At 43.8% G+C, this 140,241-nt stretch overlaps 1 protein-coding gene across 1 annotated transcript; it reads right to left on the minus strand.

Annotated features, from left to right (window-relative positions):
• Positions 1 to 42,975: 42,975 nt before the first annotated feature.
• On the minus strand, positions 42,976 to 121,652 carry TRIM44 (tripartite motif containing 44). The gene is made up of 5 exons (XM_084894790.1): positions 120,536 to 121,652; positions 104,220 to 104,297; positions 83,135 to 83,374; positions 80,215 to 80,234; positions 42,976 to 47,451 (listed from the first exon to the last, which is right to left on the minus strand). Exons 1-5 carry the CDS (start codon positions 121,238 to 121,240, stop codon positions 47,424 to 47,426), a joined length of 1,071 nt encoding a protein of 356 aa, XP_084750916.1. The 5' UTR covers positions 121,241 to 121,652; the 3' UTR covers positions 42,976 to 47,423.
• Between the last annotated feature and the right edge of the window lie 18,589 nt (positions 121,653 to 140,241).

The raw sequence follows: 140,241 nt of genomic DNA on the forward strand, positions 1-140,241 counted from the left end.
AAATCAAGGTGTCAGCCAGCCGCACCCTTATCTGAAAACTCAGGGGTGACTTTGCTTTCAAACTCACTCAGGGTGCTGGCAGAACCCAGTTGTGGCTGGCTGTCAGCTGAGGATCTCTCTCTCCATTTCTGAAGGCTACTCGTATAGTCTTACATAATCCCTAGTCCCTCCATCTTCAAGCAAGAAACAGCACGTTAAACAATGCTTGCTCTTCGAATCTCTCTGACTTTCCTTATGCCTTTTTTTCTTCTTTAAAGCGCTCATGTAATTACTCTGGGTCTTCCCAGTTAATTGAGGATAACCTTCCTATTTTAAGGCCAAATGATTAGTAACCTTAATTACAACTGCAAAGTCCCCTTTCCTGTGCAACATAATATATTCATGATATAAAGCCAGGAGCAACGGTCCCTAAGACCAAAATTCTGTCTATCACAAGTATAAACAAAAACATGGACAAAACTACCTCCCAGGAGGGTTGGAAGGACCTCAAAGAAAGGCCCAGCTCTCCCCTCACCTCCACCCTCCAAGAATAAAAGATCAAGTGCTCTTTTGATTTTGCAGACAAGCCCTCCCTTCACCTCTCTTTTTTAGAACTTTGGCACCTTCTCACTGGAATACAACATTTTATGTTTGACTGGTTAAGGGAACCAGACTCTTAGGAATTTGCCAAAGGGTAATGAGCATGAATCGAGCCCTCTCACTGGGATGCTTTCCTCTGCTTCTCCTGGAGTGCGTGTTAATCCAAGACTAATGGATCCACTCTAAGTGATAATCTTCTTCCAGCTTCTGTCCTTTGATCAGCAGATAGCTTACAAATGCAGGTTCACAGGGGCACCAAACGAATTAAAACTGCTGTTGTGAAACTTGGGTCACATTTCCAACTTACCCTCCAGGTGACCTTTAAGCCCTCAAGGTGAGCCACCCAGCTCTCTTCTTCCCCTGCTTTAGGTCAAAACTCAGTCATCCCAAGTAGCAAGAGGAGGGCCAGCCATCACCTAGAGAAATGCATGGAGTAATGTTCCCAGCTCATGAGGAAACCATTCTTTCTATGGTCAGTGGAGGGAGTACATCAGACTCTGGGATGAGGCCTGAGGGAGGAAGAGGGGCAAGGAGAGCTGCATGGAGGTCATTTCTCCAGCTCCTCAGATGCCATCCATGAGGTTCTCCCCCTGCCCTCCAGCGCCCCCTCCTCCCCTCCCCCCCTGCAGCCGCCAGAAGAGAACTTTCTCCCCATCTCCTCTGATTTCCAGCCTCACCCCAGACGCAGAGCCAAGCCCCGTGGCAGCTCCGGCCTTAGGAATGTCGCAAGCACAGGTGCCTCCGGATTTATGGGACTCCTGCCTCAAGACACGCCAGCTGGGCTTTACTGCACCGCATTTATCTTGCTTCCTCCCGGCCTGCTTTGTTCACTCATCTCTCACACACGGCTTGCAGTAAACACATTGGCACAGACCTGGGTGCAGGTAACAGCTGCTCAGAGGTGCCTGGGGATGTGTGAATTCAGGGCTGCTGCCGCCGCCTCATTTCCCACTTAGGCAGCTGGCCAGCACCTGGGTGATGTTTCTGGGTTTGCCAAATACACAACCGAAGCTGAGTGGGGAGGGCGTGGTGGGAACAGGACTGCAGCTGGGTGAAAAGCGGGTTTTGGAGGCAGCCTGGCCTAGTCTTTGACCCCACGCCTGCCACTTCCTGTGTCACTAGGGGCACGTCCTTCAACCTCCCCAGGCCTCATGGCCGTTATCATCAAAAGAAGGGGATTGTTTGTCTGTGTTCCTTGCAGAGGTGTTCTGTGGATTGAATGGGATAATAGTAAGGGATCTGTTAAAATGCTTGCCATAGTGTAGACTCTCCTTTAGGGTAGGGCCTTTCTTCCAATGTGTAAAGCCTGCTTGGTGAGTGAGTTAACTGTTCAGTGCCTCAGTTTCCCCATTTGTACCGCAGGGGCAATATAATACTTCGCAGAGGTGTTGCTAGGCTTAAAGGAATTAGCATATGCAAAGCTCTCTCTGTCCATAGGAGCAGAGAGTTTTCAAGAGGCATGCGTGGTAAAGGACATGCCAACATTGCGTTCACAACTCACGTGGGGTTGTAAGGAGATGCTATTCTGAAGGCTGGGAGCCCAGGACCCCAAGCAAGGCCCTGTCTCCCTCAGGATGAGACAGTAACCGCCCTTCTGACTCTGCAGACAAGCGCTCCTCTCCTCCCTGGAATCGGGGAGCCCTTCCTTGCAGAGGAGGTGCAGCTACATCCGTCCACATGTGCAGACAAGTTACATTTGATAGATCCTCCCCTCCCCCAACGGATGGACGGAGTATGACGTAACCTGCACCGGCGGCCTGGACATTCCTGAGCACCTAACCAGGCACCTTATATGGACTGTACATGGAACCACCAATCAGCACCTGCCAAATACCCTAAGCCCCCGATTCCTAAGTCCCTAAGTGCCTAATCATGTGCCTTATATGAAACCACCAATCGGCACCGAGTTCCCTAAGCCCCACCCCTTTCCATCCTCCCCTCAAAAGGTGTGTTTCCCTCTGCACCTGTGCTCTCTCCCTTTGCCAGGCAGCCCGGCAGGGGTCCTTCTCCTCTAGTAAAGCCTGTAGTCCTGGTTTTGGTCCTCTGTCTCATCTTCCAATATTAATGACCCACGGCTGCCTAAGAAATGATGCCCGAATGTAGCGGTTTTAAACAAACATATATTCTCTGTAGGTTTCCGGGGGTCAGGGATCTGGGAGCAGCTTGTTAGGTGGCTATGGCTTAGGGGTCCCTCACAAGATTGCAGCCAAGGTTTGGGCCGGGGCTGCGGCCCCCTGCAGGCTTGACTGGGAGAAATGGGTCTCTTCCCAAGACAGTCACTCAGCTGGCTTTTGCAGAAGGTCTCAGGCCTCACCCTCCAGGGCTGGAGTGTCCTCAGAACATGGCTGCCCACAGAGCAGTGGCAGAGGGTGGGCCTGTGTCTTTCAAGGCCGAGCCTCATCCACACACACGGTTTCTGCAGCACCCTGTCCATCAGGGGCTGGCCTCTAAGCCCAGCCCACACTTAAGGGGAGAGGAACCAGGTTGCATCTTTTGAGGGAGTGTTGTCAACCAATCGGAGAATATATTTTAAGGCCACTGTCCCCCGATAATGACAGGTGCAAGGCAGATTAGGGAAGGTGGTGGCTTCCCCGAGGAGACCACGTCGTTATGTCTTTTCGATGACTCAGTTCACGCCTCCTGGGAAGATCTGAAATGTCTCATTTCCAGGAGAATTAAAACCAGGCCCAGAAAACGGTTCTTAATTCGCCCCAGAAACTCTTACCAAATGCCTTCCTTATGTTGCGCATGAGCAGTAAGAGGTGACGAAGACACATCTCTGCTCTCAAGGAACCTGCCGTCTGCAGAGCCAGAGAGGAAAAGGGGAAGTTAGAATAAACTAAACTGTGGGCATCTTTACCTCGCCCCTGATCTTCCATTTCTATACCCTCTTCCTCCCGGTTTTTATCACGGATGGCGTTTCCTCCGTTATTTGCTTGTTTTGCTTGTATGTGATTGTTTTCTTTCCACTGTCACCTCGAGGCCTCACACGCGGCTGCTCTGCAGACATGCTCAGTAAATTCTATGGACGAGCTGCTGTGATGTGGTAAGCACGGTGAATTATGGCAACCCACAGGGGGATGGCCACCCAGCCTTGAAGGAAGCAACCCCGGAGCAAGCAACCCTGAGATTTGAAGCATGAACAGGAGTCAGAGGGCGGGGCACGTGGGCACCGATCCTGTCTCCAGGAGCAGCATCCCAGCTGACAGAGGGTCCTGTGTGTTTGCATGGCTGCAGACTCTCCTGTGTCTTTCTGGAGGTGAGAGGGTGTCGGGCTGGGGGCGGGGGAGTAGAGAGAGGATTACAGAGAAGTCATAGCTGATGAGAGGGAACATACAGCAGAAGCAGGTTATTGAGAATGTAACTTGTGAGGAAAACTGAGGGGATGGACTTTATTCTAAAAGCAACAGGGAAACATTTATTTTTTTAATGTTTTTAAATCTTCACCCAAGAATATTTTTCCATTGATTTTTGGAGGAAGTGGAAGTGAGAGAAACACATCAATTGGTTGCCTCCTGCACACACCCTGATCAGGGGAGGAGCCTGAAACCAAGGTACCTGCCCTTGACCGGAATTGAACCTGGGACCCTTCAGTCTGCAGGCCAACGCTCTATCTACTGAGCCACCCAGCCAGTGAAGGGCCACCTCAGGCTCTGGCATTGGGAAGTGCAGATGCCTCAGGAGCCAGAATCCAGAAGGTGACAGAGCAGAAGTTATTTCTGGACCATCTTCCTACAGAGCACACAGCCCCCCTACCTCTGTCTGCTCTGGGGCAGGGGCACCAGCTGCCTCTGGCCCATGAGGCCAGGCCCCACCGGGCCCCACCCAGGGGCCCTCAGAGCTTGTGGAAACCAAACCCTGCTCCTCCTCATTCTCTGGCTCCCTGGAGTGGGCGCCTCAGGCCCGTGACCTGAGCTCAGGGACCACTCGTGGGAAGCCCATTTCCCCCACAGAGCAAAAAAGCGTGCAGCTTCTCAGACCCTCACCCCCCGCCTCCCCGCCTCCCCACACAGAATCACCCAGGGGGAGTGGCAGGAAAGCAGTTTCCCCCTCAGACACATGGAACACAGTTTGCTTGGAGGAAAACCATAGCTTGTTGTTCTCCCCCCCCCCCCCCCCCCCCCCGAGGAAAATGAAAACTCTCACACATTTAGTCCTTGCTATCCCTTGCTTTTCATGTGCTTCTGAGCCAAGATGCAGGCATGGGGGAGGGGTGCTAGCTGGGGAACAGGAAGTCTTAGCTGGAGGGTTAGTTCCGCTGGCCGAAGAGAGCAATCCCCATCTCCAACCACCCAGGCGTTGTCTCTAAGGCAAAAATCTGGCCATTAGGCCATGAAGCCAAAGGACACGTCTCTCCCGGAAAGGAGGAGGGCACAAAGGCACACTGTATGCATTTGGGGGGTGGGGGGGAGATAATGACAAAGTGTACAAAAGCCAAACGTCCAAACTTAATCTCCAAAGCAGGCTTGAGATAATCCTCCCCTTGGAGACCTGGTCTTTCCAGTCAAGAAGGAAACAAAGCGAGTGGCTGGTCTTTCATTTGGCTCACTGGGCCGGAAAATGGGCCCGGGAAGACAGGCGGAGCAGGGTGTTTGAGGTGAATAGAGGCCTTGGATGGGATTTCTTTTGCCCAAGGGCCTCCTCGCCCTGGAACCTTCCTGCAGAAGGCCCCCTGGAGCTGCCTCCTGCCTTCCCTCACCCCTCGTGGACAACCTCAGAAGCTCTCTCCTTGGTGCAGGGGGGAGGAGAGGGGAGACGGCACAGGCAGGTTCCTCAGTCTCTCTTCACCACTAGTGATTCTTCCAGAGAGCAGTTAGCTGCTTTGCAAAAAGCACCTCCACTCGCCCAGAGGACAGTGTGTATCTTAACTGCAGACAGATGTGATTCTGGTCATTCTCTGAGCGCTCACAGCTCTGCAGACTGAGTTACCCAAATGTGGGAAAAACTGCTTGTCCTCTTCTGAGGGGAAAGCGGATTAGCCCTGAAGGGGAACTGGGTGTGGGTAGAGAAGAAGATGAATTCTCTGGATAGACCCCTCCTTTAAAAAAAAAAAAATAATAATTGAACTCTTTTAGTATGGCCTAAGGCTGCACGTACCATCTTTCTTTTTCCTTTTTGTTGAATGTATTGGGGTGACACTGGGTTACAAAATTATAGAGTCAGGCGCACAATTCCACAACACATTGGATTGACCAGTGGTTGGCAAACTGTGGCTCTCGAGCCACATGGGGCTCTTTGGCCCCTTGAGTGTGGCTCTTTCACAAAATACCACGGCCTGGGCAAGTCCATTTTGAAGAAGTGGCATTAGAAGAAGTTTACGTTTAAGAAATGTGGCTCTCAAAAGAAATTTCAATCGTTGTACTGCTGATATTTGGCTCTGTTGACTAATGAGTCTGCCGACCGCTGGGATAGACCATTCGAGTAGCTTTTGTCCTACTTTTTATTTCCAGAAGTAGGACGTAAGTGAGGGAATTTCATCATGCCCTCCTTCTCTGCACTGTCGTACTAAGCACCTCATATGTGCCAAGTGCTTGACTCAGTGCCTGTGGAGATGGGCAGACACATGGCTAGTGAACCTCGAGGAATGGAAGCCCGTGAGGTGAGCTCCACATTCAGTCAGCTTTCTGCCAGCGGACACTCTCCGAATGGCCGCACAGCCAGTCAATCCCCAAAGACAGCAGTGGTCTCCTGGGCGTAGTCCACAGGGTTGAGAGTGCAGGGTGCTGAGGAGTTTAGGGAGAGGCTGTCAAAGCAGGTATGACCGGACAGAGAAGATGTTTCAGCAATCTGCAGTCGGGTCCCTTTCAGTCTTTGGCTGAACACAAAGCTCTGCATGTACAAGGCAAGATCCTGTGTGGCTGGACAGAGACCCGCTGGCTACTGGGGGACTCCGAACTGAAGAGAGCTTCCTGAGGTTGCACTGTGATGGGAGACATGGGTTTCTGGCCAGTCACAGTGTGGATGTGCTGCTGAACAGACCATGAGCTGGGCTTTAAAACACAACTCTCAGTAAATTCCAAGGGATTAAGACATAAAGATCTATTCTTTGATAATAAAAAAATAAAAATAAAAATGGAGAACAAAATGATCTCTGGCAAATCCTAATACTTTGAAATCAAACCACACACTTCTAAATAACAGATGAAATCAAAGAAGGCATCATAAGATACTATTTTGACTGGATGATAAAATCACAACATATACACATTTGTAAGATTCAGCTTTTGAACTATTTAGAGTGAAATGTATGGCCGTCAATGCTTATATCAGATCAGAAGGATTAAAATCAATCATTTAAGTCTTCACCTTAAGAAACTATAAAAAGCAAATTATACCCATAGGAAATGTTAAAAAATAATAGTGTGTAAATCAATGAAATAAAAAGTAGACAGACAATAGGGGAAATCAACAAAATTTCCTTGATAAAAGTAATAAAATGTAGGCCTCTTGCTAGACCTAATCAAGAAAAAGAGATACAGCACAAATTACCAACATCAGGAATGAAATATGGGACACCAATACAGATTCGACAGTCATTAAAAGACAAATAAAAGACCATCTAACAACCTCTTGTCACAAAATGAGAAGATTAAGATATGCATGACCCTGTGTCTGTTAAGGAAATTAAGTTTGTAAATGAAAGCTTTGCTACAGGAAGCGGCAGGCCCACAAGACTTCACTGGCGAATTCTAGCAAACATTTAGGGAAGAAATAACACCAATATTACACAAAAATTTTCAGAAAATAGTGGAGGAGGGAACACTTTCAAACTCACTTTATGAATCCTACATAACTCGAATAAAGAGTTATGAACATTAAAGACATTACAAGGACATTTTAAGGAAAGAATTATAGGCCAATATTCCTTCTGTGACTATCTACAAACATTTTAAACAAAATATTAAAGAAGCTGAACATTTTAGAACATTATAATACATCATTATCAAAAAGAGTTGTAAGGTACTAGGCGGATATACAAAAATTAACTGCATTTATATAAAACAGTTGGAAAATGAAATGAAAAATTCAATATCACTTATGCTTAGGAATAAAGATAATGAAAAAAATATTAAGACCTTTACGTTGAAATCTTCAAAACGCTACTGAGAAATATTAAATATCTAAATAAATAGGTATTTCATGTTCAAAGATTCAGCATTGTTAAGTTGTCAAATTATTCAATAGAAACATCATAATCATTATTTTTTAGGGGAAGGATGAGGAGTGTAGAAATTGAGAAGCTGATTTTACAACTTTTATAGAAATGAAAAGGTCTGAGAGTAGTCAAATAATCTCAGAAACCCCACACAGTTGGATAACTTTTACCACCTGACTTCAAGTCCTGCTATAAAGCTATAGTAATCACGACAATGTGATACTGGTGTAAGGACAGATAAATAGGTGAATAGAAAGATTAGAGAATCCAGAAGTAGATCCACATATTTGTGATCATTTAAATTTTTATATCAGGTCCTGGCTGGGTGGCTCAGTTGGTTGGCATGTCATCCTGTACACCAACAGGTTGCTGGTTCGATCCCTGATTGTGTGCTGATGGGAGGCAACTGATCGATGTTTCTTTCTCACAATGATGTTTCTCTCTCTCCCCCGCTTCATCACTCTCTAAAATCAATAAAACGTACGCTCAGGTGAGGATTAAAAAAAAAGTTTTTATATCAAAGCTAAGGTGATTCAATGGGGAAAAGAAAAAAAAATTAAGATGCCAGAATAACTGGGTACCCATATGGGGAAAAATGAATCATGATTCCATGCTACACAGTACCTTAGGTCAGAGACCCAAATTTAAAAGTTAAGATTATGAAGCTTGTAGAAGACACATTGCAGAATATCATCTCTAATATGAAATAAGCAAAAAATTTCTTAGAAAAGACACAGCAAGCACTGTGGGGTTTGTACTCTCGAGGAGTTCTTAAGTTTAGCTTTTCCTATGATGCTTTATGCAATCTAAATCTTTTCAATAAATGGCGCTTTCGTTTTTATTAAACTAACCAGGTTTCATTTCTATTACTTATTATTTAATAAAATAGCTGATACAAGAACTACATGTTTAACAACAGACCCCACTCTGCAAGTCTCTCTCGTTCTGGTCTACCGGGAAGGGGAGGGAGTTGCCAGCTCTCTGGGGTTAATTTGTCTTGGAGCTCTCAAAGCTCATTCAAAGACAATCTCTGGATAATTCAGGGCTGTGGGCATCTGGGGATCTTCATATGCATGCATCTTTTCTTTGCCAAGGAAGAGAAGAAACTTCCTGTGGCAGCAGGCATAACAAATAGCTACTGTGCACAAGTCCTACAAGTTAAAAATGTACCCTCATTATGATACTTGCAGAACAGGTCTTTTGGGTACTCTCAGAGCTTTGAAGGAGACAGTAGAAATTACTATGGTTGGTGAGCTAGGAAATGGCCTGAGAGCCATCACACTGCATATCCAAATAGATAGCCCTGCTGAGGAATCTATTGAATATCTATCTATCTATCTATCTATCTATCTATCTATCTATCATCTATCTATCATATTGTCTATATATGATTTATGCATCTATCATCAGACTTGAGCACACTTTCACAGGCCTTGGCATTTTCACATTTCTCACAAGCCAGACAGCACGCAGCTGGATGCACTCACATGGTAGCTAGCCCAGCTAGCTGAAGAGAAGGCCCGAGGCACAGCTCACCAGGGTCTGACCCTTACTTTGTGATTAGGCTCCCACTTGCTGGTTGACACTGGAGAACGAGAGCACCCGCCCATTAGTCCCTCCCTGCTTGCCAGAAACTTCTTCCATCCATGTGAAAACATATTATGGAATCCTGTCTAATTTGGGGCAAATGACACTATTTGTTTTTTAATCCTCACCCAAGAATATGTTTTTATTGATTTTTAGAGAGTGATGAAGAGAGAGAGAAAGAGAGAGAGAGAGAGAGAGAGATAGAGAGAGAGAGAGAGAGAGAGAGATCAATTGGTTGCCTCCTGTATGTGTCAAGACCCCCAGGGATCAAACCCATACCTTAGGTGTGTGCCCTGACCAGCAATCAAACCCATAACCTTTTGGTGCACAGGACGATAACACTTCCACCAACTGGGCCACCCAGCCTAGGGTCTAGTTTAACCTTACTTGTCCTATGCAAATGTTTCTTTTCCTTTCTCATTTGTCATGTGAGAAAAGTTAAATTAGCCTGAACCTGAGGGAACAGACTCTCCCGATTCTGAGCGCCTCACTTCCTTCCCTCAGGCATGTATTCAGTTATTCAGTTCTGTTTCTCTATGTGATTTGTTTGGCAAGTCAAAAAGGAGATAACAAGACCGGGGGTGGGGAGACAGGTTTTTAAAGATAGAAGTACAAAAGCAGCTGCCACCTGAGGCCTGGAATTAGGATGGGAGACCCATTCTCTACAGCTCCATCTCACCATAATTGAAAGTTTAAAACTGAGTGGATTTGATTTGAATCAAGAGGCTGCAATTAAATTTATTTTTCTAAGAAACGCACTCTTCGTACATCATATAGCCTGCTCTTCACAGCTAACTTGGAGAAAAGAGTGCATTTCACCGTGAATCTCTCTCCCTTTATGGAGTATATTTCATTTTAATGTAAAGATTTTTGAGAGGCAGTGAGGTAAGATGGGAAAATGCATGAGGTTTTCAGACCTGAGTTCTGGCTTGTCTCCCTGACACTTTCCCACTGCTGTGACTTTGCCTAAGCCCCTTACCTTTCTGAGCCACAACGTCTCCTTCCACAAAACAGTACCTCTTGCCTCTCCCTGCCTAACCCACACGGGGCCACTGTGCCCAGCGAAGGGCAGGGGCTCAGGGAATATGAGCTGCTTGTAGGATTTGCAGGATGTGCTGCCTGTGAACAAGGTTCCCCTGCCCAGCAGCCAACATCCAACCTGATGTGGACAAGCTGGGGCGCTGGGCTAGTCTGGAATGTGGTCAGAACCACAGCCTTAGGCTCACCTGGAATGTGCTTCCTGCTGGCTGCGCCCCTGTGTGCAGGGGGAGGGTAAGTTGGCCTTAGCTTTCTGAAGAACAGCTTGGCATTCTTTTCTGAAATCAGTACACTTCTATGAATCTAGTCTGCTGCATGGCCTGCGCAAATGCAGACGTAATAAACACGGTTGTTATTCACCAGCACTGATCTCCAGGCTCCTGATTCTTGATATGTCGGAATTCATTTAATCCCCAGCCCTCTCTGATTGCCTCCATTTCACAGATGAGAAGACTGAGGCACAGAGAAGAAAAGTAACCTGCCCAGGGTCACGGAGTTGGTAGAGCTCTCTTAGTCCATCGGCTAGAACAAAATCCGTAACCCGAGTGGCCTACAGACAACTGACATGTAATTCTCACATTTCTGGAGGCTGCAAGTCCAATAGCCAGATGGCAGCTGGGTGGAGACGGGTGAGGGTCCTCTTCCTGGTGCAGAGTCAGCCATTTGCCCACTGTGCCCTCACCTGGTGAAAGGGGACAGGGGCTCTGTGGAGTCTCTTTTCTAAGGGCATGAATCTCATTTGTGAAAGCTCATGACCTAATCGCCTCCAAAAGGCCCTACTTCCAAATACTGTCACATTGGAGGTGAGGCTTCGACATGAAATCTGTGTGTGTGTGTGTGTGTGTGTGTGTGTGTGTGTGTGTTTCTGTAGAGTGTAGAGGGACACACAGTCAGTCTGCAGCAGTGGCCCAGCTGGGGTTGGAGTCCACCTGTGTAGTCCGGCTCCAGGCCTTACGTGCAACCTCTAACACAGGCGCAGATCCAAGTTTTGCAGAGCCTGAAGCTCATGTCATTTCAGAGAGCCTTCTTAACAATTCAAGATTACGAACACAAGTCAGGCATGGAAGTGAATCATTCTTCACAATGAGAATAGAAATTACACAATTTATACAGCTGACAAACACCACAAGCATCACCAAATTCAGAAAAGTAACATACTTTTAATTAATTTATAGCCTGATGCACTCACATAATGCTTTCGCCCCCTACATTTCATTTCTGACTGTATACTCTTTGATTGCGCTTTGTTCATCTGATGACAATTTTGGAATGTTCTTTGTAAAGAGAAGAGAGAGATAATTCAGTCTTTGCCATGGCATGGTAAACCGACAGTTGTATTTTATTATTCATAGTTTGGATGCATAAAACATGCTGCGTGGCTCAGACTTCCTGTGGGAAGTTCTACATGTGCCTTCCGATGGCAGAAATGTTGATAAATTCTGTTCTTCGAGATCCCATCAAAAAAGAGATAAACTGTACGATACTTTATAGTTGTAGGTGCTGTATTATCAAATACATTTCTGACAGACTTTGGTGAGAAGCAAAACCCTTCTCATACCTCTGATGGTTGGAAGAACTGTATGATACTTCACAGTTGTATATGCTACATTATCAAATAGGTTGCTGACAGACTGCCTGCCTTCCTAATTGCCCCTAACTGCTTCTGCCTGCCAGTCTGATCACCCCCCAACCACTCCCCTGCCATCTCTAGAACTTTCTGCAGACTGGCTCTTGGCTCCGTGCATTTCTGGCCATTGCTCTCTGTTCCTCACATAATTCTGTCATATTCTCCCCAAAATGTGTTTATGGAGACCTGACCTATGGCCTGCGCCTCTGTATGTTGACCCCCTGAGTTGGCATGGTGGGTTGAAAGAGTACTTCTGGCCTAAATCGGTTTGGCTCAGTGGATAGAGTGTCGGTCTACAGACTGAAGAGTCCTGGGTTTGATTCTGCTCAAGGGCATGTACCTTGGTTGCGGGCACATCCCAGTAGGGGTGTGCAGGAGGCAGCTGGTCGATGTTTCTCTCTCATCGATGTTTCTAGCTCTCTATCCCTCTCTCTTCCTCTCTGTAAAAGAATCAATAATTTTTATTTTTTTTAAAGAGGGGTAAAAAAAAAAAAAGAGTACTCCTGGATTCTATGACAGCAGCCACTTACTTACACCACGGCACCCAATCAGTGCAGCCCCCTGGGGTGTGGGTGGGTGGCTGGGTGGTGAAGAACCAGAAGTGTCCACTTCTTCCACGTGTGAATTTGCCTCACATAACTATGTAAGGAGGGGGCGCTCACAGCAGCTGGTTTTCAGTGGCACAAACTGGCAAGCCTAAGATAGCCATCAGCACAGGACTGGTTAGAATATGAGTGATCATAAAACAGATTCCTTTGGGGCTCTTCGGAAAAACAAACTCAATGTCTAGATGTTGTAAGGACACGCACCTTTGCCTCTTGGTGAAGAAGAAACACACATGTTTTATGCATCCAAACTATGAATAATAAAATACAACTGTCGGTTTACCATGCCATGGCAAAGACCTATAGATAGTAGGTCCTGCTTGTATATTTTCAAAAAATCGGTGTGTGTGTAAATGCAGACAAACTCTGGAGATGTATGCAAGAGGAGTGACTGCCTCTGGGGAGTTTGGACTGAGAACTGAGTAGGGAAATATGAATTATTTGACTCTGAGTATATGTTATTAACCCATGTACTCACTTGTAGATGACAGAACCCCTACTCAAAATACATTCTTTTTTTATTTTATTTATTTTTTGTTTAAAAAGGAAATGTATTAGTTCATATAACTGTCATGGCCAGAAACAGCAGCCAGAGGGACTAGAGGGTGGTGTCAGCTTCACCCAAAGCACATGGGCTAAGCACTGTGAGAGGAGGGAGGAGGGAGAAGGGAGGAGGCAGGAAGGGATAGAGGGGAGAGGGAGGAAGAGAAAGAGGGAGGAAGATAGAGAGGGAGAGGGGAGGAAGGGGAGGAGGGAGGAATTCCACCCAGAAAAACTGAGGCACTGGCAGCAAGAACAGCCCAGTACACATACATCTCATTTACAATTGTAAAGGGGGAGAGGATTTTAAAAAGAAGTCCTGTGGATTGTCAGAAGAAAATCTCAGAGCAAGTGATCTTTCGCATTCTTTTGCTAGTATAGCAAAATAGAAACTATTCAGGTCAACAATGGAACCTAGGGGAGAGAAAACAGTTTTCTGTTATTTCTTCAAAAGAACCTAAAGAGGCATTCATTTGCTGCGGGAATTAGGCTGACTGAAGTAACTAATGGCTGCTTTTCAGTTGAATTAAATATAATATATCCACATCCTGGGGAATATGCAGCCTTTAAAATGATGTAATAGATGAATTTTGATATGAAAAAATTCCCCACAGTTTCTTTTAGGGGGGTGGGGGAGAAGGCATGTTCTTTTCTAGTGCAGCTGTTTATCTGGCCTTTTCTTCATTCTCCTAAAATCTCCTTTCTCCCCCGTTCTGGCTGGACAGCCTGTTGATTCCCTTCCTTATTCTCAAATTACACTTTTCTTGTTGTTTTTTAAAGAGTAGATTTAAAAAAATGTTTTTATTGATTTTCAGAGAAAGAGGATGGGAGAGGGAGAGAGAGAGAAATGTCAAAGTGAGGAAGAAACATGGTTGGTTGCCTCTCGTACCCAACCCCCACTAAACAACCTAGGCATGTGCCCTGACTGGGAATTGAACCGGCGACCTTTCGGTGCATGGAGTACACTCAAACAACTAAGCTACACTGACCAGGTTACACCCTCGTTTTCATGGAGCGCATTCTTCAGTAACTACTACTTTTTCTTCTTCTTCTTCTTCTTCTTCTTCTTCTTCTTCTTCTTCTTCTTCTTCTTCTAAAATATATTTTATTGATTTTTTACAGAGAGGAATACAGAGTTAGAAACATTGATGAGAAACATTGACCAGTTGCCTCTTGAAAACCCCGACTGGGGATGTGCCCGCAACCAAGGTACATGCCCTTGACTGGAATTGAACCTGGGACCTTTCAGTCTGCAGACCAATGCTCTATCCACTGAGCCAAACCGGTTTCAGCTTCAGTAACTTCTTTAGAAAGGTATAAGGGAGATAAATTGAAGACTGCATTTCTGTAATGTCATATTGGTTGATAGTTTGGTGGGCCATCGAATCCAAGTCGGAAATCATTTTTCTTCTGAGTTTCAAAAGCACTGTTCTGTGATGCCGGCTATTTCTCCTTGGCACCTTTCTGATCTTTATTCCTGGTGATCTGAGGGCTTGGAGTGACAGGCTTTGATGCGAGAACGCCTCCCTTCACTGGGCCAGGCCCCTTCCATCTGGCAGCTTACTTCCCGCGGTTCTAGGAAATGTTCTCCTACTGCTTCTTTGATGTTCCCTCCCCTCCACTTTCTGTCTTGATTATTGGATATTGGATCTCTAGGCAGATCCCATCATTTCTCTCATTTTCCATCTCTGATCTTATGTTCGCATCTCTGTAGCTTCCCTCTGAACTGAACCTTCTCATCTGCCCACTGTATTTTTATTTCTGTCGTCACATTTTTAACTTTCAATGTTCTTCCAGTTCTTCTCTTCTTACAAGCTCCTGTCCTTGTTTTACTGTTGCAGTATCTTCTCTTATGATGGTTACTGATGGTAAATGGGGGGGAGGGGAAGGGGGAAGAGATTATTATTTTGCCTCCTGCTTTGAATTACCTCAGCGTGAACCCATCTCCCTTTCTACATTTCCTCCCTCCTCGGTCTCTCAGCCCCCGATTTGTCCCCTCTATCTTTGTTTCTTTGGGGTTGTTGTTTTAGCCTCTCTCTCCCAGAGCTCTGTCCCTTAACATCTGATGGACGTTAAGAGGGAGGCTCTGAACAGGTGACCCAAGTTCTGCTTGTCAGTGTGGCCTGCTGGGACTTCCCTATGGGCAGGTTGGGGAGCCCCTGGCTGTTTCACCTGGGACCCCTAATTGCTCCTATTCTGAAGCCACTTTTCCGGGCTTAGAACCCTTGAGGCTCCTGCCTGGGGGGAGGTGGGTTAAGTCTGACAGTCACCTTTATGGGATGTAGGGACAGCGTGTTGAGGCAATGCCTCTTCAGAATGTACATCCTGTGTTTTACCCTCAGCCCTTCCCATGTCTGCAAGCTGCCTCCCTGGGAAGTGAATCTCTGCCAGCTGCAGAAAGGGCAACTGCTAGACTTTGAGGGTTGAGGTTAGAGACCTGGGCATCAAAAGGCTCCCTTTTAAAGATCAACTATATTTAACTGGACATTGCAAATTACACTTTAATTTAAAAAAAACATACGCATTAATTTAATGAAGAAGGGCAATCACACTCCACTTACATCAGACCTCACCTCATTAGGACAGAATGATTCTACAAGCACACACGCCCTGACCTGCACACTACATGCCTGCTCACCAAGAACATGCCCAGTAGGCAGAGAGCCACGGCCATCTCCTTGAATGTGGGGCTCTAATGAACAATGAAGACAGACTCCCTGAGGACCTCATGTCCCCAACACCATCAAAGTGGCCCCATGTACCACCACGATGACAACTTCCCACTCTGAAGCCATTATGGCAGCTGAAGGCTCCGTGGGTGACCTTCTGTGAACTATAGTTTACCTAATAAACCTGTTTTCTGGTCCCATTCATTCAGCAATTCCTAGGTGCCAGGCCCTGTGCCAGGTGCTGTAATACATCATGCCCCACCTGTATCAACACATTGGTGCCCTGCGCAACCCAAGGGCTGGCATGGACATGGACGCTGTAGCCCGCAGCGACGGTGGCCTCCTGGGGTTGTGCCGTGCACAGCCTGAGCACCAATACACCTGGGCTCTGATCAAAACCCTCCCATCAACTCCACAGGGATGGGACTGCTCACATCCTTCGACAGATGATGAAATTGTGGCTCAGAGAGGCTAAGTAATTTGCTGAAGTCCTTACAGCTTGCAAGTGTTGGAGCGGAGATTCCAGTCCCCAGACTGCCTGATTCGGAAGCCAGTGCTCTTATCAGGTTGTCACTTCCACTGGGGCAGGAAGGCAGGGAGTGCAGGGAGGGGTGGCATAAAATGGAGGTCCTGGGCACTACCACCACACCAGCTGTTCTCCACAGGTGCCACTCTGCCCCAAAGCTGCCGCCTGGTTTGGATCTTGGGTGGGTAGTGGGTGGAGGATTTACCATGGTAGGGAAGTCCTTTGAATGTCTTTGTGTTTTTAAACTCAGGTTCCATGATGAGCATTCTGCTCGGAGTGTGGCTTTTCTTGGAGACGCCTGAGGCTACAGCTGGCATAGGTTTACCCAGTGCGTTCACTCCCCTCTGCAGCCTACTGGGAGGGAGTCTGTGTCTTGAAGGAGTGAATCCCTTCAAGAAGGCTAAGACGGTACAGTCTGAGGTGTCAAGAGACTCAGGGAGGAGAGATAGAGAGTGACACTTTGGACCTTGCATCGTGTCTAGCAAGAAACTGCAGTGCAACTGTGGCTGGGAGGGACAGAGTGATCAGGGAGACCCTCATGGGGAAGGGGACGTTTGTGTAAAGACCCAAAGGATAGGAAGGAGCAAGCCATGTTATCTAGGGGTGGGAGGAAGTATGGCTGGCAGAGGAAACAACTAGTGCAAAGGCCCTGGGGTAGGGTGGGAGGTGTCATCCATCTTTGAGGAATATTGAGGAAACCAGCAGGATTAGAAGAGAGGTCACATGGGAGAGAATAGTGAATGTCATGCTTCTTTTAATGATGGAGTGAAAATGTGTATATTATCATTGCTGTACCTCTGACAAAGCACTCTCACCATGTCCCACTGTACCCCCCATTCCTGGCATCTTTCACTAGAGATTGGAGGCTGGGCTTAGTCCCTACAGAAGGAAGGCGGGGACCTCTAGATGTCCGATGTCCCCCTGAGCTGAAGGAGGCTGAGGGCTGGTGGGTGGGGAGGAGGTCAGTGGGGAGCAGGACAATGTCCACCCTCTCGTTGCAATGGTGCTGTCCTCGGGTGACTTGGCCACCAGCCGAGAGCAGCCCTAGAAGTCCCTGCACCATCACACCCAGCGCTGGCCTCTCCCTTCTCCGTTGGAGCCAGAAGAGAAGCTCTGCATAATTCTTGAGACCGAATATTTAGCTAACCTGCCCAGGCCTAAGTGATATTTTATGAGGAATTAATCTAATGGCTGGTCATCTTTCACCCCCTGACAGTGGTTAATGTGTCCCGGGGAGACCTCACTGCCGAGCCAGCCTCCTCGTTCTTGGCAGGGCCTGGGCCTGGGCTGGAGATGTGGCCAATGTCTTGCTTTGGCTCCAGAAGCAAGCCAAGTGCAGGGGTTTGGGAGATCTTAAGGAAATCATATACAGAGAGCAAAACAAATTGATTTTTTTTTTTTTAAAGGAAACTGCTTTTTTCCTCTCCTGTCTAGTTTCCTTTCATGATTATGACTCTGTGAGTTAGTTACAGGCAATCAGCTCATTATTTTCCACCTATTAATCAATAAATATTAAACATTTGGATGGCTGGTAGCGAACACACTGCAGAGGCGTAGGAGAGAGGCTAGTTGATGTCACTCAGGTGTTCTGTGCCCACTCCCGTCTCTTTCCCAGCTTCCTTGTTCCTGGTCTTTTTTAGTGTCTCCACCACCACCCACTACTGTCCGAGGGGGACCAGAAGCCTGGTCTGTCATCATGGAACCTGCACTGCTTGCCCACAGAACCAGAAAGCACATCCGACGGCGAAGCAGCTGTGACACATTGTGCTCCAACCAAAGGTCGCTAATCTCCCATGTACCTCCCCACCCGGGATCCATGAACCTGATGCAGAGTTCTGAAACGGCCTGATGAAATGTCAGCTCAGGGAGCCCTGGCCGAGTTGAGACATCAGAGGCGGCGCACAGACTGCAGTCTTTTTCCTGCAGGCCCCTGACCGAGAGGCCGAGCCCTTCACCACTGACCAGGAGTCAATGTTTCCACGCATGAAGCCGAAGTGCTGCTGGCAGCTCTGCCCGCTGGAAACTTGCCTCCAGCAATATCTCGGGGGCCGCCTCCAAGGGGGGGCTGTAAGGTGGCAGCAGCCCATTTCTGACTAGAGTCAACACTGTATCATTGCTTCCAGGGCAGGTACAAGTCCTGCCGGGTGACACCGAGGGAGGCCAGCTCCTCTCCAGCATGTCCAGGCAGCAGCACAGCATCTCGGTCACATAGCTGCATGACCCAGCAGATCCAACAGTGCCAGAGGACTCCTGGGCAGATAACGCTGCCGGGGTTTTAACAGCCTTCGGTAAGAGCTGCAGCTCAGGCTCCAAGCACTCTGCAGAGAGGCCGCGCCTTGCTTCTGGACTCTGTTGAAGACTGCATGCGTGACCACTGGTTACCAAGTGACTACGTAACCGCGAGTGTCCGTTATGGTCTGAATATGATCCCATCCGATGAGTCACAAGTTGGGTGGCTACTGAAGTAGCCCACTGAATGATGAAAGCAACACTTTCAGGATGTGGCTGACCAAATCCAGATGGCACAAGTAAGTGATATAAACAGGTGGTCTGGACTCCCACGCCACCCCCCTCTCTTGCATCAATACATCTGTCAACGGAGGAACCATAGAGAGGATCTACTGTTTTCCTCACCATGTAAAGCAGAGCTGCTTTTGAGTCCCTATTGTTAGGGAAATAGAGATAAATAATTCACCATATCAAGAGCCACACCTCGAGGGTCAGAGATACCACAGCTGGCCTAGCAGCTGGGCTGCAAATGGGGCTGCCACCTGATGGAGTTTACAGCCTCCCGCCACCACTCCTGACCATGCTGGCACCATGACCTTGAACTTCTTAACTTCAAGAACCATGAAAAATACATTTCTGTTGTTTAAGCTACCCAGTCTTTAGTACTTGGTTAAAGCAGTGTGAACTGACTAAGACGTTGCATAACAAATTACTCAAAATTTATAAGATTAAAATGACACGCATCTACTATATCATAGTTCTGTAGGCCAAAGGTCCAAGTAGCTAAACTCATGGTGTTGGCCAAACTGGGCTTTTATCTGGAGAGTCTGGAGATAACCCATCATCCAAGACCCTTCAAGCTATTGGCTAAAATGAGTTCCCTGTAGATATGAGCCTGAAGTTCCCACTTCCTTGCTGGCTGTTGTAGAATCCTCCTCATTATTTCAGTCTCCCATTTCCTTGTCTGATATTGGCTGGAGACCACTCTGCTTTTAATGGGTTTGTATGATTGAATAGGTCTATTTAGATAAGTAGGTCTCCCATTTGGATAAGTTGGTCCCATCATTATGGGAGTAATAGCTTATCTTATTGACAGATTCCATCCACACTCAAAGGAGAATGGATCACAAGGATCTGTGTCATTGGGTCCTTCTTAGAATTTTGCCTCTACTACCAGGCTAAGAATTTTGGGTTTTGTTTTGGTCAAGGAGAATCACTGGAGTTTTTGTAGAAGGATGCCCCTTGCTGAATTGTGGGATTTAAAAAGGTTACTGGGCATTAGCGTACAGTTGGGACTGAGATGAGGAAAGAGTGAGGATGAAGAGGCCAAAAGAATAGAATCAGGCTAATGATGGCTCAGAGTAGGGTAGGCTCGGGGGAAGCTGAGAGAAGACAGGCTTAACAGGGCCTGGTGATTCATTTTGTAGGACATTCAACCTTTAGGAACACTCTCACATCTGTTATTTCATCTGATCCTCATGATGCACCCGTGAGGGAGAAGGCATTCTTCTCTTCATGTGACAAATGAATTAACTGGAAAGTCCCCAAACATCTCTGTGCTTCAAAGGTCCGGATCAGTGGTCCTGGTCACCTGTCTAAACTCCACTCTTCCTGGAGGTCAGGAAAAGGAAATTGTGCAGAATAGACTTACGGTTTTATTATCATGTGCCACCCATGTTCCCGTCATCTACCCTTGCTTGTGCCCAGGAGCAGTTCCTCCCAAAGTGAGACATCTGCTTGAATCTGAGGGACAGGCTGAGGATAGGAGGAATCCCCTTCATACTCCAAAACCCCCAGCATTCTTAGCGAGGCTGTGAGGAGGGGAGTAGGAAGGGGAGGGAAGAGAGAGGGCAATAGAAGAAAGATTTTCCTCATCCTTGTTAGATGGAAAGGAGTTGGAGAAGAGAAAAACAGTTTATTTTTACATCATTACTTTAAAAAGGAAATAAATGAAAAGGGAAAGAGAAGGTGGAGGGAATATGGAAAGAGGATGAAATGACATCTATTCTACTATATCTAGTAAGCCAATGATGCCTATACATTGTGATATAGTCTAGAAGAAAAAGGAAGCATTACAGAGCAACAAAAAAGGGGGAAAAGTCACTCCTAATCCCACTAGCTAAAAATAACTTCATTTAATATTTTGGAGCCGAGTTTCCAAGTTTTGTATGTGTGCCTTGTAACAGATACCTACTGTTCTAGAAATCTGCTTTGTGGTTGATCAATACTTATGACAGCTGTCGGGAATGGGGCTCTGGGGCCAGCTGGAATGAACACCTCTCCAAACAGATGCCGAAAGGCTATTCCTCTCTCACTCTCCCCATGACCAGTGGACGGGCATCAGGCAAGTCCTGTCTTACCCTCTTTCCAGGAAAGTGTCCAGTGAGCCAACCCTCAGTTGCCTATTCTCCAGAAACAAATCACTCTAGAAAAAAGAAAAAAAAAATTCACTCAATTAAGAATTTCAGTCCAGTAATCTCAGCCCTCAGATGCTCTCTCTTTCTGAATAGTAGAAAAGCAGAAAGGAGAATCTTAAATGGCACGTATTGATTGGCTTGGCTCACTAGAGAGCACTTTTTCCAGCTTTTCAAATTACAATTTATTCAATAGTAAAAAAGTAACTCAATTTGAGACAGAGCTCTGACACCCCTTAGGAATTGCATTCTCTCTACTTAAGTTATATCATCATCATTGTTCACTCATCACTCTCTGGAAGCCACTGGGCAAAGCACAATTCTTGGAACCTAGGAGTCCATCAATAAAGGTTGTTGAATTAATGAGACTATCACTGGCAGGGAAGTTCGAATTCCACAGACTTGGGAAAGTCAAGGTGGCATGAAGTACATGGAACTTGCAAGGCTTAGCCCCTTTGCTCAATACTGGGAGATTACGGGGTCTAAGAGCAGCCTGATTTAGATTCAAATCCTGCCACTTTTTATCTCTGAATATTTCATGTCTCTGAGCCTTAGTTTCTTCATTAATAATGGCACGGCCATCTCTCCAGCATGTTTGTCGAGAGTATCCAATTAGATGCTCCCCATCAAATGCATCTATAGGACCAGAGCTAAGATGGTGTCAAATACCCTTGGAGAGTGGCACCTCTGGATCCTGTTTTTCGAGAGACTAGGGTTTGATTTTCCAAGAGGCAGCTCTTTTTTGAGTCCACTAAAATTTGTGAATTTAATAGGATAAAAAAAAAGTTTTTCTTGCCTTCCCACTTCCTCCTCCTTGCTTGCAATTCCAGAAGCTGCCACTAAGAGCTATGGGTCAACTCAGAATCGCAGTGACCCACACTGGGCCCTGGGTTGGAAGAGAGCAGGACTGTTGTCTGTATTCCTTCCCCCATTTTTCTGTCTTTAAATTATCTGAATTCCTTTACACACCATGAAAGGATCCATTTGCATATTAGTTTCTCAATGACCTCACTATCAAAGGGGTGGGGTGCATTGTTGCTTGGAGCTGTCAGTTGCAGGTTAGAAAGACCATAAATAAGGGAAACTTTTGCAAGTTTCTGGACTTTTGCATTTGGGAGCAGGGGATGAGAACTTGGGAGAGATTTTCTGCTAAATGTTTTGGGATGCTTAATGAGCTTAGATGAGTAGTAACTCTTAGGTCAAATGTATTGGAATGAAGAACAAAGGTTCTAGTGACATGAAAAAGTTTGTTGTGGTTTTTTTTCTTTTTTTTCTTTTCTTACTAGCATGGGACTTTCTTTAATTTTAAACCTTCCTTCATTCCATTCATGTCATTCCACTCTATTTCATTTCTTTCCTTTATTCATTCTTTCTATTTCATTTTCTTTATTGCAAATATTTATTGGTTGCTATTCTGGGTGTAGCATTGCTATACTTAGGTCCTGGGGATATATCTTGGAACAAAACAAATTAAGTCTTTGCCTCAAGGAGTTGATACTACAGTAGGGAAATAGACAACTGAATGATAAACAAATAGAAGACAATGGTAGGTAGGAATAAATATTTCAAAGAAAAATAAAGCAAAGTAAGAAACAAGACCATTATGGAGGTAGTGTTTGGGCAAAGTAACAGAGTACGAAGGCAGAGTCAGCCTTCGAAGAGATCTAAAGGAGAGTTCTGGGCAAAGGAGGTGGAAAGTGCAAAGGCCTAAAGGCAGGATCATGCTCTGTGGATCAGAGGATCTAGGAGGCCAGTGTGACCACTGCGCAGTGAGCAAAGGGAAGAGCGAAGGGAGACCACGTTGAGACTTGGCATTTTCGGTCACACCTTAGAGCATATAGTAGTGATGTAGGATTCTATTCTAAGTTTGTTGGGAAATCATTAAAAGGGGTTCTGGATATTGTGACAAGATCTTAAAAGAAAATCCTAAGATTTTGGAGCCAAACCAGTCCAAGAAGGAGCAAAAAGAAGAGGATTCTGGAAGAAATATGAACCTAATTGGACTGTAGAGCCAGAACACTTGGGTTTAAATCTGAGATCTAATTATTACTATGTGGCTAAGGGCAAGTTATTTAAATTTTCTATCTTTTTCTTCACTTACAAAATGAAGAGGATAATATCTACTTCATGGGGCTGTTGTGAGAAGTAAGTGAAGTTTTATATAAAGCTCTTAGTATAGATTTGGCCTGTAGTAAATGGTCAATAAAGATTATGCATTATTAGTGGTCGCAAAGTAAGAAGCATGTATTCTTGCTCATGAATCTACATGTCAGTCTTTTTTTTTTTTTTTTTTTCCAAGCAGGACCTAAAGAGATTAACTCTTTCCAAGGCACCTATGAAATAAGCAAACAATGGAAGCACACACACAAAGCTCACACATCTTTGCACAGATCACAGGAGCTCACAGGTATGGACCAGGACTGGCGGGGAGACTGGAGTTCTAGTTGAGCTGTGTGATTTAGGGCAAATTCCTTCCCTCACTTTGCCTTAGTTTCCTCAGATATAAGGAAAGGAGTTGGATCAGACTCTCTTGATTGTTTCCTCCATGTATGAATTATCTTGAATATATGTAGCACTACCTACCTACCTGTGGCTTACACAAATAGGGGCTATTTGTCTGATTCAAATCCAGAGTTGAAGAGTCCAGGATTGATGTGGCAGCTCACGGATACTATAAGAGACAGACCCTGTTCTTCTCTCTGCTCTGCCACCCTTAGAGTGCTGGCTTGCTGTGTTGTGGTCTCAAGGTGGTCACTACCTTGCTGTGTTGCAGTCCCAAGATGGTCCCTCCAAGCATCACATCTTTGTTCTAAGCAGATAACAGGAAAGGGCAGAAACAGAACAAAGGTCTACACCAGTAAAGTCTGTGACTGTTTATAAGGGAAGCAGGAGCAGCCCTGAGAGCCCCATCCTGGTTTATGTTCATGTCTTATTAGCCAGAAAGGTTCCCAATGGCTACCAGACTGGAAGGAGGCTGGGCCTTCAGAATTGGAGTCGGGTTAGCCACTCACAGTGTGGGCTACAAACACCAACTACATATTCATATAGTCCTGAGGGAACTCCTTCACACACAGGGGACGCTCTTGACATTTAATCAGCTGTCTCCGTGCGGCCTGCAAGAGGGTCGTCCCTCTGGTAACATCTCCCATGTCATGCCCTGGGACCACACATTACAAAAAGACAAGGACACTGTTTGCTTGATCTCCCATGGATCTTCAGGGCCTAGCTCGGGGCCTGGTACATTACAGCTGCATGACAAACATTTATGAATGAACAAACTGCCCATCAAAGTGTATGGGTTTCAGTGGACGGAGGCACTCTGGGAATGAGAGATCTGGGTAATTGGATTTTCTGGCAGCCGGAGGCTGAAGCAGAAAAGCTTATGATTCAAATTAATTCCAGCAACACTGAGTGCCTTCCACATCCAAGGTTTCAGTGGGGGGGGGGGGGGGGGGGGGGGGATACCGTGTTGTTGAAGAGTCCAGGACTGATGTGGCAGCTCCCAGATACTCTAAGAAATAAACCTTTTTCTTTTCTTGAGTGACCCCGACTATATGCACACCTTGTCTTATTGCACTGTGCTTTACTGTGCTTCACAGATGCTGAGTTTTTTTTTTGTTTTTTTTTTTTTGTTTTTTACAAATTGCAGCCAAGATCCTCCTCTAACAAAGAGATTACAACTTACCTGGAACCGAATCTGTGGCTTCTCTGAGGTATGTCTGTATGGTCGCAGCCTTGGCAGGAAAGATGGCACAATCAGGCTAATTCAGGAGACCTTAAGGCGGGGTCATGTATAAAGGTGTGGCCAGGCTAAGGGAAACCAGCAAGGAATGGTGGGGTCCCCTGTAGCTAGCAAGTCTGGGGAGCTGACAGAGGAAGGTGAGGAAATGGGTCCCAGAAGGAAAACACAGAGCTGAAGCTGTAAAAGTGGACTTTCTGGAAGTTGCTGTGGTCTTCCACAGGGGAGCCTTGCTACCACCCTCAGCCACAGGCTGGGGCCCCGGCACAGAGGGAGCTGGGACAGAAGCACTCTGCCCGCTCCTCTCACCTGCTCACCTGCTGTGCATCTCATTTGCTGAAGCCACAGTCCTAGGACCAGAGGAGGCCCCACAGGTGCAGTCCATTGAGATCAAACTCTAGGGCACAAAGCAGAGAGGAGACAGTGGAGTGAGGATCTGGGGAGCAGGAGCGGGAGAATAGCTGGCACCATGTATATCTGTGCATTCTCATGCTTACTCTTTGAGGTGGATATTATTGTAAATAGTAGCCCAGAAGCCCAGAGTAGTTCAGCCATTTGTCTAGGTTTACACAGCTCGTCAGTGGCCAAGCCTGGACTAGAGCTCAGATCATCTGATTCCATTCCAGGGCTTTTCCTGGTTCCAGGCCACCTCCCATCGCCCACGCTAGCCTACCAGGGACAGAGCCTGCTCATTCCTCTGGCTAAGTGTCTCCCAAACTTCTCTCATGATGAGAATCACCTGGTGGAGTTGTTAAAACACAGATTCCTGAATCCCAACTAAGAAGGGCTAAACTAGGATTTTTGAGAACATATAGGTAAAATTGCATACCTAACTTAGTGCTCTGTATATAAAATCTGTCTTAGAGCACTAGTTAAGTATACAATTTTACCTATATGTTCCCAAAAATCCTAGTTTAGCCCTTCTTAGTTGGGATTCAGGAATCTGTGTTTTAACAACTCCACCAGGTGATTCTCATCATGAGAGAAGTTTGGGAAACACTGCTCTGGCTTCTTGATTCTTCTTGAGAGCAATGAGACCAGGTGGGAAAGAACTGTCTTGCTGGGCAGGAGAATGAATTCTGCAAAGTGAAGGGGTTGGACTCTGGATGCCAAGGATGAGGTGTTCTGTTTAAGCTTTCTTATAGCGGAGCGAGAACTGAGCCAGCAATCAGCTAGGCTGGGTTCTAGGTGGGCTCCCACTAATGATAGGCATTATTCATTGAGCCTCCGGTATATGTCGAGCACTGTGCTTCACATACGTTATTGTTAACTTTCAAAGGAACTTACCATTATTGCATTTTTACTGGCCCCAGATCAGAAGCACAGAGGGGTTAAACTCCTTGTTAAAGGCAGGGATAGGATTCAAAATCAAGACTGTCTGGCTACCGAGGCAAAGGTCCTTCCTTTACTCTTTGGTTGCCTTTTGGAGGCTGCAAGCTGGTTTTGACCCACTTAGACCACAAGAATTTTGTAAAAAAAAAAAAAAAAAAAAAAAAAAAGAAAGAAAGAAAGAAAGAAATCAGTGGCCAACATCTTAAAATTGTGCATTTTCACATAAAAACCTGAATTTATGACTTCTTTTGAAAAACTGGGAGACTGGAAACCATAGGCCCACATTCTTGACTAAAGCTGAGTGACAGCAGCCTTCTTTAAGTGGGGGATTTGCTTTCATTTTTGCCCCCGTCCTCTCTATTCCCTACTGACCTAACACTGAGCCTGAGACTCAGTTGCCATTTCTTATTTGCTGTTATCACTGGTTCTGTCACTCAGACCATTTCACTTATTTATGTTGCCTGCTTGCCTCGGGTAGGGATTTGTATCTCTAACATGCCCATTTCATTGATGGTTCAAGATGTTCTATTAGGGTGAGAGAAGCAAACATTGGACCTTCTCTTCATATGAATGACCTCATTCATTTTTAATGTTTCTTTTCATGAATTATGATATACTTAATATAATAATACGATAGCCATACTTATCTATACTAATAAAAGGGTAATATTCTAATTAGACTGGGAGAACTTCCAGGAGACCTTCCAGACAAAGCCATGGTGGTGGGCGGAGGGAGAGGCAGTTAAGGACAATCAGGCCAGGAGGAGAGGGTAATTGGGGGCGATCAGGCCAGCAGGAAGAGCAGTTGGGGATGAGCAGGCCAGCAGGGGAGGCAGTTGGGGGCGAGAGGGCTGGGGGGGGGCAATTGGGGGTGAGCAGGTCAACAGGCAGAGTGGTTAGAGGCAATCAAGCAAGCAGGCAGGTGAGCAGTTAGGAGCCACTAGTCCTGGATTGCGAGAGGGATGACCCACAGGGATAGGGCCTACCAGGGGTCCTCAAACTTTTTAAAGTGGGGGCCAGATCACGGTCCCTCAGAGAGCTGGAGGGCCGGACTATATGAACTACTAATTCCTACTGTAACACCTCGGCTGCGCTCACTGCCCAAAAAACCTGGCGGGCCGGATCAGACTCCTCTGCGGGCCGCATGTGGCCCGCAGGCCGTAGTTTGAAGACCCCTGGAAACTGTCAGTCAGACATCCCCTGAGGGGTCTCAGATTGGAGAATGTGCAGGCCAGTCTGAGGGACACCCCTTCCGTGCATGAATTTCATGCACCGGGCCACTAGTATTTCATAATTAAATTATGCATATACATTGGGAGTATTTGCTCAGTTCTGTCACTCAGACCATTTCACTTATTTATGTTGCCTGCTTGCCATTTTTTATGTTGCCATTTTTTTCTGATAGGGCTCTGAGAGAAAAGTTTGAGGATCACTGTTCTTAATCATTCACTACTTGAGCTACGTGAGTGTGAAAATTTCTTTGACTTCCTAGGCATACACTTTTATTCATCTGGAAAATATTGATACTGTCTACCTTGAAAGGTTGTTCCAAAATTCTAAACACCCAGAAACCTGTAAAGAGCTAAGCAATAAAAGCAGAAAGCCATCTGGAAGGAGTCCCTCTGCACAGCCAGCCATGTGGCTGCCGCTCCCAGCACGCTAATGCTGACCTGGAAGGGAGATTGGAAGGCTCCCTGTGGGGTGTTGAGCCATAAAGCCCGGGCTACGGCTGACCTGGTACAACCCCCTGCACAGCAACAAGGATTGATTTTCAGGTTCATTAGCGTTGTTGATGTGCTCCTGGGGAAGACAACAGCTCTGCTCTCATTAAAGAGAAGCAGCGCCCCATTTCTGCTCACCTGCCCCTCACCTCCAGCCTCCGTCAGACATCCTCGGGAGCACTTTCCTCATCTCCCTCAGCCCCACCTGCCCTCTTTGTCCTTGGGTTCAGTCTGGCTTGGGAAGAGTCGAGATTTAAAGGGGGACTCGGACACTCAGGTGAGGTGTCAGCAGAGTGCTGGCCCTCATGTGCTCATGACCAAGCTCCCTCCCACCTAAAGGGAAGAGATGACCTTGAGATCAGGCACTTCATAGGTTCTCAAGGGCAGCTCAGGCTGATGATGGGGGCACAGGCCTCCTGGAGGTGGGCCCTTTTGTGGGCTCAGCAGACCCTGAAGGTGGACTGAGTCTTGCGGACAGGATGCTCCAGGTGCTCACTTTTTTCCTTCCCATCCCCAAGGAGGAATGCAGAATTGTTCAAATCCCTGAGGCACAGAGAGGTACATGTTAGCCAAGATCACAGCCTTCTGAGGAGTGGAGCCAGGATGGCTAAAGGTTCTGCTTTGCCCAGGACTAAGAGGTTTCCTGGGACATGGGACCTACAGCGTGAAAACTGGGGCAGTTCAGGACAAACGAGCAAGGCTTGCCATGCCAGATGGAGCCAGAATTCAGACTCTTACAATCTGTCTACAAAGCCCAAGGGCTAAACCGCTTGCCTACCTGGTGAGGTAGTGCCTGGTGAGGACAGTGAGAACCAGGGTTGATGGTGGATAGAGGGGGAGGAAAGCTGTGCAGTATGACAGGCAGTGAACACCTGGAGGAGGAAAGAGAAAGAGCCTCAAGGACAGGGACACGTTCCCTGTGCCTGCTCTCTGGGGCAGGAGAGAGTACAGCACAGAGGGGACTCCACATCCACCCTGTTTGCCAGGTGAGATTCCGGTAGGAAGAGCCCAGACCTGTGCAGATCCTAAGCGCTGTTTATGAAGCATCTTTACTTTCTAAAACATATATATTTTTAAATTGATTTCAGAGAGGAAGGGAGAAGGAATCATTGATGGGCTGCCTCCTGCACTCCCCACACTGGGGATCGAGCCTGCAATCTGAGCATGTGCCCTGACTGGGAATCAAACCGTGACCTCCTGGTTTATATTGGTTGACACTCAACCACTGAGCCACACCAGCCAGGTGCATATTTACATTTTTAATTTCAGTCCAAACGCTGTGAATAGGTTTTCACAGATGTGGAAACCAGAGCTTTGAGAGGCCTAGGAATCTGCCCAGTGCCTGCCTTAGTCTGGCTAAAACAAAATACCACATTTAGACCACAGTGCCCCCTACTAGCTGAAAGTGATAGAGTCTGCTCTTGACCTCAGGGGAGAGAGGTAGAAACATCAATGATGAGAGAATCTGCACGCCCCCTACTGGGGGTCAGAGCCTACAACCCAGGCATGTGCCCTGCCTGGGAATCAAACTCTAGCCTCCTGGTTCATAGGTAAACACCCAACCACTGAGCCACGCCAGCTGGGCTCAGTGCCAATACTTTTAACCATTAGACCACACTGTTTCTCCAGGAGAACTTTCTTAAAACATCAAATCATTTCACGTTATCATTTTAACTAGAAGCTGGCAGGGGTAGGAAGTAGGTGGGTGAAAACTTTGTTAAATCCTTTTGACTATTCTTGTCTTTCCATGATTGGTTGGCTGGGCTTAAGGCAGGGAGAGTGAGCAAAACCTGTGTCTCATATTTCCTACTTATTAACACCTCGTCAGAGAGAAGGTCAAAGCTATTCAGTCCAGTGAGGTCTTGAAGATGTCTGTGGATTTCAACTGACCACCAGAAACCTGGTCTCCACCTGCCCCAACAAACCCGGACTGTCCTTGACTGAATTTAGCCCAGAAGGTTCAGGAGGCAGGAGGCTGCCTGAGTCTTTTGGGGGTGCAGTGGAGGTGGTAGCGAGGGGAGGTGTTACCACACATGTGCACACTCTGGGTTTATCACTGTCACTGATTGTAAAAAAAAAAAAAAAAAAAAAAAAAAAAAAAAAAAAAAAAAAGTTAAGCATTGCAATCCTGCCTAAGGGCAAGCACCGAAGTGTTATTTAAAATACAGGAGAGAGACAGATAGGCATTTAAGTCGTTTTGACATGTATGAGGCCGCACTGACTATAAAATAGTACCTCCTTGGGAGATACATTCCAAAGAGGTTTTTTTTTTTTTTTTTTTCCCCTAGGCCCTGAAAATGCACGTAGCTGCAATCTCCTCAGAACCCAAGCAGCGCAGAGTTGTACTAATCATGATGTTGTCTGTAAAGTTCTTTTTAAAATCCATAATGTCTCCCCACTCCCTTCTCTCAAAAATCACCTTTTCACTGTAGCATTCCTGGAATCACTTTTTAAAAAATTGGTTAACATTTCTCCCCTCTTCTCCAAGGTCTGACAGCATGTCCCTTTCTGCTCGTTTTTACAGCCATCCTGGCTTCTAGTGGGAATCCTAGAATCTGCCCTGCTACCTCCTGTGCCCTTGGGAGGTTTGTGTGCAGTTGGTGATGGTAGCGATGGTGAATGTAGTGAGGCCCAGGCTATCTGGAGGCAAATCCCATGCCCAACTTCATAGTTGTGCGAACTTGGGCAAGCTGGTCTCTCTCTGCTTGTTTGCTCATTTGGAAAAATAATAGTACCTCGTTCTTTGGGTTGTTACGATGGTTTAAAAAAACAGTTTGGGCTGAAGCCAGTTTGGCTCAGTGGATAGAGCATCGGCCTGAAGACTGAAGGGTCCTGGGTTTGATTCCGGTCAGGGGCATGTACCTTGGATGCGGGCACATTCCTCGGTGGGGGGTGTGCAGGAGGCAACTGATCGATGTTTCTCTCTCATCGATGTTTCTAACTCTATCCCTCTCTCTTCCTCTGTAAAAAATCAAGAAAATATATTTTTTTAAAAACAAAACCAAAAAAAACAGTTTGGTCTTCTCTATTGGGCAGACATGGCTTATTGATCGGGAGGATTTGCCCCTTCCTGCCATCTCATCAAAAAGCAGAACATAGAATAGGGCTTTGTGAGGTGAAGGAATGTGCAACTTAATGAAAAGCATGCATTCCATAATTCAAGGAAATTACAGTATTATTACTTTCCAGCATAGCAACAAGATATAAATAGATACTAATAAGCAAAAGTAGGTTAATTGCTGCAACAGTCTGATTCATTAATAGGGTTGCGTTATATAAATGTTTGCACATGTAAAACGCCTTTAATACATACGTGGATTTTAATTGCTGCATTGGCCCGGAAAATTACCGGCTCAGCCGCTAGCTGTGTGATCTCAGACGACTCCCTTCACCTTTCTGAGCCTCGATTTTATTGGCTATAAAATGAGACTAATTCTTTCTTTCTTGTCCTAAAGGACCAGGTGAGGTAATGAATGAGAGGACTTTGAAGACTGGAAATCATGACACTTTCCTTAGGTATTTAATAATTACTGTAACTAATAATCATCTGAAAAATATATACAAGGAAGACAGACTCATTGTTTGAAATGCCAACTTTAAAAGTGATCCAGAGACACAAAATGCATGCTTTTCTTTATAATGGCATCTGTAAGGTGGAGATATTTCATTTGCTTCTTTAAAGATGAATAACCTTTGGCCCTCGTAGCACCTTCTGTAGAAAGCGATCAGCAATTGGAGAATTGTTTCAGACGGAAACCTGAGCGCTCCCAGCTCCTGGATTAAGGCAGCTCCCCTTATGAGTGCATTTTCTGGGTAAACATGCAAACTGGATTAAGCCGAGCACTTCATTGTGGATAAGGAAAATCGATGCCCTGTGGGTTAACTGTTTATAGTCTTACTGCAGAAACGAACACACCATTTATATGTAAGAGTTTTGCATTCTCAAGCTAACCATGGCTGTTAGCTTCTCACTTCAAGTTCATGCACAGAGCCATCACCAGGGAGAGTCCATGCCTGTGGGTTAAAAGCAACTAATGTCAGACCCCTGCTGGCCTAGTCTGGCACTGCATCGGGAAACACTCTCCAGTTCCTATTAATGGGGAAATTTGCTCAGGCACAAGAGAGTCGGCATGCTAAGGATTGTCTGGCCTCCCTTTATATCTAGTTGTCAAGATTCATCAAAAGGTGTGTCAAAATGGGAGCAAGAGGAAAAGTCAGACTTGACTTACAACGGAGAACAATGGCTCTGGAGGTGCAACCGAGGGATGCTGGTCTCCCTTAGGGCAGTTTGGGGCTTGAACTGGCCTGTCCCACCAGCTTGCTTTTCATTGCTATAGCCTGTAGTGCAGCCGTATTTTTCAATTGGCTTCAGACTCCCTGTTGGTTGCATACTTTGACCTTCTGGGGGGGCCGAGGCTTTCTCCCCATCATTTTCATGCTGTATCTCAAAGTGGGCAAGGTGGAAGACTAGGAAGGGTGGAGGTTAGAATGGAGGGCTCAAGGACGAATGTGATAGGGTCACATGGATAGGAGGTGAAGTTTGCAAGTATAAGAAGGGCCCAGAATGACACACCTTTCCCTCCTTGTGGCCTGTGTTCTCTCCTCTTCCCATATGAAACATAAAACGGGGCCGGCCCCTGAGAGGAAAAGGGTGTCTAAGAGATAGGCAGCACCAAGCAGCCAAGGGAAAGAGAGAAGAAACCCAAACAAAGCAAGAGCCTCAGGTGAAGAGAGCACAGCACTTGTTTTCAGGAAGAGGATCTTGATTAGGGCTCCTGGCTGGGAGAAACCAGTCTTCGCAGAAGTGAGGAAATCATTTCAGAGGAGCAGAGGCTGGCGAGTGGCAAAGGGGCTGAGGTGCCTGCCTCAATTTCCAACCTAGAGTTTTTGGCCACAGTGAACCAGGGAAACCCCAGGGACAGTGGGTTGGGACTGGGGAGCCATTAGGGGTGGGGAAAATCATTCCACGTTCTCTGCTTTAATATGGCCTAGCAGGTAAATTCTTCTTCTTCTTGTGGTAAAAGGTCTGAGGAGGGTTTCCAATGGCCAAAGGCCAGGGCCTTAACTCACATGGTCCACCCCAGTGGCCTCAGGACTTGAAAGGCATAGGAAGGTGGAGTTGCCCTGGAAACCAGGATATATTTCAGCCAAGCCTCTTGGTCCCTTCCTCGAGGGACTTGAGTCTCTTCAGTTTGGCTTGAGTGATGCAAATACCTTCTTCCCAGCCCTAACCTGTTTGGCTCAGTGGATAGAGCCTCGACCTGTGAACTGAAGAGTCCCAAGTTCGATTTCAGGCAAGGGCATGTACTTTGGTTTCGGGCATATCCCCAATAGGGGGTGTTTAAGAGGCAGCTGATCAATGTTTCTAACTCTCTATCCCTCTCCCTTCCACTCTGTAAAAAATCAATAAAATATATTTTAAAAAATTCACTCTTCCCAGTAAAACAAAATCACTATCACATTAGCATCCCAGAGAATGTTCTGTGATTGCAGGAAGGAAAGCTGTGCTTTTCAGTAGCGTTGCTGGCTGCTCTGGCAGGCAGTAAGAAATCCACCCTTGACTTTCTTTCTTTTTTTTTTTTTTAAATATATATTTATTGATTTTTCACAGGGAGGAAGAGAGAGGGATAGAGAGTTAGAAACATCGATGAGAGAGAATCATCGATCAGCTGCCTCTTGCACACCCCCCACTGGAGATGTGCCCGCAACCAAGGTACATGCCCTTGCCCAGAATTGAACCTGGGACCTTTCAGTCCGCAGGCCGACGCTCTATCCACTGAGCCAAACCGGTCCCGGCCCACCCTTGACTTTCTGTGGAGAGTGTTCTATATGGATAGACTCTAAGATACTTCATCATTGTCCTGTTGATGGACACTGAAGTCATTACCACATTTTTTTTGCCATTATAAACAGTGTCATATGAACATTCTTACACAAAATGCTTTGTACCTGTGTCATAGTTTTTTTTTTTGTTTTTTTTTGTTTTTTTTTTTTCAGTTAGAGAGATTTCTAGAAATGGGTTTGAACACTACCAAATTTCCTTTCAAAACCCCCTTTTTTTTTTTTTTTTTTTTTTTTGGTATTTTAATCTATATAATAAAAACCTAAGCAAACATTATGGTGGAACAACCAGAATGACTGGTCCCTATGAAGTGCACTGACCACCAGGGGGAAGACGCTCAATGCAGGAGTTGCCTCATGATGGTCAGTGTGCTCCCATAGGGGAAGCACCGCTCAGCCAGAAGCTGGGCTCACAGCTGGCGAGTGCAGCAGTGGTGGCAGGAGCCTCTCCCACCTCCATGACAGCACTAAGGAGCAGAGAGCCAAGAGTTAAGGAGCAGTGAGCAGACGGGTGGTAAGAAACGAGGGGTCCCAGACTGCGAGAGGATGCAGGCCAGGCTGAGGTACCCTCTTCCCTCAGTGCATGAATTTCGTGCACCAGGCCTCTAGTCTATAATAATAATGGTAATATTTTATTTCTTGAGGGCTTACTATGTGACAGGTACTTCCTTAAGCACTTTTCATGCATGATCTCATTTGACCATCTCATCAAACCAGGGTGGTAGTTCTAGTATTATCCCCATTTTAAAGATGAGGAAATGGAGACACCATGCATGAAAGTTACTTGTTTAAAGCGAATTAAATGCCAGAACCAGGCATCCTGACCCATAATTTGACTCTAAAGAGAGAAGCACCTCTATTTTAGGAAGAAAGAGCATGGGTAAAGTTGTAGTGAATTTGACCACAATTCCCAGGGAAGGAAAGTCAATTAGAAGCTCATTGTTGGAAGTGTCACCATCTTGAGTCTTCACGAACACATCTTTGAGTTTGGTGTTGATACAAGAACCTTAAGCTCAAGGTCATAAGAGTATTTCAATCCAGCCGGGCCTATAAAACCTCTTTTTTAAATGCATAATTCAACCAACCTACTACTTGTTAAATTTAACCTCTGCCAATCAACTGGTTGAAGTAATCTCCCCCCCACCACCACCACACCCCCCAATTAAATTAACTGGCTGTCAGAGTGTCTTGTTGTGTTAGGCTAAGTGTACATGGAATGGGATGGAGGGTAAATGCAATTCATGGCCAGATGTGCATTCCTAGAAACAGAATCTCTCAATATGTGAGAGCTGAGGACCACTCAGGTGACAGCTTTCTCCATGTTGTGTGTCCACGAGCTCTTCCTGATGATACACTTTGTCTCTGAGAGAGAAAGGATCAGAAGCAGCTGAGGAAAGGGGCAAGAAGGAGGAGGGAGAGGAGAGACAGTTGTTCTAGCGAGCGGGGGTATTTATTCCTCACCACCGCTAAATGCTCTCGCTACATTCCAGCGGACCTCATAATCTCCTAAGAAAATACCACCCCGTGTCTCTTCTTTACTTGGAAGGGCATGAACTCTGTGAGAGACAGCCATGACCACATGGAGGGTATCATGCACACTTTCTATATGAGGAACAAGGTTGTCACTAAATTTCCAGCTTAACAAAACACACACACACACACATGCACAAAACACATGGCACATGACCAGCCTGCTGGGGAGGGCTAACAGTGTAAAAACTTCACTAAAACTGTAACACGTTGGAAAACTCGAACTCCCAGGACTCTTTTCAGGGAACTAATGGTGTGGAGTTGGAAGAAATAGTTGAAAAGATATTTGGAAGTGGGTGAGGTGATACACCCCAAAAGGGTGAGCTGGAATAACAACAGATGGTCGCTGAACGGTCCTTTCTAAAAAGGGGTCAGGGTTTTTGTTTCTGTGAGGGTGGTATGCGGGTTGGAGCACATAGCAAGGTGCACACCATCCTATCCTCTAAATAAATGTTGACCTAATATTTAAAGACAGCAGTTTGGAGGGGTGCCAGCTCATTCTTCTTAATGTGCCCACATTTTCCTCTGCTGTTGCATTCTCTCTCTCTCTCTCTCTCTCTCTCTCTCTCTCTCTCTCTCTCTCTCTCTCTCAACAGCACCTCCCATCCCTGTGCTATTTTCTGGCACACATGAGCACACCTAAAGGTTCAAGTCTGAAGTGGCAGGGAAGGTGTTTGAGAATGATCCACTTTCAATGCACATCATTAAAAAATGGCAGGCACAAGTGGCCATTTTTAATGACCTGACACATCAGTTTACTAGTCCCGAAAATGATGTAATAAGCTGGAAAAAAGAGGCCTGCCAATGCCCAGGGCTACTCAGCACCGTCACCAGTGCTTGATGTATTGTTGTGGTAGAGGACTCAACCCAGCAGGCCAGTGCTGCCTTCACTCAGAGTAATCCCACAGGCAGCCTGGACAAGATAACCGAGGGCAGGGGGGAGGGTGGGGAGGAGGGAGGGAGGGAAGGAGGAAGAAAAAGGAAGAGAGAAGGAGCTAATGTCTCTGAAGCTCTCAGACTAAGAATTCCAGCCCTTGGAATGTATTCCTTCAGTATCAAAGAAGGAACCTGGGGGAAATCTGCCAGAATGTTCTAACGTGGACTCTTGGGAGACGAAACACCCTTCTGCGGGACAGTGGCCACACCTGGGTAAGAAGTCGGGTTTCCCAACAGCCACATGACCTTAGGGAAATCACTTCATCTCTTTGGACCTCAGTTTTTTCCACCAGTGAAATGAGGTCAGTTGGATTCATCTCTAAATCCATGTTTCCTAAAATTGTCCCATGGTGCACCCAGAAACCATACCCTATGCTCGTCTTGAAGTTCCACAATGCACATGAGCATAGTCGAAGGTCCAAGAAGTCCCACAGGGAAGAAACCTATTGAGCTGTGCTTCACTTCCCAATTTCTTTGATCATAGTACAGTGTTTGGTGGCTTGTGCATATTGCTGTCTTAGTCTGCCTGGGCTGCTATAATAAAACACCATCAACTGGATGGTTTATCAATACAAAGTTACATGTCACAGTTCTGGAGTCTGGAAGTCTGAGATCATGGTCAGATTCTGGTGAAGGAGATCATGGTCAGGATCCGGTGAGAATCTTCTGGGTTGCAGACTGCTGACTTCTCATCGTGCCCTCATGCGGTGGGAAGAGGGATGGATCTAAAGGTGCCTCCTTAGTTTCCTGCATCAAGATGTAATCTCTGGAGTCACTGTAGACACAAATGCTAGCAAGATGTCAGTGAGCAAGTCCACAAATATTTTTTGCACGTGTATTTCGTGTCAGGCAGTTTTCCCAGCATGGGTAATATAGTCATGAACACACTTCAAAGAGTTATGAGCAGTGACCATCTGAACAAATACATGCACATAATTGGAGATACTTATAATTGATATAAAAATGTCACTGGTGGGTGTGGTAGAGAGGCATGTGGAATGGTCTTGGGGAGGATCTAGAGGCCGAGCAGGGAAGCCAGTCCATGCGGAGCAACACAAAGGTGGGCTCCATCTCTGCTATGAGGGCTCCGCTTTGAAGAGTGATGGTCACAATAAACAGTAACCATAAGCTACCACTTAAGTGCGTCCCATGTGGCGGGCACTAAACAAAGCCCTGTGGACTCAGCTGCTCATTTAATTCCTCAGAGTTGGTGGAGGACAGAGCTAGTACTAGAACCAAATCCGACTATTTCTAAAGCCCAATATCTAGGAGCAAGACCACTCTATGTTCTAGACAGAGACCACACATTGCTTTTTCCTCCAAGGTGCAACCCTAGGGTTATGTAGTTCACAATGTTAATAGCTTCTCCCCAACAATTTAGGCTCAATTTTACTTTTCACCTCATTCCCTCACTCTTAGGTCTGTCCCCTAGAGGCCTCCCCCTTCCCCAGTAATACATACAAAATCAAGTACATGTGTGTTATCCGATGCCAGTTGTGTTTGCACCTCAGAAGGGAGAAGAGTATGTTTTTTATGAGTGGAAATTTTGTTTTTCCAATCTGTTCCTTCCCTGCGGGATCGCGATGCTTTTTCTGAAGTTAGACATGGTGTGTGCGTTTGCAGCTAAGCTGGCGAGGGAATGGATACACACCACACCTTATTTATTTTCCCTTTTGTGGAAGGATCTCAGCTGTTTTTCTGCCCAGATTGGATTCTCTTACTCCTGAAGAATGACCCAAGTAGAGGAATTTCCCAAACATCTGAAATCTGAGAATCTGTGCCTGGAATCCATGAGGCTCATGGTTTCCAGATGGAGAGACCGGAAGAGGAGGGGGTGGAGGAGCAGAGGAAGGAGGTGGGAGGATAAAAGGCAGGGGAGGCCTGAACTCTGGATCACTTCTGACTGCCTTGTGAACTAGGCCAGGCCTCTTCCTCGCTCTGCAAGTTTGCCATCTGACAGTGTGCCAGGCCCCGAGGAGACGCAGCATGTATGCGCGTCCTCCTGAGGCTGTTCCAGGGATTGTTAGGAAGTGAATCCTCGTGAAATTGTCTTTTCTGAGGGCAGTGACTCACCTCAGTAGCACAATGTAAAGCAAAGCCCACAGCTTGGCTATCAGGAGGTGCATGAACACTCCAGATGGGTTTTCTCTCCAAGACACACACTTCCAGAAATCTTGGATTCTTCGCCATATGCAACAGTGGACCCCGATGGGAACTAATTCTTCCTCCACATGTCTTGTTCTTACGCCAGATTGTACATACACACACTTCATGGGCAACCGAGTTTTGGGGAAATTAAGAGACCACATGTGGGCTAGGTTTGAGCTCAGAAAGAATGTCCTTGTTTGATCAGACAGTATCTTCTAGGAAAAACAGGAAGTCTGAAGAGAATAGATGAGAACCCAGCTGTTAGCAAGTGGGAAATTGGTTTAAGTGTTGAGAAAAGACCAATTTTTATTGTTGTCAGTGTTGTCTCTCTCATCATCTCCACTCACAATCACCCCACTGACACTCACTACCACTACCCCCACACCCCCTCTCCCCCACCAAGCCAAAGAGTATCCTTGCTCCTCTACTATAGTTACAGCTACTTGGAAGAAGCTGAATTTGATGATAGGATACAGCCATCCAACTGGTTCCAAAAGGTCCCCGAAGCCCCACTGTGTAGAGAGAAACCCGATACAGAAAGGTTACTTCTAGTTAACACCTGCAATCTCCTCGTGTCCTAATAGAAATGGGGAGAAGCACAGTGGTACTCAGCATTTTGAAGAGCCAACCAAAGCGTTCAAGCTCTTAACGTGATCTCCTGGTCTGGGCCGTGTAAGGGTTGACTACACCCTGGCGCGGGGGAGAAACAGGTGAACACATTCTGCAAGGGCCTGACTTCCACAGACCACGCCTCTCGCCCGGAGGTAGGAAGGGATGCTGCCTGCCTCCTCATGCCCAGAATGTATGAATGAACTTCAGAGGAGGAGGTGAACCTGGGGTATGAGCCAGGCATTATCACCAGGAAAAGGTGGACCATTTCCCTCTCTCTCCACCCTCCTTTCCTCTCCCTGATTATACTGTTCAGAAGTGAATTATGATTTAATCCCTTCTGCTGTTCAGCGTGTTACAAAATGTGGGTTGCAATGTTAAGAAACATTTAAGTAAAAGAGAAAGGAAGAGAAAAAAGAGAGGAAGGAAGGAAGGAAGAAAGGAATGAAAGGAAGAAATGTTATAGCCAATGACACAACTCATTACCACCGCAGAAGATGAATAGGAGGGGCAGTCCTTGCCTGTGTACACAATGAGATGCAGTTGATTAACACGGACCATTTCTGTATGTAATGAATGTGGCACGTGCTGTCACAATCCTGCAGTGTTGGAAGCCAGGCATCGGGGGAGAAAGGATAGTTCCAGTCACGTGCTTCTCGATTTCTTTATCTCGGGGTCATCAGATCAGAGCCCGGTTGCCACAAAGTGCTCAGTGATCCGTGGGAAATGAATCATGTCTTCATTCCAGGGCTTAATATATGCATTACATCACTATTAGAAGCCAGCCACTCTGCGGTTGTTGGCTTCCACATGGATTAAGGTCAAAAGTGACCCTGGAGACTGAATTCCCTAGTGAGGGTTTGCCACGCAGCTCCATGAGGCCCTTGCTTCGGAATTCTCTCTTCTCCTAGCAACAACTACTGAACACCATGCTCCCCAGGCTGGTCTTATGTCTACATAAGGGTTGCTCTTGTAGCAAAGAGCGGGATAAAATGCAAGCGAGAATCTGTGATTATGGGTTCAATTGTGTCACACCCAACTTGTGGTGAGGGTCCAGCTTCTTTTTATTAGGCTCCAATTTCGTTGCAATCACTACTGCTTGACATAAATGGGCAATTGACAGGAGCTTAGAGATAACAGTGATGCTTAAGTGATTTTTATAGTGGCAGTGCTTGTTGTAACAGAAGTTGACCTGCATTCTGGTTATTATTTTTATTCTTCGAGTTGGAAACTCGGCACTCCCATTGTTCGTGCCATTATAGGCGGAGTGCTGTAGCGTGAAAGTCACTTAGAAAGCTATGGGGGGGAAATCTAAACACAAGAGGATCATGAATAAAACTTCAGGTAGGGGGAAGGGTTTTGTTTGGTTTTGTTTAGCTAAATGTTCTGGGTGGCCAAAGTTTATTCCTTTCAATCCCTAACGTGTTTGTTTTTCCACTTGTGGTAGAAATACGTCTAAAATGTTTGATATGCAAAACTTGTCTTCCGAGTCTAACGGTAGTTTCTTTAGGTGAGAGGCTCAGGGTCATCACTCTGAATACAATCCTACTGGCCTGTGATCGGAGGCTGTAGGGGATGGAGGTGTGCATAGAGCTGGTTTGGCCCTGAATCCTTGCCCCAAACACTGCTTCCTGAGCTCTGGGTCTACCGCAGATTGTTTATCTTCTCTATGGCGGTGCTTTTCCTCTCTTGACCTAAGTTCCCCTCTAGCAGTCTGTTTCTCACCCTTAATCTGCTGTAGGTTGGAAACCTGACATCAAATATCTAGAATTATGTGAGAAGTAGGAATGACTAGATTCTAAGTGGGTGCTATATGGGTTGACGTACGACCTTTCTCTTACACGTTTGCTTCCTAACATTCCTTTCCCCTGTCAGAAGCTTGTTAGCGTAGTTCCTCGTTCTGTCACTTTTGAATGGACCCAGCAGAGGTTCTAGATTTTTCTGGTTCTGTCTCGGTGATTGTCAAACCACCTGTCTGGACTCCATGTTCAGAAAGTAGAGGTAGGTGAAGCTGATAGCGGGGTGAGCCCGGGTAAAGGAGTTGGCGTGAGGGTGTGGGCCGTTTGTGTAAGGTGAATGGGTCACGGTGGCCCTGATGGCTGAACTCAGTAAATGGACTAAAACAGACAAGCTTCTTCTGCAGTCCCTTTCCCATCATGCAAAGCTGGCCCCGTGTCAAGCTGTTGAGGATGCCTTGGAGATGTTAAATTACAGGCTGAGTGTCAGAGTTGGCTGGCATTTTGGGATTCCAAGGCTATGGCAACTGATACCATGGCTTTGCCTTTCCTGGCAATTTCATTATTTATGACCTTGGACTAACGAAGATAAAGTAAGTCTAATAGCTCCCTCTCCTTCTAACAGTGCAGTTTCAGGTCAGAAGAGGATTTTACTGTGACCCTCGGCCCTCTTTCCCCCACTGGACACTGTACTTTGTGGAGGTGTCCAAAGAAAAGCTATAAAAGGGACAAATTCCTTCCCCACAAGGCCATGCTTTGCCTGTGTATGGGGGTGGAGCAGTGATGTCATTCACCAGTACAAGACGTAGCTAGGAGCCATTAACAGCAGGGGTTGGGGGACTGCTGGGCCTGGGTTCAAATCCTGCCTTCCCATTTAGTAGGGTGTGACCTTGGGCACAGTATTTAATTCTCTAAATCTGATTTCTGAGCAATGGAGTCAGGGATGGTAATATTAGTGGTTTGAGAATTAACTAAGGCAGTGTGAAAAGCAACTAGATAGTGCCTGGCCCAGAGAAAGGGCTCACTACATGGTAGCTATTATTAACAGAAATAAATTATTTTAACCTGGAGACTTTAATATTTAACAAGTACAGCTACTCAGCAAGCCAGTTATTAACTTGAGGCAGCCTTTTTTTTTTTTTTTTTTTCCCCTCCCGTGACATCTTCTTCTCTTATTAAGACTGGCAGGCTAACTTTGAGCTGGATATTTCTGGTGCCTGTTAAGGCCATGAGATATTCCAGACAAGCTGTTACCTCACCCTTTTAAGAGCGGAACGGAAATGGGCCCACCTCTTCGCTGGACCCAGCAAAGATCGATGAAACGAAGAGTTGTTTGCCTTGAGAGGGAAAGAGAACAAAGTGAGGGAAAGGGCTGGGGCACTGGGATGTGGTGGTGAGATCCTGGCACCAGGAAGTGGGGAAGCAAACCTCCCAACACTTTGTGGTTGATTAAAACTCTGAGACTCCCAAGCGCTCTGGTGCTTCTGGTGCTTGGCAATCGCACCCCGCCAGGCGGAAGTGTCCTCGGCGGCCGGGACAGGGGAAGCAGGGCCCAGCGGTGGCTCTAGGAGACAGAGAGGCTGCTGTCCTGGTTCTAGCAACGTGGCTCCTGGGTGACCTTGCGTGACTGACCCTCCCTATCTTGGACAATTCCTCCAAGGAGCATGCAGTCCCCAGCTGACTCCAGAGGTCTGACAGGCACAGGTTTGTCAGAAGGAAATGGAGAGCAGGTTCAGAAGCTGCAGCTCCTCCAGACACACCTGCTGATGGGTTTTAGGTTGGATTTTTAAAAATTGAACTTTAATGCCTTCAGGCAGGACTTGCAATTTCTAATTCGCACAGTATCGACTGTCTTGCGTTTCACAGTTTGCCTCTGAGAATCTGACTTGGTTTCAGTGCCAGCTCTGGTCTTGATATTGCAAATTGGACTTGAATTGCTTCATTTACAACGCAGTCCTGTCTCTTCAGCAATGATATCAAATGTGTATTCCACACAGACGATGCTGCTGGCCTAACTGTGATTTCCTGTGTGAAGTGTTTTTGTTTTTGTTTTTCTAGAAAATATAATAAAAATGAAAGTTTGACCTGCCGCCTGGTTAACATAATTTGTAAAGCATTATTATTTGAAACCCCCAGTCAGGACCACGTATTCTTTATGTTATAATCTCCTCTGCTCTGAAAATGTAACTGAGGCAGAGATCATTTTACTTTGAGAAGAAGCCATGTCAACATCTAGCTACATGGAATGACTTTCAGTCTGCCCTTTGCCACCCTAAACCAATCAGGAGTAAACGGGACGCCCCCACCTGGGGATCAGAACACCGCATCCCCGGCTGGTCCACCGCTGAGAACGCGGACGGTCGTGAATATCACACCCAGTGGGCCCTCTGTGCCCGACTCCGAGAGACAGATGGTATTTCCAGTAATAGTTTATTGATTTCCAAATGCACAGGGGCGCTGAGTCCAAACATCCTGGGATGGCGGTAAATCGCTCTTACAAAATAATTTACAGTATGAAGATGATGTACTGAAACATTAACTCACACGCGTGGTTCCCTAGAAAGATTGAGTGCTCCCTTGTTTAACGTAACGGATCCCCAGAATCGGTTGGCACGCTTCCCTTTTCACTAGACCACCGGGGGGAGGGGATGAAGAGTAAGGAGGGATGGGACTGCACAGGACAATAGGCAGAGGACAGCAGTTCCTTGCCTCCCACCCAGGCAGGAGCGCCTGTCACTGCAGAGAGACCTGTCAGGTTTAACTCCCATTAAGTATGAATCTATTGTCCCCTCAAGGTCACATCACACCCAGCCCGGGCTCTGTGGCACTTTTTTACACCAGTAGACGGACGACTGTCTGAATTTATTTCCGTTTTCTTGCTCTGATGCATGTGCTGCGGTTTCTGGTGTGTTCTCAGTTCCTAATGGCACTGTTTTACCCGGCAGGCCCCGGAGGGCGGAACTGCCTGGCCTTATGGCACTTGGAATCGGCTGGGGTGGGGGCCGCAGGGAATGCTGGGTACAGACAACAAGATGAGGTGTCTCCGCTATGGGCCATCTTTTGCTCTCTGGCCTGGGCCCAGGCCATCCACAATGAGATCATTTGTTCTTTAAACACAAAATCCCACATGTGCTAGGCACACGGGAAACATTGCAACAGATTCTCATCAAAAGGCACGCACTGAGCAGCCATCAGGTGAGCCGGGGGGGGGGGGGGGGGGGGGGGGGGGGCGTCCAGGCACGGGCAGGAGAATGTTTTCTGGTTGTGAACTCGGCAGCTGTGCCCACAGGCTCAGGGGAGGGGTCAGATCCCCAGGATGAGTCGGCTTCCCCTTTCACTAGACCACAGGAGTAGGGCTGTCACCCGGCTCCATGCTTTAGTTCCTGGCAACCTCAGAGAGAGCTCTCCTCCTGTTAGCAGCCTGTCAGCCCCTAAGCTCTGACATGTCTGGTGACATGTGTAATCAGGGCTGGTGGACGCCTTTGCGGTGGCATGCAGAATAATGAGGGGCTGCTTTGAATTCCCTTTGTCCTTAAATTGTGTGCGTGTACGCACGTGTGTGTGTGTGTGTGTGTGTGTGTGTACATACACATACACTTATCTTTACGTCCACACGCATACCAGGTGTCAGCACGGCTCAGTGGACTGTGAATGACCACCCCCGCCCAGGCACAGACCTGGCGAGGTGACTGGAACACGAAGGCTCCCTTTCCTAACAGCAGATACCCTTCCCCTTCACTGCTCTGAGAAGCTCTATCCTCTTGAAGGCCCAGAAATTCTTTTCTTATGGGGGGACGGCTCCTGGGGGCAGGCTTAAATTAGCAACTCTACTTAATGCACCCGCTCAAGTGGAAGGATAGGCAACTTTGATGCCTTCTCTGGGCCCAAACCACAGCCACGCAATGTAATTCTGAAAAAGAAGTCATAAAGTGGTGGTCTCACTGCGGGGGGGGGGGGGGGGGGGGGGGGCGCTGCCAGCTTTCCACCTCTGTACTGCGATGGACCATGGGCCACAGAGTTAGGGAGAGCTGGGCTCAAAACCCGGCTCCAATATCTCCTAGCAGGTCAAGGCAAGTGAGTCTTGCACTCTCAATCGGCTTCATCATCTGAGAACGGGGGCCTAGTACGGGGCCTGGTCCATAGTTGGTCCCCAGTATAGGTTATTTCCCTTCCTGGTTGTCAGAGCTGAGACTCCAAGCATTTCCTGGAATTGCAATGAATTTAATGACATTAAATAAAAACACCCCCCCTGCCCCGCCCCGGTCTCCAGACACCGGGTATTTGGAAGGCAGCCAGGCATTGGTGTGGGGACCCAGCTCATCCTAAAGATGCTCACTGGCTGCCTGCCCGCCTGCCCTCTCCTGGGATTTCTGCAGAGCCTGCGGCGGCCAGGACAGGACTTGGAGCACAGTGTGTAGGACCTGCGGGAGGGGGGCCTCACCACGCTGGGCCTCAGGGTGCCCGCAGCTGCAGCTCTGGGAGGCCAGAGCCGCTGCAGGAAGCATCCTCATTCTGATGTTGGCCACGCTGCCGGCAGGAACTCGGGAGCCTGGCAGACGCGGCTGCACTGTTTCAGGCTTCCCTGCTTAAAGTTTTATCAGGTGCTGAGGACAGCAGGAACCCAGAAAGGGAGTCTGACATCCTCTCTAAGGAAAAGCAGAAGTGCTTTCCTCGAGGACTACAGGAAAACGATCACTAATGGAGACAGGCTGGCATGCATCTTCGTATTTCCGCTCACATCCTCTGCATAAATGCTTGGGTTTCCCAAATACTGATTAAAAGTCACATGGGCTCAGTATGAAGAGGCCAGTGATCTGTCCATTGCTAAGACAAGGCTACTGTGACTATGTAGAGATGGGAAAAGAATTATTGCCAAATCTTAATCGTCTAATTTTTAAGCTCTTATTTTAAGACAGGCCATTGGTTCATCATTAAGGAGCATTTCGTTGGATGGGTTGGGACAGTAACCAGTGTTAGGCAGGATTCTCTGGCCTTTGCAGGCAGACAGGTACAGTGCCATTGTCTTGGCCGTTTGTCGGCTACTAGTTTGAGAGAAAAATACCCTTTTCCCCCTCCTTAACAGCCGAAACTCCTCTCACATTTATAAATAAGCCCTGACATATTTAGTGAGCTAGGATAACCCTAACCCAGAGTACACATGCCTGGTAGCCTCCTGGCACCAAAGGAATGGTCAGTGAGTAGCATGCACAGAACTGAACAATGATATACATAGGATTCCTACAGCACGGAAGTATTGTTTCTGGCTCAAAACCATGCTGTGCACACAAAAGTCAGCAGGCCCAAAAGCTATGTAATGGGTCCAGGGTCAGGCAGGCAGGCAGCAGGCAGGAAGGGGGGTCCCCCAGAGCAAGCTCCTTGGGTGCCTCAGAGGCACCAGAAGTGTAGGCCCCAGTCAGCAGGAGCCCCAGGGACGCCAGGATCCAGTTCCAGTCGTCCTTCTCAGAAATGAACACCATAGCGCTACTAAAGGCTGGGAGCGGGAGCACACATCCCACCTGCCAACGAGAATTTCCTGTGGAGGCTCCCATTTTACTTTAACCTCGTTGATGTGTCCAGACACTTGACTTCATGATTTAACTGTTTGTAAAAGTAAGATCACCCCCTGATTCCAAGCTAACGAAGTAAGACAGATGCTGCGGAAGATGCAGGTGTTTAGCAGCGTGGCATTCCTAGGACATCACTGACCATTTGAGCATGAAAACCTGGCTGTGAGGAGCTGGGATCTGGGAGCATGATGGGTCTGCTCACGTGACTAGAGAGGAGGGTCAGCGGGCAGATGCTGGGGGTAGCTGGCAGGGAGGGCAAGGGCAGAGGGGCTCCGGCTGCCGTGCAGGGAGGGTATCTACTGAGAGACGAAGCTCAGTGCTCCATTCAGAACATCGTGAATGACAAGGACTCTCCCCACACTGCATTTAAGCCACATTAGGCTAAGTGTGTGTGTGTGTGTGTGTGTGTGTGTGTGTGTGTGTGTAGGAGGGGGGGGGAGCAACAGACAAAAACCTACATTGAAAATTCCCACTTGGTAGTACACATCCAGCCTTTCATGTGACAAAATTCATCAGACCTCAGAACTCACCCAGTCATTCAGGTCCATCAGATCCTTCAGTGACTGTTGCGGAAACTCAGGCAATTTGAGTTCAGAAAACTGGTTTTCTTGGTCCTCTTTTTTTTTTTTAATGTTATTTCCTTTCTAAGTTTTTGATTTTTTTTTTTTTTCATTTCCACAGCACTGGATTATGAATCTGAAGTCCTGGATAACCTCCTGTGCTAAAAATATCTCTATAGATGTCTGAATGCTAACTCTTTCTCCAGCCCTGTTTTTAAACCACCCATCTTATTTCACGAAACCACCTTTTCACAAATGCACTGGAATTTTAGAGACTAGTTATGTGGGTCCAGCCCTACCCTACCTCATTTATTTCATGCTTTAATAGGAATAAGGTGGCAGGTAGGAAAAACATTCTGACTGCCCATCTAGGTTATTCCAGAGTCTTCCTAGTGAGGAGGTACATCTGGGTCCCTAAAACTCCAGGGGCTGGCTCCCTGAGCCAGTTCAAAGCAGCCATGGAGGGGCTACCTGGAGGACCGACCCTTCCCAGCTGCTCCTGACTGATCCAAGGGGCACTCTTCCCTAACCCACCACGACACAGGAATGAGGAGCACACAGTCGACGAGCATGCACCTGGCATCCCCGGAGAGCTATGGCCTGCTGAGGGTCTGGGGACGTATGGGTGGGAGGACATTGGTTGCCGGGCAGCTTTCACAGAGTCAGAAGCCGTTACATTCACGCTGTCACACACACGGGGGGAGGAATGGTTCTCTGCTGGGAATGGCGAGTCTTCATGTGTCCTCTTCGTCACTGGCCCCACTGCAAAGGAAAAGAGAGCCAGGTGAGGTACGACATCACAGGGGGGAGGCGACCGTGGCTGCTGGCTGAAGGCACCGGCTCTGTGGTCAGACCCCAAGTCCCAGTCCTCACCCTGTCACTGCTGGGCGCTGCACGTGGCCACAGGCAGGCTACTTACCTCTCTACGTTCCGATTTATCTGACTACAGGGATCACAGTGATGATAAAACCTACTTTCTGGGTTCTTGGAGGATTAAGTACGATAAAACACATAACATACATAGGACCACAACAAATGGACTGCTATTTAAATGAGCAGGCGTGGCTCATAATAGTTTTATAAACTTATTTAAACTTACTTGACAAAATGAATTGCTAGTAAAAATCAGGAGTCTGGCTTCCCCTACGCCTTAAGCCTTCTACTATTAGGAGAGACAAAAGGGAGCCTGCATTCTGCTCTCCTCTCACGGAATCCCACCAACGTTGCAGTTCATGCCACAGGTAGGCCCCGGAAGCAGATGTCACCTCTTCAGAGAAGGTACTGCATCTAAGTAGGACGCCTGGTGAGTCTTCATCGCCACCTTATTTCTTTCCTAGCTCTTATCACATCCTATAAAGTATTTGCTATTTACTCTCTCCTGTACCGCCCTGGCATGTAGAAGCATTCAAAAAACAGTTGTTTTTAAAAAATGAGTGAGAAGTAAACACAACAGGAAGAGAGGGAGTTGAAGGGAACAGTCAGTCTAGATGTCACTGACACTTTAGTGGCCAAACCATGAGCTGTGTCCAAGAGCATGGCTAAAGGCTCAGCTGCTCAGGGGTGGACCTCCCTGGCTTGATGCTGAGCAAGAACATGGCTGAGACAGGGGCTGGGGCAGGAGGGCAGGGCCAGAAAAAGAAGGGGGACAGGAGCAAGCACACTGAGAAGTGCAAAAGCAGCAAACTCGCCCAGTTCTCCCTCCTGCCCTTCTCGAGGCCACAACCAAAACTGTCACAAGAGCCGATCGGATGGGGCACCTGTGTGGCGGGGGCACTGAGCCAAGGCTCCTCACCCCGTCACTTCCCTTATGATCCTAGGATGGAGGGGCTGTTATTTTTATTAGCCCCTTTCCCAGCTGGACACGGTGGGGCTCTGAGAGATGTATAATCCTCGGTCACAGAGCAAGGTCTGTGTCCCCTGGATAAAGTCTGAAATAGTCCAGACAGGGAGGTTGGAAGGGAGGTAAAATCTCCTTCCTCGGGTGGGGACAGGCTATGCAAGGAAGAGGACAGGCTTGGGGTGCACCAGCTCCCAGCCATAACCTAGAGAACTTTACCTCACAAGGGACTGTCTGTATCTATATCAAATCTGTGCTCTTTTACATCCACTTGGGAAAGACTTTAGGGAAAATATCCTAGGCGACTCACTTGGAGTACTTTGGCTCAGGGCGAAAGTATTTCAAGACATAGCCTGACAATAAGCTAAGTGTACTCCAGGAGCCCAGGGAAACAACTGGGCAGCCTTCACTATCCAAATGCCTCCCGTGTCCGCTCCCTTTTCCTGACTGTTGTCCAATCACAGGATGGAGGGAGCATGCTGGGAAGGGCGTGACCGAGAACTAGCACTAAGGAGCCACGTGTTCGGTGACATTTCTCCCAAGGGGAACAGAAAGTCTTTTATGAAAGCTTCTCACCAGAATCAAGGCCCAGTTAGAACTGGCGTCATAACCCCCCCCCCTAACCCCCCCAGTTGGCATTATATCCAAGCGAGCTCCTATTGTTCTCTTGTCAATGCCCTTCAACTATGAGAGCCTAGCATGGTGACTGTGCCCTTTCCTTAAGCTGTAGTTCACAGTCAGCATTCTTTACTTGAAATGCATAAAGGGTTCATGAACCTACTGAAATGGTATTCAACATTGTGTTTATGTGTTCCTCTGTCTGAGAGAGGTCACAATTTTCATCATATTCACAAAGGTCAACAACCTCCCCCACCCCTGTCCTACCCCAAATGAGTATAATGAAATTATAAGTGAGTTCTTTTTGTGTTGCCAGTTTCTTTACCATGTGACATGTAGCATTGGCTTGGGGTAAAGGTCAGAAGCCATGACTGATGAGATCTTTTCTCATTAGCCTAAAAGAGATCTGTTCTTGGGTCAGAAGGATATAGTTCACCTCATAGTTTAAAAGCACGAGACCTTGAGATCTTGGCATATCGCTGATTGATTCTTTTATTTGCTAAATATTTATTGACAGTCCGCTATGTGTTAGGCATGATGCCAAGCACACCAATCAGGAAGAGACAGCAATTGCCCTGCTGGACTTTACAGCCTGCTAAGTGAGGAAGAGAGACAGAGATGGGCAGAGATAGGGATAGAATATATTTTCCGGAATAGCATATTCAAATAGAGCATATTTGTTTTCACAGTTAATTAATAACCTGTCTTTCTTAGCATGTGGTCTCTCCTGGAGGTTAATAATATAATCATCTCCTAGTGCTCCTTCACTTTGGGTAGAAGCTGGTCTGCGCTCATAAGGTTTTATCTTAAATAGGCTATTAAAGTCTATACTTTCTCCAAGGAAATGGCCAGACTTCCGCCTCAGCCATTCATCATCCTCTTCTGAGACGTCTACCAATCACACTCCGATTTATAATGGGAGTGGCACTCAGAGGTTATTGAGATTCTTTTTAATGTCTGTTTTGTTGTTGTTTGAAACGAACTAAGGGTGTTAGATAGACAGCCCGTTCTATAGTCGGTATTGACCACCGAGGGTGGCAGCATTATCTAGTTGCTTTGAAGTCACAAGGCTAAGCTGGGTTTAAAACTGAGTCGAACTCTCAACTAGTCAGGATTGTTATAGAAAGAGAAGGAAATGCAGACCCTGGGCTTGTCTCTCAGGAGAGCCTGTGCCTCCGCAGGCCTGCAAAGATGCCTCTGAGAGAAGCTCGGGTCTCCAGCGCTGCCTCAAGTCCACGCTCTGACCACAGGACCAGACTGGATCTCCATGCACCTTGCAACTTGTCTGCCATGGTTAAAGGTGGCTCCCGTCTCACACACCACAGGGACTGGGTCGTGGCCTGTTTCTGTGGAAGATGGAGAGGCACCAGCAGGCCTGCTCAGGCAGCAGCCTTGCACAGGGAGATACTTGCACAGAAGTAGCAGGCAGCGGCTTGTTTGCCTGCCTACTAGTATGTCCCATCTGTTCTTAGAATGCCTTTCTTTAGGATGGAGTCTTCTGTTGCTACTGTGGTTGGATTTATATGGAATCATTTCCAGCCTTCTTTTTTTTTTAAATTAAAAAAGTAAGTTTTTCCATTCTGCTGAGCTGTACTTTCTATAACAAACAAGTATTGCTTCTATAAAAAGAAAAAAACCCAAAACACCCTATGGTGTTATCCACCAGTGATAACATTAACACTCTGCAATAGATTTATCTATTCCCTATCCTATATAATAAAGAGGTAATAAGCAAATTGACCCTCATGCCCTCACACAAGATGGCCGCCCTCATGTGGTCAAAGATGGCCATCACAAGATGGCCGGCAGGGTGGGGGGGATTTGTGGGAGATAAGGCCAGCAGGGGAGGGCAGTTGGGGGTGATCTGGTTTGCAGGGGAGGGCAGTTGGGAGCAGTTAGACCATCAGGGGAGCAGTTAGGCATCAATAAGGCTGGCAAGGGAGTGGTTAGGGCAGGGGTCGGCAAACTCATTAGTTAAAGCCAAATATTAACAGTACAACAATTGAAATTTCTTTTGAGAGCTGAAAATCAACTTCTGTGCATGGGCCATAAAGTTTTAATCGCACTGTACGTGTGCGCCCACAGGTGGTATTTTGTGGAAGAGCCACACTCAAGGGGCCAAAGAGCCGCACGTGGCTCACGAGCCAGTTTGCTGATCACTGGGTTAGGAGGTGATCAGGCTGGCAGGCAGGAGAGCGATTGGGAACCAGCAGTCCTGGGTTGTGAAAGGGATGTTCGAATGCCAGTCAGACATCCAATGAGGGGTCCCAGATTGGAGAGGTTGCAGGCTGAGTTGAGGGACACACACACCCCTGCCCCAGTGTACGAATTTCATGCACTGGGTCTCTAGTGCATATATAAAAATAGATATTTCACAGGTTCTTTCATAATCTGCTTTTCCACTTAACTAGAATGATGAATACCTTCTTTATCTCTTTTCAATATCTCTGTAAGATTATGATTCATGATTGAAATGTCTGGATTTATTCTACCTATACTAGACATAAATTATTTCCACCTTTTCATTCTTACCCACACCTGTGACACACATCCATGTGGATGACTTTAGGTTTACACTTAATTATTTCTCCCAAAAATTCCCAGAGGGGAAACTTCTGGGCCAAAGGGCATGGTTGTTTTTTGTTTTAATAAATTCTATTTTATAGGATAGGTTAAAGTTTATAGAAAAATTACAAAGATAATACATAAGGTTGTAATACCCACTTTCCTCTGTTATGTTAGTATAGAACATTTGTGGTATATTAGTATTAATTGAATTTTATGTTTTATTAAGATTTCCTTAGTTTTTCTCCGGTGTCCTTTTTCTGTTCCAGAAATCACCCAGATACCATACTACTTACAGTCATCAGGGGTCCTAAGGTTCCTCTTGGCTGTGATGAGTTTTCAGACTTTCTTGGTTTTGATTACAGTGACAGTTTTGAGGATATCTGTCAGGTATTTTGTAGAATGTCCCTCACTTGGGATTTATCTGATGTTTTCCCATGATTAAGCCATAATTTTGGGCCTTTAGAAAACTGCAGAGATAAAGTGTCATTCTCCTCATGTCATAGGGAGGGTACATATTATCAGTGTGACTTAGCACTGTTGACCTTGAACATGGGCTGAGACAGTGTTTGCTAAGGTTGTTCCTTTGCAAAGTTGCTTTATTTCTTTTCCCCATATTGTCGCAAGTCACAGGAACTACCTGCATCTAAGGAGTAAGGAGCTATATTCCCCCTCATTTTTGAGGGTAGGTTATCTACCCAATTATTTGAATGTGATATTTGTCTCTTCTTCTTCATTTATTTATTTACTTACTAAAGGTCCAGTGTGCCAATCCGTGCACAGGTAGGGTCCCTTGGCCTGGCTGGTGATCAGGGCTGATCAGGGTCATTTTGCTGAGTCCTGCTCAGGGCCCATTGGGTCTGGCCGGGAGAGGGGGAAGGGGGGCGAAGTGGTGGGAGGATCACACTGTCCACCAGGGGGAAGCTTCTACATTGAGCATCTGCTCCCTGGTGGTCAGTGCACATCATAACAACCGGTCAACTAGTCATTCAGTCGACCTGTTAGAACAGTCGCTTAGGCATGTGTGTGTGTGTGTGTGTGTATTTCAATCAGCTATTTATATCAGGATGGAAATTTATTTTATATTTTGGATTATAATCCAATGCTTCTTTATTTTGTTGCTGAAACTGTTCACTTGGGCCTTTAGGAGCTCTTTCGTTAGCTCTGGAGGCCCCTGACTGTTCCCCCATCAGTGCAGTTGGTTTTATTTTGGGGGTTTTATTACTTGAGTACTTTCTTACTTTCTGGCACTACAAAATGCTCTAGGCTCATCCTGTATATTCCCCACCCCAGTCCTAGAATGAGATGGTTCTCCAACCATCTAAGGGCATGTATTTTTAAAGGTGTCTCATATAGTATTAAGCTGCCCCCAGAAATAATCTTATCCTCATTTACAATCATTACTCAGCTAAGTATGAGAATGGGGATAATATGTGGTTTATATGTGTCTTTCTCTTTTCTGAAATAATTTCCATGTTATTTTCAGTTTCCTGTTGAATTTCAAGAGGAGGCATAAGCTCCCGGTTCCTCAGCCTTTCTGTTGGCTTCCCCATCCTCCCTTCCTCTCCAGCACTGATGGATTTCTCACAATGGAGGAGCTCCTGTGGTGAGGGATGAAAAGTACCTTCCCAAACCCTCACCCCCTGGGCCCAGGCCACTCCAGGGCTGGGGCTTGGGAAGCAGAAAATAGGTTAGGGTTTACCTTCCTTGCTTACTTTCTGTATCTTCAAGAAATACACCCGACCCAGTTTCCTCATCTTTTCTTGGCAAGTGAATAATAGAAACCAAATCTTTCTCAAGTGGTTTTCTCCCACAGAAATCTTAAACATACGCCTCAGCTACTGTATCTTACCCGATACCACAGGAAGAGGGGAACTGGATCAATAAACACACTCTCTTCGCTAATCTCTAATCTCTTTATGAATGGTAAGCTTTTATTTATCTTTTTTACCATGTCCCAGATTAATTCTCAGTAGCGCAGAGTCCCATGATGACCTTGAATTGAGGTCTGAACGTTGTAGAAAGCTGGAAATTGGAAGCAAACCAACTCTCAAGACCTAGTGCTACTTACTTCTCATATCGCACAGGGTTCTGAATGTGGATTTAAGAGCTAGAAACACCTAGGTTTATGTCACAGCTTTGCCATTTACTAGCAGTGGGATTTTGAGTTAGGTATTTCTGCCTGGAAATGGAGGACAATTTAGGACCTCCTGGAAGAGTTGCCGGGAGGATTAAACAAAATTCATGTGTACAGAGCGCTTGGCTGGTACCTGGCACACAGAAAAAGCTCAGTACATTTTATAGTTATTTAGTAACATCACATGAAGAAATCAAAGCTAAGAGGCTGGAAGTCATACAGTAAGTGGGTGGCACAGCAAGATAAACTGGAAGTGAGAATTTCTGGCTCTTGAATCCGCTGCCATACCTGTAAGCCCCATTTCTCTAAGAACACCACCCTCATTCACAAGAGCGAAGGGCTGACCCTGCTGTTACACAGGCACTGTAGGCCTGCTGTCCTTTCAATGGGTTCAAGATTCCTTCTCAAGCACAGTCTGCTGGTATTTGCTAGGCTATCTGTTAATAACGACAGTAAAATTATGAAGTGGTTTATATGTGCCAACCATTGTGCTCAGATCCTTGGGAACACACCTCCCTTTCCCATTGTGCCACTGGCAGGTGCTGCTGAGTCGCTGCCTGTCCTGAGTGAGAGGCGCCCAGGCCCCAAGCTTTCAATCAGGCTACACAGAAAATACTTTTCATGGCTTCAGCTGATTTGCACTCCGCTCACTAGAGGAGAATCTGACTTAAGTGGAGATGATGCCCCCTGTCTGCCTTCAGGGAACTGAGATGAAGGTGGCCTGTGGGTCCCTGCCTGGCCCTCGCAGCCCCCGGGGCTCAGGGGTTCAGCAGCCATAGAGTGACTGCACTGGAAATCTCAGCCTTTGGAGACTGAATCTGTCCCTCACACTATTTTGTCCCCAGTGCTGGTCACTTAGGATGCGTTTGGTGGCAGGTGGGATGGCTCACAGCCTCTGGGCCTGGGGAAGGGGCTGAGCTGGTGAAGTGAAAGGTCAGCGGGAAGCTGAGCCCTCTAGGAAAGCAGACTGTTCGCCCAGGAGCACTGAGAGCTTCCCACTAGAGACCACATGTCTCCGTCATGTGGTCAGGGTTGTCCACTTCGGAGTTAAGACCAGGATTCTCCTCTGAGCCCTTCCGAGCTGGGTGACTATGGCAAAGCTTTTTAACCTCCCAAAGCCCTGGTTAGTCTCCGAATCCGTGAAACAGTCACCGTTCGTTCACGCTTTCAGCGACTATCTTACAAACGTTCACAGAGCACCAGGAGCATGTCAGCGCTGCAGCAGGTGCTGGCAGGGCAGCAGTGAGCAGCACTGGCCAGGTCCCTGTTCTCGTGGGGCTTCATTGCTAGTGAAGGCGGCAACTAACAAGTAACCGGGTAAATAACTCCAGAGAGTGGCACGTTCTCTGGAGAAAATAAAGCAGGGTGCAGGGAAAGAGAAAGATGGGTGTGTGTGTGTGTTGGGAGGCAACTCAGGAAGGGATCTACCTCTTAGGAGTGAGTATTAAATGAGATAATGGAGTGTAAAGTGTCTAACAGACTTACTAACAAGTAATGAGCACTCAACCAACTTCAACTGCATGTCACACTCATCCCTAGTCAGTGGCTTCTTGCACCGCACAGTGGCGAGCCCTTATCACATGCCAGGGAGGGAACACGGAGGGGAGTGGAATGGCCTCCCTCCCTGTAAGGGGCTTACATCTGGCATAGAATATCAGACTGAGGTGTGAGAGAAGGAAGAAGTGGTACATCCCACCTGCAGAGTCAGGAAAAACTCTTCAATGTTGGCAGGTGGGCTGGTATTTCCCTGGAAGACTACGGGGCCAGAGAAGGTGAGCCAGGTGGAGGGGGCAGCTTGGACCAACACTTGACGCTGTCCCGGGAGCCGTGAAAGCTCAGAATGACCGGAGATGGTGGGTGAAGGACACCGATGGGAACAGAGTCTTGTCAGCAGGCCTGAGTGCTCATCTCCAGGGGTCGTGCTTGAAGTGTCTCCTCAGAAGATAGGATGTGGATGGAAAGTACCAGGATGAGAAGAGCGCCCAGGCTCCATATGGTGTCTGCCGCAACTGCCAGCACTCCAAGATGGGAACAAGGGCTGTGCTTAAAATATTCACACTGGCTTCTGAAGAACACGCCCAAGGCAGCACAAACAGATGTTTCAGGGAAGAAAGAAAAACAAACACCCAGGGGAAACTCAACATAAAGCCTGTGCTGCTCCAATGTAATTCTGTCTTCAGCACGGGTCCGAAACTCAGCTTGGAACAGTGAGCAGGTGCCAAGGCGACATTGGTGGTCTGGAGTGGACAGACACTTGCAAGCTAGACTCGCTGTCTAAGAGCCTAAGGCCAGGGACAGTGAGAGGCTCTGATCTGGAAACAGAAAGCTACAAGGCCGTCTCCTGTGCCTACTCCATGCCTCAGGCATCTCTGCCAGCCGAGCATGACCAGAGTGGACATTTGTGAAAGGGAAACATTGGGCCGGGGGCCTGGTTCCCTGCCTATTTGTTACTCTGTCCTATCTCTGCCCTTGCAGCAAACATTCTTGCAGTAAACATTCTGTGTCTCCCTAGGCAACAAAGAAAAAGGTAGGAAAGCTATCCCTCCCCTCCAAATTCTGAAAGTTCATGATACAGCCACCAGGTCTGAAGAGTAGGACTCTGCCCCTATGGGAAGGCTGCTTGATGCAGACAGCTGAGGAGATGAACATCACATCCAATAAACAATCAGCCAATCCTAATGTCATAATTAGCTAGTTTATTAATATTAATAACAGGAAGAGAGCACAGGGGAGACCAGAATTATAAGCACGTTCACCTGGGACTTACCAGGAAGCTACAGCTTCACACAGCATCCTTCCTCCAAGATAATCAATACCCGTCTCTCCCCCCATCCGGTACTGGGCTCCTGGCAGGGTAGGGGGAGGTAGGCACGTGTGTAGCGAAGTCTGGGTGATGTAGGGAAGGTGTTTGCCTGTCAGTCTAGCCTGGGGAACAATGGATTGGCTAGGGGTCAACCCCATCAGAGACGCACAGAATCTTGGAAGGTTAAAATCCCCAAAAGAAGAGTTCCCACTTGCTTGCTCTGTGACCCCTATTCACCCGAGCACTTGGCTGCTCCTTCTCCATAGTCATGTGGCCTAAGCAGCTGCATGGCCCATGGCCCATGGCCCGTGGCCATGCAGACCCCGCACACAATGGACTGCAGCTGGGAACACAAGCTAAGCTGGCTAGATGCTGGACTGGCCTGGACTTTAATATGGAACAGAAACTCTGGGCAGTGGCCTTAATCCTGGCTCTGCTAAAGACAAGATTGGGCTTCTCCCATGGCGAGATGGACAGAGATGGGACCTTGGAGGGTAACCCCTTAATTTTGCATCATGAATAAACCTTTCCACGAAACCCCATTCTTTCGTGGGGACCTCAGGAAACTTTTCCTCATGGCACCCCAGGCACTCCCCTTGCACCGAGAACATTCCCAGAGGCTCTCCCTGGATTCCAGGTCAGTGCTGTCAGGTGAGAGAGCACTAGTCTAGCCAGAGAGAGGAAGGTGACCCAGAACACATAGGACCTTGATCACACCTAACAGGAGAGCCCCACAGAGAAAGGAGAAAGAACTAACCCTGCAGGTCTCCATCCTGCCCATGTCTTTGCCCAGTCTCAACTGAACAAAGCCCAGGGGTCTGAATCAACGGGCTGCCTGGGCACTGGGAGAAGTAACAGAGACCCAACATGACATCATTGTCACATTCAAAAGTTCGCTCACAAGCCATTAAGCCTAAAGACCCTATCAAAGTTGTTCCATTAGTCGAAGGTACTGACTTCTCTGGCTGAGCTCCAAGGGTTAAAAATCAGTAGATGTTACGCGACAAGAGCAGCCTATAGGATCCCCATAAACCACCTGAGCAGAAATGGGTTGGGTAAGCCAGCTGTAATCTCAGAAGCTGATGGGATGAGGTGGATGGTTAAGTTTTACCGGGGGAAAAAGAATGATCATCTTTCAAGGGTCAGGGCTGGATATAAATACAGGGTGCTGAAGGAAGTAGTGAACATCAGTAAAGACACATTCTGTCTTCCTCCCAGTTTTTCCTGAAGCCGCCTCTGCTGTTCACCCTCTGATGACATAATCCTACCACTTCACACCTGTTCCATCCATCTGCAGAAGAACCTGTTTACGGCTCAGTCTCCACATAAATCCGATGTCGTAAGTTTATTTATGACACCTGGAAAGCGAATGTTCTCCTTTGGCCCAGTTGCGGGGCCCAGGCAGAGCAGGCAATCCAAACGCCCCAGAGGGCACCGTGAGGATGTTTCCTTTATTACTGAGTGAGGCCCAGCCACTCTCTCCGGCTGCGTGTTGAGGCCCATCTGTCAGCACTCCCCTAGGCGCCCTGTTTTCCCACCCACTCATCACTTACAACAGACTCTCAGCCTGGCTTTCCAACTGAGAGGAGCAGGAAGAACACAGAGACGCCAAGGTTTGAACCCAGTCCTTACTAAGTTCCCCCCAGGCGAACAAAACTTACTCGGTGGGCCTCAGTTTCCTCACTTATAAATCAGAGTCCATGGTCCACAGGCTCTTTATGAATATAAAAGTATATGGACATGACAGATTTTCAAACGAGAAAGGTGTAGACAGAGCCTGCCTATACCAGACTTTACTGCTTGTGGAATTGTTCTCTGCTTCCTTCCTGGACTAGGTGACTTCCCAGGCACTCACTTTCTGAGTCCCCAATCAGAATTAAACTTTATACAGGATAGCAGGTGTATCAAATGGCTCTCCTACACCAGCATGAGAACTTGATAAAACCTGTACAGACCTTTTGCTTTCCCCACCCGGTCTTCACTGAGCTCAGCACAGGGGGGTAGGAGGGAGGGAACAACAACAAAACAAATATTTTTATCGGGAAAAGACGAGAAAATTCTTTCACCTTTTTAATTTTAAATATTATTTATTGATTTCAGAGAGAGGAAAGGAGAAAGATAGAAACATCAATGATAAGAATCATGGACTGGCTGCCTCCTGCATGCCCTCTGCTGGGGACTGAGCCTGCAACCCAGGCATGCACCCTGACTGGGAATCGAACCGTGAGCTCCTAGTTCATAGGTCTTCTAGTCGATGCTCAACCACTGACCCAAGCCGGCTGGGGAGTTGTTTGTTTTTTATTACATTTGCTGTGAGACAAGGAAGCCCCTGCTAAAGAGAAGTCCATTTTAGAAGAATAAGAAAAGCCTATGGAACTACTCGTTTTACGTTCAGCTGGAAGAGAAAACTCATTTCCTTCCCAAACGCTTTTCCAGTCTCTCCTAAGCCCTCCCCAGACTTCCTTGAGATGTCAATGACATATAACATTGTAGAAGTCTAAGTACAATGATCTGAGACACTTATTGTGAAATGTTTTCCACAACTAAATTTCTTATGTCACATTTTCACCTCCCATAATCACCAGGCTGTTGTTATGCTGTCTGATTTCGGGCAGTGCTCTGAGCCTGGGGGGTGCAGGGGTGGAGCGGGGGGGGGGGGGGGGCAGTGAGTGGTGGAGGCAGCACGGTTGGGGAAGGGACCTATGCTCCTCTGGCCCACTGAAGAGGATGGAAGGACCAGGCTTTGAAAAGGGGGTGTGATGCACAGTGTGGCCTAGCAATCAAGGGAACTCTGGTCCATGTGCAACGCAAGATGATCATCCACTCAGCTCTGATTTGCTGTAATTGGGCAGAATGGTCACAGCATGGCTGTAAGGCACTCTCCCTAGGAGTCAACACCAGACTCTCAAGTTGCGAGTGGGGGGGCTGTAGGGGGTAAAGGAGTGGCCTGAGCCCACGAATCTGACATAACTCCACACCAGAGGCTTTCTTCTCTCTCTCATTCCAGCTTCCCTCTGGTAAAGAACAGTAATGGCATTGAAATCCACAGATAATCCTTAAAGCTCTGTGGCAGCTCCAGTTCTAAACGCTCCTTCACAACTGACGGTTCTAACAGCTGCTAACAAGTCACAACAAGAACCTTTCTTGCTCCAGCTTCGAGTATCAATATCTTTTCTCTTTCTCGACCCAGATCATAACCAGCCTTCAGTTTACGACCTCCATGCAGGCTGGCCACTCGTCTCCCACCTGTCGGGCCAGAGTCTGGTCCTCCTGGCAGGACCGAGGGGCACCGAGAGGCCACTGTTTGTGGGAGTGGTGGGAATGGAAGGCATGTGGGCTGGGGACCAGGTGAGAGCTGGAAGCAGCCTAACGAGGCACAGGTGTGCACAGTTGCCAGGGAGGCGAGGCTGAAGTCCGAGCTGGGGGAGAGGTGCAGAGCGGCGGCCTGAGTGGTGAACCATCTCCACAAACAGGGCAGCTCCTTCCGAAGGCCCAACTTCAGAAGGTCCAAGAAGGCCAGGAGATGGGTGCAAGGTGAGCAGGAATAGAGTTTGGGCTGAGACTGAACAGTGGTGGGCTTTGGAGGCCTCTTTAGGAAGGCCTGGCTCTGTGGTTTGTGGCAAAGGCCCATCGTGCTCAAGAGTCACACAAGGTGAGCAGGAAGCACTCAGTGTGAAATCCGTTTCCCTGGCAGGGATCACCAGCCACCATGGTGTCTACGGTGGTGCTTTAACCCAGGGGCTGCTCCTGGGTATGGACCTATCACTTACAACCCTGATTAGCAGTTCTGTGTCTAAGATTTGGGCAACGAAGGCATAAGGGATCAGCATCCCCACCCCCCCACCCCCTTGTACCTGTCACCTTCCCCTGTTGAAGGCAGTTACAGGTTTAAAAAGAGTGGGGGGCAGTCTAGGCCCCCAGGTAACAGAACCTGGAGTCATGGATGTTAGCCCTAGTGTGAGCAGGATGCTCCCAAAGGCATTCCGTGTCTCCTGGGTGTAGCAGAGGCATTGCTGGGATACAGCTGTCCTCGGTTCATTACCTTTGTTTTTGTTTCGTTTTGTTTTATTTGGGTTGGTGTTGCTTAAGAATGCCTGGGTTTGCCGATATCCTAATCCCTGCCTATCACACTTCTAGGCACACAGGACAGAGGATGTGAAGGCAATGTTCGGAGCTACTCCAACTGCCTGCCAGCTGCTCAGGGACCCACCACCTTGCTTTGCTGATGCAGACCTGACCCCTGCCTTCCCAGAGGTCAGTCACAAGTTCACATCCAGCAACAAGCAGCGATACAAATGGTGTGCCTGCTGGGAATATCTTTCTAGTGTCCAGCAGCCATTAAAAGCACTTAAGGAAATCACAAAAGGGAGGTGCGAGAATACTTTGGGGAGAGTCACAGGACAGGGAGGGCAGAAGAGAAAGCCTCAGCCCACCTTCTACCTTAGAGGGGCAAACAGGCTATAAAAGCAAAGTTGATGCTAAAGAATGGACCTGCCTTGGGAACTACTGACCTGGGTATCTTTCAGCCACTCCCTGCTGGAGCCCAAACAGGTCAGGGAGCCTGGGAAACTTGCTAACACTAACAGAGTAAAAGGACATTTTAAGGAATTATGCATTTTATTATTTTTTAAATTTTTTATTGAATTTATTGGGGTGTCATTGGTTAATAAAATTACATATAGGTGTCAGGTATACAATTCTGTATATTGTATTGTGTGTTCACCACTCCAAATCAAGTCTCCTTCCATCACAATTTATCCCCCTTTACAGTCTGTCCCCCTCCCCCAATCCCTTCCTCTGGTAAACACCATACAGCTGTCTGTGTCTATGAGGTTTCTTCTCTCTGTTTTTTTTTTTTTTTTTCTTAATCCCTTCACCTTTTCACCCAGCCACCCTCTGACAGCTGTATCTATGAATCTGTTGCTATTCTGTTTGTTCATTTATTTTGTTCATTAGATTCCACATATAAGTGAAATCATATGGTACTTGTCTTCCTCTGACTGGCTTATTTCACTTAGCATTACTTTCCAGGTCTGTCCATGCTGTTACAAAAGGTAAGATTTCCTTCCTTTTTTATGGCTGAGTAGTATTCCATTGTGTAAATGTACCACAGCTTTTTTATCCACTCGTCTACCAATGGGCACTTGGGCTACAGTGGTGCCTCACACAACGAACTTAATTCGTTCCAGGAGCAAGCTTGTTATGCGAAAAGTTCGTTATGTGAAACGCGTTTTCCCATAACAATACATGTTAAAAAAATAATTCGATCTGTAGCATAAAATATGCTAAGATGACATAAAAAAATATGCTAAGATGACATATTTTTATTTAGATACATCTAAAAACATATTTTTTTTAAATAAAAACACACATTTTTTTAATTTTAAGACAGACTAAGTAGAGTCTACCGAATCTTGCACATCTTCATCCATTTTCTGCTTTTTGGCCGATGGTTTCATGAAAAACCTGTCCAAAGTTCGCTGTGCTAGGCGTTCGTTATGCGAGGCACCACTGTACTTTAAATAATGCTGCAATGAATGCAGGGTGCATATATTATTTCAAATTATGTTTTGGGTTTGTCCAGTTAAATTCTCTGAGGTGGAATTGCTGTGTCATACCATTTTAAATTTTTTCGAGGTAACTCCATACAGCTTTTCACAGTGGCTGCACCAATCTGCATTCCCACCAAGCAATCGTGTATTTAACAATGTATTCAATGAGCATGTGTTACAGTCAGTACTTATATATACACGCTTTCATCCAATTTGCCTTCTGTGAAGACACTGCCAAGTCTAAGAAGAGGACATTACGGATCCTCGTTTAGATGTGGAAGCTAAGCTTCAGGGAGGTCAGTTATTGCCCACATTGGGGGCACAGGTCTGTCCACCTGCAAAGCCAATGTTCTTCCTACAGAAAGAGTGTGGAGCTGGGCAGTGAATCTTTGCCATCTGCACCATTCTGACTTATGGGTTGGTGGCTTGTACTCCTGGGCTAAGTGGGTACAAGTGGGGTTTCTGTCAGGCATATGGCCTTTCCTGTCCACCTGATTAAAGGAAGAGTAAGCTGTCTGTCTTAAATGGGCTGATGGAATCTTTCTTCAGTCTTCTAGCAGTCAATAACCATCTGAAAGGAACTACTGGGAAAGAGCTAAGAAGACAATGTAACCTTGGGAAAGTCACTTTCCTCTCTGAGTTTTAGTGACCTCATCTGTCAAATGGGTCCAATAAACCCTGTGTAACATTGCAGTGGTGACACTAAACAGATATCTTATTAAGGTCCTTAATGTTGTGTTTGGCACAACATAAATATGTTATAAATGATAGCGGTCGTTGCAATTTCTGGTTTACCTCTTAGAAACAGTTTTGGAAAAGGCATAGAGTTGAAAATAATTGTTTAAGTCACAAGTTTGTTTGGAGGCTGAGAACAACTACAACTGAAGAAGGGCGAGGAAGCACAGGCAGCCTGGGTTCAGGAAAGAGAGCCACTTTCTCTAGGCTGGTCCCTTCTCTTGCTGTTGCATCATCTCAGACTGAAGCCAGGCTGTTTAGAGACCAGGAACTCCTACTACAGCTACATATGGCAGGAACCTTGAGCATTTTAAAAGTCAAAAGACAAGTGTAGGAGGAATTAATGCAAATGGCTTTGCTGCTTGTTATATAGTCCCCTGAAGGTGCATTTGTTAGAAGAACTCTCTTACGATGGGCAGCTTCTCCAGAGGGCAGTTTGGGCTGGTTCCCAGGCTTGCCTGCCAGCTTAATTGTGCAGATAGCAGTGAACAGGCTGATCCTGGGGCCTCGCCCAGGCTACTCATTCTGACCCCCACAGGGGCACAGAGACCTACAGGTTCTGACTCAAAGCTGCTCCGGTGGTAGCTGCATCTCCTGCTCTCTGTCCACAGAACCCACAGCCCATGCTGCAGTGGAGCAGCGTCTACCTCCACCCTCATTTCTGCACCCTTTTCAGAAAGGCTTTTTGTGCTGAAGCAAGACTAACCCTGCCCCAGGGAGAGAGTAAAATGCGCTTCCAATCACAGGCCCTGGGGGAAGGGGTGAGCAGTGGGGCAGACTGCCCGGGCATGCAGAGGGCTGTTTTCTTTTAGCAAACACTGCAAGCATTATTGCCATTTGAATTTGCAATAACAGAGAATAGGAGGCTCAGAGATTCCACTCGGAGCTAGATTCATTTGTGTTTTAACTAATCCCCCAAACAGTGTATTTGGTTCAACATAATTTCCTGTAAGATAGTACAGGACAAGTGTTAGTAGAGTTTTGGCATGAGGGAAGCCAAGAACAGTAACTTCTTTAAGGTTATTGCATTGGTCTTACCGGGGCTTATATTTCTAGGTAGATTTGGAAAACTAGTTCTTTCAAGACTGTTTTTCAGATATTGACAGCAGAGTCAGGCGACAATGAAGGCTCTGCAGACCCAGAGGGGAAAGCTCTCTACCAAACAGAAAAGGGCAGATATTGAAATTCCACAGCTAATTTTTCACTGTAGGTTTTTCAACAATAAAAAAGCTGTTGAGATTTAAGATCACTTAGAGCTAGAGAGAGAAATTTTGTTCTCTTCCAAGCCAATTTTTAGAAAGGGTCATTCCCTTTTTTGTTAAATGAACAACACATTTCCAGACTCACTGGTATATGTGCATGTGGCATATGTGTGTATGCACACATACATATACACACTCATAAAGACATAGCCATCTAATTTCAGTTCTCAGCCTCTATTCTTCCTTTGATTTGCTTTGTAACTCCTGACTCAGTAATCCTAATCTGTGTAGACCACTTTTAGTAAGGGGCAACTCCTACATTTAAATGATTTAGCTGAAATAGGTATGGCATAAAAATGTAGAATTTTTATAGAATTTAGAAGGATACTTTTATATTCTATAAACCACAGCATCGCTGCTTCCTTTTTAATTTCCAGAACTCCTGAATGACGAATCATAATATTGGGTCTTATGGGTTATTTTCCAGGTACCCTTTCACCTCTGAGATCCCAAGCCTTGAAAAAGATACGTTTGGCATAGATATACCTAAGAAGATATCTTCTGGAGAATCCCCTATAGATAGGCAGGCTAGATGTCTAGATCAGTAGTTGGCAAACTCATTAGTCAACAGAGCCAAATATCAACAGTACAACAACTGAAATTTCTTTTGAGAGCCAAATTTTTTAAATTTAAACTTCTTCTAAAGCCACTTCTTCAAAATAGACTCGCCTAGGCCATGTATTTTGTAGAAGAACCACACTCAAGGGGCCAAAGAGTCGCATGTGGCTCGCAAGCTGCAGTTTTCCAACCATGGGTCTAGAGAGCATTATGGCCCACATATTGTTTCAGACATGGGGGAGGCCATTTCTTGGAGATCTGAGTACAAAGGATCTAATTCCCCCACAATCTGGCATTTCAGACCTCAACAATCGGCCCCATCATAAATATGAGTTCACATCAGTAATCCCAGACTGAGCACATTCTGCTCCCCAGTCACTGTCTAACTATTCACCTCCGACCCCAAAAAGGCTACGCCAGTGTGTGGCTGACCGGCAGGGAGATTATTGGCACCCAACACATCGGCAGCCTTGCTGGCTGTGCACATAAACACAAGATCATCTTGGGGTACCTAAAAGCCGGTCTCTCAGTCAGGAATGCTTTCCCTCTCCCCTCTCTAGTGAAGTCTGACTTTAATGTGTGCCCATTACCTCGGCCTACACACCCATTCACAAAGAAACCTGCTTCACAAGTTTGCCGCTATGCATAACAGATCGCCTCCACTGTGCCGTTCCAGGAAAGGGCCACCTCTCACTCAGGCACGCACTTCCGTCTGACCAAGCGTTCTCTTTGCTGCATAAATGCAAAAGCATATGCACACACACAGGGTATCCCTCATTTCCTCTGGAGTAATGGGAGCCTGGGCAATACTTTAAGTATTCGTTTTCCAACATAAATTAGAATGGAGTATCGCAAATACCAGTGACATCTGCATGGATCCAGAATGTATTCATTATGGTCAGTGCTATTACAATGAAAGGAAATGCATTCTAATGGCAGGGTATTTGAAATAATGTGTTGCTGGATTCTGTGTCCATAAAAGCCATAATGAAGAAACAGGAGCGTGGCAAATGAATTAAAAGGAGTAACAGGGACACAGGGTAGCTTCAAGGGCTCTAGGCAATGTCAGTGAGAAGGCACATTCACTCATGGAACAACAGGGAGAAATTTCGGATGGTTTGGAGATAGAAGAGGCAAGGAGAGCATTAGGCTGGCGTTCTGGAGAACTGAGGAACTGAGGTTTGAATCCTGGCTCTGCTGTGGGCTAGCTTTGTGATCTGGACAAGTTATGTGAGTCTCTCCTGCCACCTCACACTGGTCATCTGTAATACCAGGGCAGTCTACCTTGCAGGACTGTGCAAGGAGGAAATGAGAGAATACATGGAGAGGGCTTGGCAGAGAGTGTGATGTATAATAAGCCTACAGTGTACACTGGCTTTTTAAAATTTTATTTTTCTATTCAGCCATTTCATATAGGAGGGGGATACAAATAAGTCCTTTATAGATCATGGCATTTTTAATCTACCCCATAAGCATAACCACTAAAATCTATTATTAGGAGAAAATGTGGTAGTCAAACCGGAAATTAAACGTTAGCTTTTGTTTTCCTTTTTGTTATCACTAAATAAAGGTACAGCTCTGGGATTTTAGGCATCACTTAGATCTCCAAATCTCAGTTTCTTCTTTTATTAAATAGAGCTAATAATACCTGCTCTACCTACTCAGATGCTTATAATGAGGACCAAGTGAGATAAAATGTGTTTGGCAGATATTATTGGTTGTCTGACTTAGTCATTCCCAACTCACTCTCCTAGCACTCCCCTGGAGGGTAGAAGTGTTGAATATTTGCACACAAAGCTGATACTGCAGTTGGGGGTGTGTGAAGCCCAGTTCGAGACCATGAGGCAGAAGGATAACTCTTCTGGTTTAGGAGGGTTGTTCATTGGCAAAGTGTCTACTTTTCTGATTAACAGACATCTGTCCCTTCTTCTGACCTCTTTTTTATTCCTGAAAATGTGTACACTATCCAAGGCTGCAGCCCTTTTTACATCATAAGGCAGCAAGCATGAAGGAAAAGTTCACGGAGTCTCAGAGACACGAGGCAGTACTGACATTAGCCACTGAACCTCAGCCAGCAGTCAGTCACCTCCCTCCAAATTTATTGCATGAAACAAATAAGCTTTCCTTTGTCTAGGCTACTGATACCGGAGTTTTCTCCTCTTCAAAGCGGAACACTGTTCTGATACAGTGCATAAGTACTCTGGAGAATTAAAAGCCCTATATCTAAGTACATCATCATTTTTCTGCCAAGATATCATTCCCTGGGACCTGTCTGGCTAATTTATGTATGCCCTGTAAACAGATTTAGTAAAATCTCCTCTAGGAAGCTTTCCAAGACCCTGTCCCCAGCTGGACTGGCATTCCGCCCACCCTTTGGCAATCTCAAGGTACTCCACGAACCCTCTATCAGTACATGTTATTCTGGTTTCTAATTATTCATTTACTTGTCTCTTTGCCCTACCAGTTAGTTAAAATGTCTCAACAACAATGATCCCTATATCCATTTAAATTTGTCCTAGCACTTGGCATATGCCTGGCACACAGTAGATAACTCATTAAGTATTTGTTGAAATACTGAATAAACCAACAAAAGAGTGATCTGAAAGGATGAGAAATAAACGATAAACAGCCTAGGGTGCCTTATTATCTATCCATTCATATTTTTGAAACACTGCAAATAGCTTTCTAATTCCCGTTACTGCTTTCAGGAACTCTAGACTGGGAAGCGTAGGACTAGGCAGTGATTTTTTTAAAATTGTTTTTAAAGTTATTCCACTTGACCCTTGTTTGAGTTCATGACATTCCTCTACTGATACTCCCTACATTATTTTTATGCTGTGTATTCAGTCCATACTTATCTACACAAAAATTATTTTCTTCTTTGTTGTTTTAGATCTTATCCCTTGTAATAACCAAGACCTCCTAGGAATAATCCCATTTGCCACCAAAACAAATATTCACATTCCCCAGTGGCTCCCTTTCCAGGTGTCTGAGCAATGTCCGTGTGACAGGGGCTTCTGGGAATTTCCTGCTCACTCTGCCATGTCTGGGTCCTTATATCCCTGAGTGCAGAGTGTAGCTGCCAGGGGTGTGTCTATCATATGTGGCTCTCTGTGTCCCCTCTTTCTAAAGCCAGCTTGTCTCTGTGACTTGTATAGATCACAGCCTTCTTAAAGTATGATTCCTAGTCCCACTGCCAGAAAAATAATGTCAAGTAATGCAGATTATCAGTCACACTACAAATCAGAAACATGCTCCACTGTTATGAGCATGTTTTAAAAAAGCCCACAAAGGATAATGATTTCCTTGACAGTCGCCAATGTCAAGCCTCAGGCCTGAACTCCGTTCCCCCTGCCTGCAATGCTCCAGTGCCCTTTTCTGCCTGGCTGGCTCCTTTGTTCTGCCAGGTTTTAGTTCAAAAGTGACCTTCATAACCCTCTTGAGCACCTTATCTATAGTACCTTCTTCTCCCCAGTCCCTTCCTGTCAAATCGCCCGTTTCATTTCCATCCTAACACTGCTATCTGAGATAATTTTATTTATTTAGTGTTTTGTCCCCTTCAATCTCTTCCCACAAGAATTAACTTCCACCAGAGAAAGGACCTCATCTCTCTTCCTCAGCAACAAGAGCTGTGCCTGGCATAATGCAGGTGCTCAAGGAGCACTTGTTGAAAATGAATAAGAAGAGAGTGGGCAGTGTGTGTTCCCTCAGCATTTGGCTGGCCTTGACAGAATTTCCTTTAAGGAGTGGGATTAAGGATGGGGTTGATGGCCACCACAAAAGCTCAGGGGTGTGAGGTTGGTTGGAAAGCTACCCGGAATTATAAAAAGAGCCAGAGTGCTGGCCCTGTCACTTATAAGATGTACACGAATTGGCACATATCCCTTAACCTCTCTGCGCTTCAGTTTTGTCATCTGCGTAGTGAACTGTTTCAGAGGATCAGTGCCTCGATTAAATGAGACGGTGATGGCAGAGGGTAAATAAATTAGTTCCCCACTGCCTGTCCCTTAAGGCTGTAAAAAGAGGAAGGCCCAGAAGCCCTGGGAAAAGGCCTTTTCCCATTCAGGCAGTCACCTTAGCAACTGCAGCGATTCTTCCCAGAAAAACATCAACCTGCTGTACCAGGGAGGCTAGCCCACAGGCCAGTTTTGTTGAAGTCCCGAGTCATTCACAAGGCCCTGAGCCAGAGTCGAGCTTGCAAGACTAGTAGAGATTTATTCCTCGCTCCCCAGCCTTATATGAGCTTATATTAAACTTGGGCTGCTTTTCCACAGTGTAAACTTATACATCTGCTTTCAGGCTCTTTGGGTGCTGATTTTGCCAAATCATGTGCTTCTGGTCTCATAGAAACTAGACCATTCAAAGCCATCAAAAGCCTGCGTCCTCGGCCTGATAGAGACACTTTTGGTGCCATCACCCCTGACGGCTATGTGCCTGTTTGAACACAATTAATTCCTAACACTCAGCTCATTCTATTTATTCATTTGCTCATTCAATAAGCATCAACTGAGTGCCAAATGCCTACATGTCCAGCCCTGGCAATAAGAATCACCATATATTAGCAGTTATTACATGGTAAACACTATGCTTGACTTACGAGCCTCAGGCGATTCATACCTCACAGGCATGATGATCTTCCCATTTTTAGACAGGAAAACTGAAGTTGAAGAGTTTACACAAATTGCCTAGGAGGGTAGTAAAAGGAGGGTCAGCACTCTAACCTAGGGTTTTTGCAACACCAAGCCCCATTCTGTTCATCACTGTACTCTATAATAGTAAGTAGGTCTTGAACATGCACTTGGTACTTATCAGGGTGCTGGATATGTTGGAGAAGGAGAAAATAAGAGTTATGTTTTGATCAAAAGCAGATATGGGATGTAGAATAAGAAGGATGTACTTTAATTCCTGACTCTCACCACTGCTAGCTCTAGCTGGGCAACCTTGGATAAGTCACTTACTCTCACTCAGTTTCCTCATCAGTGTAGGATAGGGAGAGCAAACCACCTCTTAGGTTAGAATAAAGAAATGAGATGTCTGTGGGCAACCTGTAAATTGTAAAGGTACTGAATCAAGGTCAATTTTCTTGTTTCCTTGGTTATTTCTGGTAAATATTTGTTTAAATGACTTAGATCTGAACTTCATGTTGTACGTACAATTATACCCTAACAAGCACTATTATTAAAAGACTTGTGACCCATCCTACATCACGTGTTTAGTGCTTTACACTTCTGAAGATCTACTCAAAGTCTTTATAACCATTGAACTTATGAACTGTGGGAGGTGGGAAAATAAGCAGCATTTGCCAAACTTATTAGACCATGGAACCCCGGAAGAGTAGATCAACAACTCACAAAATTAGTGTTCAGTCTAATATACCTGGGTAGCCCTGCATTGGGGGATTTCCATTCATAACTGCACATGACAGGCATCCTTTCAGTAGGCTGCTGAATCTTTAAGCATGCAGAGAGTCCAGCCGACACAGAACAGGTGTATGCCCTGAAATGTAGAGAGACCAATTGCTGCATAGTAAGCACCATGCAGACAAAGACTGTGTCTCATTTTGATTTCTACTATAGCTCCAACATCTAGCACTGCTTGGCACACAGTAGACATTTGATAGAATCCTATATAATAAAAGCCTAATATGCTAAGTGTCTGGTTATTGGTTCAACCAATTAAAGTGTAATATGCTAATGATATGCTAAGGACGCTCAACCGTTCACTATGACGTGCACTGACCACCAGGGGGAAGACAGTGGACCAGTCCACCAGTTCCTATGACATGCAATGACCATCAGGGGGAGATGCTTTGACCGGTAGGTTAGCTTGCTGCTAGGGTCTGGCCAGCAGATCGGGACTGAGTGAGATGGGCGGGACATGCCCTGGAGCCCTCCCATGGTCCCTCCCTGGTTGGCTAACTTCCCGTGTCCCTCCCTGGCCCAATGTGCATCAGTGGGGTCCGTTGGCCTGGCCTGTGCCTTCTCACAATCGGGGACCCATCAGGGGATGTTGGAGAGCCGGTTTTGGCCCGATCCTGCAGGCCAGGCTGAGGGACCCCACTCATGCACATATTTGTGCATCAGGCCTCTAATTTGTTAAATAAGTGAATAGGGAATGAAAGTTGCAGAAATGGCAGGTTCCATTGCTTTCAGAATGAGAGGCCGCACAGTTTTTTTGTCATCAGCGATTTCAATTTCTCTATCTAGACTTCTAGACGGTGCTTAATTTATTTTCTCAGAACAAGAGACAGAGAATTGTTCCAACGGCCTTTTGCATCATGACAGTGCAGAGGAAGGTTGCCCTGCTGCTTGTTGATGAATAGCACATTAATGAGATCTCCTTGAAACAGTCCCACCTCTATTATGCAGGCAAAATTACATTTCCCGGCATAATTATTGTGTCAGTTGAGCTCCCAAATTTTGATATTAATTGGTTCACTTGCAAAAACAACATCAACATATTAGTTTGTCAAACCTCTGGGAAACTCATAGCTTTAAGCAATGAATATCAACCTATACTTCTCTTTTATTCCATCTTCTGCTTATTTCCTACCAGCCAGGACTGGGTAAGTTTTATTTCTTACAATAGGTTTTAAGAGAGTAACTAATGGGTTTCTTTAAAATGTGTTTTTTTGTGTTTGTTTTTTGTTTGTTTGTTTTTATTTTTTTAATCACCATTTATTCCCTCAATCCCCTCTTTCACCTTTACCCCCTCCCCTCTAATCACCACACTGTTATCAAAGTCTATAAATTCTCTTGGTTTTTCCTACATCTCTCCACCTACTCCCAGACCCCCAACCCCCACTTTACTTCCAAAGCTATCTGCCTGATCTCTCTCTATGAGTCTGTCTCTATTTTGCTTGCTAGTTCAGTTTTTAAACTACATACCACTTACACTCCTCAATCCTTACTTCAGGCTCTGGAATGTAAGCTCTATGAGGGCCTGGACCTTGAATGTTTTGTTGAAAACTGTATCCCCAGCACCAAACGCAATGCTTGAAACAAAGTAGACTGAATAACTGCTATTTCTCCTCCTAATGAGATTCACTGTTTTAAACTAAAATTTCTTTCCCTCCCCCCCCCATTTATTTCTCTCTCTTTCTCGCTCTCTCTCACATATGCACACAACACACACACACACACACACAAGTCTTGTTATATACACTATGGCATTTTTTCCCATGAAAAAATACATGAACCATGGAAGTTTGGTTAAAATATGTCATTAGAGGAGTTTTGAACAGTCTCTTTTGTGTTGTGTAATTGTCACCAAGCTTCCCTTCCCCATGCGTGATTCACCTGATCAGGGCTTGAGACCCAGGGCTAGTCTCTGAGCTGTGAGTTTGATGGAGCGCAAAGACGTGATAGAATATTCTCCAACATTGCTCATTCAATAATTTTTATTTTGTGGCTGACCTTATTCTACTAGAAAAAAATATTTTTCTTTTTATTGTAAGCTGTTTATATCTACTTAAGTCTGATTTTGTTCTAGATTGGAATCATGACTTCCCTGTCAAGTAGTATAGGTTCTGTTTTATAAACACAAATCAATGGGATAATGTGATTTAGCACACTGACTTACTAGCTCTGTAACCTTGGGCAAGGTATTGAACATATCAGATAAAGTCCGATATGAGATTAACAATAGCACCTTCCTCCTGGGTTGTCTCTAGGATTAAATGAGAGATAATTCATGTGGAATGCTTAGCTTCTTTTCATTATTATAACCTCTGAGGGTTATACTGATAGACTAACAGCCATGATGACCAAGTATCTAAACAAATTCATCACCTCTACAAGTCATCTCTTCTTCTTTTTGGGATGTGAAGGGGCGGGGAAGAGAGAGAAACACTGATGTATAGAGACACATCGGCTGGTTGCCTTCTACACATGCTACAGTTTGGGGGTGGGGAGCAAAACCGTAACCCACATAGGAGCCTTTGACCGTAATTGAACCGGTGACCCTTTGGTGCGCAGGCCAATGCTCCAACCACTAGCCACACCGACCTGGAAGGCTACAAGTCATCTTTTTATTTTCTTTCTAAGAAGCCACTCTCCTGGACTCCATTCCAGAAATTCACAACAGGTATGCTTTGTGGGTCCTGTTTTATCCCTAAGCATGAATCGTCCTGCAGAGTGTAGATAGCATTTCCGGATTGCTTCTGGCTGGGTGATGTCATTGAGGGTAATCATTTATCTGACCCCCTGCATTCCTTTGTACAGTCTATGTAACACTCCTTTCCTCATTTGGTTCCGTAAAGAGTCTTGGCTGGCTGGGGACTTGACCCTTCGTTTCAGTTTGTCAGAAATCCCTAAGCAGAGGGGATGAAACCTCAATCCTAGGGGCATGCTGGGCTGGAGCATCTCTGCCTGGCCTTTTCGTCTAAGCCGCTTGCTGGTGATTGCTAAGTTTTCCCTTCTGAAACATTCATCCCCTCATTTCTCCCACCAACCCCATCCTAACCCCACCCCCTGTTAATTATCAGCTCTGGAATTAAATGGCTTGCCTCTCCTGCCGTTGCCATGACAACAGTTGGCCTGCATCTGTCACTGGGTGAACAGTGTCTCTATGAGAAGAGGCGATAGCAATTGCTTGCTCCACAAAAGCCAGGGAGTAAACTAATGTTTACCTGTTTGGGGAGAGCAGTTCCTGTTCATTCCACCTTAGGCATCTTCCTGGCAAGCTCCACCTCCCCTTCCTTCTCAGATAAGCTGTCTGCTAGCACTCAACAAAGAAAATGAAAATATTTTTCTGATAAAAACGCCAAATCCCTGTTGGCTTGTCACAATTCTGTCCACTAACTTTACTTATTCCAGCCAAGAGGTTAGAAGATCTGAATCTTCCTTCTCCTAAGAAAGGCAGTGTAGTACAGTAGAGGAGTTGAAAACATAGAATTTTCAGCCTGACAGATCTGGGTTCTAATTCTGGTTGAGTCACTTTGTAACTGCGTGACCATGGCTTAATCACTTATTCTCTCTCTCTCCCGCGCTCGCTTGCTCTCTCTCTCTCTCTCTCTCTCTCTCTCTCTCTCTCTCTCTTTTAATTGGTTTTAGAGAGGAAGGGAAAGTAAGGGAGATAGAAACATCAATGAGGAGAGAGAAGCACTGATTCGCCACCTCCTGCATGTCCCACCTAGGCGTTGAGCCCACAATCCAGGCATGTGTCCCAACCAGGAATCAAACCCTGACCTCCTGGTTCATACTGGTAGGTTGATGCTCAACCCTTGAGCCACGCCGGCTGAGCAGTTTGGTCGGTTTCCCTGGTCCTTGTCTGAGGGATAAAACACTGCACTGCCCCCAGAGCATCTAGACCAGGACACAATTAGCAGGCAGGGCAGCTGAGACATGCTTCTCTCCCTACCTTCCCTGCGACTCTGTCAGCTCCTCCTTCTCCACACTGTTTTTCTCACGCTCAATCTCACTTTCCTTTAAATAGAATTGATGGAACCAGAGAGACATGTACTCACCAAGGAAACAGATGCTTTTCTGTTTTACAACCGAGCTGCAACCTACGGGAACGACTGGCAGTGGTGCTAAGGAGCAGGGGAATGAGGCGTTTATGTGAAAAGCTGGTTTTCTGCCCTGAAACCCCTGCTTGTGGATAAGAAATATTTCTTTTATGAACCTATATCCACTCGTACTTAGGCCTTGTGTCAAAACCAGCACAAGCAGGTAAATGCTGGTGTTTGGGAAATACCTTCCCATTTTAGGGTACTGCAGTTTTGTCTTAGCCTTCAGCCACCTTCCTAAAAGGCCTGAAGCTACCTCCTTGCAGTCATTGGCTAGAAACTTCATAGCAGCTTGAAAATAAAGAAAGGAAAAGTACCTAACAACCAAAACAACAACTCACACCAGCTTCTGCTCCCAGCAAGTGTCACAGATGCCGGATGTGGGCTTCTGGGTAAAGAGATGAATGCAGTCCTTGGAAGCCATCAGGAAAATGAAATGATTTACCCCTTGCATGCCTCTCACTGGGAGGAAGTAAGAAGATGCTGGAGAGCAGCAGGTTCCTTCTAAAATAAAAAAGCACCCCCCCCCCCCCAATAACAATTTCGCTGTGGCTGCTGCAGGTCAGAGGGGCATAACCAATGACATCAAATTTACTTATTCTGAAAACACAGACTGGAGTTTTGTGACTTCCTAAAATCTATTATGCTTAGTGCCAGTTCAAAATGGCTCAGGAGACAGGCACGGAGGAAGAGAACAGACTCAGGCCAGACTCCCCAGCCCTGCATCTAACTCAGGGACAAATGTGACATCAATTTGATTCTTTGACTGGCTTTAAAACGTCTATAGCCTTGAAGCTATTTGGAAAATGTTGGTGTTTTAGCATTCCTTCTCTCCATTAATCTAGGAGGAACTGGGTAACGACCTTCGAAACCTGATTTTAAGTTAGAGGAAGGCAGGGGCTGTCAAAATAGGGGTAAGAATAAGATACAAATCAGACAAACAGTCCCCTTTACAACTACTTTATCTCAGTTACTAGTTTTTCCATCTAAAAGAAGAAACCAAAAGAAGAAGACTTTCCGGGCTTCATAGCATCTTTGTCCTTTAAGTATAATGGGATGTGCTATTTGGATGGGGAACTTAGTCATAAAGGAAAGCAAGTGATATACCTATAACAATTCATGAGATGTGACTGAGGGAAGAAGCCCATCAGATTTGGAAATCTGTCCATTTCTTCTACACAGAACAATGCTGAAGTCAAGAGGTGAATTCTAATAGGAAACGGTACCAGCGTCTTGGCATTTCAGTATGAGGTACAAAGCCCGTTGGAGAGTGGACTCACCTCTTCTCCTGCCACGTCCACTCGTGCACTTCCTCACCTTCCCCACACAGCGTGTGTACCTCCCTCCTCTGAGCCTCTCACATGCTGGTCTTGCTGCTTGAATGGCCTTCCCGCCTTTCCATGTAGAAAGGCCTACCCGTACCCATCCTTCAGAGTGGCGTACAAATGCTATATTTTCTGGTCCTCTATTCTGAGTCAGTTATCCTGCTCTGTATCCAACATAATTACCATAGAGAGTCATTATAGTGCAGTGGTTAAGAGCCCGCATTCTTGAGTCACACAAGTCTGAAGGCTGGCTCTACCATATTTTTGGTGTACAACCTCGTATATGTATAGCTTCTTTGTGTCTGTTTTCTCATCTCAGATGAGAAATGTGTTAACCACCTGTTAAGATTGTTGTAAAATATAAATGAGATGATATATGTAAATGCTTAAGATACTTCCGGCACATAGCTGGCATTTAATATGCTTCTTTATAATATTTTATAATTATACCCTGTAATAATAACAATTATATTGCACTTAAATGTGCAATTAAAGCTGTTTAATTAGTTCTCTCTTTCAAACTAGACTTTGAGATCTTTAAATGCAGGAACAAAGTCTTTTATCATCTTCACATCCCCGAGGCCCAGCATGGGGCCCGACACCATAGTAGACAGTCAAAAATGTTGAGCAAGTGAAAGAAAGAATTCCTCTGCAATCCTTTCTGCTTAAGAAATTAGAGAACAGCTCTCCTAAAAGTGAATGTTATGGTCAAAGATATAAACAAGGTTAGCCTGCCACACATCACAACTACTGCCCTGGATGGCAACCAAAAGTGTGCCAGAGTAACAAACACCACAGCACACACAGTGACATCCAGGCAGGCAGGTATGTTATACTGCAGGCTGCTCCTAGTTGCATTTCCTGTGTTGATGCAAATGGAATAAGCTAGAGGCCCCCTTTGGCCAAATTTCCCAACTGTGAATTGATTCTCTGGTTATATACATCCACACAAAATAAAATAAAGTTGTGATTCTCACAGGCAAATATCTGAAAATCAATTATTTTAGCAAGGAGGTTTGCTTTCATGATAGGTAGGCAGCACAATGCACGGCATGGTTTCATCCTTCATTTGGGTGAGTTTAAAAAGATAGACAACCCACATCAGCAGTGGAAAGCAAAGCCAGCTCAGGCTCCCTAGCAGGGAGGTGTGACAGTTAAGAGACTGTGCTGAAGGCCACTAAGATGTTGGAACTCCACTTCTGTATATTGAGCAGCCCTGACACTTCCATTCCATGCACAAGTATCAGAGCCATTTTCTTTGGCTTCCAGCTAGGCCTTCTGAAATGAAGATAATGCAAAACCAAACCATCAATCTGCAATCAGAGGACAAAGGAAACTTAAGTGTACCATTGACTCAGTCCTCTTTCTTTCTCTACTAACTAGGTCATCTGAAAAAGAAATGCCATATCTAAGAACATATGGTTATTATTTTTTTTGGGGGGGGGGAAGTACCTACTATATAGTCCCCCCACTTTTTAAAAAAAAATGAAGATTTTAAAATATCTACCAAGTTATAGAATCTATAGATTTTTTTCCTATGCCACATTTGATAAAAGACTATATTCCTCCATATAACTATTTCCCCCCCAAAACTGGGGGGAAAACTAATATTTGCAGGGAAATAAAAACAGACTACAAAGAAACAAAGAGGCTGGATGATCTGCCCAGGGTCACCGTCAGTCACAGGCAGACCAAGAATAAAGGCAGGTCAGCCCGTCCGTTTTGAGTCCCTCCTCCTTTGGAACTTGCTGCCTGTTTGGTCACAGAGTCAGCATCGGTCAGATTCACACTGATCTCAGCAGGAGCTTTTTGCCTGAATTAAATGCCAGCTCTGAAGATGAAAAATTCTACAGAAGTCCCAAGGATGGCTGTCACTATTAAAAAGCCATTTGCCTCTTATTTAAAAACAAACAAACAACAACACAGAAAATCTCAGCAGCAAATCACACTTTCATATTGATCTTGCTCCTTTCTCCTCTGAGCACAAGAGTTGAAGGGTCCTTCCCCTGACTTCCTCCCACTACACAACAGCATTCTAGGCAGCAGACCCTGGTGCCACCCCCTCTCCTGGAATATATATTACTTCTCAGCAGGCTCCCTGCAGGAGTAGAGAAGGAGCCAATCTGTGAGGGAGCAAACACAAGATCTCCAATTATAGCACAGAGAAGACAGAAAATTGCCACCCAAAGTGTAAATTACTTTTTTTGCTTGGGAGAAAAAAAAGAATCACTCTGGGTTTCAAAGATGCCCTTTTAGAAGATGACTCCACGGCGGTGAATATCCCTGTTCTGCAGATCAGGACTTTGGCTCCTCCATACTCTCCAAGAGCCCTAGCCATTGACATCACGGAATGCAGGATTTGAAGAGTAAACTATCACACGAAAGGGTAACAGGCAGCTATTCTGTGGGGCCAAAGGAAGGCTTGGCTGGCTGCTCCTCAGCCAGTCTACACACACCTTTTGCTGTTGACCCTCAGAGGACACTGTGCGAAGGTCAAATGAAGAAATGTCCCTTTAGAATGCCAGAGGCTAAAGAGAGGAGAAGAGGCCACAGCGATTCAATATCAAGGCAAATAAGACCTCTAAGTTAGAGAAGCAAGACCAAACAGACCCTCTGAGGATTGTGGGTGAATGCTCTTGGCTTTCATTCAGGGTCACAGAAAAGTGTGCTGGCCTCTTGGAGCTAGTCTGAATGGCCAGTGAGGACACAAGCCCTGCAGCCAGACTGCGTTAAAGTCCTAGCTCTGCCACTTCCGAGCTGTGGGACCCAGGGCAAGCTAATGTTTCTGAGCATTAATTGCCTCATTTTACAAGTCGGATAATAACTATTTAAAAGCTTTACGTGAGGATGAAATGAGAATACATATAAAGCACTGTAGAAAGTAAACCTTCAGTAAATGGTAGTCCAGGTCATTACTGTTGTTAATTAGCAGGACAACTACACAATAAAATTGAGGGCAAGAAAAAGATATGACCAGAAGTACAGATATTTGGCCACTTCTTGTCAAACAGCTTGTGAAATCAAAACTGAAAAGAGGAAAGAAGGCAGGGAGACTCCAGCTGGTAAGAAGGAAAGAGAAAACATAGATCTGTTACAGACCAATACATTTCAACAGGGCAAGACTCTTGCTTTGTTTCTGCTACTGGGAATAGTGGTTGGAATCCAATTCTCCCTGAACTTCTGTGCAGACTACAAGGACGTGACTGTGGGGTGGGAATGCTGGCAAAGAGACACAGGTTCACTAATCCAAGCAGACCTGGGACTCAGGCTCTCCGGATGAATGTCTCCTCCATCCCCTGTGCAGGCAGACCTTCCTTTCCGTCACCCTTACACTTCACACCCTCACTTAATACCGTCAGCAATAAAGAAACCTCATGAGCAAAACTCTGTTTGGCTTATTGAGATGTAGAGTCTATCATAAATAAGAGAACTTCCTGATCAAAGGCAGGATGCCCTGAAGTGCTAATTGGAATACACTGAGCCAAATGGTAGTTCAACACAAACAAACTGCATGGATCCAACAAGTATGGATTTAAAGGCTAAAAAGGAAATCTGACTCCTCTTCCTGCCAAATGGAACATACTTCTCAAGTGTTCATTGTACCAAAAAGCAGTTCTGTCAAGGCCCAGTTTAACAGAATCCCCGCTGACACCGTGGCAGCTCGGCTGGGGAAGCAGCTTGACATCGTGGTTGCTAGTAAAGAAACGCCATGCTTCACGACTGTCTTCTTAAAATGACATGAAGATCCAGCTATTAGATTCTAAAGCCCATCTATCACACTGCATAGTACCTTTGAAGGGAGTTAATCTCTTCTTAAGGGCCCTGTATCCTTCCAATCAACGAGACTGGCATATGAACATCCAGACAAGAAGAGTGTTCATACTAATCAGACTCTCCCAAGACAAGTGCCACTGCTGCCCTGTGGAGTCTGCACACTGCACTTCTAAAGTGTCTTCTCTCCACTGGTCCTGTCTGAACTCACATGGCACAGCTACTGCATTTCCAAGAGCCTGTGCTCACTGCCTGAGCAGGATGGCAGGGATGGTAAGTACACCAAGTCCAGGTTCACTGAGAGGCTGAGGCCAAAATGAAATTCACTTTTAAATTTCATGTGGTGATAGAGAAGCACAAAGGAGCACTTTTTTCCCTAAACAAAATTTTGTGTTCCTATGATCTAGGCTTCATTGTGTCTTGCATTGGACACAAAGATATCATAGGTCAGAAATAAATAATAATGGATCCAGAGCCCATTAAAAAAAAAAGGTTACCCAATTCCAATCAAGAAGGAACAATGCAAAAACTTATCTAGTCGGTCCACCTGGGAGCCTAATTACCATTCAAATACTGTGCCCCTCTTCTGAACAGACATTCGGAATGTACGAAAGAATAGAGCAAAGTTATTGCCACTACATACTTTAAAGTCTATCCTTTATCTGAAGGTTACAGGCATGAAAAGGCATGGATGGGGAGGGAGATGAGAATCTTGCAAAATAAGATCTTCAAAGCCCTGGCTTAGGATGGAGATCCCCTTTCTGTGCTGTCCATTTCTCCCGGGGCATTAGGAGGCCACAATGTCACTCTACTTCAATTCTGAGAACAGACAAGCAGCAATAATGTGATCTTACCTGAGTCCATCCTCTTCACCCTGAAAGAAACAGAAAGAAACAGCATTAGAAATTGGCATCAGTAGAGACAGATTTAGACTTCCTTTCCTTCTCCTTTCCCAACCTGAAAGCAAGACCTGTGTGTTTACTGTTAACAAGAGACAAATCAGGAGATGCCTAGCGGCTAAGACAAGGCCTAACACAATCCTGTGTTCAAACTGCCCAGCAAAGGCGAACTGATCACTTGCCCTTGCAAGCAGACCTAGGAGGCTTAAATAGAGCTTTGCTGTTTTACCTGTACGGTTGGCAGTATTTAGTTTTGAGCAAACGGAGATCCCAAAATAGCAGCGGATCTTTGGCAAAAGCTGACCAGCTCCCGAGGTATCAAGCAGTTACCCTCAAAGACTGCCTTGGTCTTGCATTTTTTTTTCTCCAAAGAGAAACATAGTAGCTCTAACATACAGAACACCATCTGAAAAGGGCACTGAACTGGGACTCAGGAATCTGGGATGCTGGTCCAAGCTCTGTTGCTTATTAGTGCTGTGCCCTTGGGCAAGCTAATGAATTAATCTGGACCTTGGTTTTCTCTGTAAACGGGTAATTCTGGGATTTGGTGATCCAGATCACTCTTAACCGAACAATGGTGTTTCTATTTAATAACAATATTTTTATAGTACTTAGTTCAGTATTATAGACATACCAGAGGCCTGGTGCACAAAATTTGTGCATGGTTAGGATCCCTAGGCCTGGCCTGAGATGAGCACTGATCAGGTTCCTCGCCTTCCCACTTCCTCCTTCCCTCACCACCACCCCGTGGTTCCCCACCTCCCAGCCTCCTCGCCTCCTTCCTCCTTCCCTCACTGTCAGAATCACCACCATGTGGTTCCCCACTTTTTGGTCTCTCCGCCTTCTTCCCTTGCTCCCTCAGCACCTTGCCACCACTGGTTGCCCGTCATGTTCTGCGCCGACCCCTGGTGGTCAGCACATATCATAGCGAGCAATCAAACTCCTGGTCTTCCAATAGAACTCCCAAGGGGATAATTTGCATATTAGCCTTTTATTATATAGAATAGCATAAGTACGTTTAAGGTGTACAATGTGATAATTTGATACATGTATGTATTGAAAAATATTACCCCAATAAGGCTGGTTAACACTTTCATCACCTCGTTCCATTTTTTTAAAGATCATATCTAAAATTTTCCTTGCATTACCAGAAATTATCCATAAACATGAGGTTTGAATCCTATACCAGTGATACAAATTTCACTTTTACCTCATTTTGTTATTTCCAAATTTGAACTATAATTTATAACATTGCATGAATGTTTCACCTCAAATTTGGCAACTTCCCAGTGAGGTTTGATCTTAAAGACCGGGCTTTCAGGCTACAGATGTGCATTTCAGATAGCGTGAATAGCATGTACATTACTTTTACTAGCAAGATTAGCAACCCTCTGAATGTCTGCTGACCTATTGAGTTGCCTTATAATTATGTCTTCCTTCTTTCTTCCTTTCCTTTCTTCCTTGGCTTAAATTTAGTTATATTTCTATAACATTCTCTGCCAAAGTTAAGTATTAAAAAAATGTGCATGTACTATGTACTATGTTCCATCCCTAAGAGTAATTCCATCAGAGTTAACAGATGTAGTACAGGTAATGTTGGGGAAGGAAACACTCATTTATTGAAATGAAAATAAAAGAGACGGGGCTATTCCATGTTCCTACTAACTAAATAACACTGTTGTGCCAGTTTCTCTGCAGTTCTCTGCATCTCAGTATCCAATCTGTACAACGAAGATAATGAGATTAAATGAAATGATGGCTATAAAGTGTTCTCTTTCCTATCTAGAAACTTTTTTAGGTACACACTGTCTTAATTCTGAGGAGGATGAAGTGCAAAGAACAAGAGCTATTGTATTCTTTTACACACTCGTAAAAATTAATCAAGAGCCCTGGGTGAGGGAAGTGGCTAACTGTCCAGTGGTCTCACATTTCCTGTCAGAATGGTTTAGATAATACCTGCCTCCTAGATTATATGTTGGCTGTCTATTGGATTGCTTATTCTGTGCCTAGGTTCTCCTGTCCCCAGGCAAGACTGCTAGTTACAGCTGAACCTACTGAGTGAGTCCTGAAAAGTCCACAGGACTGAGTTTTCTTCTAGAAGGGCCCACCCTAAACCCATCTGGAGTAAGCTTGACTAGACTTTTCAACAAAATGTTATACATTTTATATATTTTAAAAATGTTAGTTGCATAAATTAATTTTAGAAATAGATTCTAATTGCCTGCACATGTTGCTTGCTAAAATGTCTGAGACCCTTTATTCCGGTTAGAAAATAACACTGAACATACTGACTATATTCATTGTACAGTGGCTCAACATTTATCTTGTCTTTCTTTCAGAGTCTGTTCTTGATCCTCACAATGTCCTAACCAACACACCACTCTTAATCCAGCAGTTATGTCCCCATTTATAAAGCTGGTTCCATATAAAAACCAGCCCGAGGAATCCTTTCACTATCCACAGAATCAGACCAAAACCGTTCATTCTGGCCTGCTTCATGCTCCACTTCCTGACTTATTCTCATTCAGCCCAGTCCTCATGCCTACGATTACTCAATTTATAGGCTCATTTCACTACTTGGGACCTGTCAGCAGCCTTTTCCTCTGGCTCTGATTTCTGGCTTTTCTTAGTAACTGTGATTAGTATTTGCCCCCAGTGACAATACTCCTTTAAGTCATGGTGGATTAATATTTTGCCAGGCTCAGGTGCATGCTTCCATACGGTATACATACTAACCTAAACACTCAGATCCTATGTAGGCTTCCCATTCATTCACACTTAAGGACCACAAGAGGGCATTTCCAGAGCTAACAAACATGGCAGTCAGTTTCCTCCTATTTGTCCTGCACTAATAATTGTAGGCAATCTCTGTTACCTCTGCCTTTGGCTCAGCTGCTTCGTTAGAGGTATCAAGTTGTTCCTTGGCTTGGGCCATCTGAGTCATCAACCTATCCATGTGGGATTGGATGTCTGCCAGAATCTCAGTCACATGAGCTGTGGCCATCGCTTCCTGGATGTCCACTAGATGAAGGGCCTTCTGTTCCTCATCAGCAATGACTTTCTGAACTTTCTTAAATTCCTGCTGTATAAACGCCTTCATCTGGTCCCGAGTTACCTATAGCACACAGACAAGTAAGAAGAATGAGTTGGGCACACAAAGAGATGGGAGGTTAGAGCTATTACAGGAAGTGCTAGGCAGTCATGCCAAAGTATAAACCATGGCTCCTATCCAATCCTAAAGTTTTGGGAATACCCTCCTAACAATGTTCCCCTCATATCTTTAATGAATTTCCTGCTAATTTTTTTTGCCTCTTTCATTTTTAGAAAGTAATTCTTTATATATATGTTTTTTATTTCAGAGAGAGGGGGAAGGAAAGAAACATCAGTGATGAGAGAAAATCATTGATTGGCTGCCTCCTGTACACCCACACACACTGGGTATTGAGCCTGAAACCCAGGCATGTGCCCTGATTGGGAATTGAAACTTGACCTCCTGATTCATAGGTCAATGCTGAACCACTGAGTAACACCAGCTGGGCAGGAAGTAATTCTTTATCCTAATTTTTTTATTTCCCTTTTGTTCATTTTATATCAGTAATACATAAATGCTTTTTAAAAATTTAATAAATGAGTTTATATGGTAAAAAATGAAATTCTCCTCTCAATATTTTTACACCATTTTCCTCCTTAGAAGGAATTTACCATTAACAATTTAGTATGTGTCCTGCCAACCATTTATATATAAATATTATATAAATTACATAACATATAATTTATATAATGTTATATATAATACATAGTAATAATTTATATATAAATAATTGTTTTTATATAAACTGATCATAGCTAATATATGGTTCTGTGTCTTAGTTTTCTATTTAAAATATGTTAGTACCTACAGATCAACTTCATTCCTTGTACAATTTTTAATATCTGTATGAATATATATGGATATTTATATTATTTATAAGTGCTTTCAATAGATAAAATTGAAAAAAAACCATTAAGGTATTTATTTACTTAATAGGTAAATATCTCCATTAAACATATATGAACACATTTATGTATACATTCCCTTCTTAATGGAAATACAGGATATTTCCAATTTTTTGTTATTACAAACTGCATATCAGTGAAGATCCTTGACTATGCCTCTTAATATTTGCATATAAGTTTCTTTAAGGACCTTTGAAATCACTGAGTCAACTTATATAAAAATACTAATTAATACTGCCAAACTTCTCTCCAAAACCAATGCACCAATACATTCCCACAACCACGTGTGTAAGTAAGCATTTCCCTTACAGCTTCACACAATATTGGATACTATCAAGCCTTTACATTTTTACTTTCTGATGGGTGAAACTATATTATTGTTTTATTTTGCAACAACAATTGTGCAGACAAAATAAATTGTAACTGTAGGCTATATTTAGCTAGGGCATAAGAAAGGCAAACATAGCGAGAAACTACCAAAATAAGAACTCCTATTCTCCATATCTTGCCAGAAACTGTATTTACTGATGTTTCCTCATAACTACATTTACTTTGAGTATTTTAAAACAACATGCATCCTGAGTAGCTGAGGGGAGGGAACAGGGAAGAGGTAGGACAGCAGACAACAAGAGCAAGGCCAATAGAGAGTTTCAGAGATGAAAGAGAAAGTAGCGGTCACATCAGTGACCCATTTCTTTACAGATAAGGAAGAAGACAGCTGCACACTTATAGGCAGTGCAGGGACTCCAATCTTCTTGTTCCCAGGCTGGTGCTCTGTTCACTATAATCGTCAGGCCCAATACGGTTTGGCTAAGTGGATAGAGCATCATCATGTGGACTGAAGGGTCCCAGGTTCAATTCCAGTCAAGGGCATGTACCTTGGTTGTAGGCTCAATCCCCAGTAAAGGTCATGCAGGAAGTAGCCAATCAATAATTCTCTCTCATCATTGATGTTTCTCTCTCTCTCTCTCCTTCTCCTTTCCTCTCTGAAATCAATAAAAATCTATTTAAAAAACTAAAGTAAAAGTCTGTCAGAAGGGAAATCAAACTGGGAAAACCAAGAAAAGGAGATTGAGGAAGAAAAAGACTAAATAAAAGGGAAGATCAGCCATTTTTAATTGGCCTCTTAAAAAATGAAAAGAGGCTTGATACTTTAAGCAGCTTATGTAACAGCACCATAAGGATGTCAAAGCAAAACAAGGCCTGCATGCTAGATATCTGCTCACACATCAAGTGACTAAGTGACACAGCCCGCAGGAATTCATATACTCTCTGCAGGTACTCTCCCTGGTGCTAAAGAAAAGGGGAGGGGAGTGTCAAATGTTATTAATGTCCCTGCCAATTCTAGATCAGATTGAGAACTGTGATTTGTGTTTATTTTTGTAATTCTTTTTTATTTTTCGTGTGTGGATTTCAAGACTGTTAAGCTTTCATGGTGACCTTTTATCAGTGGATTTCTAGTCTTGAAATAAATTAGATCTTATAAGATTTAGAATCTTCTCTTAAAGACTGAACCAAAGAAGTTTGAGCAAAGGGATGATTTTTTTCTGCATGCCTAAGAAAGTCTCTTAACAGTTCCAAGTGACTATAAAGATCAGAATAAAAACCGACCAGCAACCTATTTTACTACACTCACACATGTGATTCGAAGTTAGGAAGCTGACATCAAGTCAAGAAAGGTATGGGCCAAACTGCAGTAGGTGAATAAATTGTGGTTTTAAAAAACCAAAACCTCTGTTTCCCATTGCTTTACCGAGGTTTTTTAACAAGACATATTTTATTTTATCCAGATCAAGATACAAATTTAAGGCAGAATCATCCACTCTCCAAAACTTTTCTGCCTTTTTCTTACTTCAGTTCTTTACTAATTCACAAATAGGCATTCTCCACCCTAGATAAAAAGAGCAAAACAAACATCTCAGTCAAGGCATCCGTTCTAATTCAGAGCCCAAAGAAGAGACCCCTGGGGTGAGGGGGTGGGTCATATGGCAGGTTAAGTACTCTGATGGCAGGGGTGGTGCAGATTTTAAAACCCTCTTTCTGGTTCCATTTCACCTCCTTGCCATCAAAAGCCATTCACCTAAAGACTTCACAGTTCTCCCAGAGCAGCAGGCCCTTCCCATTAGCACCTGCTACCTAGGAACCAAGGACATCATCTCTGAGTACTCTTCTCAGGGCTTCTTGCCTCCATCCTATAGCTCCCAAAGGTGAGAGTGATGGACTCGTACTCTTGACTACACTGCATGTGGTGCTACAGAAAAAGAGAAAACCCTACCGTGTTTCCCCGAAAATAAGACATCCTCCGAAAATAAGACCTAGCGCATAGAAAAATAAGACATCCCTTGAAAATAAGACCTAGCGCATCTTTGGGAGCAAAAATTAATATAAGACACTGTCTTATTTTGGGGGAAACAGGGTATGTATGTAGAGAAGAGAGAAGGCTGGATGTATCACGGAATGATGAAGTGGGTCATGTAAAGGGTTTCTTTCATATAGCATCTATCAGAAATTGCCAAACCTTTGAAAATCCACAGAACTTCCCCCTCCCTCACCCCAAAATATTAACCTGGAATCCCAAAATATAAAAAATCTAAAAGTAGAGTTACTCTGGTTAAAAGAAAAATCTCCCCTTCTTCTTTGAAGTAGCCTGCTAGGGCACTGGTAGTGATCCCCAAGGAAACCTCACCCGAGGGACCTGGGTCCTCTCCAAAACCTAAAAGGGGTTTTCTCCCTTTGGTCAACTGATTGGCCCTTAAGGGCTAAGGTTACAAGCATATTGATAATATCTTTTTATGCTTGCATTAGGGTGAAAAGCTATGCCATTACTTAAGCATAGTAAATACCGTAATTGGGGGGCAGGTGGCTTATTTGTTAACGGACAGTCTATTGAACATCTGATTGTTTTCATCAGAGCTGTGTCCAACCTCCACATTGTATAGGTAGGGGCAAAGGCACTGATAAAGTCAGGTTTAGAAACCAACTCTCTCCTCTGGCCAGTCCAGGGTACTCATTATTACAGCATATTTCCCTTAATGATCCCTTTCTGCCTGCTTTAAGCTCTTCCATCTTATTTCTTTTTAATTGAGATGTTTCCGTGGTTAACAGGCTGCTTCTGTTATCCCCCCGGATATAATTCCCCTCCACATGGGTCTTGGTATAAAGGCAGTACATCTGAAGAGTTAAGTCTCATCCCAGGGCCCTTTCTGTATGCTCTTGTAGTTACTATTTCCAAGCGAGGCTGGGCCCACGAGACATGCAGACTGGCACTTTACACATACATAATTAAACACATAAAACCTTGAATTAAGAGCTTGTACCTAGAAACAACACCGTTCAATGTGCTCGGCTTGGCTGGAAGCCATTAACTCCTCGCTGGCTGGCCTGCAGGAAACGGAGGTTTTATTTACTTTTCCATGATAGGCAGATTACAGAAACAAGCATACCAGTTCGAAAACATCATGGGTTTAAGAGAAATGTGTTCCAGAAAAGTGTTGATGACATAAACTGAGAAAGATGAACCAGGGTCAGGTATAGGAAGCTATATGAAAGAAAAGCATCAGAGTCCGCATAGATGAAACATTTCAAAAATTCTTGTTCTAGTAGCCAAATGGCCTGCAGGGTTTACCCAGTATTTACTCTGGCATTTTACTTCAAGAGAGCTCCTTCCCAACCCCTTGGCAGGCGCCAGTGAGGGCAGGCAAGGGGAGAGCTGCACCAACAAGCAGAAATAGAGTCCTTTCTGAGGGGGTGGTTCCATTCCCTGTGCCTGTGTCTGAGTGGAAAAGCACTGCTTGTGAGTAAAACCACCGCTCGTTTCTACGGGCTGGAAAACTGTGCAGCAGCCTAGAAACACAGCAGGCATGAGCTAAGGAACTACAGCCCATGACGAACATTGTCAGTGCTGCCAAACGTTATCCTGGCCACCTGGCTAACAGACTGACCTGCTGGGACTTTACAATGGGGTGTTGAGAGGGGAAGAGAAAAGGTCACTAAAGTGTACATTTAATCTCTTCCTCAAACCGCGGTTCTTATTTTCATCAGAAGCCTAGACAGAAGCACTCATTTATATCCTCTCTCCTCCTTTCATCACCCCCTTTCTGTTAACAGAGCACCGTGGGATTCCTACCTCAGTTAACACTTAGCTACCTCAAGATCCCACTCAATGAAGTGGCTGTTATTGTTATTTCTATTATAAAAGACTATAAAAAATGTACCAAAATGTTGGAGCATGGTTATCTCTGAGTGATGGGATTAAGAATGTTTTTTTTTCTTTTTCAGTCTGTTTTCCACAATAATGTATAATGCTTACTTTTTCTTCAACAGTAATTACTTTTAATTTGGCTCATCCCTGGCCTGGTGGCTCAGTTGGCTGGAGCATCATCTTGTACATTAAAAGGTTGCGGGTTCAAGTCTCTGTCAGGGCATATATCTAGGTTGTGGATTTGATCCCTGGTTGCATATGACCCCAAGGGTGCATATGGAAGGTAACTGATTGATGTTTCTCTCTCACATCAATGTTTTCCTCTCTCTCTTCCTCTCTCTCTAAGAAAAAAAACATCAATAAAAACATGTCCTTGGGTGAGGATTTAAAAAATAGTGTGGCCCAAAGAAAAAGTTAATTCCTCAATAAAATATTAGCAACTCAAATCCAACAATGTATAAAAATAATTTATACACTAAACCAAGTGGGATGTATTTCAGGTATACAAGACAAAATCACAAAAACATATCAACAGATGCAGAAAAAACATTGGACAAAAATCTAACATACATTAACACTCTCAGCAAACTAGGAATAAAGGAGAACATTCTCAACTTCATAAAAACATCTATAAAAAATCTACAGCTAACATCAAACTTAACGGTGAGAAACTAGAGTTTTCCTTAGGCAAGGATGTAACCTCTTACTACTCCTTTTGAACATTGTACTGAAAATTCTACCTAATGAAATAAGACAAAAAAGAAAAGGTTTACAGGTTGGGAAGGTGAAACTTAAGGCTGTCTTTGTTCACAAATGACATGATCATCTTTGTTTTGGATCTTTATCCTACCTCCAACTTGTTCAAATCCTACTTTCAACTTGTTCTAGGCCATCTTTCTGTCCCCTTTCATCTCCACTTGGCCCTGAATTCTTGACTTTCTAATCTTGACCTCAAATCCCACTCTTGCCCTTCAGACTTAGTAACTACATGCACCCCTTACTCCCTCCTCCTTGGTGTTTAAACCTGACTTTGTCTTATCTAGACTTTGGCTTGGTTTTGACTCCCAGAATAACATTCTCTCAGATAGGAACCCCAAATTTCAGTCAGAATACTCCAGCCCTTCTCTATTTCTGCCAGAGAGCTTCTTCCCAGGACAATAAATGTTGGTGCTGGAGCCTAAGTACTCTATTATTCTTTAACAGCTTCATGCATATGGCTCTGTAATATGCTTCTTCTGAATCTTTCCCTTTCTTGGACCACCCACCTCCCCCCCCCCCCACACACACACATAAATATACATGCAAACATGTGTGGGCACACACACATCAGAGGCTCAGGACTATGCTTCCTAGAGGCTTTGCATTTGAAAGATCCTAATAAACACTTGAATTGAATTGGTAAATCAGCTGTGAAGTGGAAAGGGAGTCCTCAGCCCATGACAGAGAGAGAGAGAGAGAGAGAGAGAGAGAGAGAGAGAGAGAGAGTCAGTCAGTCACAGCAGACTGACAAGCAGCCCTTAATGAGAGAGATGGAGATCTGACCACTATGGCTACGGAATCACTGCCAACCATCCTCCCAAGGCTGCTTGTTCATGCTGTCAGCTGCTATGGCTTCATTGTCATGACAACTTTATGTGTAACCCATTGTCATGGCACTGACTGGATGCACCAGAGAAAAGCTTATTGGGATGCTGGGCTCCCTTCTAATCAATACTACTGCTTGCTCTTGAGATGCTTCTCTCTTTGCCTGACCCCAGGGTGGCCATAAAGAAAGCAATCACAAACTTCTGAGCATCACTTTTCCTGAGTGAAGGGGAGCGACCCAGAAAAAACACTTCTGGGTCGCTCCCCTGTAGAAAAAGTTGGAAAATGAGTCTCCAGAGAAACCCGGGATCCGTAACAAAAAAAGGAGAGCATCTAATCCACTGTGTTTTCTTGCTTTCTTTTCACTTTAACCTGAACATCAACTAGAAAGACAGCTTCTGCTTCAGGAATTATTGTGTAGGAAGTGGGAGGTGAACACTGACCCTGAAAGTTTCGGGGGCCAAATAAACCAGAACTGCCCTACTTTAAGTGTCTCAGACTTGAATATACAAAGAAAGGCTATTTTATCTACTGAAGATTAAATTAATTTTACAATAAGACTCACCCTGCCACTTCCAATCCACTCTCTACCCACACACCTTCCCTGCAAAGCCACAGTTGTTTGTAAACTAACAAAACTACAAAACCCACATGACTGCTCACCACCAGGAATACTCAGGAAAGGGCACTGGTATACAGGTCTCATGGTTTCTGAATCTTTTCTGCTACAGAGAAAACAGTAAGGCTCAGAGTTTGCTGACTGCCTCTGCTAACTATGCTTCTGAAGCTCAGAAAGGTAAGAGTTTCTTCATTTGTAACAGGGGTAATACTGTTGTTCTCACAGATGTTTTGTGACATTTACACACAAATAACAAGTGGAAAGAAATTAGGACTCTCTGGACACATAGGAACATCTGCAGAACTGATGCAGATAGTAACTGTGATCATCTATTAGGTGCTTTTCATGTGGTACCCACTGAGCTCTCATCAAGAGAGAGCCCCAATTAGCCTTCTAGAAGAAAGGCAGCCTACTATACCCTTGGGAGTACAGATTCTGACCCCCCAAAGGAGCACAGGAAGGACTTGGGAACACATCCCAGGCATTGAAGAGTAAGATTGTCAATCAAAAGCTCCTTATCTCAATTTCAGTAAATGGCCATAGTCTGTCACAGGGAGAAATGGCTACCTTTTCTAGTTTGACAAGATCAGATATGGTCTACTTCACAGGAAGTCTGGGTCAAATTCAGCTCCTCAGCACCTACATAGTCTATAGATAAAGTCAGCTCCTCAACCTCACAGCTTGCCTCTCTCATACAGCAGGTCCCTGAATGATGTCATTTTGTTCAATCTCATTTCATCATAATGTTGTTGAGGTGCCACAGAAAGTGAACTCTTGTTTATATCAAATAGCCTGTGGTAAATATGGTTTCCTTATACATCATTTCACTTAAAGTTGCAGAACCTGTTGATGACGTTAAGTGAGAACTTTCTGTATTTCCTCTCTGTAGAAGACTGAAACCTTATTACACCCCCTTAAGCAAGCTAACAATCTGCTTACTTAAGAACCATAGGGCTTGTTAACTAACTACAGTTGCTAAAATACTTTTCAGGCCCCCAAAGGCCATGATACCATTATTCCTCATCTCTACAAAAGTTTCTGTTTTCAGAGTACCCATTGATAAAAATATAATATGATTAGTCCTATTTTATAGATAAAGATGAAGTCTCAAAGCAAGTAATACAGGAAATAAGTGCCATTATAGAGACTCATGTCATCTGATTCCAATGTCTGCGCCCTTTCACCATAAAAGGAAAGGAAATCATGTCATACTCAAAATATTTTCCCCCTGACCAAAAGTCTGAACAAACTCCATATTGGTATTCTATTCCCAACAAATCTTCCACAGGTAAAAAGTTAATAACTTCCTGTAACTATTAATAATTCTATATAGCAATCACAGAAAGGCAATTTATTGGCATCGTTAGCCCTGTGGCCTTGGACAAGTCATTCAATCTTTTAAATCTTTGTTTCTTTATCTGTAAAGTGGGTAATATAATATCTAACTAACCAGGTTGAATTAGAAATTCAGAAGGTATCACAGAATTTAACAAGGGGATGGTCATCAATTGGATCACTGGGTTGAATGAAAATTCTCTACACAGACATAGAGATTTGATGGATTTTGCTAGTTGGCTAAATGCAGATTCAATCACATAAGAGGTGTGATTCTCAAATTTTATGTTTATAGTCGTCCTTCTGTATCTATAGAGTTCTACATCCACAGATTCAACCAACCAGGGATCAAAAATATTTGGAAAATAATGTTACATTGCTGCTGGCGTGTACTATGTAGTTACGTCTATGATGGTTGTGTCTGTATTGAATATGTACAGACTTTTTTTGGTCATTATTTCCTAAAGAATGGAAGCATACCTTGGAGATATTGTGGGTTCAGTCCTAACTAGTGCATAAAGCAAGTGTGGGGGGTCCAGAAAGAGTCACCCCAAGATGTGCCTCTGTGGTATGCAGATTGTGTTGAGCTAGACTAGAGGCAATTGTAGCTTCAGGCTCAAGAGAAACTTCTGCCGACGCTTTTAGTTGCCTAGAACAGTGGTCGGCAAACTCATTAGTCAACAGAGCCAGATATCAACAGTGTAACGATTGAAATTTCTTTTGAGAGCCAAAGTTTTTAAACTTAAACTTCTTCTAACGCCACTTCTTCAAAATAGACTCACTCTGGCCATAGTATTTTGTGGAAAAGCCACACTCAAAGGACCAAAGAGCCTCATGTGGCTCACGAGCCGAAGTTTGCCGATCACTGGCCTAGAAGAGTTTGAAGTAGGGGCCTTGCTCATAATAAGAGATGATGAGTGATAACCTTTCCACCCACCTGTATGACAGGGCAAACTTTTATTTACTAAACATCTGCTCTTCTAATCATCCTGCAAAGACCCTGTGAAGCCCCCAAGGTGCATTACCTCATCCCTAGCTCACAAGGTCTTATACATCTCAACCCCCCTTTTCTGTCTCTGAACCTTTCCGCATGTGGGGTCTCTGGCTCACTCTTGTATGTATTAAATTTGGTTATTTTCTCTTGCTAATCTGTCTCATATCCACTTGATTATTAGACCAGCCAGAAGAAACTTGAGGGTAGAGGAGTTTGTTTTTCCCCCAAACAAATATTGCAATAAAGTAAGTCATAATCCTTTTGCTGGTGGAGGGTCTTCAATTAGTAAAAAAAACCAAAACAAAAAAACAAACAAAACAAACAAACACATCTGTGAAGTGCAATAAGGCAGAAGTGCAATAAAAGGAGGTAATATGCCTATATTGTATAACATTTACATAGCATTTACACTTTACTAGGCATTAAAATACTCAGGAATTAATTTAAAGTATACCAGAGGATGTGAGTAGGCTATATGCAAATACTACACCATCTTATATAAGAGGCTTACTTGAGCATCCTCAAATTTTGGTATCCATGAGGATCCAAGAACCAATTCCCTGAGGATATAGAGCAGTGGTTCTCAACCTTTTTAATGCCACGACCCTTTAGTACAGTTCCTCATGTTGTGATGATCCCCAATGATAAAATTATTTTTGTTGCTACTTCATAACTGTAATTTTGCTACTGTTATGAATCATAATGTAAATATCTGTGTTTTATGATGGTCTTAGGTGACCCACAGGTTGACAACCGCTACTGTAGAGCCTAAGACCATCAGAAAACACAGATATTTACATTATGATTCATAACAGTAGCAAAATTACAGTTATGAAGTAGCAACAATAATAATTTTATGGTTGGGGGTCACCACAACATGAGGAAGTGTATTAAAGGATCGCAGCATTAAAAAGGTTGAGAACCACTGATATAAAGGGAAGACTGTATATAAACATGCAAGCACCTACATACAGACCTTAGTTGCACTGTATCATTTTAGCCTTAAGCTATCAAAGAAAACACCTTTTTCCTTAAGCAAACCTGTTTCATCTCCTCGCTGAATGAAAGGTTGGACAAGAAAGAGGGTAGGAGGGGGAATGGGGAGAAGTAGGTCCTTAAATAAAAGTCTGGGTGATTTTTATCACTATTATCACAGTGAAGTATTACATGTAGGTACCCAGGCCCCTAAATTAAATGTCAAATACAATCCCGCACTGGGAATGTGAAGCGTGGCTGTTATCAGGGAGTCCTGACAGCTCCTCTTCCCTCTTCCCGGTGGCCACGCAATCAGCCCTTTAAGTGTTGGCAGAGAGTAAATTATCAAGTCTCCGATCAGTGCAGAGAGGAGCTGGAGCAGGGGGAGAAGGGCATCACGATGCGTTAATTTTATGAAGCCATTTAAAGCTCCATCGCTTTGCTTTCCAACAACACTCCAACCCACCAGGCAGCTCAGAAGCCATGTCCACCCTAGTTTTAAAATGCCCGGATTCTATTTCCGCGGTGCTTCAATGAGGAACTCGGGGGCTCTAACTGAAAGAGAACAGCCAGGGATAAAGATGCAGGGCAGGGGGAAGTGAAAAGGGAACAAGAATCTCAGTGGTGTTTGCTTTAAACTGGGTTATATCCCCTAAAGTCTCTTAAATGGGACACAATTTCTATTGTGACCCTTAATTTCTTTTACTTTGGCACCAGGCAGTTTTGTCATCTAGAGGGTTTGCTCCAAATAATAAATATAATTGCTTCTTTGCATTGATTTCTTGTTTCTATTGGGAATATATGGACACACAGCTGCACACTCCCTGGCAGATTGCCTTGACGTGAACTGGTAATAGAGCTACACTGAGCTAACTTCCGGCAAGGCAGCCATGCAAGGCCCAGAGTCAAGGCCCAGCCAGGGAGCAACACCAAGGGGTCTCCAACTGCGAAGATTTAACTCAATTTTCATGTCATTATCATTCAAAGAGGTATCAACAGCACTTTAAAAATACATACATACATACATACATACCTGCAACCTGTAAGTGTACTAATCCTGAGAAGTGCTAGCTGAGCATACTATGTTCATCTGCAAGGATTAGAAGGTCTCCTGAACAACGGGATTGTGGGGGAGCTGCCCCCATGAGCTCTTGCCCTTCTTCTGGAAGCAGTGGTGGTTCTCAGGAGGAAGGAGGAAAGCTTCCACAGGCTATTGCACTAAGCACTTTAAGTGGCCGATCTCATTTAATCTTCCTAACTACCATATGAAGTATGTACTGTTACACCCTCTTTTGCAGTTCAAAACACAAAAAAATCTGAGAAATGGAGAGTTGAAACAAAGGATCTGCCCAAGATCTCAGAGCTGGCAGTGCTGGAGGCGCCTGTACCAGTGCAGTATCAATCCAGAGTCCGAGCTTGTAATAGCTTCCAACACTGCCTCCCCTGACAGAAGCTAACACCAGCCCTCATACCCTGGTCCCTGTCCAGAAGAGGAAAGGAGAAATACACACTACTCACTGCTGACACTTCAAGTGATTCAGATAGTAAGTATCTTCCTCAATAGCTTTATTAGAATAAAATTCACTTATCATACATCTCACCCATTTAGAGTATACAATTCAGCGTGGGTGTTGTTTTTTTTTTTTTAATGTATTTACAGAGCTGTGCAATCATCACCACAATCAATTTGAGAACAGGTTCATCAACCCTCCCCAAAACTCCTTCTCCATTAGCAGTCACCCTTCACCACCATTTCTCCATCTCCCTCAGCCCCAGACAACATGTCTAGTTTCTATCTATAAATTTGGTTATTCTGGACATTACACATAAATGAAATTATGCAATTTGGTCTTTTGTGAATAGTTTCTTTCACTTAGCATGTTTTTTGAGGACTATCCTTGCTGTAGCATGTACCAGTAATTAATTTCTTTTTATTGCCAAATAGTATTCTGTTGTATAGCTATACTGCATTTTATTTATTTTTTCATCAGTTGGGTTATTTTCACATTATATACAATATGAATAAGTGTGCAGCTTTTCTATGCACATATAAATACACACACATACACACACACACACACACACACACACACACACACACACAAGAATAAAATTGCTGGGTCATAGGGCATCTCTGTTTAACCTTTTGAAGAATGCCAAACTGCTTTGCAAAGTGACTGACTGCAGCACCATATTACATTCCCACCAGAAATCTATGAAGGTTAAGTGTTTGCACAGCCTTGCCAAATGAACAAAACTTCTCTTTATTTGGGAAAACTATAGAGCTATGACCTAAAAGTTATCAACCAGCTCCAACTCTGCTATAACTGCCAGGGTGACCCTGGGCAAGAACCCTCACTCTCTTGGCATCTCAGTTCCTTGTCTATAAAGTGGGGAGATTGGAAAAGATGGCCTAGACTTCCCACTGAGCCCACAGCTATTCACTTACTCATCCCATGTGAGATCCCTGACCAGTGGCGGGGGGGGGGGGGGGGGGGGGGGAGTGCTGTGAAACAGCTTGGGGCTGACTGCAAGGGGCTGGCTGTATTTTACTCTGCATTAACTCAGTTATTACTGTGCCTCAGACTGTGACTGTATCATGCCTGCCTCAAACAAACAAATAAACAAATAAACAGACCCTCACAGAATCTGCTTATTATAAGGAAAACCAAAAAATACCTTATTAGGTGAAATTTCCACTTGGCAATAATGGCAGATTGGCCATCAGAATTTTAATTTTCTAAATTGGGGCTCAAAAATAGAAGTGGATTCAAATAATAAAAAAAAAAGTGTGTACTTACAAGGAATGGTATTAGGTGATAAAAGTAGGATACAAATTATATGTGTGTACACATAATAGTTATATATGTTATATATAACAATTTCTATCTGAAAGGCAAAGCACATTTTTCTGTCTGAAAGACAAAGTACCATAATAGTAACCAGTTTTTTCAGAGGTGTGTCTGAAAGTATGATGTATTCGCATGTGCATCAGAATAATCCAGGCTGCATATTAAAAAAGCAGATCTTGACCCTGGATGGTGTAACTCAGTTGGTTAAGGGTTGTCCCATGTACCAAAAGGTCATTGGTTTAATTCCCAGTCAGGGCACACGTCCCGCAGGTTATGTATGGGAGGCAACTGATCGATGTTTGATATTTCTGGCATCAATGTTTCTCTTTTTCTCCTCAGTTCATTTCTCTCTCTTAAAAAACAAACAAACAAACAAACAAACAACAAAACAAAACAAAAAAAAACCAAAAAAACAAAAAATAAAAATACACTTTTTAAAAAAAGCAGATCTCAGAACTATCAAACTATGTGCTCTGGGTGAAGCTCAAAAATCTGCATTAAAAAAAAAAGTATTCAAAATTTACAAACCATTGCAGAAAGCAGAATAATGGTTGATTTTTTTCTTTTTTATACTTGTCTGTATTTTCCACATTTTTAAATAGGGAACATGTTACTTTTAAAACTAGGGATGGAGGAAGGGAAAAGTTGTTTTGTTTTGATAAAGTCAGGAAAATGGTGAAGAAGAACAAAGAACTTCTTTCTCCTCTTGCTGCTGACCAGGAGTCTGCACAGGAGAAAAGGGGGCCACATTTGCTTCTGTGTGGGTTCCATGCCTCAAAGCCTAGAGAGAGGCAGAGAAAGCACAGGTATTTTTCCCATTCGGTGTCCTCCAGCAATAAGGGCAGCTACTGGAGCACTTGCCTGGGATGACAGGCTATATGTATATAGAGCTCCTCATCCAAGTACTCAACAATAGTGTATGGGGAAGAACCTGGAGAAAGAGAAATCTGAAGTTAAGTCCTGTCTCACCACTTACTGGCAAGCTAGTTAACCCCTGTAAGCCTTGGGTTGCTCTTCCTTAAAAGAGGGAAAATGACATTTCTTTCCATAGAGTTATTGTAATAAGATAATGCATATGTATTACTCTGTGCCAGGTACCATGCTAAAAGGGCTTGAAGATGCAGATATAAAATAAACACAATTCACATCTTCCAAAATTACTACCGTGTTTCCCCCAAAATAAGACATCCTCCGAAAATAAGATCTACTTACAGGCTTCCTTCTGAGTGAAATATAAGGCATCCCCCCAAAAATAAGGCCCCCCTAGGCTCTGTCTCAGAATGCTCTTGCTAAACATGAGAGATTTGGTCCACTGATTCTGAAAGAAATGGAGTCACAAGAAATTCACCAGGAAATTCAGGAATTGGATTGTTATGATGATGTTCCAGAAGATGATGATGACATGATTGTCATTGAATAAATGAGTAAATTCTTGATACTGTAGGATTCAGTTTGTCTGGTTTGTGTTGACAACTACCGTACTACCGTACTGTATACAGGTAATAAATTTCCTTTATTTTCATTTAACAATAAATGTGTACCGTATTCTTCTTCATGGAAAAATAAGACATCCCCTGAAAATAAGACCTAGCGCATCTTTGGGAGCAAAAATTAATATAAGACACTGTCTTATTTTCGGGGAAACAGGGTATTTACTTCTCTTTTATGAAAAGCACAGAAATAGGCCGATAGTCATAATAACTCTCCAACCAAAGAAACACTTCTGAATGAATCAACTTGGTAATCAACTGAGGCACTGGAATTCTCTGCTTCAGTTGGTTGAACAAACACTGCCTCCCTAAATGCTTCTGTCTTGCGGCAGGGACAGGCCTGGCTTGACTCTGGTGAATAACAGGACACTAATAATAAGAATTTAAATTAGATTTTGCATATATTCATTACTATTTGTACATACAAAATCTATCATTTTAATAAAGTCTGATTAGCACAGGAGAGTGAAGAACTGAGCTGTGTTCCACTTCAGTGATAGCGGCTATTAAAAAAGATTGTAAAGTTTACTGGCAATTATAAAATGCCATGTATATGCTAAATAAAAATAGCAAAATAAGAAAAAGAGTCTCAGATCTATTAAACTAATTCTATGTTGCTAGACAACTCTTTGGCTTCACACTTCCACATGAGCACCTCTAGAATTTGGAGAAAATGAGGAAAAACCCTGATATATTTTAGGCAGCCTTAGTATAACCACATTGCATGTTAATGCCACTCCAGTCAGACAAAATAATGTGAACCACTTGGTTCAGATTTTCTTCCAAATATATTTTTATTGATAGCAGAGAGGAAAGGAGAGGAAGAGAGAGATGGAAATATCAGTAACGAGAGTGAATCATTGATTGGCTGCCTCCTGCATGCCCCATACAGGGGATAGAGCCCACAACCCAGGCATGTGCCCTGACCTCCTGGTTCACATAGGTCAATATTCAACCACTGAGTGAGCAACACCAGCCAGGCTGAAGAACTTTTTAAAAGAGTAACTTCTAATAAGATTAGTATAAATTTGAGATACAAAACTGTATTTTTAACTGTTTGTTTCAAGCATGCTAGCTCGAGGAAACAATGAGCAGCATATCTTAGATGGAAAGAAAACAACCAGTATGTAACAGAGAAAGTGCCTACATAATAAGAGGTTAGTTTGAATGAGTTTAACATGTTATGCTTTTGGTTCAATGCTCTCTGAGAGAATCAATGTGTTTTCCAAGCTTCACTTTCCTCTGAGTAAACTATGAAAGATAACTGCCTAGTCACTACAAAGGAAAGCTGTAAAGAACTCAGGATATTTTAAATTTCTTAAACACACACACACACACACACATGCCCTGGTTAATTGCATCTTTTAATTTCCCTAAAGTCTATCCTAATTATAAGAAATCTACAGACAAAATCCTGTTTGTGCAATAAATGTTTCTGACGAGTTTGGCTGAAAAGGGTATTTTCAAACTGGATCCTGTCAAACACATTAGGATGTCTTATTATTAAAAAACCACTTCCAAGTAAACTAACATTGATTGTTATTAAGAACAATCTCTTTCCACTGTATACAAACTCCTAGATTTTTGGAGGAATGCTCCCTTTGAAACAGAGCTTGCCATAGCCACCTGCATGCACACAACTTCCTTTGTCCTGTGCCTTATTTACCAGCCATCATCGGCCCCGATTCCTGTCCTCAGGTTCACCTCTACTGTCTGAGACTTGATGTCTCCTGCTGTTCCCCTGGTTTATAAGTCAGCCCACTCCAGGACAGTTGCTTGGGCCTTGATCATCCACTTCAATCATGACCAGAACACCTCTCCTTCTTTTTGGCTTTGCTGTTTCTCTGTTGGACATGACTATTTAAAGAGATCCTGTCCTCTCAGGTGTCCTGAGCTACTCTTCAGTCCACTTCTCTTCCCTGTCCCCTATTCCTTAACCACCTTGGCTCAATTTATTTGTTTTTTAAGCCTGGATTTTTATGTATTTCATTTTTTTCAAAGTTGAAATCACTTCAACTTATTGATTAGGGGTCTTCAGCTATTTGTAAAAATAAAAAATAAAAAATAAAAAAGTGAAACAAATCAAAATAAGAGTAGGAACATAGCCAAGGTCCAGCAGTCTCTAGTCACTCTAGGCCTACTAAATCAGAAGCTCTGGGTTTGAGTTTAACCCTTTGTATTTTAGTAAATCCTCCGGAGGGGTGATTTCATGCACACTGAAGTTGAAGAACTACTACTCCAAAAGCAAAGGGGGTGTCTGATAAATAGTTTGGACAAAATTAGGTATCTCAGTAAGTCTATATTATTGACAAAGAAGAATGTCTAAGATATTCTGTGTAATAAAACTATAGGTAAAAGGTAATTTAAAAAATTGTTAGAAGTGTTTTTCCATATGGAAATGTCTAGTAGGTTATGCAATGAACTGTTGAAGTGGTTAACTTAGGGGAAATTAATTTTCCTTTATGGATATCTGTGTTTTTAATCTATAAGTATACACTATTTTTAAATTTTTTAAAAAATGTTTAATCTAGGCATCCTTCACTCCTCTCTGGCAACATTTGCAGGTAAAAATTAACTCAGTCCCAGGAGACTTCAGTGTCTGGACTAATCAAGCTCTGTGCTGCTTTAGGGAGTTCCAGAGGAAGTGGGGTAGAGATAGTGCTCAGTGCTCCATGACTCAATCAGTGCTTCTAGGGAAAGCTGCTGTACCAGGAAATGACAGGTCAGAAAGCCTGAGAGATTCTGCCTCAGTTAAACAGGACAACTTCTAAAAAGGGATGGTGGGGTTCTGAGGGAAAACAGAACAGACTTAAAACCTAAGGGCTTGCTTGGAAGACACCAATTTATTGCTGGGAAATTGTCTTTGTTGCAGAAATTCTGTATTTAAGTACCACTTTTCACCACCACCCCATGTTGTGATGGGGCAGTCATTCTATCATTATATCATGCTGCGGACTAGTCCTTCTTCAAGCTGGCTCCAGGTAGATAGAGCATATGCATATGACAGACTAAAAGGGGGCTTAAAAATAAAACATGGAAAATAATCCATGGCAAGATAAGATAAAAGAGAGGTGAGTGTGTATAAACATATCCAAGATCAAGGGAGGTCCTAACAAATATCCTTCAGCTTATGGTCCATCATGGGAAAACCCTGAGGCTTCCGCGGTTGCTCTCAAGGGACCACTCAATTCTTTCACCTCTGGCAAGTTTCCCATCAGAAGTATTATGCATATTCATAGAGGATCCCAAAGCACTTTACCTGTATTCATCATCATGTACAGAAGCCACTCAAGTGTAATTGTACATATCCTCTCCATCTCACTGCCTAAAAGCATGTGGATGTGGCAGAAACAAAACATACAGTAGAGCTGTTGTCCCAGAAACCAGAGCAACTTGGGGGGGGAAAAAAAAAGCAGCTTCCAGTGGTCTTGAATAATTAATTGATTCATCTTCACTAAAGGAAAACTACTAATACCAGAGATCTTTTTGCAATGAGCTAAGAAAATTGATAAATGTTGCCCCTGGAACCCTAACCACACCAGAAGACAAAAAATTACCAATGTCCCAATACTTTCAATGCTGTATGAAGAGAAAATTGTCCTGTGATTGGTGACTGCAGCCCACATTTGAAGAGTCTGTCATTTTCTATGACTCTGCTTCATGCAGTATTTGAGAGAAGGAAACAGAGGCACAACGTGAACATATGGTAGCAAGGAAATGGAGACTTGGTCTGCAGCATGACATAAAAGATAGAGCACAGGCCTGGAGTCAGAGTTTGAATCCAGCTCTAAATTATACTAGATTTGGGCAAATGACCCCACCTTTCTGATCCTCAGTGTCCTTTTCAATAATATGGGAATAATAAACTACTTTATAGAGTTGCTAAAGTGATCACAAGTATGCAAGAAGGAAGGTGGAATAATGAGGTAGCATTTAAGGGGTACATTTTAAAGTTCTGGAGGTGGACAGTAATCATAGTCACACAACAGTGTGAATGCACTTAATGCCACTGAACTGTACCTGCAAAAACAGTTAAAAAGGTAAATTTCATTATGTATATTTTACCATTATTTTTTTAAAAAATATGTAAGCCACAGTGCCTGGCTCTCAGTATGTGTTCAAGAAATGCTAGTCTTATTCCACTTATAAAGAACTTTAAATGAAAGGAGAAAAGGAGATATGAAGTCAAACAATCATGCTCCTTTCCCAATTTAACTGTGAGCGGCTCTGACTCTCAGGCTGAGCCAGCTGGCACCCCTGCCAGGTAGTGCCACAGTAAGTGTCAGGGTAGGAGAAGAGAGGCTGTGTTAGTCATAACCCCTCCAGCATGTTCAGTTCCCAGTCCACCCCCACCCGAGTATGGCAACTCCCAGAATATCAGTCCCACAGCCCCAGCATCTTGCAAAGAAAGCTGGGAAATTTAAACCATTTCCCAGACCAGACTCCAGGTCATGAGGACAAAAGCATTCGCAATAACAGCTGGCTCCTATAAGTTGGGGAGAGACAAAATGCTAATGCTGAACACCAACTGGATGGGTCTGGAGCCTGTTCCAGTCCCCAGCATTAAGCTGATCAGTATCTCAGATGCTTTTGGCCGAGTTTAATGGACACAGAAAACAATAGTCTCAAAGACTTAGTAAAGGAAAATTAAAAATGCACTTGTCTGCAGTTCAGAGAAAACAGTTAATGATTATGTATTGTTCTAGTAAGCCAGAAAGTACAGAAAGGGAAAATAGATGACTTATCTCTAAGCATATTAGCACACTGCTTTTGATGGGCAGGCTTAATTATAATAGATCTTGATGTAGTCTTCTTTTTTTCTCTCTCAAATATATTTTTATTGATTTCGAAGAGAAAGGAAGAGGGAGAGAGAGATAGAAACATCGATGATGAGAGACAATCATTGACCAGCTGCCTCCTGCATGGGAATCGAACTTACAACACAGATATGTGCCCAACTGGGTTCATAAATCCATGCTCAACTCCTGAACCATGTCAGCTGGGCTTGATGCAGTGTTCTGATATATGATTGTTAACATCCCTCGAACTTAGTTCAAAGAGAATGAAATACAGGTTTCCCTGTTCCTATGAAACTTAAATATATATATATATATATATATATATATATATATATATATATATATATATATATTATTGATTTTTTTTTACAGAGAGGAAGATAGAGTCAGAAACATCGATGGGAGAGAAACATCAATCAGCTGCCTCCCGCACACTTCCCACTGAGGATGTGCCCGCAACCAAGGTACAAGCCCTTGACTAGAATCGAACCTGGGACCTTTCAGTCTGCAGGCCAATGCTCTATCTACTGAGCCTAACTAGTCAGGGCGCTATGAAACTTTTGTAAGCTGAAATGGCGTAACACAAAGACACATTTACCATTCATTTATATGGAAAATATTCTTAGTGTTTCCAGAACCCAAAAAATCACGTACCAAATCACACTAAATATGCTTATTTACCAGTTTTACACTAAGTGAAACACCCTTAGGAGCTCTCTGAGACTTTTCTGATATCTTAGGACACATCTTGCTAACAGATGCACAAAATAAATGGAGATAAAACACAGAGGCTCACAGACACAGTCAAAGCTATAGCGGTGGGTACTGGGATGCTGAGTGTAACTCTTCAGGAAGGAGCTTGGCAGGGCCACTTGTTCCTCAGAGTTGTGCTGCCTCTATCAGCTCCTTGCAAAACAGAGGCTGAAGGCTATTTTCACTTTTCTTCATAAAAGAGATAAAAGCGAAAATTCGCTCCAGATTTCTTTCAGTTAGTGAAAACAGGTACTAAGGCAGGTCTTTCATAAAAAGCAAAGTAGGATAAAATGAACTTGCAAAAAGTGGGAGATACCCGTACTTGGGGTACCAATAGTCAATAAATTCAAAACCATACTTACTTTAGGGTCTGAGCTCTTGAACTTTAACCTTTCCACCAATTCTATCATAGCCGCCTTTAATCCGCCAGAGTCTTTGCTCTAGAAAAAAGAAAAGTGGGGTCATTAGACAGCATTTTGTTGTGCTCTCGAACACAATCACATTTCATGGGACAATGAAATGGAAAGCAATTTTTTTTTTCTCAGCCAAGAAAATGAAACTACTAAGGGGAGCTGTGTTGTCCCTCTTCCTCTTCTCTAAGGATAAAGAGGGCCAGGACATACATTGACCAGTGTCCTGGAATGAAAATTAAATGCAATGTGTACAGGCTGACTCGCTGTTTCATCTCAGTGCTCAGCTGTGCCAGTGCTCACTTAGGGCTGGGCTCTGCAAAAGAGATTTCCTTCTGAGATGTCTATTTAATGACCTAGTGATTTTTATTTTAAACTTCTACACACTAAATAGTGAAGTATGTAATATTAAACATTCTTACAAAAACAAACTCAAAGAAAATGCCCCGAAATATCATTGGAAATGGTATTACAGTGAGCTGGTTGAGTACAGGTATTTTTAGTCAGACATCAATGGTTTCACATTTGGGGTCTGCCATTAACTAGTTGACTAACCTCTGGCAAATTATTGACCTTCTCAAAACCTCTCCTTCCATAAAATGGGGATAATGAATAGACCTATTTGGAGGCTTAATTGACACAGTGTTTGTAAAGGTATTAGCACAGTATGTGGCACACAGTAAGTGCTCAATAAATGTCACCTACTACTACCGTTATTCCAATAAAAATGTAATGTAAGCCACAAATGCAAGCCAGGCATGTAATTTTAAATTTTCTAGTAGCCACAAAAATAAAGTGAAATTAAGTTTAATATATTTAACTTAACTCAGTATATCCAAAATATCATCATTGCAAGATGCAATTTCAACGTGAGGTATTCAAATATTTTTTTTTCATATTAGGTCTTTGAAATCTAGAGTGTACTTCATACTTACAGCCCAATTCAACTTGGACTAGCCATATTCTGAGTGCTCCAAAGCCATATTTGGCTAGTGACTGCTGAATTAGCACAGATTTAGAGCATACTAGTAGAATCTAGAGCCAAAAATTCAAGTCCCAATTCCAGCACTAGTGCATGACCTTAGGCAAGTCACTTAGCCTCTCTCTTATCTGTAACATTAAGTTAAACACAATATCTATTTCATAAAGGTTCTAGTAAGATTAAATTAGCTAATATTTATCAAGGTGCTTAGAACAGAGCCTGATACATGGTAAATGCAATAGATGTATGAGACTTTTTAAATTATTGTCTGTCTCCCTCACAATTTTTAAATTCCTGAAGGGTAAGCACCACATTTTTTATCTCTGTATCTGTGCCCGGCATCAAGAAGGTATTTAGAAATGTCTGCTGAATAAAAAAATGAACATACAAACTTAAGACATTCATGTCCCAATAATAATACATGTATGCAGCACAATCTAAAACCACATGAATTAGTTTTATTTTCTAATCTCAACTCCTCTAAGGGATAGGGTAGAATCATCACCCTCATTTTACTACCCTGTTTCCTCGAAAATAAGACAGTGTCTTATATTAATTTTTTCTCCCAAAGTTGCGCTAGGTCTTATTTTCAGGGGATATCTTATCTTTCCATGCGCTAGGTCTTATTTTCAGAGGATGTCTTATTTTCGAGGAAACACGGGTAGTGACGAAAATGAAACGTGAAGAAGTAAAATGGTTACCATTTTTATGGAGCAGGGGGAACAATAAAGAAGTACAATATAAATAATATAAATATCTGTTCCTTAAAATTGTCCTCTGAATCGGTGATATTTGTCAAATATGCAGAACCAACTCCAATTCCTCCAAAACAGGAAATATGTACTTTGTAGGTACCCATCATACAGATTAAAATAGACTACAGGCTAAATCTTTTTTCCCCATTTCCTTTCTCTCCCAAACCTATATAGAAACAATCTGATGTAAGGTGACTAAGGCAGATACCGCTTTAGATGTGCGCTCCAAACACAGCTTAGTGGACATTCCCATTTCAGCTGTGGTCCTAAAATTTAATAATATGATATTTAAAATGATGATTTACAACTCTCCAAATTTCTTCTCCAATTTAAATCTTTAACTTCTGTGGCATCACAGTAGACAACTGGGAAAGGAATCTGGAAGTCACATACCAGAGAGTGGGGGAGACACAAAGAATCTAAAAACGGGTGAAGTGGCCAGACACAACCTTGCTTTTATGAGATGATCAGACAATAAAGCCTGTCTGGTGATACCATTCCTCTAACCTGTTTCTCATTGGCTGAACAAGCAGGTCACTTGTCCCTGGAAAGCTCTCTTCTCTCACATCCCAGCTGCCAGAGCCCATTTTAAGCTCCTCAGCAAGAGCCCTGATATATTATGACTTTCCCCCTGGCTCTAGAGCACAGACAGGAATGTGTGAAACTGTGCCTTAAAAGATTCAGAAAGGAAACAGAACGATGAAGGAATCCCTAAGAAGCAGACAGCCTGTTTGCAGGCAGATGTGCCTTGTGCGGAGAGATAAGGGAACCCTTAGCCTTCTTTCATAAAAATACAGTGTGTCAGCAGAATCCTTTCTCCTTTTAACAAAGCATCAGCAGCACTGCCTGCCCAGGGGACAGAGAGAGGAGGTACAGAGACTCTTCCTTCAGGATATCCACCATTCCACCTCCCCACCCCACTCTCTTTGAAGATTCCTCTCCAAGCTCAATTGGGGTCTATACTGAGCCAGCTATACTCAGTCTCTACCTGGGTGGTGAAAAACCTTCCCCTGTGGCATTTTTTTAGCCCATAAAATAAGCAGTTGGTCAGAAGGGAGAGGCTCCCCTGGGCAGACCTCTTCCTGACAACTGCAGGGCCTGGCTAGAGTACAAATGGAGGACCCTGCCCCCCCCAGTCCACCATCTTTCTCTTTCCACACCCCAGTCCTTTCCCGAAGTCCTTTCCTTAAGAAGCCTTAGACACATTCAAACTAGTACACTTACGTTCTGGGAACATCCCTCTCAAGTAGTTGTCCTTGACCACCCTGACCTTGGCTAGCACATATCAGGGGTGGGTCTAATGGCTTGATCCATCTTTGAGAGAATGAATTTAGAAAGAGGTTGTGCAGGTCCTGGAAGTAGGTTCAATGCAATTCATCAGGTAATTCTTAGATCCTTGGAATTCGGAGAGGGGTCTAGAAGGAGATGAATATGGCCAAAGAAGCGCCCTCTAAAGCATGGGGCATAGGGAAGGGCAAAGGGTTGTCTAGGTCTAAGGTGCTTTTGAGTATGAGTGCCCCAGGATGTTATCAGGTTTTAGTCAATTATTTGTTTGCAATAAGACAGAAGGGAATGGGAACAGGAGATTTTTCTTATACTTCCCTACCCTGGGGAAATAGAACAGCTGCCTCTGAAACCTGTGCTCAAACTGAGAAGATGACCAGAATAGTAACAAAAGGCAAGCTAATTCTAACCTTGTGGACATTTGGTTCCACAAATGGGCAGATTCTACTCTGTCAATTCTTGGGGCAGGTATTGTGAAAGGCAAAGAAATCAAATCCTCCTGATACTGGTCTTCTTCACCTCCATCCCACACAACGCATTCCAAGAACATGGCATTCAATGTGAGCACATCTTGTTTATGCACCTCTTTCCTCCCCTACAAGAGGGTAGAATAAAAAGAGACAAGTGCTATGTTGTGACACCCTGCCTACTCCTCAAGTCTGATCCATCGGTAGAGATGTGGGATGCTTCACAAAAGCCAGCTCCTAGGGATGAGTCATAACACCAAGAAAAAACAAAAATATATTATGTGTAAAGACATATTCTTTACTCTCCAATGCACTTTCATATGATTTTCTATTGATATTTCACAATAAACCTAAAAAGTATTATATTTTCACTTTATATTTGAGAAAATGGCTGGTAGAAATAAAAAAAAGAAAAAGAAATGCCTGCAGGAACACCCAAATTGCAGACACTCCTTCACTGGCATTTCATAGTAACAATACTTCTTAGTATATTCTCACTTCATAATGGAGGGAAATGGTTCTGTGGAAGTCAAATAATGTTCGCAAAATTATAGAGCTAGTAAACAACAAAACTAGGATTAGAAAGATCCAAATGAGAAAGAGTAAAAATACAACAGAAGAGCTTGGCATCAAGAACACACAAGAAAATACCTACGGTTTTCCTATAAATAAGAAAAAGACAAATGGGCCCCAAAAAAATCCCAACCTAGGGTATGAACATTATAGAAATGTCAAATGGCTAATAAACATATGAAAAGATGTTTTAAAAAGCTCAAATTACTTAATCAGCATATGTCTCATCCATTATATTGAAAATAGTTTTGATTTGATAATATCAAATGATGCCGGACTCTGGGGAAACTAGGAACTTTCATATGTTGCTGATATAAAATGATCAAGCTACTTTGAAGTCACATGCCTAGGAAATCCATTTCTCTCTTTTACCGTTTGAGAAATACTGTCACATGTGTCTAGAAGGCATGCACAAAAATATTTATTGCAGCACTGTTTATAATACTGAAAAATTGAAAACATTCTAAGTATCCATCAATAGCAGGTGATTTGCCCTAGCAGACTGGCTCAGTGAATAGAGTGCAGACCTGCAGATAGAAGGGTCCTGGGTTCGAGTCCTGTCAAGGGCATGCACCTTCCTAGACCGGAAGTTGCAGGCTTCTCCCTGGCCCAGGCCCTGGCTGGGTCTCCTGCAGGAAGCAACTGATCCATGTGTTTTTCTTACATTGATATTTCTGTCTTTCCCTCTCTCTAAAAATCAATGAAAAAATATCATTGGGTGAGGATAATAGAAAAAAAATAGGGGGTGGCTACATAAATTACAGAATTAACCAACTATAAAATATGATATAGCAAATCAAAATTAAGTAATCTCTATGTATCTGAATATGAGACAAGGCATAATGTTGAATTAAACTTGCAAAATGCTATGTTCATTTTTTATAAAAACATAAAACTCTTATTTTCTATGGGTGAAGTATATATGTATGTAAAAAAATTAGAAGAGCAATGATTTGAGGGAACAGTATCAGAAATAGTAGTAGGAAGAAGGAGGAGAAAAGGAAGGACAAACCTACAGCTTCTTCGAGTGCTTTGCCCAAGTATAAATATTGTGACTCTATTCCATTTGCACTGAAATACATACGAACCAGCAGGTACTAGAAATAGAGAGAGTTCTTTACCTGGTGTTCATGTATGGATTTCAGGCAGTTTGAAATCCCCAAAACTATATGCAAAATGTGAAATGTACATGCACTTTTCTAGGAAAAGGGATTTAGCTTTCCTTAGAGTCCCCCAAAAGTTTAACCTTCCCATAGTGAAAGGAATATTGCACATGCCAAAACAGGTTTGGCTCAGTGGTACAGCGTCGGTCTGCGGACTGAAAGGTCCCAGGTTCGATTCCAGTCAAGGGCATGTACATTGGTTGCGGGCACATCCCCGGTAGGGGGTGTGCAAGAGGCAGCTGGTCGATGTTTCTCTCTCATTGACGTTTCTAGCTCTCTATCCCTCTCTCCTCCTCTCTGTAAAAAATCAATAAAATATATTTTTTTAAAAAGAAAAGAAAGGAATATTGCACAAAGAGAAAGGAGATCCAAGTTCTATTCCTGGTTCCTCCACTAACTGCTATGTGAGCTTGGATGAGTCACTTTATATCTCTGGGTTTGTTTCTCCAACTGTAAATGAGGGAAAGGGGACAAATCAGAACCTAGGTATACACAGCCTGCAGCCTACAGGACTGTTTAGGCCTTCAGAGTGTTGTCCCACACAGTATAATGGGAATTTTTAAATTAGTTGCTAATTTAAAAATCAGGAGATATTACATAACAATAAAATGTTCTAGCTTCTTTTGAAAATCTGAGGTATGATTGTACTGGGCTCCCATTCCCACATAGCAGCAATTAGCTGAAGCTGAACAGCAACTATCACTTTAGCCCAGGCAAGCGCTCTCCAATTTGTCATGGTTACCCTGGCTTGCTTCTCTCATTTACATTACCTGCTCCTCCCTGCAGACATCTGAAGTCGCTATCCCTGGGAGCAACTCTCTCTGAAGGTTTTTTGTTTGTTTTACCTTTATAGGTCCTTGTTTGAACATCAAGAAAGTTGAGATGTCTTGCTTCACAGAGGATTAGAATATCTCACACAAACACATATCTATTTATTCACCCCAAAATAAAGAAATAAAATAGCTCATTCTAATGTAAACATCCTTTGAAAATGGGTGAGGGGCAGAAACAAAGGTGCAATATGGTAGGTAAACACGGCATAAGAACAAGCATTATTTCTTGACAGCCAGTCTCTGTACTATTATGGGAGTCAGTCGAGTGCCAATAACCATCTGGGCACCAAAAGAAAAGTCTTGTGTCAGTAGAAATGTAACTGTAAGTCACTTAAATATCCTTAAATGACTCCTAAGTATTGAATCAATATTACAAAGATTCAGAGGATGTTGAGTTCAGAAAGAATATTGGCTGCCTGTTTTGTGTTTTTCTATCCCAATGGCCTTATGTTGGTACCATACTTAAAAAAAATTAACCCAACTTTCTGTCATTTTTACAAATAGGTTTTGTTTCAGAGAAATAGTCGAAAAGGATTGTGAGACAATATATCAGAAGTCCCCCTAAGGAATCAAATAATAAGCTTATTTCATCTCACATCTTCTATACTCATTGTTTCCTCCACTGGTACTATTATGCACTCAGATCTTCCCATCACTGGCTCTAACTATAACCAGGTCACTTCCTCAAAAAAGTCCTTATCAGATCTTAAACAGCCTCCTTCTAATTTCCCCATCCCAGCCACTCTCTTTCCTTAATCTAGTTTGTTATTCATAATACTTATCCTTATTTGAAATATTATTTATTACTTAACTTGCTTACACCTATTTACTCATGTAATATAAACTCCATGAGACCAGGGACTTAGGATTGTTCATTGTTAAATTCCATACTGCCCAAAATACTTCACGTAATTGAATAAATAAATCAAAGTAAAAACAATTATTGCACTAAATTCAAATAATATATAAGAATATCTTAATACCCTACTTCAAAGAATTGTGGTAAAATTTAATGAGCTAATATGTAGAAAGTTTACAGTACAGGACCTGGCACATAATACATTCTCAATAAATTTTATCGTTGTTATTGTAATTGTTATTATTAATTGAATAACAATATGTTGAGTGACTGTCTACTAAATACCAACTACTGCTCTAGAGAAGTGTTGAATGGAAAAAAATAAACAAAACAATCTATTACAATCAAAATATTCTATAAAATTTCCAGAAAGAAAATTTCAGATAGAAGGAACAGACTAGTTTTAGAATATTCAAAAAGTGTGTATACATTAAATGCCTTCATACACCAGGAGTGTGTGTGTGTGTGTGTGTGTGTGTGTGTGTGTACAATTTAGAGAGGTTAAATGTAAGTCGAAATAACTAAGTAAGAATAGAGGGAAAATGGGATGGTGGAAAGAGCATGTGTTTGGGGATCAGACCTAGATTCATATCCTAGTCCTTCCACTTATTAGCTAAGTGACCATCTGCAAATCTCAACCTCTTTAAATATCCATTTCCTCATCTGTAAATGAGAATCATAACAACAATGTTGACTATGGGAACTTTATTGAGATCAAATGAAAAAAATAAATGAAAAGCACCCGACCTAAAACCACTCAATATCTGTTATCATTACTACTAGAGGCCTGGTGCACGAATTCGTGCACAGGTGGGGTCCCTCAGCCTGACTGGCAATTGGGGCCGATCATCTCGCCCAGTCCCAATCAGGACAGATCGTGGCCGGTTGGCCAGGGAAAGGAACTGCAGGGGGTTGGCTGACCATGGGAAGTTGGCTGTGGGAGCACACTGACCACCAGGGAAAGCTCCTGCATTGAAGGTCTACCCCCTGGTGTTCAGTGCGCATCATAGTGACTAGTTAACCAATCCTTCAGTCAACCTGTTGTAAAGTTACTTAGGGATATATATATATATATATATGGAGAGAGAGAGAGAGAGAGAGAGAGAGAGAGAGAGAGAGAGAGAGAGATTGATTCTCATTTCTGGGATCTCAAAATTCAACAGCAGACAAGAGTTTTCTGACTCTTAGTTTTATAACCTCAGTTGAAGGTTAGCATTTTCACTCTTCACACACATTAAATCAGAGTTTACTACTCAACACAAGTTACATCCCGCCAGGGTTCACACAGACCCAAAGTACAGAGTGGAGAACAGTAGGGATGCCTATAACATTTCTCCCCATGATTGCCTACGGAAAGAAAATGGAGGCTATTTTCTAACCAGAAAGTAAAGGGAATATTGCCCCTGCCTCCCCTCTGCTTCTATAAAAATTTCCAGCAGTTCAGAATGTAAAACAGAATTTAAAGAGGACAGCCAGCAAGACTTGTGAACCTAAAATTAGGCTTACCAGCTGTGTTTTGGTTAGCTAGTGCATGAGGCACCAGCAGGACACTGAAATATACAGCAGCCTCTTCTCTGAAGACAAGTTTTTCACCAGCCTATCTGCCCACCAGAGTAGAGAAGGCAGAAGGAGCAGAAGGAGAGGGGGCTGAATAGCTTTCACCCAAAGAAACTCAGTATCCAAAACTTCTACTGCTGCCAGACTAACTGGTCTGGCATTGAACTCAGAATAGAACCTCAGATGGCTCTCTAACAGTAATAAGAATAAGAGCCACCAACTGCTGAGGGCTTATTATATCACAAACATTGTGCTCTTCACATGTATGATCATGTTTGTTCCTGACTATATAACCCAATAAAGAGAAACAATTTTGGTACTCATGTTACATATGAAGAAACTATGATTCTGAGAGTGAATTATCCAACACGACATGGCTAATAGGTCTCAGAATAGGACTCAAACCCATAGACTGCAAAGTAGCTAACTGAAACAAGACTTGTGGATCATTCATATTCATTCTCCCATTCCTTAGTAACAGAACACAGCTTTTAGCTAGGCCTGGAGAAAAGATTGTTTCCCAGCTCTCCTTGCAACTAGATAAGGCAATCTTCATTTTCCTATGCCTGCTATTCTGAACTTTAATGTGCTGGCTGGTCCCCCAGCAACCATCTTATGTAATAAAGAGGTAATATGCAAATTGATCATCACACCCTCACAAGATGGCTGCCTAAGACCAGACCAGCAGGAGGGTTAGTGAGGAACAACCAAATAACTGAACAGTAGGCTGCATGGTGCAACCAGGCTGGTGGGGGGGCCGTGAGGGGCGACCAGGCTGGTGGGGGTAGGGCAGTTGGGGGTGACCAGGCAGGAATGGGGGGCAGTAAGGGGTAACCAGGCCAATTGGGGGGGGCAGTTAGGAGTGACCAGGCCGGCAGGGAGGATGCAGCTGGGGGCAACCTCACCAGCAGCAGGGGCAGTTAGGGGTAACCACGCTAGCAGGGGAAGCAGTTAGGGGTGATCAGGCTGGCATGTAGAGGTAGTGAGGGCAATCAGGTCAGCAGAGGGGGCAGTTAGGAGCAACCAGACAAGCAGGCAGGTGAGCGATTAGGAGCCAGCAGTCCAGGATTGTGAGAGGAATGTAAGACGCCAGTTTAGGTGCGATGCCAAGGATCTAGCCTTAACCAGTTGGACAGCCCCTGAGGGGTCCTGGATTGGAGAAGGTGTAGGCTGGGTTGAGGAGACCCCATGATGCACAATTTTTCATGGGTCCTCTAGTTACATCATAAGGATGGCAGACCTGGAAAGAGCCTAAATTCTTCATAACCTCATCGTTCCTACATACCAGCTTTAGACTGTCTCCATCCAGGCTTCTTTTACACAAGAGAGAAATAAGCATCTATCTTGTTTGAGTTGCTGTTATTTTGGATTTTTCCAAATTATTTCATTATTTTAGATGCAGTTAAACTTAATGTAAACATTTACATACTAAATCATAATGTAATACTGTCTCTTTGATGCTCTGGAAATAGATAGTTTATATTTCATAGCATAAATGTACCAAATACTTCATATATATTTACTACCCAACAGGTCCTGGGAACAGGTGCTGGGAGCACAAAGATGGATAACATATAGCCCTAACCCTAGCAGAGTTTATCACCCACACAGGAAACATAGTATACTGCATTTAGTGCTACAATAAATGCATACCAGCTGTTGTTATGGGAACACAGAAGAAGGTTACCTAATAGTCTGTATCTACTAGTAAAATCATATCTTTGAAGAAGCACCTCCAACACCATCACCTCCAAGAAATCTTTCCTGATTCCATGCCTCCAGCAGAAATGAATTTCTCTGAGTCCACATAACATACTGTTTGTATCCTTCCTATAGGACTATGTATAAGGTTTCTGATGTCAGGAACCGCTTAATATTATTCTCAATAGGTCACACATCTCACCATAGTAGTAAAAATTATTCTAATAAATAAAATTAACTTAAAAATATCAGTCTTTGACACTATGTTAACTATATGCTATAGTTTCAACATATTACGTACAATGAATGTTTTTCTCTAATAATCTAGTATTTAAATTAAAAGCAGATTACTCTGCTACCTGCCAAAAAACTAGCTAGACACATCTAAAATGAGTTTTATAATTAAATATTCAACAAGAATAATCTAGCACATAATAATGTACATCAGAGTCATTGTCCATATGGTTATTTGCCATAAATTATGGATTGAGCCTTTAGTATATTTGGAGAATTATGTTTGGTTGGTTGGTTTCATTTAATTCTCGATTCATTTTTGATATCTGAAAAGGGCATCAATGTTGATTTTTTTCCCCCCCAATACCATGCTGACTTGATCCCAGTCATACTGATACACATATGCCAAAGACAAAAACATACGCCAGGGCCAGAGTTCTATGTTTCTCTCATTCCATTCTCAACTCTATTCCACATATCAAGACTAAAGGTTTTGTGCTGTCCATTCTTCATGGCCACAAGATTCTGATACAGAAGTCATCAGAGCAAAAATTAGTAAAATTCTAATGAAGTGTATAATTTTGCTAGTAATACTGTTTCAATGGAAAGATAAGGAGAGTACAGGAAGCAGCTTTTGAACTCGGGACATTACAGATTGAAAGAAACTGTGCTGAGCATTTATTTGATTAGGAGTTGAAAGTTAGGCAGGTGAGCAGAAGGTAACAGAAAGCAAAGCCAATGACATTTGAGACATTTAAATAAGACCCTTTCCATATAGATTTGGAATCTTCCCACCCCTGCCAAAAGGTAAAGGCAAACCAAAGTAAACTTCTCACTACCTGACCCTCCAAAGGGGACTATGGGAGCGTTGCCTTGGAGCTGAACAAAATGGGTTGGGGGCGGGGAGGGGGTGTGGCTTGGGTTGGGTTGAAAGAAAATTCTTCAGGAGGCTGTAAACTTTGGAAGACACTTCCTGAAAATTTGGTCTCAAGCAATTTAGTTTAAGGGAGCTCTAAAGAAGTTATACTCTCAAGTCTTAGCAGAAACAAATTGAAATCCTCCTTCAAATACAGTTTCATGACAAGACTTGGGAAATTCTGACAAAAAATTTTTTAAAGGCAATGAGAAGCTATGCTGTCAAACATAATGAACAAAAAGCAATATCAAAAGCACCATCAAAAATAATAACAGAGAGAGATCTAAAAAGTCTTTGCCTACTGAACACATCACATGAACACACTGACTTTATTCTTAAAGGAATAAAGATAGCTACAGTATAAACAAAAGATAATAGGATATGATTCACATATTTATACTAATACATCTGGAAATTTAGATAGAATAAACAACTTTTGAGGGAAATAACATTAAAATTGACCTAAGAAACAGATAACTTGGGCAGAACTTTAACCATTAAATGGAATCATAGCCAAAAATACTATACAAAACAAAACAAAACAAAGTTCTTTCTCCTGTCCTTCCCTCCCTCTCTCCCCTTCCCCAAACCCTCTGTCTTTTTAAGTCCAGAAGGCTTCCATGGTCATTCTTTATGTAACAGGTCTCAAACCCAGAGACTGCAAAGTAGCCAACTCTCAATCATTCTAGGAAGAAATATTCCAATCTTATACAAACACTTCCAGAGCATTAAAAGAGAAAAAAAAAAGAAAACGTGAGAAGCAAACAACTTAACTCATATTATGCAGCCAACATAATCTGGATAGTAAAATCTCATGAGGACAGTAAAAGAAACCTGAGTAAAATTCTCCCACAAATATAAATTAAAAACCTACACAAATTATTAATAAACCAAACTCAAAAATTTAAGGATACTTCATCATGACCAAGTTGGTTTTGCCCTAGAAACACAAGTTTGCTTTAATTGTACAATGATAATGACACAAAGAGATAAAAATAAGACCATATACTAATATATGCATATACTGGTATTTGCTAAAAGAAGGACTTGAAAGATAAAGCAAACATTTTAATGAAAGTGGGAAACCAGGTGAAAGGGGCAAATGTGAAAGATAGGTTTTTAAGACATGTAAATAACTATCACATTACTGATTTTTAAATTTATTAGTAAATTGGTTAATGTAATTAAAGTATAAAATCACATGTATACCTAATAGATACAGAAAAAGTATTTGATAAAACTTAGAGTCCATTCAGTATTAAAGAAAACTCTTTAATAAATTAGAACTAGAAGGGAACTTTCTTTTTTCTTTTTTTAAAAATATGTTTTATTGATTTTTTACAGAGAAAAAGGGAGAGAGAGAGAGAGCTAGAAATGTCGATGAGAGAGAAACATCGACCAGCTGCCTCTTGCACACCCCCCATCGGGGACGTGCCTGCAACCAATGTACATGCCCTTGACCAGAATCGAACCTGGGACCTTTCAGTCTGCAGATCGACACTCTACCACTGAGCCAAACCGGTTACGGCAAGAAGGTAACTTTCTTAATCTGGTGAAACATATATGTAAACAAAAAACAAACAAACAACTATCACATTACTTGTGAAATGTTGTAAATAATCCCTCAATTAGGAACAAAGTCAGAATAACCACTATCTCTTATATTAAACATTATACTTGAGGTCTTATCTGCGCCAATAAGGCAAGAAAAAATAACAAGTATAAGGATTAAAAAGAAACAAAAACTGTCCCTCTTTGCAAATAACATTATCGTCTAGGTAGAATGAACCTATAGATTAATTGCTATAATATGTAAGGGAATTTAAGAAGATACCTTAATATAAAGATAAATATGTGACAGTCATACTCCTATATACAAACAATTAGAAAACAAAACTTAAAAACTTTTTTTTTACAATTCTATAAAATTATAAGTAACCAGAAATATTTTTCTCAATGATGTAGAAGATCTTCCCCCCCCCAAAAAAAATTGTAAAACTTTATTGTAAGGCAATAAAAATACCTAAATAAATAGATTAGATAACTTCATGTAATGATATTAATTCTTAATGTATTGGTTTATAAGTTAAATATGATACAGAAAACATCCTGCAGGCTTATTTATATAACTTTATAGTGTGAGTCTAAGAAATGTAAATGACCAGACTGGATAAGACACTCGCCAAGAAGAACAAAGTGGAAGAACTTGCTCTACCACACATTAACGCATGTTACAAAGTGACCATTGCAGATCAGTGTACAATAGAAAGGATAAGCTTTTCAATAAATGCTGCTAGAGCAGCTGGCTATCTATATGTGGGAGAGGAGAATGAAATTGAGCCCCTACCTCCACTTCACAAAAATCAATACTAAGTTGAAAAAAGCACAAAAAGCACTAACAATAAAGGAAATTATTGATAAAAATTCCATTACATTAAAATAAAGGACTTGATTCAAGGAGCAAATTTTTAAAAAGAAAAAGAGAAAACAGAGTATATAAGAAGATACTTGGAACCCATATATATATATAATAAACAACAAAGAAGTCAGAAATAAATATGTAAAATTTCTATAAATTAATGAGAAAAAGATTGATAAACGAATAGAAATGACCTGAATGGGCACTTCAAATGAATACAAGATATTCAGTCATCAGTGGCCAGAGGAAAGCAAATTTAAACCACAAGAAGATATTACATATCCACATGATTGACAAAAATTAAAAATTCTGTAATAGCAACTGTTCTTGAGGATATAGAGCAAGATCTCTCAAGCACTCTTCATGGCAATGCAAATTAGTACAACCACTTTGGAAACTATTTGGCAGCATCTAGTAATGTTAAAGACTAGAGGCCTGGTGCATGGATTCGTGCACCAGTGGGTCCCTCAGCCTGGCCTGCAGGGATTGGGCCGAAACCAGCAGCCTGACATCCCCCAAGATATCCTGTATTGCAAGAGGGCACAGGCCAGGCCAAGGGACCCCACTGGTGCAAAAATTCATGCACTGGGCCTCTAATATGCAAATAAGATCTTTGGTTAGTCTCTTCCCTCCCTCCCCTTCCCCTCTTCCCCCTGAGATTCATTATCTATTCCATGTTTCCATGCCTATGCGTTGAGCATCTTCCCCCTGGTGGTCAGTGTGCATCATAGCTACCAGTGGAACAACTGCTTAGCCTTTTATATATATAGATATTCATAGTCTATGACCCAATATTCACAGTCTTAAGTTTATATTTCACTTAAATGTATGTAGATGTGCACTGGGAGACATGAACAAGATTGTTTATACCAATATTTATAACTACCAGAAGTTCTGGAAATCAAATATTCATTGTTATTATTTTTAAAATATATTTTTAATGATTTCAGAGAGGAAGGAAGAGGGGGAAATAGAGAGAGAGAGAGAGAGAGAGAAACATCAAAGAGATGCGCACACTCCACACTAAGGATCCAGCCCCACAACCTGGGCATGTGCCTTGACTGGAAATCCAATCATGACCTCCTGATTCATAGGTTCATGTTCAACCACTGAGCCATGCCAGCTGGGCTCAAATATTTATTATTGACAGAATAGGTAACTTGTGGCATATTCATAAAATGAAATTCTATACAACTATGAAAATGGACAAACCACAGTCACCTGCTAGATGAATCTTACAAACACAATAAAATATTATACCAACTGTGCCAAGTCCAAGTAAGTTTAGGAATGCATACATATGTGGTAAAAGTATAAAAATACTTTGTATAAAAGGAAATTATACTGGAAAAGTCAGGATAATGGTTACTTAAATGAAGGGAAGTGGTTACAACTGGAAAAGGGCACAGGGCTTTAACACTGCTAATATTCTATTTCTTAATCTGAGTGTATTTTTACATATTTTGAGTGTGTGTTTTATAATAAATAAGGAAAATTTTAATGCAAGGATTTTCATTATCAAAGTATTTGTTATCTCAGTGCCAGCAGTGTGACTTATGGAATCAAAAGTCATCATAAGATGACAGCATTCACTAATGAAATGATCACTTAATAAACTGATCACTCCAGTCCTGGCAGGGTAGCAGTGTTGGTCAGTGTGTGGCTGGATACACCATGGTTTTGAGTTCCATTGCAGTCAAGGCACATACATCAACCAATGAATGAATGGGTGAACAACAAATTGATGTTTCTCTCCCTTCTCTCTTGCTCAATCAATCAATCAATCAATCAATAAACTAATCACTCCATTCAAATATTCCTCCCTGGTTAACGCCCATAGTTTCATTGATTGTATACATCACAATATAAATAAAAGGAAAGTCATTTGCAAATTCATCCACTCAGCAAGTATTTATTAATGTCCACTACTTTCCAAACACTATTCTAGGGGCTCAGCAAGGCCTTCCTACAAAAGATGGAGGACCGAAGGCCCCCATTCCCATCCCAATTTTGCCTCCACCCTTTCATCCTCTCTTCCAAACAAGTATCAAACACGAAGAGCCCAAAAGGAACTCAGGGCACACGCGAAGTGATTATCAAAACCCCAACCTTGGGCAGTGCTGACACTACTTGCTAGGATTTCATTTGGCAAAATTCAAGAGCCCTAAATCAAGTCACCAGTCTCAACAACGGTGATGTTGTGCGAACAGGCTTAAGTGGGGTCAACACTCCCAACACATGCTTTTTACCTGGGAATCCAGAGACCAGAGAACTTCCAATTTCCCAGAAACTGTCTACTAGATTTTGTGAGGACATGTTATTTTTCTTTATTTTTCCAGAACTCTCATCTGATTCCCTAAGAAGTTCCATCAACAAGGAAAATAAGCTCCCAGCTACTCCCAGCAAGCTGAAGGGGCAACGTTGAAGGGACACGATCGAAGGGAATGTGGCCCCAACGACACCACCTGAGCTGAAGCCAAGGTACCCTGACCTCTGGGTCTCTGCTCCGAATGCCCAATACTCACCCTGAGCTCTTCGAAGGCCTCGTCCAGGGTGGAGAGCTGGTGGCCCTGGTGGGTCCCGATGACGGGACACAGGACGCAGATGAGCTGCTTGTCTTCCTGGCAGTACGTGCTCAGATCCAGCCCGTGGTCCGGACACCTCCTCTGGGCCACTCTCTCCGCCTCCATCTCGATGTCTGGGTCAAATTCACTCTCTGCCTCGGTTTCCCCATCCGCCTCCGATTCCCCGTCGTCACGGTTGTCCTCCTCCTCCGCCTCGCTCTCTTGCTCATCCTCCATGTCCTCCTCGCTGTCGTCTTCGCTCTCTTCCTCCTCGCTCTCCTCGCTTTCTTCCTCCGAGATCTCGCTCTCTTCTTCTTCTTCTTCTTCTTCGGAGTCACTGTCCCCCTGGGACTCGCTCTCCTCCCCGGCCTGGCTCTCTAGGTCGCCCTCCTCCTCCTCCACCTTGGCCTGCACAGCGGCCTTGCCATCGTCGCCATGGCCTTCCCCGGGGCCTCGGGGGGCCCAGGCCGGGGCGGCGCCGTGCACGTAGCGGGCCAGGTGGTGGCCGGGGAACTGGAGCCGGTGGCCCTCGGCGTGGCGGCGGCAGTAGCAGAAGCCGCACTCCCGGCACACTTCCTCGGCGCCCGGCGCCTCGTCGGGCTCACACTGGTCACACGTGCCGTCGTGCGGCAGCTCCTCGAAGGCCGCGCCCACTCCGGAGGCCATGCGGGAGCGGTGACAGGGCCAGGCCTGGGCCCCCCCGGAGATGGCCGCTTGGCTCCGGCTCCGGCTCCTCACGTCCTCCTCCTCCTCTACCTGGCCGATCCAGTGCCAGGGAGGCGCTGGCCGCCTGGGCCGCGTGGGATCCGGGAGAGGGGCTGGGGCTGGGGCTCCGCTGCTGCCAGCTCCGGGCAGCCCCTGCCGCCCGAGGAGCAGAGGGCCTGCCCGCCCGCCCCGCCCCGCCCCCGGCGCCCCCTGCGCTTCCTCGGGGCACAGGCACTTCCGGTGCAGCGGCCCCTGATCGCCCCCGCGCTGCCCGCTTGGTCTCTCACTGATCCCAGATCACGGAGCCGTGCCACCCCGGTTCCACTTTCCGTGTCCCCGTCAGGCGGCCTCCTTTCACTTCCTGAGTCATTTAAAGTGGCAATGGCCCTTTCCTGCGGTGCCCGCGGGGGCTCCGCAGCCCCGGAAGGAGGGGGAGGATGGAGGAGGCCTTCCTCACAGCCTTAGCTTGGGCCCCGCCTCCCCCTGAGTTTCTCTCTGGAGGTGTCAACGGATTTGGATTTGCCAAGCCCACCAGGCAGGTGTGCTTGTCTATTTTAGTATCGCTCCTTCCCAGGTGTCCCTGACCTCCCCAGTCCCCGCTGCTGCGTGCAAGGGAAGGTGTCAGGGCAGAGCATTGCTGCCCCAGGACCTGGCCGCCTGGATGTCCAGGGGACCCTGGGAAGGGTCCTGTTTGCTCTCCCAGGCCTGGGGATTCTCAGTCAGCCTAAGCAAACAGACATTGTCATCCAAAGCAATGCTATACTTTGTCTGTTTGCAAAGTCTGTTTGCATTCCTGCCTCCTAGGGGCTCAGAACCTAGAGGGAGGCAACCTTTGTGCATTTTTCTGAGAGCCTGCCTTGGATTTGGCTGAGATGTCAGAGGGGGTAGGTGGAGAGATAGCATTTATCAAATGAGAGTTCCAGTGGGCGCACTGGGTTCCAAAGAGAGGAAGGGGACTGTTATTTATTAACCCATACTAAAGTGCCAAGAATTGGGCTAGCTCTTTCTGTGGCTCTTTACGAGCTGGTTTTGAAAGATCCACCGCCCAAGGGTCCCCGGATCCTGATACTACAACCTGTTGGTTTTGTGACCATGGAGATTTCGTTGATCTTTCTGTTTTCTGCTTTTAACAACGTATTTTTGTGAAGTAGAAATAATGATAATACCTATGTCATGGGACTGTTTCGTGGAAGAAATGTAAAGGTACCAGCCTTATAGAAGTATTCACTACATTTAAACTATTATTATTGGCACAAATTATATTTATTGGACATTGTGACCCTTTGAAAGGATTTTAAACATATTTTTAACACATTGAGCATTTTTGGCTGGCTGCCTGTAGTGTAATCAACCCCCCATCTCTCCACCATATCTATGCCTCTCCAGTCATTGAAGAGCTTTTGTTTCATATTTGGGAGGGGAAAAGGACATTTTTATCTAGTCCAAGGAGAGGCCAAGGTGTGGTAGAGAAGAATGGAGGGGGATGGAGTGATGTCTGTTTTCCATTGACGCCCTTGCAAATTTCGAGCTCCAATTTCCAGATGGACATCACAAAAATGCAAGGGGAGAAGGTGGGGTAAAACACATTTAAGATAATTTTAATGTCTCCACATATAATGTATGCTTACTCTCTATGCAGCTTTTGTCAGAGATTTACTTTTTAGAAATATTTGGCTTTTGAACCTCAGAACAATTCTATAGAATGTTGGAAGTCAGAAGGTTTTGTTTGTTTTTTTTCCAATTAAATACTCATTTCTATTTATTTCCAGTTCACTTCTCTGGAAATTATTTCTGTAGCACATTCAAAACAGGGATTGATTCACCATTCTGGAAAAAAAAAATCAAATGTCAACTCAAACATCAACGTTAGTATACTTAGAGAATAGTGTTTCTTTTTTTAAAAAAATATTTTTTATTTATTTTTTTACAGAGAGGAAGGGAGAGGGATAGAGAATTAGAAACACAGATGAGAGAGAAACATTGATCAGCTGCCTCCAGCACACCCCCCACTGGAAATATGCCCACAACCAAGGTACATGCCCTTGACCAAAATCAAACCTGGGACCCCTCAGTCTGCAGGCTCTATCCACTGAGCCAACCCAGTTTCAGCTTCTTGCTTTCTAACCAAGCAAGAAGCACTGTTCTCTAAGTCTACTAATTTCAACTCCCCAGGCTTAGAAGGAAATACCTTTTACAAGCATAATGTTATCACATTTAGAAAATATTTTTTCACTGAAAAATAATTTTCAGTGTCTTAAAAGAACATATTTTATGTGTGTGTCCAAGATCTTGGTGGGAACAGAGGGGTGTCTTTTTGTTGTTATTATTTGTTCTAAATTTTACCACCTCAGTTCAGTATCTGACACTTCACAATCCTTTCTTGAGCCTTCTGATAAGAGAGTCTTAGAGGCAGAGTTTGATGGAACTCTTAAAAAGTTATGGCCCTAGCTGGGTCTCAGGTTTGATTCTCGTCAAGGGCATATGCCTATGTTGCTGGCTTGATCCCCAGTAGGGGACATGCAGGAGGCAACCAATCAATGATTCTCTCTCATCATCATTGATGTTTCTATCTCTCTTTCCCTCTCCCTTCCTCTCTGAAATAAATTTTTTTTAAATGTTTTTTAAAAAGTTATGGTAATGAGGTATGGCAGACTCAATGAGACAGACCTTCTGTAACCCTCTGCACAGAAATCAGAACAGTCTGATTCCCCAGGAATTGGAATCTTTGGGAGCATTCAGAGATAGAAACCTTGTTATATTAATCTGTATTGCATAGAAAATCACCTCAAATCATAGCAGCTTAAGACAATAAATATTTATTATGTCACACTTTCTATGAGTTAGGAATATAGGAGTGGCTTAGTTGGGTGGTCTAACTCAGGGTCTCTCAAAAGATTTCAGTGAAGACATTTGCTGGAGATATAGTCATTGAAGGCATGGCCTGTAGGATTTGCTTTTACAGTAAAGATATAGTCTATTGAAGGCGTGACATGTAGGATTTGCTTCTAAGGTAGCTCACTCACATGGCTTTTGACAGGAAACTAACCACTTTCTATTGGGCTGCTTTAGACATGGCAGATGAATTCTCCCAAAGGAACTGATCCAAGAGAGCGCAAGGTGGAAGATGCAATATCTTTTATTACCTAAGCTCAGAACTTACACGCCATCACTTCCAACATAGTCTGTTAGTTACAGAGATCAACTCTATTCATTAGGTAAGGGTCCTACACAAGGGTATGATTACCAAAAGGTGAGGATCTTTGGGGCCATCTTTTTTCTTTAAGATTTTTAGGGGGGGGGGGAGGAGAAAGAGAGAGAGAGAGAGAGAGAGAGAGAGAGAGAGAGAGAGAGAGAGATTAATTGGTTTCTTCCTGAACAACCTCCTTTACCCCACCAAGGATGGGTCCTGTAACCCAGGCATGTATCCTGAACAGGAATCAAACTAGTGATCTTTTGGTGCATGGAACAATGCCCAACCAACTGAGCCACACTGGCCAGGGCATCTTTGGGGCCATCTTTGAGGGTGGCTACCATATTTTTTCCTTTTGCCCCCAAAGATTCACATCTCCCTCAAATGTAAAATACATCTACTTCCTCCAAAGATCCCCAAAGTCTCAAACCATAACCTTAAAGTCCAGAATCGTATCTAAATCAGGTCCAGGTGTGGATGAGACTTCTAGATATAGTCTTAAATGCAGCTCCTTGAGTCTAGTTCTTCTCCATCTAAATATTTGTTTTCCTCCTCACTCCCAACACACAATGATGGGACAAGCTTAGGATAACTGGTACAGATACTCCTGTTTAAAAGGAGAAAAGACACAGAGGAGTTCACTGGTCCACAATAATCCTGAAATTCAGTTGAACACATGTTAGAAGCTCCTCAACTTAGGGCCCAATTCTACCTCTGCCCAGGAATGATTCTCCATGGCTTTTGATTTCCCCTTTAAGATCTTGATTCCATTTTCTGAGGCATCCTTTCTTTTCTAAGAAAAGTAGCCCATGTTTGCAGCTGTGTAACTTGTCAGTCTGCTGTCTGCCAATAGAAGTTAGGTGCTTTCATGGCCCCTTTTAGTTTTATACTGTCTCGTTCCATTATAGTCCGTGCTTGCAATGTTTCTGCCAATATAATTTCCTTTAAAAATGTTGTGAGTCTCCTATGAATCTAATTGGGGCACCACTTCATTGGACAAAAATCATACCCACAGATCCCTTCGAGAGAAGCCCTTTTCTACTCCAGAGCATCCCTCTACTGCAACTGCTGAAGCACAACACTAATAAAATTCTTTGAGGCCTTATAATTCATCTGAATAATTCTCTGAATCACCACTATAGATCGTTTGGAGGTATGAACAAAGGGTTTTTACAGCCACAGTCTCAGCTTCATCACTTGATGATATTTTCCTTGTAGTGTCCTGGAGTTTATTTTTGACTGGAAGCCATTTCTTCAGTTTAGCATTATTTGCCATCTAGAGAAGATGGGAATATTCAAATCTACTAAGTTCTGGACCTAAAAAAAAAAAAAAAAAAAAAAAAAAAAAAAAAAAAAAGTCCTTCTTTAGATTATTTCTTTCTTCTCACATTTTGCAATAATCAGGAATTTCAACACTCTACCTGGCAATGTACTTAGCTAGAACATCCAATTAATTAGGCACATTTTCTACTGTGTATAGGTGGCAGTGTTGCTAAACTTTCTGACACTGCAAAACAAGGACCCATTCTCCAGTTTCCAATAAAACATTTCTAATTTCCTCTTCAGCCTTAATCTACGGTCCCTCAAAAGCCACCCGCATTCTTCTAACAGTTTCTTCAAGACTCTTCAGGCTTTCACTAAAACTCTTTTCCAAGGCCTTCCAGTTTCTCCAACTGCCCAGTTCCAAAGCCACTCTACTATTATGGAGTTTTGTTATGGAAGCACCTTGCTCTTTAGAGTAAAATATGTATTAGTAGTCTATGAATGAATAATAAATTATCTTCAAAACTTGGAATCCTTTTGAAGGCAGACCCCCACACTTGACATTGGCATACTCTTCTCATTGTGGTGAGCAATAGCCATTAGGTATCTCCAAGATGGTCAGCAGACAGTAGATGTGAAGGACAGGGCAGTTTGCATTTGAGACTGTTTTGTGAGTGCATTTGGTACTTTGAGAAATAAAGGAAGTATTCCTGGTGTCTCCTAATTATGTGGGTGATAGCTCTTGAGTTATTAGACATTTAAACTCTCTCCACATGAGGAAACCCACTTTCAGAGGTGAAAGAAAAAGTATTAGATGTCAGCCAGCCAGAGGTGGCTGAATTGGGATTAAAACTCACATCTGTCTGACTCCATCCTTAATCATATTCACCTGCAGTATTACTGGTGATACCCCTAACTTGCCTAACTGCTTCCTAATAACCTTACCTGTCTTTTCCTTCCAGCTGTGAAATCAATTTCTGTCTCCTTAACCTGTTCAAAAGAGACAAACTGGATTTAGTAAGATTCATAACGTAGTGCATTTAATTTCAGAAAAACCTCTAAAAGTTGAGAACAGAACATGGTGAAATTTCTAAGTCCACTGCTTTAGGGGAGGTATTTGTACCCCATGTGCTGGTCCCATTCTTAGGTAATTAGACTGTCACTTCAGTGATTGATTTCCTTCCCCCTGCCCCAAGCTCCCAAAATCACCTAAAGCTGTTATCATATTAGCTAACATCTTATCCTATTAAAGCCAGTGCAGTGAAATATGATATCCCCTGAGCCAATGGCAACTCTGCCAAAATATAGAGAATGAAGCTTTATGGCTGAGCACGACTCTTTTTGTTTTTCAGAAGCTTATTGGAAATGGATACCCAAAGGATCCCTTGGCCCAACACCCTTCTGAACATTTTTGTTTCATCCAGTTCTTACACATCAATGGTTCGATGCTCTAAATACCCTCAACCCTGAAAATATAAGTATATGTAAAGGTAAACTCCAGATAAGCTCTGATAAAGATATTTTGATTTCAGTACATTCGTTTTTTAAAAAAACATATCTTTATTGATTTCAGAGAGGAAGAGGGAGGGAGAGAGAGATAGAAACATCAATGATGAGAGAGAATCGTCGACTGGCTGCCTCCCGCATGTCCCACCCTCAGGATTGAGCCTGCAACCTGGGCATGTACCCTTGGCTGGAATCGAACCATGACTTCCTGGTTCATAGGTTGATGCTCATCCACTGAGCCACACTAGACAGGCAGTACATTCATTTTGTATGTTACTTGCAGAATGGTGTTTAATAGTTTTATGACCACAACAAATAATAAAAAATACCTCATTTTCATAACCACCATTTCGTTTACCCCCAGAAGTCCGTTGATACCTGTTTCCTTTTTCTTCAGATATGTTTTACAGAGTCTCTGCCTGTGCATGCCTCCATTTTAACAGCGTGGAAACGAAATGCCAAGAGAGCAATTTAAAAGAACATCCAGTCAATTTGAGTTAATCTCTGACTTCCTCTCTGGTTTTACAGCCAGCTCCCTAATCCCTGGGTGATGCTAATTCTTTTTGGCAAAATGGTGTTTTTCAAACTTCTCTCCTTGTACAGGCTTTCTTAGGGGTGGTCTTGGCTTTCATCAGAGTGGGCCCTGGGGAATGGGGAGGACACTTAATCATTTGTAAAATCAGTAATTTGGGGAAGTGAGAACAATCCCTAAATTTGCCTCCCGTTACTCCAGTCGGAAAAGCCATCACCGATGGGCAGGAACGAGTGAGAAACTTCATGCTTCAGTGCTTAGGGCACTGCCCTTGTCAATGGGGGATTATGGAGGAAAATGTCCCTGACGTTTGTTCCCTCCATTTATTTATTTATTTTGGAACGGAGGTGCAGATAGCCCAGTTAATCATACTACACAGATCATAGCCTCATTTTAGTTCATGCTAGCCAGCTTTCTTATTTCATTTTGACTTAGCTTTGTGTGTTTTTTTCCCTTTATCATGAAACCCCACTCCTGTTCTTGCAACTTCTTCCCACAGAAATTCTCTCTAATGTGATTGATAAATGTTCTTCAATATATATGTATTTTTAAAAAGTATTCAATTGTTTTATTTTTGTTAAAATCTACATAAATATAGCTGAAACCGGTTTGGCTTAGTGGACAGAGCATCAGTCTGCGGACTGAAAGGCCCCAGGTTCGATTCAGGTCAAGGGCATGTACCTTGGTTGCGGGCACATCCCCAGTTGGGGGTGTGCAAGAGGCAGCTGATCAATGATTCTCTCTCCTTGCGATGTTTTTAACTCTCTATCCCTCTCTCTTTCTCTCTGTAAAAAAAATAAATAAAATATATTTTACCAAAAAAATCTACATAAATATAACTCTCAAAACTGCTTTCTGTTTCTTTCTCTTTTTCTTTTTTATCCAATGTTGTGATTGTTAAAATCTCATAGATTCATTCCTAACATTTGGTATTATCTATTTGGTATTATTTATTATTCTATTTTTTGTCAACCTAATAGTAAATTTATGTAGTTTGATAACTTATCGTGGTTTTATTTACATTTTGGGGGTTACTTTTAAAGATGAATAGTTTTTTATATTCTAGTTACATAATATCAAATGTCAAAGCTAAAACAATTAAATTCATGAGTTTGATGTCCTTTATTCAAGGGAAACAATCCATGGATTGGGGAAGATTGGTGCCTCACACACAGTGGAACAGTCTTCCAGAGGGATTTGGGATAAGAGTGAGGTGTGGCTTTTTTCTTTTTTTTCCTTGTATCATCACCAGGGGATATGTTGTTGTCTTGTATTTTTCTTTTTTTGTTATCTTGTGTTTTTGTTTTGTTTTTAATGTTTTTATGGGTTTTTTTTAATTGATTTCAGAGAGAGGAAGGGAGAGGAATAGAGAAATAGAAACATCGATGACGAAAAAGAATCATTGATCAACTGCCTCCTGCCCACCCCCTATTGGAGATTGAGCCCACAATCTGGGCATGCGCCCTGACTGGAAATGGAACCATGACCTCCTGGTTCATGAGTTGAGTCTCAACCACTGAGCAACAATGGCTGGATGAGGAAATGTTTTTATTGATTTGAGAGAGAGAGAGAGAAGGGGAGAGTGAGAGAGAGAAGAGAACTCTTCCTCTGGGGATTTTAGCCTTTCAAGATTTCATGCACTTGCAGTAGCTTTGCAATCCTCATCAATGATCTTTTTCCCAGGCTAGACGGATGTGCAAGCACCTTCCCAACCTCACCTCAACTTCACTGCACATATATGTATCCATCTCCCCCCTTGTTCGATCCCTTCCCCCAGGGAATGGATCAGTGGATTCCTGGGGAGCATGAAGCTGTAGCTTCCTGGTGAAGCTGCCCAGATGACCACGCTTATAATGTTGGGCCTCCCCTTTGCTCGCTTCCTATTATTAGTACTAATAACTAGATGATTGTGGTGATAACCTCTCCAAGCCTTTGCACTTGCTGTTCCCTCTGTGTGTAATGCATTGCCTCATCTCTTTCCCCAGATGCTGCCTACAAGTGCTCCCAGCAATGCCTCTGCTACTGTGCTTCATACATCAGAAAGCTGTTTTGTATCTCCCATACTGTGCAGTGGCCTCATTGAGGTCAAGGACTGTGTCTGTTGACCCTGGTATCCTCAGAACCCTTTGTAGAATCTAGTACCCATTTCGTCTCAGTGAAACCTGTAGTGGTAAGCTGAGAGTGAACCATGATTGAGGGGGTCATCATACAATTTATCATCCAAACTGGGACCATTTAAGAGTGGGGCAGAGCACTGTTATTATTATGCCAGGACACTAGGCATGAACCAGAACTGTCCTGGGTGAACTGAAATGTAGTCATCCCGATACAGTGACCAGGGAGGCAGCCTCAGGTTCCTAGTCCAAAAGTAATAGATTAACACTTTACCCCTCATTTGTTAAATTTCCTCCATGTTTATCCATTCCTCCTCCCTTCCTTATTTTCTCTCTCCTTGCTCAGCAAGACTTATATAAACTTGGCTAAACTACAACTGCTATAATTCTCATCCTTCATTTCACAAGGTGATTTAAGGGTGAGAAGAGCCCATGAACCTGATGGAGTGTACAGTGCATGCGGATAGGTTGGGAAGTGCCTTGATTATAGCTCTTTGGTGGAATAGAAACTCAAAATTTGTTCATTTCCCTCCTTAGAAAGAGTTGGAGTGATTTCGAGCAAATACCCAATAAGAAAAAAAATCTTAGATGAATCCAAACATGTCTTCTCTGGCTTTCTTCTGAATTCCATAATGACTGTGAGGCATATTTAAAACAGAAGATGCAGTGTTGTGCTGAATAAAATCATGCAAGAAAGATAAACTTGATTTTGGGGAAAAAGCCCTTGTAGTCAGTGGGAACTGTGGATTGTGACAGTTAAAACAGCAAGCCGTTCAGAATCTGACTGATCTGGATTTGAATCCTGACTCCACCACCTACTTAGCTGGGTGACTCTGAGCAAGTTCCATAACCTCTTTAACCTCAGTTATGTTATTTGTACATTGGGGGGTTGTATCACATCTATTTTATAGATTCACTGTGGGGATTAAGTGAGAGTGCATTTATCACTGAGCCAAGCACACAATAAATACTCAGTGCAAGCCATTACATTAATGCACATCAACAAAAGTTGAGAAATGCACTCATTTTACCTGTATGAAAATAGTTCTGCCAGGTTTAATGATCAGATCAGTGTACTAGAATGCGGAAATCTGAGTTCCTGCATGCCTCTGCCACTTTTGGGCTAGTGGCTCAGAGCAATTCACTTAACTTCTGTGGTTTTTCAGTCTCCTCTGTGAAACGAGTGAGTTGGAAATTATTCCCATTTTATTTATTACTATTGCCATGCACTACTCCAAAACATAGTGGCTTAAAATGATTCATTATTTTTCAAGATCTTATGAATTGTCTGGGCTCAGCTAGGTGGTTCTTCTGTTTCCTATGGGGTTGGCTGGGGTCACTCGTGCAGCTGCTTTCATCTGGGGCTTGGAACATCCAGAATGGTGTCACTCACATGTGTGACAACTGTCTTTGTCAGCCTCTGTGTGAATTGTCATCCTCTAGGACCTTTCTCTCTCCACATGACTTCTCTAGTGTGACAATCAAGACCGCTTTACATGGCAGCCAGCTTCTGAGAGAGCAAAAATGGAAGTGTCAAAGTTTCCTAAGGCCTAGGCCAGATGGTACAGTGTTACTTCCATTGGAGAATAGTTGTGAAAGCAAGGAGAGCAGCCGAGATTCAAGGCTCCACCTCCTGAAGACTTTCAAAGCCACATTACAAAAGACCACCCAGGATGGGGAAAATTGTTGTGACTAGTTTTCATATCAATCACCACAATCCCTATGGTACATGCTGGCTCTGACAATCCGAATTTAAACTTAAATTTCAGAGCCAATCTCACTTCTTCTCACTGGGTTATGGGTTCGATGAATTCCCCAGTGAATGCTTGTTGTGCTCTAGGCCTTGAAACATTCTCTGCTCTCAGTTTAGCCCCAACAGAAACTGCCTGCCCCCCACTCCCCACCCCCACCCTTTGCCACCCAGGATCCTCTTTGCTTCCTTCTGGTACCTAACTTTTCAACTTCCCTCCAGGGACCTGGTTACAACCCAACTGCCCTCCTCCCTGTTTCCATGCATTGCTGACAGAGTTGGTCCAATGTTCTTTGCACAATCTACCTCACAGGATAAATTATTTGAGGACCAGAACTACCTGTGCTTATTTATTTAGAACAGAGCACCAGGAAGCTTAATGCTTAAGACCATATTTCAGCAAATCTTTGATGCCACCAATTGTAATACGCACCCTCATTCCATAAAGCACTAAGAAAGAAAAACTGCTAGGGTTTGTAAGACTTCCCAATTTGAGAGATATCAAAATATGGAAAATATTCATATTGGAGTCCATAAACTAGAGTTCAAAAAATTTTTTGAATGATGATGTTGATGAGCTTTCAACTCCCAGTTTGCCCATGTACTCCCAGGCTGACCCACAGTTTATTCCTAAACCCAGACTGTTTTAAAATGTTCTAGTAAGTTCCCTTTGAACAATTCCTTTAAACATTTTTCATTGTTCAAAATAAAGTACTATTAAGAAGCAGCCCCACAAACATTAACAGAGAAATATATGACTTTTAATGTGCTGGATTCTGTGATAAGTGCATTAAATACACCATCCCTCTTGCTATCTTGTGAGCATCTTATGAATACCTAGGTTTTTAATATTGCCAACTGAGGCTAATAGAAATTTAGTTCCTTGTCCAAGGCCACCCAGCTGGCAACTGGCAGAGATAAGATTTGAGTCTCTGGCTCCGACTTCAGTGCTCGTGCTCTTAACTGCTGTTTCTCAGAGAAGCAAAGGCAGGGGGGGAGAATGCCTCTATTTTCCTTTCCAGAAATGTCTCCTCTCGCACTCTTCGCATCATATAATTTAATGTCTGCTTTTTCTGTCTTTCTGAGCTACTTACCCAGTTATCCCTCCACTAAGTGCGTTTACCTTCCAGTACTCATTTGTTCTTGTTCCCTTGTAAATCAGTCTCCAGAATTTTAATCATTCTTGGCTCACTCCTCTAACAGCCTTACCAAAGGCATGTGCTGGAATTGCAGTCAGGCAAGTGCCCGAAAACTTAAAATAAAAACACCCCAAACAAAACGCTTTTACAGTCCATCTGATCGACACAGGAAATTAGAAAACACCACATACCTTAGTGGAAAAAAAAATACTTGAAATGAAAAGTGAGGTTTGCTGTTATTTAGATTTTGATTTAAAAGATGTTTATCCCTTATCTGAGGCTCGGGGACGCTGGAAATGAGGGGCATGAAAGCTCGCTCTATAGAACTTTAATGATCTTCTCTTATTATGTTATATTCCCGTTTCCTAAGCCTGTGGTCAAATACAATAGCTTTATTAAAGATGTGATTCAGTTAGAAAGGGGAATGAAATTTTCCACCCCGGGAGCACTGGTGAGAGACTTAGGGAGGACAGTGGTGTTGTTGAGAAAAGAAAACTGAACAAAGGAAGAATGGCCTGCAGTGGCTCTCGCCACCAGGGGTTTATTCTTCACTCCTCTAGGAGCCAGCTCTCTTGAATTCACTGCTAAACATCCTGAGGGGACTCAGCTTCTAATCCATTGAGAGCAGAAAAATAAGCAAAACAGAAAGGAGGTCTGGGGTTGCAGTTAGAACTTGAGATAAAGCTGCTTATGTTCTGTCTCAATTCTTACAGTGTGTGCATCAGTAAAGATAAACACTCCCATTTACCAAGCATTTCCTATGGCCAGGCACTGCTCTAAGCCAGTGTTTTTCAACCTTTTTTGGGCAAAGGCACACTTGTTTCATGAAAAAAATCACGAGGCACACCACCATTAGAAAATGTTAAAAAATTTAACTCTGTGCCTATATTGACTATATATAAAGTAATTCTCTTGAATAGGAATCAAATAAACACAAAGTACTTTATAATTACTTTATTATGAAATATTAAGTAAACAAAATAGTGAAAAATTATAAAATTCTTGTCTTGTCTGCACCTACGGCACACCAGGCAACATCTCGCGGCACACTAGTGTGCCGCGGAACAGCGGTTGAAAAACGCTGCTCTAAGCAACATCCATTTGTTACATCGTTTGATCCCTTCAACGATCCCATAAAGTGGACACTGCTATCCACTATTGCATTTTACAGGGGTGGAAACTGAGGCAGAGAGAGTAACTTACCTAAGTTCACACAGTAAGTGGTGGAGTCAGGATTTGAACCCATATTTTGACACCAGAGGCCATACATGCACTGCCCAGGACATTACACTGCTAAACGCCCACAGGCCTTAGCCAGCAGGCCATGCACCCTGGAGGTTCCTTAGAAATGGGGGTGGGAGAGCCTCTTAAAGAACCAATAACTCGATGCAGTCTGAGAAAAGAGGGATTTGGAAGGAAATTGTTGTGGGGCCTCCCAATTGAAGCAGCACTGCCTTCCTTTGAAGGGAGAGAAATGAAGCAATTTCAAAGAGTAGGGGTAGGTGAGAGGTCAAGGCTAAGCCACCGTAGCTAAGCGATGCAGTCATGCAAGCCTGTCACTGCGCAAGTGACAAAATAGAATACCAGGACACCTTCACAACAACCTCACATAATTATTATGGAAATTAGCTGTTGCTATTTCGGAGACATTTCTGCCAGCGGTGTGAGGGACATATGACATCATGAACAATTCTTGATGCAACGGAGGTTTGAGGAATTGAGATTTGGAACAATTACATGACCTTGATAAGTTGATTAGCCTCTCCGAGCCTCAGTTCCCTCATTTGTAAAATGGACATATCAATATAAAAGCATCTGCCTCTTAGTGTGCTTGGAAGGATTAAATGGTGATAATGTAGATAGAGTGTTTGTCAGTATGCACAGCACACAGCAAGTGCCCAAACTGTGTGAGTTCTCCCTTCGGTTCCCCTGTCAGTTCCCCCTGCTGTAAAACGGAGTCCTAGGAGTCCCAGCCAGAACCAGTTTGGCTCAGTGGATACAGCGTCGGCCTGTGGACTGAAGGGTCCCAGGTTCGATTCCAGTCAAGGGCATGTACATTGGTTGTGGGCACATTCCCAGTGGGAGGTATGCAGGAGGCAGCTGGTCGATGTTTCGCTCTCATCGATGTTTCTGGCTCTCTACCCCTCTCTCTTCCTCTCTATAAAAAAATCAATAAAATATATATTTATTAAAAAATGGAGTCCCATCTGTATAAGTATTCTCTCTTTACCATGATTGGAGGATGACGGGGAATTGTGAAAAAGAAAGAGACAGACACAGAGACAGTAAGGAAAGCTGGGACCAGGTGGGACAGCTGCCCTCTGATGGACCCAGAGCTGGTGCAGTGCATTTATTATACACAGCATGATTCCAGGATGTTTTATTAGAGTTTAAGACAAAGGAAATTATGTGAAATCATAGTTAAAGATCAAGCTGTAATTCTTCATTCTTGTGGCTTCTTTGTAATTGTCACTCCTGGCTGAGCCCAGATAATTGGGTCTGTTTCTTGTGCCTGGCTGAATGTAGATAATCAAACCCATCCCCTGACATCTGAGCTAAGAGTCAGGCTGACAACACACCTGCCTTTGGCATGGTATGTTTCCAGGATGTGGCTCTGCTGATGCCACTGGACTCAGCCAATAATCAACTCATGTGCCTTCCCAGATGCTCTCTACACATATGTCTGGAGGGAAGTACATTATTTACCCGTGGAGAGGAGGATTTGACTATGAATACCAACCAATACTTGTTGAGTGTCCTCTGTGTCCTAGGGAGGGTGCTGGGTGCTGGAGATATAGTAGTGCTCTTATGGGCGTGGGTTTTGCAAAAAACCAGGAAGCATTTTCTGACTTCCTGCTACATACTCCCATTCACCTTTTCGTGCTTATTATTTGCAATGACTCCCATAACCCTGTAAGCCTCCCCAAGGAAAGGACTAATTAATGCCTGAGGGATGCATATTAAGTGATTGGGGTGGGGAGGATGCAGGAGTAAGAGGCTCTCTGGTAAGGGGAAGAGCTAGAGTGACGTCTCAGAGTCAGCATAGAGTGAGACACATTGAAGAGCCAAAAGCCAACATGGTCTAGCTGGAGCTCAGAGAGTGAGGGATGATCTGCATTAAGTGAAGTCCTAGACAGAGACAGAGGTGAGATCATGGAGGACTTACAGCCCTGGTGTTGAAGCTAACTCCTCAGGGGAGGCCCACAGGTGACGTCAGGCCCCAGAATGATAGAATCCTGTGTGTGTGACCTTACATTTTTCTACCCAGTCAGGGTTCAGTCAGGAAAACAAAGGCCACTCCATATTTTCCAAGATTGAAGGGTTATAATACAAGAAATCGTAGTTTTATAAAACTGAGGGGGAGGGGGAGCAAAAGTCAGAGACGCAGCTGATGGGGTTCAGGACTCGCTACCCTCAACATATGTCACCTGACCTATTGAACATCAAAGCCGAAGGAATGGTAGAAAACAGCAAAGCAGAAAGATCACCTGACCTCTCACCCTACCACATGCACATCTTTCCTGAAACAGGTCAGAAATCTCCCCATGTGATGGGTACCCTCCCTGAACCAGGAGGAAGGAAGACATTCTTATTACCAGAGATGGGGGGTTGGGGGGCAAGAAATCTATACAAACAAACCTTGTTAAACTTACCCTTACCCTCCTATTACGACCTCTGTCTTCACAAATGTGCTGTTCTTTGAAGGTATAAAAGTTTCCTGTTCTGGTCACTTCTTTGAGTCTTCATTCCCTTGCGAAGACTCCAAGGTACATGCCCAAATTCAGTGAAATCTGCATGCCCTTCTCCTGTGAATCTGTCTCAGCCAGGAACCCTAAGTGGGTGGAGGAAAACGTTTTCCTCCCCTGCACAGCCTCTGACCATCTGGGCTGGCTGCCTCCGAACAGAGGATTTGCAAAGTTCCACCAGATGCCACAGCAGACTTGCATCTCTCTCAAAAGCTCTCTCCAGCCTTCCAAGTGAGCCTGAAACGGCGCAAAATCCAGTGCCTGGCTTCTCCTCTGGGAGGCAGAGAGTGTAAGCAAAGCATCTGACTGTCCAAGAGATGGACTGTGCTTTACTGAATCTGAGGCCCACTATTATTCTATGTACCACTAAGAAAAGGAAAACTGCTGCCCACTTCACTGACACATTTCTTTCTGGTCATCAACAGCTAGGCACATCCCCGTCTGAAAGATGTAAAAGTGTGTGTGTGTGTGTGTGTGTGTGTGTTTTCAGAGGGGAAGGTCCTCTTACACTGATTTCTAAAATTATCTAAGAAAAAAAGTTAAGCACTGGCCATTCTGCATTCTTATTTTCCAAAAGATCATGCACCTTGGGGAAACTGAGGCAATGCTACTACCTGACTCATCGTCTGGACTGAGGCACCTCTTTGGGTGGGAGCGGAAGGGCTAGCCTTGCTCCTTCCTTGTGCTGACCCTCTTGATTTACCTCTCCTGCTTCCCTGAGGTGACCCTAAAGAGACTGCAGGTTCTGACAGAGACAAGACAACTCATTGCCCTTGCCTGCCTCTAGGCTACCCTTAAGGTGTTTTGTGTTGTTGTTGTTGTTTTAATTTTTTATTTAATGTTTTATAAACAAACATACAAAAACACAAAATGTCATAAACAAACAGACAAAAACACAAAATCACCAGCTAGTCAACCACTGGAGTGTTGCCAGCACCCCGCAGAACTCCTCCTTGTATCTGCTGCCAACTAAGTTCCTTTCTTTTCTCCCCAAAGGCAGCCACCAGGCCGACTGCTATCCCCGCTGATGAGTTTTGCAGACTTGGAAGCTGTGTATCCATAGAATCACGCACTATGTCCCTTTTTGGATCTGGCTCCCCTCCCTCACATCTCTTCTGAGAGCCATCGCTCTGTGTAGTGATGGCTTGTCCATCCTCACGCTGCTTAGTATTCCACTGTGCCGGCCTCCATTGGAACGCTGGGCATCTGGGCGACTTCCAGTCGGGGGTCATTGAGAACGTTCTAGTGTGTGCCTTTGGTGAGGACAGGCATGCGTCTCCACTGGGTACACACCTAGGAGCGGACTGAATGCCGATGGCCCAGCCTCAAATGTTGTGTGCAGATTAAGCTTCCATGGTTTCATCCCTCAGGAATCACTGCTCCAGGCCATTTTCAGAGAAGCTTCCAGGTAAGGACCTGAGCACACCGGAAACATAGGCAAAAATGGAGCAGGCACATCCTCTCCAGGCAGAAGACAGAGTTTGGTGCTGGCGAATCTGCCAGGTGCCCCTGCAGCTGGAGAACTTGCCCCCGGAAGCGTCTCCTGGAAGGGTCAGCTCTTGCTTTGCCTTATTCAGCACCTCGCCACCTGGGCAGATCAGAAGTTACCCGCTTCAGGAACCTCTATATCCAGGGTTGGGTTTTGCATCCATGGCAACGCATACTTTACATACCATTTTATTTCAAACAATGGGAAATTAAACAGTGGATGTGAAGCAATGTCAGGTTTCCGGTTGGAAGGTGGGGGAGGGGGGGTGAGACTATATCTCCAAGTGGCAACTTGTCAGACGGAATGCCTAATGCAGTGCACTTAAGGGAGGGTGTTGATAGAAGGGCTCTGTGCTCTGTGTCATGCATAAAAAATGTCTCTCCCTGCCTGTTTCCTTCAGTCTTCCCTGCCCTGGCATCCTCACTGCATCTCAGAATGTAAACTGCGTGTGCGCGCGCGCACACACACACACACACACACACACACACACACACACACTCATGCACACAAAGAGTAATTCTTAGGATAAAGCAGGGAAAAAAAAGAGCCACCTATATGCAGAATGTTTGACCTTACTAGCAGGAACAGGGTAGCATGTGCTCATTAAATATTTGGTTAATAAATAAATGAATAAATGAAACCACGAGCACCTCAGCAGGGAAAGGGAGCCACACATTTCATTTTGTGCACCAGTTTCCTTATTATGACTCTTAATGACTTAATTCCGTGGTTATCTTTATGCCCTAATCAAAGCACTTTGAACAATTAGGTATTGTTTCTCAGAAGTTGTATTTTCAATTAATCAGGCAATGTATTTAATAGCTTCCAGTGTCTATTAATGCCAGGGGGCTGGAGAGAGGCAGGTAGGGAAATGCAGTCTTGTTTATAGCAACAATGCTGCTGTCTATCTCTTCCTTCTTTCCTTTCTTCCTTCCTTCCTTCCTTCCTTCCTTCCTTCCTTCCTTCCTTCCTTCCTTCCTTCCTTCCTTCCAGAATAGTGACAGTACTGGTGGAACTGGCAGGAAAAAAATTCAACTTCAATGGTGAGAAGCAAACAAATATTGGGTTCTGTCCCCTTTGTCTCTTTTCATGTTGAAGCCCCCACTGGTGTTAGAGTTTCAGGTACATGGAAACTTTCCTGGTTCAACACACGGGAAGCCATCCTCTTCTCGCCACGCATGCGTCTTAGAAGTAGCAGGTCTCAACTCCTCATCACTTGCAGAGAATATTACATTCTGGGGCAGGTTTTTGTTTTTCTAATAAACGCACATAAGCAAACACCGACCCGCAAAGGTGTTGAATGCTGAATATTTAGAGAGTCAAGTCTGGCAGGTGGAAATGAGCCCTTGTGACAAATCTCTATTTATTGTGTTATTTCACCAGCGAAGGCTCAAATGCTAACTTGGGGAATAATTTGTGGATGGGAATGTGATCATTTTTCTAAGTCAGCCAGTGGGCTCAGTTCATTGCGCTCCCCACCTAAAAATAAATTCTCTGGCTGACTGCGAACATACCGATACTTGCTGCAAGTGAAGCAAACTTATGGGGACCATTAAAGTGCCAGGGCATTGGAAAATAACAGCGAAGGGAACGCTGATTTGCATTTATGTCATAAAGTAACTTGTCACCTTCAATTTATCACAGTAATTGGTACCAGAAGAGAATGCATGATGCTGATACTTGGTACAAAGCCACCTTTCTTCACTACCACCCAGCCCTTGCCTATCCCTCTCCTGAAATAGCAATGGGTGCACTTCCAAAGAGCGATGACCTTAGACCTTTTCTATAGCGCTGGAGTTTGGGAAATGAGATTCATCAATGTGTTCCAAGAAATGAAATCTCACAATAACCAATGAAGTAGATGCTATTATTATCCCCATATCACAGATGAAGAAACTGAGGTAGAAAGAAGTGAAGTAACTTGTCCAAGGACATATAACCAGTAAATGGAAGAGCCAAGATTTGTGCCCCAGGACCTAGAGCCCATGATCTTAATCACTGGGCTATATCCTGCTAGCCTAGACAGATTATAATGTACCTCCTAATATAAATATGAGGATGGGGATCAATACATCCCCAAGATCTTTAAACCTATAAGAAAAACACAGTGAGAAGACACACTATTACCATTTTAAGCCGAGAGAGAGACCTGGCCAGGGATAAATTATTCCAACGGGGTTTGGATTATTGTGATTATTATCACACAATTCAATTGTGGTACTCTCTCTTTTGT

The sequence above is a fragment of the Pipistrellus hanaki genome (assembly GCF_964339955.1).
Source record: "Pipistrellus hanaki genome assembly, chromosome: 9".
NCBI classification, from domain to species: Eukaryota; Metazoa; Chordata; class Mammalia; order Chiroptera; family Vespertilionidae; genus Pipistrellus; species Pipistrellus hanaki.

What these genes read in the sequence shown, in the direction of transcription:
- TRIM44 (XM_084894790.1), bottom strand. Translation starts at nt 121,240, where the DNA reads ATGGCCTCCGGAGTGGGCGCGGCCTTCGAGGAGCTGCCGCACGACGGC. An exon ending in AGGCCTTCGAAGAGCTCAGG is followed by an intron (nt 104,298 to 120,535) that starts GTGAGTATTGGG and finishes TCTTTTTTCTAG; the next exon opens with AGCAAAGACTCTGGCGGATT. An exon ending in CAGCTGAGCCAAAGGCAGAG is followed by an intron (nt 80,235 to 83,134) that starts GTAACAGAGATT and finishes TGTTTCTTTCAG; the next exon opens with GGTGAAGAGGATGGACTCAG.